Raw genomic sequence first — 143,437 nt, 5'->3', positions numbered from 1 at the left:
AGCACATAGCAGGTATTCAACAAATATTGGTTGAATGAATGAATGAATAGACACCATTCCAGCTCTAACATTCTAAGATTCCAACCTCCTATCAATAAAAATTAATACCTGAAACAAAGAGATTAATAGCCAAGATCCTAGAAACATTCCTATTCACAGGCATACCCAAATTACCTTTTTTCCCTTTCAGGGTACAGCCAGCTTGGTCCTCCTGGAGCTCTGAGCCCAGGGAATAGAAGTGAAACAGTCAGGGTGCTCTTCTTCATCTGATGAACCCTAGCCTCCCATTCCTGGCGTCTGCTCCAATCCTGACACCACTCCCACCCCACTGACATGCCCCAGGCCTCACCTGTCCCTTCTCCCTCCTCATGGGCCATTTTCAGGAGATGCTCTGATAGCCTATCCAACACAGGGATGGCTCCATATCAATGTGAGTCCCTGGACTGCCTCCTCCTGAACAGGGACTGGTTATACCCTATTTCACACTTCACGCAGGTTCAAGGCTTTCCCTGTGACATCTCTCACTGGGAAAAGTAAGGCTTTATTCATTCACTCACTTATTCATTCAACATGTACTTATTGAGTATGTTGGAAATAAGGAGGCAGACAGGATATGGTTCTCTGTCCTCCTGTGACACAGACAAGCAATAAACAAATATGCTAATAAATATATAATACACTGTCAAGTGGTAATAAATACTATTAAAAAGTGAAGTAGGCTAGGGGAGAGAATGTCAGGGAGTGCTGCTCTAGGCATTGAAAATGACCTCAGTGTAAGGGAATGAGTCACATATCTGGGACCAACCAGGTGCAAAAGGTCCTGAGGCAAGAGTGTGCCTGGCTTGTCCAAGGAACATCGAGAATTAGTTAGTGTGGCTAAGGAGTGGAGCATGAAAGGAGAGCAGGTGGGAAGTTAGGTGATAGAGACAGCTAGAAGCTAATTCTCATAAACTGTGGAGGGTCTTGGTGGATTGGGATTGTATTCCCAGTGTGATGGAAGAGGATTGAAAGACCCAGAGCAGAGAAGCAACATGATCTAAATTGTGTTTTCAAACATTCGTTCTGGCTGCTGGGTGGAGAATACTCTGTAGGGGTAGAGGGGTAGAGTGGAGGCAGAATGGCAGGCTGTGGCAATCATCCAGGTGATGCACAATGGGGGCTCCAACCAGGCCATGCCCTGGTGGACTGCACCATTTGAGACCCTGGTCTTCCATTAGAGCTTACAGGTTCTGTCCTCCATCCTTGAGCCTAGTCATGTGTGTCAGTGGTTTGCAGCCTTTGGCTACTGCCACCTGCAAGCGGAATGGGGCTCTCAGAGTTGGGGGTGGGGGGCAGAAAGGGATTTGGAGGGAGCTAAAATGCCAGCTATAATGTTGCCCCTTTATCTACCACTTTAAGGACCTGTAGTAGAATGTGCATGGGTGGGAATGACATTATAGGAAAAAGTCTTTATTCTGTTTTATCTTTTTAATTATGCACTCACAAACTCAGTACCTTAACTGTTACTGATAATGCATGGTTTGCCATCTACTGCCACATACCCAGTGTGTCAACCCTGGGAATGAGGAAGAACCTCCTTCCAGGATACCCTTTGGGGCCCATGGTTATCCATCCTCTGATTCTGTCCTCTGTGTATTTCTTGGCTCCTGAACCAGAAGGTGGGCTCCCATCGGGCAGCAGCCACGCCGCCTTTTCCTCAGTCTAGTGCACCATAGGCACGAGTTGATAGATGAGCAGAGGGCAGTAGGATCTGAGATACAGAAGCTTCCAGGGCTTTGGCTCCAGTTGGCATGAACACTTGCCCTCGTGAGCCTATTGAACTAGAAGGGATCTTGGAAGTCGTTTAATCCAGCTCTCTGATTTCCCAGAGGAAGAAAGCAACCCCCGGAGAGGTGAAGTAGCTGGTCCAGGGCCCACACAGCCAGGAAAGGCAGGTGCAGATAGTGAAGATCAGCAACCGTGGAGGCTCCCCACCATCACCAGCTGATGCTAGTACTGTGCTGGTGCTGAAGAAAAAATGCAGAAGGGATAAAACTGAACTGCTTTGCAATCTTTGCAGCCATTCTAGACAGTAGGAGTGAATGGCAAAATTATTCCCATTTTGTAGGTAGAACAAGCAAAGACCAGATTCTGCCGAGTGGTCCAGACCATATATTGAAATGGGGGGGGGGATTAAAAAGCTGGGTTGTTGTTTTTTAATTCATATAAAGGGAAAAGTAGGGATGAATATGATAATGATATATGGATATAATGATATGATCTGAACATGATAATGATAGCACATAAATATGATAATGATCTGATAGGATAATGAACATGACTGTCATTCAGAGGGATTCACATTCTTCCATGTAGCTCCTGAGAACAGAATGAGGACCAGCAAAGGGGAGGAATGGAGTGTGGATCTGCGCTCAGTAGGAGAGGCAGCTTTCTGATCAGGCGGGCTCTCTGAAAGTAGAGGGAACGGACTGGGAAGATGGTGGACTCTTGATTCCTGGAAGGATCTGGGTCCAGGCTGGAAGTCAACCAGGCAGGAGCACTATTCACGGGTCCCCAGCTCACAGGGGCAGTTGGAGTGGAGGGCCTCTGAGCTTGGCATTCGGCAATTCTGTGCACCGGGAACTTGGCATTGGGTTCCTTCCTTTTGAAACCAGAAAGAGTTTCTCCCACCCACTTGGCTGGAGGCATTCTCCCCAATAAAGTCATCCTAAAGGATGACATCTACAAGTCTGCCATCCCCCAGGATGGAATAAGGAGAAATGGTCTTAAATCGTATGACTTCCATAGGACTTGTGAGACACTTTCTGTATCGGGAGGGTGGAGATGGGGTTCACTTGCTAGAGGATGTTGCAGGAACTCCTCTCTGGGTGATCTCTGAGGAGAAGGTGGATACCCATGCACCTCGGTGCTGTAGAAAAAGCAGTGTGGAGGCAAGGGGGATGGAATTCATGACCTCTCCAGGTTCCTGCCCGCCCATTCCAGCTATAATTCTATGATAAAACCATTAGAGGGCCCAGAGGTGGTTTAGCCTCATTTCTCCCATTCTGGTGATAGAACACATTTTTTTAAAACCCTATAAACCCTAAACCATAATTCTTTTACAGCAGAGGGAGAGACAGGACAGTCATGCACAGTTTGCAGCAGGGCAGTGGCGGGGAGAGGTTAAAGGAAGAAGAAGGTCTATTTAGACTGTGGTTGTCCTTTTCTGTTCAGCAAGGGTTGGGGGGTTGAAATGTAAAGTTTGATGACCGAACAAAAGCAAAGCGAAAGAGAAAAAAGAATGTGAAAAAAACTTAAACCTGCAGTTTTCTGATACACAGAAGGGAAACCCAAACTCTGCTCATTACGGCCCACATTTATGGCAGATCATAACAGTAAATTACAACTCTGCAGCCTCGGCCAGGACCGTGCCGTTCTTCCCATGTGCTTCCAATTTAGCGCGTTTGAAGTTGCCCTGGATATTTATTTGTAGGGGATTTACTGCGCAGAACGATTAAAGTTTGTTCTTGTTAGGAGTTTGGGGCTAGTTTTGGGGGCGGGGAAGATGGAGAAAGGAGAGTTAGCTAGAGAGAGGAAGGGGGTTGCCAGGTACCCCGAATGAATACATGTATATGTTTTAAAGAGCACACAAACACACACACAAGGGCCCTTTGTTTTCAACACGGTGAGGGTCCAGCATCTCTGACTGTGATTTTGTTTATAGGAAATCCTTTATAATGCACGTTTAGTGTTTCCATATGGAATTCTCATAGGACATTTCCCCGCACCACCCTCCCCCCTCCCCTTTTTTTATTTGGATAAGGCAAGAGAAAAGGGACTGTACATTCCAAAGATTCATAGTCATTCCGGATCAAATTCAATGGATTTTGGCAAGAGTTGAAAAACCCAGATGCAGGGCTTCAGCCTCCTGCTGAGCCGCCTCCAGCTGTGAGTGCCTGGTGGAGGCACTTTGTAAAATCATGAAAACCCTATTAAATTCATGAAATATGATATACTGTCGTTTCAGACTAACTTTCCATTGAACTGTCCATGAAGAGAGAATTTGGTTAGCTTGCCGAAGAAGGGGGAAGTAACAAGGCTGGGGCAGGGCCGGGAGGCAGGAGGCCCTATTGAGGGAAGCACGGAGAAGCCCTGGGAATTCTGAAGAGCTGGCAGATTTCTAGGTGTGGGCATGAGCCTCCTTCAGACTCCGGCAGCACCGGGCTTTCTCCGGGTTTGATGCTCCCTGGAAAGGGAGGTGGTCGCCATGGTTCCTCTCCCTACCGAGGTGCCGAACGTCCCACTGGGACCAGTTTCCCTGCTGGGATCATTGTTTCAGAGCACAGCAGACCCAGCAGTCCCCAGAGGATATTGAGACTCTGCTCCTTATTTCAGAGCTGTGGGGGGGCCGAGGGCAGTGAGAAGAGAGACTGACTCACTCACCCAGGGTCCAGCACATTGAAAGAAAACCCAGAGCTCCTGAATCCCAGTTTAGTTTTTCCACCAAAGCATGCCACTTCCCTGGATAAACGAGGCAGAGGTCTTCACTCCTTCTGACCCAGATCAGAGCTGCTGATGACATGGTTTTTTGCATGAACTTATAGGCCTAGACTCCGCACCCGCTGCTATGAAACAGTCTATCCTAAAGAAGTTGGACACTCTAAGTTCATTTCCTATTGGACTATAATTCACATCATAAAACTATCGCATGTTTATTTTCAAACAGATCAGGGTGAGGGCTCCCTGGAGGTTCATTGGTTTTGTTTTCTGGAAACCTCCATAGGACATGGCAATTTCAGGAGCTCACATGTATGTGCTGAGTTCACCTTGCAGGAAGCCAAGTGGGGCCCTCCTCCCCCACATGTCTTGGCACCCCAGTCCGGACCCCTGGAATGGAAAGGCACACAGAATGTCGTGGCCCACCTGTCATCCATGCAGTGGTCCCTGAAATAAGAATGTCACAGGGTCCCAACATCTCTTGCCCAGCACCTCTATACCCAGTTACCAAGGATAGCGTCATGCATGGAAAAGGATCAGAATAAAAGCTGACTGTGACTGAGTGCTTACAGTATGCTAAGGCACTGTTTCAAGAACTTGTCATGACTTCAATCATTCCATCCTAACAACAACCCTATAATGTAGTGATACCGTTATCCCCATTTTGCAGATGAGAAAACTGAGGCAAACTGCTCAAAGTCTGATAGCGAACTAAGATCGCATAACTGACCTAAGTGGCTGAGCCAGTATATGAATCTCAACAATCGGGCTCTGGAGCCTGAGCTCTCCCACTGCCTGCCACCCTCCCACCCCACCCCACCCCCAAAGCACACAGACCTAAATAGCCATTTCAGAGGAGAAGGTCTTAATTCTTCTTCTTCTCACCCCCACTGGAGATACACTTTTTGAAATAAACATTTCACACTTTCTCCTTACCCTTTTGATAAGTAAACAGCCCCTGAGCATGGGTGGCATTAAGTCACTAATACTCTAAACCAGGGCTTCTCAAACTGTAAGGCGCATACAAATTCCCTAGCAATCTTGTTGAAATGCAGATTCTTAGCTGGTCTGTGAAGGAGCTTGAGCCTCCACATTTCTAACAAGCTTGCGGGCGGGGACTGCCTCGGGCCATGGAGCACACTCTGAGGGCCAAGGCTCTAGGCTATTTACCTGATTGCTTTCCTCCACCGAAGGAGGCACCCATAAGAGGGCAGCTGGAAGGGTCAAAGACATTTCAGCAGTTTTCACAGCTGCGGCCCAGGCTAGCCCTCCTGCCACCCATCAGTAGAGCCACTAGATCTCGCTGGGAGTCCTGGGGAAGGTACACAGTCTTTGGGGCCATGGGAAGCCCTGGGATTGAAATCTTTGCAGCGGCAGCTGGGTGCCAGCCAGCTGCCACAGGACCAGAGAGTCCAGTATATCTACGTCCCTGGCAGGGGCAGTGGTGCCTATACGGTGATCAATGGGGTCAGGAACAGTCAACACCAACGCCTCTCTTACATCCTGGCGGGAAGGCTGCTGACCAGGAGGAACTGGCCCAGTGGGGCAGTTCCCACCTTCTTGCTGGGGACTTCGGACAGACATTTAACCTTCCTGGTTCCATTTGTCTGACATGGAAAATGAGAGGATTGCACGAGAACTTTCAGTCCCTCCCCTCCTTCCCATCCCAGTCTGTGAGTCTACAAACGCCTGTACAGTAAATAAAAATTCAGCCAGCTGTCTGCACATCTAAATATTCTGATGTCCTTGTTGCCAACACCACGCATCAGTGTATCAGACAGAACCCATTTCCTTTCCAGTTGGAGGCTGAGCACCATAAATACAGCTTTCACATGAACCTGGCTGCCCTATTCCTGGTCCCTCCCCATCTACGTCTTGGGAAGCAGATGGAGGAGGCTGATTCCCCCAAGTCGCCAAGCAGGCTGCCTGAGTCCCGAGACTGGAAGGCGGGAGCCTAGTCCCCAGGGCTCTGCTTCACAGCCAAAACACACCGTATCGTGTTCCTACTGGCTCTAAAGACCTCGCACAGCCAAAAGAAATAGGCATTTGAGAGCAGAAAGGGGCAGCACTTGACCCCTGGCCTCTTTGGTCTGGTTCCGTCTGACAGGGTGAGGCAAAGGGCCTGGGGAGGGACAGGGAGGCCCAGTAGACACCCGGCCCTGCAGAGCTGGGCTCAAATCCCTAGCTCCCCCGGTCTGGGTTTCAGACTCTCAAGCTCTGTGACCTATAATGTTACTGCAAGCATCATTCCTTATAAGGGCTAGGCACAGAGGAGGTGGGCAATAAAGTGAAGCCATTCCTTTGAGTGACTGTTGATATTAAATCAGACACTCCCCAGATCTGTTCTCCAATCTGACAGAGTCCAAGGGACACTTGGAACCTGTATTGTGGAACAACTGAAGATTCAGGGTTCTAGGCCAAGGCTCTCCAGTAGAAATGTAAAGCGAGCCATCAATGTGTATCACGTATATAATTAAATTTTTGGTAAAAAAAAAAAAAGTCTTAAAAAATCAAATATTTTACTTTAAAAATAAAACATAACAAGTTTAATAATTTTAATAATTTATTTAATTTAGCCTAATACACAAACTAGTGTCATTTTGACATGTAATCAACATTAAAAATGATTAATGATATATTTTACATTTTTTTCGTACTAAGTCTTTGAAATTTGGTGTGTATTTTACATTCAAGGCACATCTCAATTTGGACTAACCATATTTCAAGTGCTCAGAGGCCACATGTGGCTGGCGATGACTGTACCAAGTTGTGCAAATATAGAACAGAAGACACCGTTGGATATCAAACCAGTGGTGGCAACAGAAGTTGGCTGGGGGTGAACAGGGTTTAACGTTCCTATCATCTCCAGCACCACCCCCAGCCGTCCCCAGGAATGATCACGTTAATAACCCTGAAATGCTAAAAATACTATTCTTAGATGTGGTGACTAGGCATTTCCTCAATCTTATGCAAAGGACGAATAAAAGGATTTTTGGAAAACCTTGCTATTTTTATTGATCTTTAATACTGGAGTTAAGTAAAAACAAGAGGTTAGGTATGCACACGCAATATTAACACCATGCCCTTGAGGACATCTTGCCCCTACTCTCCTTCAGTCAATACTTTTGGGACTATGACTGACCAGGAGAGAGGGAGAGGCATTGGTCAGTGCAGAAAGCACCTGTGTGCGCGGGTGGGGGCGGTGTCTCAACAAATGAAGTGTTCAATGCTGTTTCTTTCTTAAAATGTGATTTACATGAGGACCTTGAATACCAGTGCACAGCATGCTGGTACAATAGACTGCACGGGTGCAGGATTAGAACAGAGTCAGGGCAGGGGGCGGTGGAGGAAAGGGTTGATGCGTGCAGATGGATTATCTGCTGCTAGTAGAGGGGAAGTTTGAGAAGCACCACGGTACAGACAACTCAAGGACAGGGTAGCAGGCTGGGGGACTCAAGGATGGTGTATTAGGAACTGTACTATAGCAACGGGGGTTTTAAGTATAAGACACGTCAGAGAATATTGGAGATCATATACAAGGTTCAAGGGGACTAGGGCGTGGGATAGGGGAAAAGCAGAGTGAACAGTCCTCCTCCAGTCAGAAAATGGCACCGCGGTTTTTTCTACTAACTTCATGGCTTGCTCACCAAGCTTTCTTTGGTCCTTATTTTGCTGAGAGGATTGCAAGGTACTACGTGTCCCTTCCTCGCTCCCTGATACCGTCCTATCCTCTCTCCCAGGCCTATCGCTACCTCTGCTAACAGAAAGTGGTGGGACAGAGGGGAGCACCCAAGAGGGTCGGCTCAGGGATACAGGTCCATACAACTCTTGGCACCTTACTAGTCTCTTCCTTGTAAAAACTGGGAAATATTAGTAGCCTGATAGACTGGAGGCTGAACCAGATGTCTTCTTGTGCACAATTCTGGAACTCTAGGAAACAAGCCAAGAACCCTAAAGCCTAAGTCTTGCTACCAGAGTGAGACTCCCACACATGGACCTCATGGCGCACCGTTACCCTGACTCCAGCCTGGCCAGCGGTCACATCCCACCAGAACAGGCTCTGTCCAGGCAACTGCCCAACATCCCTCCCTGTGCCACACACACACACACACACACACACACACACACACATGTGCACACACACGTGCACACACAAGTACAGAGGCACATGCACACACGCACACATACACACACATACACACACATGCCCACACATGTACAGAGGCACATGCACACACGCACACATGCACACACACCCACAAAGAGACACACATCTCCAGATGCACACACAGACACACCCATGCACACACAGACACATATGCCTAGATGTGCACACAAGCATACACACACACAGACACATACCCAGGTGCAGACAGACAGACACACACACGTGCATGCACACAAACCCACAACTTCCCCCCCTTCTGTGAGACTTTATCTGCTCTCCAGAAATGAACACTTCTTTCTCCAAAGCATAGCTCTTTCCTCTCCAGACTTTTAATCTTCTGCGAAACTTTTCTGTATTAATTCTTAAAATCTGACCACCTCATTGATTGAACTATCTCCTCAACAAAGTTATCTACTTGTGCAACCAGCTTTTTAAACTATTCCCTTGAATATGAAAATAATAGTATGCGCTACAACCTTGCAGTGTGTTTGCACACAGTACCAAGCATAATGTTATGCAAAAAGCAGGAGCCCATTAAAAATGAGCTTAGAAAAATGATCTCCATAGAGTCTATATGTGGAATTAATAATAGTTAACATTTATTTTGCATTTAACATTGTGGCCAGCCCTGCGCTAAGCACTTTATATACAATATCTCATTTCATCAATAACCCTATTAGATAGGTATTATAGATTTTTTATTTTAAATAAAAGCTGGGAGATAGTAGATTCTAGAATACAAGGCAGTCTGATTTCAAATGCCGCGCTTTTACCCCTGCACAAAACAACTGTCTGTCCATTTACCCATTAACTACACTGAGACACGCAAGACATTCCGTGAATTACCCGAAGTCACAAGGTTGGGGCTAGAACCCAGGTACCCTCCACTGAGCATCACTGCCTCTTTCAAGCTTGGCAGTTGAATTCTTCCTTCCATGTGAGAGAAACATGGAAACAGCAAAGACTTTAAAGCCAGGCAGAGCCTCAGTTTCACCTTCTGTAAGAAGAAAGTAGCGATAATTACCTCGCCGGGTTGCCATGAGGATGAGGACCGAGGTGGACTCTCATGCATTTCCTGGCACAGAACTAGTGTGCGGTTAGTGCCAGCTTTCAGCCTCTTCTCTCCCTCCGGCCTCCCCTCCTTCTACCCTCTCCCCGATCCTACACACTCTGCAGCCTTGCAGGCAGCATCCTTGTTCAGTTTGCTTGACTTCGTCCTTGGGAGCCAATATCAGACCAAGCGGGCTGCCCCAAGCATATTCATTAAGGAGGTTTGGCCCCCCGACAGTCATGGAGACACTGCAGAGATGGGATCACAGAGCTTGTGTTGCTCATGCTTCATGGAGGCTCTCCCACTGAGCAGTCCAGATTCCATCCAAGAAAAAGACAACCACCCATTGTGGATGGGAGGAAAGCATCTGCTCCGGAAGGTCCCCCCTCCCCTGTTCGCGGGGAACCTGTCCCCCTCCCGTAAACTCTACCTGTGCACTCCAGTTGCCCTCGCCTGTCTCGCTATGGTGGCATGAGGCTAAATTAATTAATGTGTGTAAACCATGTGGAAATGTTTGGCTTGCCAAGGGCTCCTGATAGGTTTGAAATACTATTGAAAGCAGTGGAAGTTGGCACGGCTATCTGGAGCAGAATTGATCTCACCCCCAGGACTCCTGAGATTGACTTTGGTTAATGGAGGCATATGCAGAAAGAGCGGGCTCTTCATTAAAAACACTGCGCATATATTTCAAACCCTTACTGGGGAACAGGGAGACAGAACTAAGAGGGAAAGAAAGACACTGACATGGGCATTCTCCTGTGATGTGTCGAACCCAAAGGGAATTACCCAAGGTTGGGCAAAAGAGAGGGATACCATAAATGGTATCTTATAAAGTGAGGCACATGGGGCTGGGTGGGTTTGGGTGTCTCTAAGAGGCAAGAACCCAATCCTACAATTATGGGTGCTTGTCTCTGTGTGTGCACAGAGGATGGGTAGGTACATAATGTCCTTCCCTAGACAGACTCTTCTTTGCTCTTGCAACTCCACAAACCTCCTGAAAAAAGAGAGGCAGGGAAAGAAGCACCCTCACCTGAGGTGGGACAGACAAGGGGCGGGGCTTGGTTCCATCACAGCTGTTGTATCATCAGGGGTCACCCAGAAAAGCAGAACCAGGAGAAGACAATATATAATATATACAGAGATTTATGGCAAGACACTGGCTTATGTGATTGTGGGGGCTGGCTTGGCAGGTCCAAACTCCACAGGACAAGCTGGAACTCTCAGGCACAGGGTGAAGCTGCTGTCCACAGGTAGAATGACTTCTTTTCCTAGGAAAGCTTCAGTTCTGCTCATAAGGCCTTTCAACTGATTGAATCAGGTCCACCCAGATCATCTAGGATCATTTCTTTTAGGTAAAAGTCAGCCAATCGATCGTGGACTGTAATCACATCTACCAAGTACCTGTGTACCGACACCTGCGTTGGTCCTTGAGTAACTAGGGACTGTAGCCCAGTCACACTGATGCATAACACTGCCCATCACAACTGCTCTGTCCTCCCACCACTCGGCCCCCACCTCCTCTACCATCAGGCCCCCCACCACCACCTCCAGAAGCCTCCTGCTCTCGCATGGTTCTGCAGTGTCCCAGTCACCCAGGAATGGCCCGTGAGCTGTCTGCCAGCCAACCCCATCGAAACCTCGAACAGGTCTCCAAGATAGGCTGCCTGCACGGCTTCTCCCTGTTCATCACTTCTCCAGCGGGTGCCTGAAATGGCCTCCCACCTGCTCTCCCTGCTTCTAAATCCTCATTGCCAGGAGAGTGTATTTCTAAGCTCCATACCTGGTCCAACTCTTTGGGGACTAAGACTCCTTCAGCAGCTGCCCACAGGGTTCCTGTTGAATCATGGGCTCCTCCGAGTGGCATCCAGCCTTCCTTCTTGTCTGCCTCCCTTCCCCTCTGTGCTTCCATGGTTCCTGGAAATGACCACACTGCCCACCTCCACGCCAAGGCCCACATTCTCCTCTGACGTTCACTCATGTCTTTGCCTCCTCACTGAAGACTAGCTCCCCAGGTGAGAGGAGCTCCCGCTCTGGCTCCCTCCCCTGCTTCATGGGGATACTCCACTCTGGGACAGAACTACCTGCCCATCATCTGCCCCCACCTCGAACTGAGCATCGCACCTCTGCCCCCCAGGTGCCCATCCCAACATCCATAGGGCTTACAATGTGTGTCCTGCAAATGCTGGCTGGGTTAGTGGACAGAATGTGCCGGCAGGGTTTTCCCAGCACCCCTCCGTTCGCTTGGCTCCTCACGTTCTTCCTCTGCCTGTAGTTCTGTTGGAAACTTACTGGGGTAGGGAGTGCTTTCTTCTCCCTCTGCCTTCCCTGTCTTCCAATTTGAGAACTGTTTTGACCACTGTCATGATAAATTATGGTATACAGAAGTTATGGCCTGAGGTGTTGGGGCCCATTTCAGGAACTGAAAAAAAGCGCAGGACAGTGCAACAAAGAGGGTTAGGCAGGCAGGGTGAGAAGCGGGGCTGGACGCTGGTCTGAGGCTGCAGGGAGCCTCCCAAGGGTCCTTAGCAGGCACAGTCTCAAGTACATCTCTGGAGGACCCTCTGTGGGCAACAGGAGGAGGGGCCGGGAGACCAGCCACCTGGCTGTTTCTGGAATGCACTTCAGAGGAGATGAGGGATGGACCTCAGCAGGGGCCAGAAGAGGAATCACCAAGATTTGAGCGTCCAAATCTGGGATGAAACTAGGAAACCTGCCCATACAGACAGATGTTCAGACATTTAAAGAACAAACTACTTTACAGCCCCAGACTTTCATTCATTCAGCGAATATTATTTGAACATGTGATTGGTTATAAGCCTAGAGACTTGACAGTACAATAGGATTCCTACCTGTGAGGGGCTTCATCCCAGTGGGAGGCAAGGACAGGAAATGAATGGGGACGGGATTTTTTTTTTAAAGATTTTATTTATTTATTTGAGAGAGAGAGAGTACACATGAGCAGGGGGGAGGGGCAGAGGAAGAGAGAGAAGCAGACGCCCCACTGAGCAGGTGCGGGGCTCGATCCCAGGACCCTGGGATCATGACCTGAGCCAAAGGCAGACACTTAACCAACTGAGCCACCCAGGCGCCCATATGGGGGTGTTTTAGACTGTCAGATGGTGGTAGCATGCCAAAGAAAGTCACAGGTAAAAGAGCTGGAAAGTCAGTGGGGTGGAGGGTGGTGTGCACTACAATAGAGAGGTGTCTGGAGAATGCCTGAGGAGCCGTGACTAAGCAGGGGAGGGTGGTCTAAGCAGCGGGAGTGGCATGTGCAAAGGTCCTGGAGCAGGAGTGGGTTTAACATGCTCTAGGTAGGGGAGGAGATGGTGTCAGAGATGGAGCCAGAAGTCAGGTTGTGGAGGCCAAGTGGGAGGCAGAAGGACTTGGGCTTGTGTCTGCATGAGCTAGGCAGTGTGTGGAGAGGCCTTCTTCAGGGAAGAGACTCGTGCTACACATTCAAAGAACCACTCAGACTGTCAGGCTGGACTGAGGAAGCCGAGACACATACACAGGAGGCGGTGGCAGCGCCTGCCTTGGGCTCTGCCACAAGCAGTGAAGGCGAGGAGAAAGGCCAGTTCCAGATGTAACACAGACATGGAGCTAACGGGAGGTGTTGGTGCATTGCGGCGTGAGCAGAAAGAGAGAAAGAGTGAGAGAAAGAGTCCTGAGCACCTGCAGTCCTGAGCACCTGCAGGGTGTCTTAGTCCATTCTGGCCACTGTAACAAAAACCACTGACTGGGTGGCTCATAAACAGCAAACATTTATTTCTCACAGTTCCGGAGCCTGGGAAGTCCAAGATCAAGGCGCCCCAGATTCGGTGTCTGGTGAGGACCTGCTTCCTGGTTCCTGGACAGCTGTCTTTGGCTGTGTCCTCACATGGTGGGAAGGGCAGTGGAGCTCTGTGGGGTCTCGGACAAAGGCACTCATCGCCTTCATGAGGGTTGCTCTCTCATGATCTAGTCACCCCCCCCAAAGACCCCACCTCGTAATACCATCACATTAGGGCATAGGTTTCAACATAGGGATTTGGGGGGCACAAGCATTCAGTCCATAGCGGTGAGTGACAGTCCCTTTTACTGAGACTGGGGAGCCTCCTGGGCTGGTCAGGTCTGAGGAGGTGCAGGCCCCTCAGTATATACCCAACACATCTGGCCTTTTACTGAATGGAACATGTTTTACTTAATGGGCCACCCACACATCCACAAGGTAGTTGTGGCTCACATATACCATGGAGACCCTGAGACTCAGAACATCCTCAAGTACCTTCTGATCAAAATCGAGTCAGCAGGGGTTTGCTGCTCAGTGTGTATTTACCCACGTCAGTTATCTCTGTCACTCCCTACCCATCAGAAGGTATTACTCAGAGCTTCCTCTTTCCTGTTTGAAATGGTCTCCCTGCGCAGAGGTAGACAAAAAGACATCTGAGATGCGGGGGTTTAAAGGGAGTGGGGATGGGGGAGCAGAACCTCATCACTGTGGGTGGGGTGGGGGTTCATTGGACTGCTCCCCACCCCCCACATTTCTCCCATGGCTCTCTTGGGTGGTCGGTATTGGCAGGGCTGCGTTATGACTTGTGGGGACCCTAGGCACTTGGCTTTCATAGATCCCTTTCTCCATAAAAAAATATTAAAAATTATATTTTATGACTGCTTTGGTATTGAGGTGAATATAACACAGGCTGGATTATATGTGGGTTTTTTTCCTTCTGATTTTAAAAGAAATTAAAGCAATTTTGTGGGCCCTTCTAAGTATCATGGGCTCCAGGCACAGCACGTGCTGTGCCCAGTGAGAAGTGTCCCTGTGTGTAGGACGGGAAGAGGGTGGGTCTGGAGCAGCAGTGGACGTCAGGAGACCTGGGCCCCCGTCCTGACCCCTGAACAAGAAGCTATGAGACCTCCGATCAGTCTCCCCACCTCTCAAGGCCTCTGCCTCCTCCTTTTCCCAAAGGGGGGCACTGAACTTGACCATCTCTCGGCTGCCTTCTAAGCAACAACTCCCCAAGATTCTAACTAAAGCGTGCAGACCTCGAGCTTCATTTTTAACTTTCTCACCCCAAGGAAAGCCTCTTCCCCCGCCCCAGCTACAATATTAAACTTGTTTTCCTTTCTGGATCTCCTTCTCTCATCAAATCATGTGCTGGTATGTGCAGCCACTGATTTCCAAAAAGCGGCCATAAAACCATAATGAGTATGGAGATACCAACGTGAAATGACAGAGAGAAAGCCATAAACATTCAAATAAATATATAAATATAAACAAGTCTATAAACCAAACCCAGGAGGTATTTTAAACGCATAATGTAGCATTTATATCTCTTACTTTGCGCAGCAGAACTTTCAAAGGAAATTCATTTAATTCTATTGCTCACACCCCTAACCCCCATCCAGGAGTAATCGCTAATAACCAGCACCATTACCGCCTCCCTCCTGATGGAGAGTTCATTTCAGAAGCTCGTTCTTGAATTCATTATCATGCTGGAAATGAGCTGAATCACAGCAGATGTGACCACATGACGATCCCTTGCTTCCTTCCAGTTGGGTTCAGCAGGATGCCTGCCACAGCCCTGGCCCCAGCCTGCTCGGACTATGCGAAAGTAGTTACCTCTCAGTACCTGGCCCGATTTAAAGAAGCTTGTCAGGAGTTAGGAAGAGGGCAGATAACTCTGTTTTATTATGGGCTTGATGGGCGGAGGGACGCCGTTTCCCCCCCCTCCGAACCCCGGAAGCATGACTATGGCCCTCTCTCTCCAAAGGAAGGGAACCTAACCTAACCGTGGCTCACACCTCCAGCCCGGAAATGGCCAAGAGTGAACTGAGTCCTGCATACACACCAGCCCTGATCCGGGTGCTCTCAGGTGCTCACTCATCTACCCCTCAACAAGCCCTGGGCTAGATACAGGGCCCGATGCAGAATGTGTGGATCTAGTGCAAAAGGAAGATATGGGGCCCTGGTTCTAAAAGCAGGGGAAACATGCAGTTAAATGTATTAAAATATGAAACTTTTCATTAGGTGAGTCCCCCACCCTTGACCTGTCATGACCTGTCATGATGTTTTTAGCTGCTATTAAATGTTGCACTCCCAGGGGCACAGGGATTCTTGCTAGGTGTGCACAGATCCTCACCACATGGGGCCAGCCAGCGACTCAGCATACGCACAAAAGACCCACTGCCTTCAGGCTCCCTCCCATCAGCCATCAGACTGCCGCACCCTGCCCCAGCCAGCGTGGGGGAGTTGAGCCCAGTGTCTCCCGTTCCCGCAAGCCCTCCACCCCAGCCCACAGTGAATGGATGACCGCCAAGGGACTGCAACCTCTGGGCCAGTTTTCGCTTGGTACCAGGAACAGGCCAAGATGCTGCAGCACGCATCACATAACTCCGCCCCTCCCCACACCTGTGCACCCCTGAGCATGGAGGGTAGAGCAGTCCCTGGGTGGGGGGCCAGGAGGGAGAGGCCCTGAGCACCTAAAGGCAGTTGAGAACAGGAAAGGCAGCAGGGGGCAGGACTGAGTGTAAACCAAGGATCCAAGCTTCCCCTGTTCATGGTCCACTGTCCTATCAAACTTCACTGACAAAACACAAATTTAAGATCTTGAACAATTGAACATATTTGAATTATTAAGAATTTCAAGATGGTGATTATATAGCATCACACCCCAAGCCTGGGGCCCTTTTAAGCACAAGACTATATACAACTACACTGGTCACATGCGCACAGAGCCAACTCTGGGTAGACGGTACCACTGTCCTAATTTTACAGGCGGGACAACCCAGGCCCTATAATTAGCCCAAAGTCATGATGCTGGTGTGTAGGGGAACACTAAGCCTCAAACTCCGTAATCTGGCTCCAGAGCCTCGTCCTTTACCACTTCCCTATGCTCGCCTTCATTCCACCAAACCCGGCTCCCTCCCCCAGGGTGATCAGCACAATACCACATGGCCTGGTAGAAAAGGCAAAAGAGAATGCATGGCCCAGCCTGCACCATCATGTTGACTCATGCTGACTGTCTGTGTGGCTTTGGGCAAGTCACTCAGCCTCTCTGAGCTTTAGCCCAACCTGCCACAGGGAGGCACCGTGAAGAAAAAGTTTGGAGTGATACAGGTATACATTTATAGAGAAGCACCAGTGTCACCTAATATATACAAGACAGGTAGGAGAGCCTGACCCAAACTGGAGCTGCCAACCATCTCCTTCTTTCCCGGGCTTTTCCCCACCCCTCTGTAGCCAGCTGACCCTGACCCTGAATGTCTCGGGAGGACCGTGTAAGTGCCTTGTAATGTAACCACTCTGTGGACACACAGTAAGAAAGGGACAAGACTAGACCAGTTTGCCATTCAGGTTTCTAAAGGATGTCATATTCTCTGTGTCTGCACACAGCTGCTTTGATTTCATCATCTTAATTACAATGGAGTTTTTTTCTGCTATGTGTACAGTCCACGGGGCTAGCTGTCTCCATTAGTGATCCAGGACTCCCCCTGCCCAGCCTGACATCTGCACCGCTGAGTAAATGTTTGCTGAATGAAGTCGTCAAATGTCTGCGCAACGGGGCACCTGGGTGGCTCAGTCAGTTTAGCTTCAGACCCTTGGTTTCGTCTTAGGTCATGATCTCGGAGTCGTGGGATCGAGCCCTGCCTTGGGCCTTAGTGGAGAGCTTGCTTCCCCTCTCCCTCTGACCCTACTCATGCTCGTTCGCTCTCTCTCTCTCAAATAAATAATCTTTTTTAAAAAGTCTGCATGATGTTTTTCCTCAAATGAACTCATCCGATAAGCTTTGACTTAAGGGGCCCAAATCTGTAGTAAGGCGAGAAAAACCTTGCTGACCCTTAGATTTTAGGTCTCTTCTGCTGAACTAGAGTGACACGTACTTCCTCAAGACAAGCAGGAGCTTTCCTTGGGTCTTAATCAGAGAAGTTTCCGTTTGGGCAAGACTGGTTAGAAGAGCTGAACAGTCGGAGCCTTTGCGTCAGCCACGGCAGTAACTTAGGCCGACTGAGGTTGTGCATGGCTGATGGGCCGTGCGTGATGCCCAAGGGCCCCCATCTCTTGGGGATCCGGGGCCCGACCTAGGAGCCTGGTTCACTGCACCCAGCAAGCCAGACACATCTGGGAATTTGCCAGAATGTCAGCTCTCAACTTCAGCCAAGAGAGTTATTTCACGAACTGTCAAAAGGCCATAGATGAGCCATAGGATGGTCAGTGGTTTTTAGGAACATGTGTAAAGTGCTCAGCACCATGCCTGGTACATAGTAAGTGTTCAACTAAAATGTCAATCCCTGACAAATGTCATCTCTCTTGGGGAGGCTTTGTGAGTGGTCGGATTTGTCACTTATTTCTTGCGAGAATTGGAGACTCTTGGCCCCAAAGAGGGACAGTAGGAGAGTTGAACACCCTGACGAAGAGAGGGTGACAGTGGAAGAAGGAGTTTGAGACAGGGCAGGGTAACAGGAACTTCGATTATGGAAAACTGAAAACCCTTTTTACCCACTGCTCTGCTTCTCCATGGTCTGGCTCTGGAAACCCCAGGAAGACGGTTAGTGTAAGGTCGCTGGTGTAATATGAAAAACATATCTACCCAGAATCACTTCTGCTGCTTGCACCTTCCCTGGACACCATGGAGCTGTAATGGGCACATAAGTTGGTCTTTCCCGAACAAACTCGGGTTCTTTTTTTTTTCAAACTCGGGTTCTTGCAAGAGATCAGAAGACACAAACAATCGCTCAGGTTCTTTCAAAGAAGGCTTCTCTTGGATCACTTTCTATTTCTTGAGGCCAAACAGCTTGTACTTCCTCATTATAAAATGCAGACATTCGAGTGCTTTCTCCAGAGCAAAAATTGGTTGACACTCCCCGCTGATGGATTCAAACATTTTGACTGAACTCATTCAAATTCCCGTCAGTTTAGTCAATTGATGTCATATCAAATATCTGTCAACACAACCAGCCAAGTCGATTAGACACCTGGTCTTTTTAGTCAGCTAAACTTGTTATTTCTGAAAACAAAAATAAAAAAAAAATCAAGATAAAAGTAACCTATCAATTTAGTTAGCAACTGACTAATAACTTCCATCAAAAAAATACAATTCTGTCGAACTACTTTGATTTTTTTTTCCCACTGAATCTTCTAAATGAATCAGTTGTGCGTGGGGTGGGGAGGATATTGACCAGATGTCCAGCTTACTGAACAAGCAGGGAGGTGAACATCAGAAATGAAATCATCAAAAAGATTCCATCAGAATGGCTACTGCTCAATCATCCACAATAACAATGAGAAATGGGATCCCACAAGATGGATGACAGATAGTCCCTAATCACAACAATTTGGTGCACTGACGAGCATTTTTTCTATTCTTTCTAGAAATTCACCTTCCTGTCTCGTTTGTCCATAATTGATAAGAAAATGGGTGTGATTGCCTGGGAGTGCTGATTTGTGTCCCCAATTGCTTGTCAAGCACCAACAAGCTGATGGCAGGTTCGCTGAAAACCGAAAGTTGATTGTATTTATTTGGGATTCCCTTTAGTGTTATATTGTCCTGAATTAATTCTGAAAGATATGATGCCTTCCCAAGTCCAGAGGTTATGATAAATTCAGTGTTTGACTCAGTCTATGTTAGACCTGAACTAAAGAGTTAAAATCTATTTCTTTGTTTAAACTGAAACCATTCAACCTGGCCTTTGGCACCCTCCTTCTCTACCTTTGCCCTTCTCTCAAGCCTCACCTCACCCTTTCTCAGCTCCCACCACCTCGCAACCCCTCCCTAGGATGCCTGGAGCCTTGATACTGTTCCAGAGCTCTCCTTGCACGGGCGACCATTTAATAGATCAAGTCACATGAAGGGATCTTTGACTCACTGTGCTAAATCTTTCCAAGGGTGCTTGTTCTTCAAAAAAGGATACCTGAAGAGGTCTGTGTTTAGTTCAAAGTAGTGAATCACTAATGGTATAATTTCAGATGCCAGGTAACTGGGGAGAGTCCAAGTGTCAGCAGACATGGTTTTAACAAAGCCAAGTATTGTGAAGAGCCATCTTGCTTAAAGAATCAGAACACATTCACTCTCAAGTGTATTCATGCAGAATTAAGTGGCCCACTTTTGTTTGATTCAAATTTTTCAGTGGTCAGATTTTCTCCCGGTCATAGACATTTCTGCAGTGGGAATAAGCTGATTATTTATTGCTAGTCACTCACCACCTACAATTCACTTTTCCAATTTTCCGTGTTGCATGTGCAGTGCCACTTTGTCAATCCCTGCAGTTTATTGACTGTGTTCTGATGGCTGGGGTAAACAAATTACTTCAGGAATGACTGGAGCAAAAAGGGCATCGCTCGCTGGCTTCTAATGATGGAACTGGTGTGTGATCCAGTTGGTCCTAATGTCAGGAGGCAATTCACCATCAGGACGGTGCAGGTTGCCATAACCCATCCTATCAGTGACAAAATTCTGTATGGTACCCAATATTGACCTTTCTTTATTCTCGGTAAATATCAGATAATATTAGATCAAATGATTTTGCAGATAAAATACTCCCAAATTTTAAAGTCTCTTCCTTTAAAACCCACTGAAAATATACGGCACAGTAACAACTCTGCTTTATAAATGCATTAAAAGCATCAATAACCAGGAAGTTCACATTCTTACATTAGGCCAAAGGACATTTATTGGACCTAGAGCAAGTCCTTGCACCATCTAGACCCAAATCCATGCTTAGCTTAGTGGTCTGCAAATGTCTTTATTGTGCAGTTCTACCAGAAAAAATATTTTTGAGCAGGCACCCCCCGTACATTTGTTTAATTAACGAATTATATTTATGTACTTACATCAGCCAATATGTCAAGGCACAATACACGGTTAGGAGAGGGTCATCTTTAATGACAGTAAATGTAAATCCTTTTTAAAGTAGACTTCATGATTTTGACATTTTGGGGGCCTAGTTCTTGTCATGGCTAATTAGATTGTCATTGCCTTTACTTTCTAATGTAGTTCGAATAATCAGAAAATAAGCACAACTGAGGAAGCAATAGCCCCAGCACTCTCCTCTGACTTATTTGGGCTTTTTTAGTCAATCTTTCTTTATATTCTAAAGTTTCTTTGTAAGGATCTCGTTCATCCAAGTGTCTGTTTTGTGTAAATCTTTTTGTATCATGGGAGTCCACTCTATTCCAGAATGATGATAATAATACTAATAACCAATAAAAAGCACTTATCCAGAAAGTTTGACTCCTGAGGCTACACAGACAGCCACCAACCTCCTGACCTTGCCACACTGACCTTCACCCAAGGTACACAAGGTCCATATGTGACGTGTGACAACTTGAAAAAGGATCTGAACCAGGACACCTTAAGTTTATCTCAATTTTTAGATAAAAATATCCATAGAAGTGCTAATATTTTCTACCCACACCCCGATGGACTGAGTGTCTGACATATCCCTCAGGATGAATGTCCCACTTTGGGAACCACAGGCTCTAGTTCACCTTAAATACACCGTCTTCTGGAGAGGAGGGGGGGGAGGCCCACTGAGACCAGGTCAGACTTGATGTCCTGCCCAGCACTTTGGGCATCCTGGGGGCACTGGGGAGCATTAATGAGTCTTTTGAAGAAGGGATGCTATGACCTGAGCTGCATTCTTGCAAGATTATTCTGAATGCGCTAAGAAGAATGGATTGCGGAGCATACATAGGAGTGATACACAGGAGTTATAACGGGAGAGAGGATAACGGTCTGAATTAAGGCTGCAGCCTCTAAAATGGAGAAAAGTGGGCAGATTCACAAGATAGTAAAGATTTGGTTCTTCATTAAACTTGCCCAAGGTTAAACAGCTGGTAGGCAACAGAGCTAAATTTAGACCCCAGGTCCCCTCACTCCCAATCCAGTGATTTTTCTTCTGATTTGCCATGTCAGAGAACACCTGGTCCTTCGGTTTTATCTTCCCCCAGGGACATAGGTGATCAGGAGCTGAGCCCAGACAGCAGCGTGCAGTTTCCAGCAGGGTGATGAAGGAAGGCAACCGGAGAGGAAAAGCACTGCCTTCTCCAGATGCATTTGTCTTTGCGGGATCCATGAGGGGGCTCCATGAGAATCCGTGTTCTGGGTATTGAATCCCGTACTGAAATCACACACTTTCCATGACGGCAAACAGAAACTCAAGTGACTATTCCCTTCAGGCGAGGCCTTAACAAAACCCATAGCCCATCCTGCTGAAGGGTGGAAGGAGATAGGGAGGTACCAACTTGGGGGAAAGAGAAACAGACTCGTAATCATTCTCACTCAGGAGCCCTCGTCTCTTCTTCTAGACTGTTTAAAATCCTTCTTCCTTTAAGCTAAAACATTAGCTCCTCCAAAACTTCCTTCCTAATTACCCCTGCCCTCCTGTCCCCTGCCCCAATCTCCTTCCTTATGGCACCTCTTGTTCAGGGTTCGGTACAGAAAACAGAAGCCACCACAGGTATTTTAAGCAGAAAGGGATTTAATACAGGAATCTAAGGGCTCGTGAAATTTGGGGCAGAGTTATAGGAGTGAGCTTTCTAGGTTGGGCCAGAAATGACTCATGGAACCCTACAAAACTGACCTACCATAGGAGCTACTACCTCCAAGGCCACCTCTGAAACTACTGAGTTCAAGAACCCACCACGAGGGGCACCTGGGTGGCTCAGTTGTTAAGTGTCTGCCTTTGGCTCAGGTCATGATCCCAGGGTCCTGGGATCGAGCCCCGCATCGGGGTCTCTGCTCGGCGGGGAGTCTGCTTCTCCCTCTCCCACTCCCCCTGCTTGTGTTCCCTCTCTCACTATGTCTCTCTCTGTCAAATCAATAAATAAAAGCTTTAAAAAAAAAAAAAAGAACCCACCACGATATTCCTGGAATCGGAAAGCCAGAATTATGTGGTCACTATAGCTCCTGCCCTTCAAACCCCACAGAGCTGGTAGCTGAGCATTGAGTGGCAAAATCATCATCTGTCCATGACCTTGCTTCCACAAAAAAACAGCTGAAAGATCAAGACTTCTGCTTCACTTCTACCTTCTAGATTTTGCCTACATGCCTCTACTTGACAACGCCTGGTTTTATTCCAAAACTTTAGCTGCAAGGGAACCTGAGAAATTTGATTTTTAACTTTCCAGCCTCTTGTGTATAGTAGGGTGCCCTAGGAAGACTGAGCAAGCCACACTACGGGTTCCAGCATGGGACCTCCCAAATAATACATCTTAGGGCGTTTTTACGTGTCTAACCACCCCTCAGCTCCTGGAGGGCAGGGGTCATGTCTTTCACATCCTTTAAGGCTCCAAGACTTGCAGATGAGAGGTCCTTACTAAGGACAGCCAAATAATCAAATGGTCAAACACATTCACTGTTTCAGTACTTTCTTACTTTGCTTTCTGATTCTGTTCCCGTCTTTAAATGTTGTCTCTGTGTTAAACCTCCTTGAAGATAATGCTAGTTGGTACTTCTCAGGTGTATCCCCACAGAGTGAGCCACAGGGTGAGTTATACGTTCCTCAATTGGTGGGTGATTATGTTTCACAGCTGACCCCCAGCTGGTTTTTCTTCCCAAGAGACATTTCTGCCCCATGAGGTTCAGCCAATAGGAACCCGATTTCCTGCAAAAGTGTGAGGCCAACCGATCTTTCTTATATGAACTATCATCTTGTTTTGTCAGCAAGGTACCTCCAAACAGGTAAGCAGATGCCCTCTACACTATTCTACTTGGTTGCTATGGGGATTAGGTAGGATAACACAGGTAACAATACCTACCACATAGTAGGTGTTCAGTAAGTGTCGATTTCTTTCCTTCTCCCCAAGAACTTTTTCCTCCATAAAAAATATGTCTTTCAGGGCTCAAGCTAAGAGACTGGCTAATTAGCTCCTTGAAGAGGTATTAATGGCTAGTGTATTAGTTATCTACCAATGTGTAACAAATTGCCCGAAACTTAGCAACTGAAAACAGCAAAAATGTCTTTGGCCAGGAATCTGGGAGCAGCATAGCTGGGTAGTTCTGGCTTAGGGTTCCTAATGAGATGGCTGTCAAAGTGACAGGCAGGGCTGCTGTCGTCTGAAGGCTTTCCTGGAGCTGGAGGATCTGCTCTCAAGATGACTGTCTCCTGCAGCTAGCTAGTTCATGCTGCTTATTGCCAGGAGCTCTCAGTTCCTCTCCACGAGGAGCTCCTAAGGCTGCTGGAGTGCCATCATGACATGGCAGCCGCACGCCCAGAGCCAGTGACCCAGGAGCGCCAGGCCAAAGGGGCCACGGCTTTTATAACCTGGCCTCGGAAGCCACAGAGCCTCATTTCTATGTAATGTTCGGCCTGTTACACAGGTCAGCTCTGTGAGCACCGGGAGGCAAGGGCCACCAAGGGCCGCTGTAGCAGCGGGCTGCCACAGCTCCTAATGGCCTCATGCTGTGGATGAGCTCTTCCGGGTACTGTTTTACCGTGATTTGGAAAGGACTTTGTCTCAGTGCAACCTTGTGAGATATCCTTAGAGATACTTTAATCTTTGTCACGATTTTAGCTCTGGAGTGCACTCATTCGACACTCAGGAAATAGGTGAAGAATGAATAAATTTGTCCTTTAAGCAAAATATAGGCATTCCCCAAAATGGAGCAGTTCAAGGGGTAAAGCACCTATGAGGCTTTCTTGTGAATATATATGTGTATGAATCATGTATTATGTGTGTGTGATAAAATGTCACCCACAATAAGAACTTGGGAACATACAAGCTATAATAAAAGAATTAGTGATAATCACTGAATTCCTTTTTTATGTAGAGGAATAAAAATATATATAAACATATACACATAATATATATATAAACCTATATATACCTATAGTTATATACTCTACATAAGAATATATATATATATATTCTTCAATAGAGAGGGATAGAAATGTATGACAACTATAAATTACAATTAAAGAATAGAATGAAATGGCATACACCTTGACAAAGCAAAAATAATAATAGTAATAAAATTAGTAAAAATTGATGAAAGCATAGAGAACCAATTTTCTTATTTTTCTAGTAAGAGGCATTCAGTACTATCTAAATATGAAACCTGGGGGTTTCTTTGAAAGATACTAAGTTCTTAATTTTTTTAATGGTTTTTCTGTTTTCTTAGCTTTAAAAGGTTATAAAAACTAAAAATATTTCCTGTGATGAATAAACATTTATCTGAAGTTTAGCACTTTTCTGGTTTCACTTTAATTCATTTTTCTTTTGTTTAAGTCACACAAAATTAAATATGATACTTTCCCTTAAAGATAGCTCAAAAGCAAAAACAAAAACAAATAGCTCATAAGGCATGATCCTATTTCTAGAAAAGAATTTTGTCTGTCTGTTTCTCTTGCTGCTTGGGTATGTGAGCAGAGAGGTTTCTGGGAGGACAGCTCCCCAATGTTTATGATGGCCATTTCCGCATTTGGGAAATGCCAGTAAGCCTCTGTATTCTTCCTATGTTCCTCAGTAGTTGAAATTTTCATGGCAACCGTATATGATTTTGTAAGTATGACAATGAGGGGCTTAAAATAAAAAGAATATGATTATTGGTCAGGTGATATTGTCATCTCATTTTAAGGCATATCCCCCAAAATGCTTGTGTCTTAGCACCTCAGAAGCCCTTGAAGATGTTATAGATGGGTCATTGGTTTTGAGAGGTGTACTTTACCTGCCTCTTGATGAGCCATTTGTCTTCTCCCTGATCTGTGATCCCCATCTGCACCCCTAACCAGAACTGGACCCCTTCTAGAGGCCAAAGCACTGCAGGTCTGGGAGTCCTGGTTGAATCCTACTTCTTAGTTCACAGTTGTATCAGGCCTGGGCATGAAGGAATTAGGAGCATCACCAAAAAGTCAATACAATCATTATGTGGAAGGACGGGCCCGAGAAGAAAAGGGATGTGTCTATAAACACTGAAAAAAAAAAACAAACAAACAACAACAAAAAAAAAAACAGAAAGAAACAGGACACAAGACTCCTTCACATTCAATTCAAAGATCTCTTAAAAATTGATCTTAGGAAAATGATGATATTAAAAATCTTTCTACCAACAGGCAAGTTTTTGGGTTTCATGACTTCTTTCATCCGTGGCCTACCAGGTTTCCCCACTGAGCATCTTGTGAGGGATAGTCCCTCGTCATATAGGCTTGTCTTGCATATTGCAGCATATTCGGCCTCCCTGGCCTTCACTCAATAAATAGTAGTGGTACCCCTCAGTCACTGAGACAACCAAAAGATGCTCCCCTCATTTCCACCTTCATTTCCTACCCAGCCCCGCAGTGGGAACCAGGGCAGTCCTTTCCCTGGACACTCACAGTGTGCCTTCTGGTTTCCATGAGGACAAGAAGAGCTTTTGCTGGCTCACTATCGAATCACTAGTGACTGGCCCATATAGTAGGTCCTCAACAAACACATTTGACTGAATGAGCAATATCTGATATAGGATCTGCTGTGGAGAAATTAGTGTTTTAGGAAGATTAACATTTCTAAGTATTTACATCAGCAAATCCTCTCTCATTGAATTCCTGGTAGTTGGAGGCTTTCAAGCTTATGAACAGCCCCAGAAAACCTGGGAGGATGTGGGTAGAAAGTGACATTTGTTGACATCTACGGCACGCGGGGTGGTGGGCTGCTCAGCCCCCTCCGGGTAGTAACCACCATCCTGCCTCCCAGATGAGAAGGAATCTGTGCATCCCATGGCGCCATGGTAGGTGGCGGGGCTAGAATTTAGGTGGACTTCCAAGGCCATGCTCTTCTGGGTCCACCCACTGTGACCATCCCAGTGGGGTTTGCTCATCAACACTCACCCTCCTCTCAGATGCTCTCGAGAAAACACATCTTCAGAGATTTCACAGCAAACGCCACTTCTTTTCCAGTGATGTCCAGACAAATTCCATCTCCACAGTCTTGGCTGCTTAAATATAGCCAACGTATGTCTCCCATTACCTCAGCCAAGCCGCAGGGGGTCAGAGGACAAGCATCTTGGCAAATGTCTTCGGCCACTTGCAAAATGCATACATTCTTGGGCGCCTGGGTGGCTCAGTCGGTTGAGCGACTGCCTTCGGCTCAGGTCATGATCCTGGAGTCCTGGGATCGAGTCCCGCATCGGGCTCCCTGCTCAGCGGGGAGTCTGCTTCTCCCTCTGACCCTCTCCCCTCTCATGCTCTCTCTCTATCTCATTCTCTCTCAAATAAATAAATAAAATCTTTAAAAAAAAATGCATACATTCTTTAACACTCAACTGGTGTAACCCCAAGTGGCTTCTTCAGGGTTCTGAGGAAAGCTCATCTGGTAAATCTGGTTAGGCATGAAGGAGGAGAAAGGATGGGATGAATCCCCACTTCCATGCCAGCCTCCCTCTGGTCCTCCTTCTTAAGTAGCTGTCCCAGGGGCTGGCTATCTCTAAGCCCAGATGATGTGCCAGGAGCCACGCACAGGGCAGTGTGATGGATCACCTCGCCTCCTCTTCTCCGGGAAGAGTGTTGCTCCATCCTTCACAGGATTCATGCAAGAAGGAAGGAGGAGGGAGAAGCCTCGCCAGAGAGTCTGGCAGCTTGAAGGCTGTGGCCCCTTCAGAGCAGGGACAAATGGCTCCGGAGCACCCGTCTGTCTTCCCAGCCCCATCTCCTCTCCAGCCCTTCTCAGCACATCCTCTCCAGCCAGCACTTAACCCTCCCCCTGTGCTGTGACTCTGCTTTTCCTCTTCTCTCTCTCCCCCTTCCTCCTTATTCTCCTCCCTCCTCCGTCACGCCCCTCCTTGTCTACCTGTAAATTCCCTTGTTCCTTTCTGCCAACCCCAGCTGTGTTCCTCTTCTCACTACCTCCACAAAGCGTCCCCTTCCAGTCCAGGCGGGGCTTTCTCTATTCGGTCTTCTTTGATGGGGCACAAACTTTCTGTGTGATTGCTGATGTTCTTACTAGCGCTCTTCCTCCCTGCAGCCCCCTCCCCCCACCCCAGCACCCCCACTGGCGTTCACAAAGAGGCTGCGTGACGTGTCGTAACTGAAGCCTTCTAACCTTGACTCGCCCCAGCATGGGCCCAGGCTTCTGTCCTCTTTGGGGGCCATTCACAGCCACGACCCATCTGTGTCTCCTCTTTATTGTCTTATAGGAGCTTATAAGGCAAAGGTGAGCTTTTGATTTAGGGGTATTTTCAATAATGGGATGAGCCTCCACCTCCATAGGTGCCCCATTTTTATTTCTGAAACTGTGCACCCCTTACAAGCCAGCTTCCTCGGGGGCATGCCATGGCGAGGACCTTGCGCAGGTTGCGTAGGAATCAGGGATTTTAGCTTCGACAGGCCGAGACACATGCTGGAAAGGACTGGGGCATTCGCCACCTCCTTTCATCTGGAGATAGAGAATGTAAACGATATTTAATTAAAGTCATAAATCTGGCTTTGGTTTCATTTTGGTTTTGCTGTTGCTAAATCTAATCTGGTTTCACTTGTTTACTGAATGCTTTGACCCTTCAGCCGAAGTTCTAAAACTAATGGAGATTGTTCCCAGGCCCAGAGCCCACATTTAGAAAGGCAGCTGATCCTCAGCCCACATGCACCTTGAGTAGCAAGGCAGTAAAATGTGTGCCGCAAAGACAGATCCCCAAAGGTCCAGGTCAGTGCCTCTCAGTGCGGGCTGCACATCAGCATCACCGAGAAAGACCCTCAGGCTCCCAGGGCCCAGGCCGCACCCCAGACCACGTAAGTCACACTCTGTGAAGGAGAAGCCCTAGCGAAGGACGGCTGTGTGCTGTCCGGGATGAGAACCTCTGCCCCTGTGGTTTAAAGGATGGAGGGCTCACAGCTGGCCGAAGGGGAAGGGGGAGGCACTCTGAAAACGACATTGCCCCCTACTCGCCCAACTATTTTCCCACCAAACCAGATTGCAACAGGGGCTCCGGTTCATCACGTGTAGAAAATGAGGACAGTTTTGAAGACTGGAGGTGACCGGGGGCAGCCATGCCTCGAATGGCTCCCAAGCACATTACAGCATGCTGAGAAGTGCTGTCCAAAGGGATGGAGGACAGGGCCCCGGGATGCTGCACCAGGAGAACACAGCCCTGGGGTCCTAGGGCTAGTGCTTACGACCTGAGATTCAGCACTATCCCGTTAGCTGCCTCTTTACCTGCACCCAACACCACCCCTCAGCCCCTTCAGAACGCCTCCACTCTGTCTCCGGAAGGCCTTCGATGTCACCTGACTCTGAGCTGTGCCTGAATTAGAGGCTCCGGGCACAGCGCCTGATGGGATCTGTCCCAATTTCCGCACCCTCCCAGGGACAGCTCTGCTTCCCCGCTCCAATCGGTGTCAGTTCCAGAAAATAAACATCTGTGCAGGGAAAACATGGTCAGGGTTTTGTTGAAAAGAAAGGGTATAGCTCTAGGGTCTAAAGGACATGCCAGACTAAGTCCTTGGAGAGGTCAGGTCCAGAAGAGCTGTGTGCACGAAGAGTTAGAGCAGTGCCGAATCCACGGAGTTCATAGTGTGTGTGCATGTGTGTAGGAGTGTGTGCATGTGAGTACGAGCATGAGTTTGTGTAGTGTGTGTGCATGTGTATGAGTGTGTGTGTGCGTGTGCATATATGAGTGTGTGTGAATACGAGTCAGAATTTGTGTAGTGTGTGTGTATGCATGTGTATGAGTGTGTGTGCACATACATGACTGTGTGTGCTTGTGTGTGAGTATAAGCATGAATTTGTGCAGTGTGTATGTGTTCGTGTGTATGAGTGTGCATGCATACACATACATGAGTGTGTGGATGTGTGTATGAGCACGCCTGAGTTTGTGTAGTGTGTGTGCACGTGTGTATGAGTGTGTGTGCATATACATGCATGTGTGTGAGTACAAGCATGAGTTTGTAGCGTGTGTGTGTGTGTGCATATACATGCATGTGTGTGAGTACGAGCACGTGTTTGTGGAGTGTGTGTGTGCACATCTGTATGAGTGTGTGTGCATATACATGCATGTGTGTGAGCACGAGTTTGTGGAGTGTGTGTGTGCACGTGTGTATGAGTGTGTGTGTGCATATACATGCATGTGTGTGAGTACGAGCACGCATTTGTGGAGTGTGTGTGCACGTGTGTATGAGTGTGTGTGTGCATATACATGTATGTGTGAGTACGAGCATGCGTTGGTGGAGTGTGTATGTGTGCATGTGTGTATGAGTGTGTCTGTGTGCATATACATTCATGTGTATGAGTACGAGCATGTGTTTGTGGAGTGTGTGTGTGTGTGTGTGTGTGTGTGCGCGCGCCTGTGCCTGGCAACTGCACTGGGAAGCAATCTTAAGCACCGCCTGGGCCACAGGAGAGGCCAGGGTGCCCTGGTGTCAGGAAGGCACCCCAGCAATGACTGCTGGGGCGTGTGGGCAGGGTCAGGTCGTAATGGAGAACAACACACGTGGAAACAGACGGAGCCTGAGGCAGCCCCAGGCCCAGAGGAGAGCTCCTGCCGAGAGCAGGGGCACGTGTGACAGAGAAGCTGGAGAGTGGTTCCAGCCCAGGTGGAGCCCCATCACCCCAAGGCAGAGCCGTGGGAGAGCGAGAACACAGCTGCCTTCAGTGCTGCTTCCCTTTTCCCCCAAGTAGCCCCAACCTGTGCGAAAACCGGACCCGGCGCCCTCAGGTGCTCTGGGGACATGCCCGAAGCAGCCACCTACAGAGTCAAAATGTCTTCCTAGAAACTTTTGTTTTATTTTATTTTTTAAGATTTTATTTGTTTATTAGAGAGAGAGCACAAGCAGGTGGAGGGGCAGAAGGAGAGGGAGAAGCAGACTCCCCACTGAGCAGGGAGCCCAACGCGGGGCTCAATCCCAGGACCCCAAGATCATGACCTGAGCCGAAGGCAGATGCTTACCCGACTGAGCCACCCAGGCGCTCATATGTTTTTGCTGGGTGGCTCAGTCGGTTAAGCATCGGACTCTTGGTTTTGGTTCTGCCATGATCTCAGGGTCATGAGCTTGAGCCCCTCATCCCGCTCCACTCAGCTGGGAGTCTGCTTGAGATTCTCTCTTTCTCTCCCTCTGCCCCTCCCCCTCTGCTCCTCCCCCAACCCTCACATGTGCATGCTCTCTCTCTCTCTCTCTCTCTCAAATTAATTAATTCTTAAAAACAAAACTTAAAAAAATAAAAACAAAAACATAAAAGCAGTAAGCACCCAGTTCCGGTAGCAAGCCGCTCAGACATGGAGCATCTCAGAAGCTTTCTGAGCGGCAGCATGACCAAGTCACGTTTTAAGGTAATTCATCCATCACCCATGACAAGGTGGAGAGGAGCTGGGTTGCTGAAGTGAGGGAGACCAGCTAGGAGCTGACCTGGACAGGAGAGGACCTGGCCCAGAGGGAGAAAATAGACTCATGCAGAAGAGGCCCTTGACGTGAAATTTGACGGCTCTGTGATTGCTGCTTTGGGGATGTGGAGAGGCAGGACCACACTCTACAGCATGAGGAAGGGTCATCCCACTTAAAGAATGTCAGCCGAGAAGGATATGGTGACCCCGTCAGAACGTCCTCCCAAACCCAAGGATATCCAAGATCAAAGGAGGAGATCCAAGCAGGTCCAGCCTCCTCCCCGCACGCCACTCCTTGGTTAGGTCCCCAGCTACAGGCACCAGCCCTGGCCCTGCAGGAGAACCCAGAGAGATAGAGGCCCCGAGGCGCTGACCACCAGCCATCTCTCACCCTGACAGGCTGCAGATGGCCCGGCTGAGACCGTGCCGCCTCCCGATTCCCCTCCCGCCCAACCTGACCTCTGGCCCCAGTGAGTCAGGCTCCTCTCAGCCCACGTCAGACTCCCTGGGCTGCAGCTGCCAAGAGAAACTCTGAGCCCCCTAACAAGAAGCAGCTCTCGGCCAACCTCTTACGCGAGCCAGCTCTGAGAAAGGCACCTCTCACCTTAGCCCAGCTGCCGACTGGTCCCTTCCCTTGTTCCCTGGCCTATCTGTCAAGGGACCAGGGCCCTCCTGGCTTCATCCCCTCCCTGGCCTCCCTGAGCTACAATCCTTGGATCTGTTCTGCCCCCATTCCAGCATCTACTTGGCCCAGAGCAGCTGATTTCTCCCTTTCAGCAGCTGTCCACTCGGCTCAGCGATCAGCAGAGCCCTGGCCCGGGGACCCAGCCTGACTCAGCAAGGTCCTTTCGGAGTCATGTCTCTGCCCCTGATCCTGCTGTCACTGAGATCCACTAGCAAGATGGCAGAGTCTGGGGGCCTTGGTGGGTGAACAAAAGTGAAGGAAAACCAAGAGTTGTGCCCCAGAGGAAGGAAGATTAGGGTCACTCTCCGAAGCGCTCTCATGTAGGAAAGAGGGTACAGCATACTCTGCAGATGAGATGGACGGAGTTAGAACCAGCACTGGGTAAAACTCCTAGGCACTGATGTCAGCTCCATAGACCGAAGGGTTTCTAGTACACAGAGACATTTACCATGAGAGCAGCCTACCTCATGGGCTCGTGGGACACCGGCCAACTGTCAGAGGCACTAAAAAGTGGAGTCCTTCATTGTTTGAGAGAGGCGGAGAATATCCTTTTTGGTCCTGAAGTTATAGAAATATATGGAAACGGTTTCCATAATTGTATCAATTGCAAAATCTTGAGCACAATTAATTCAGCAAATGTTTTGGAAAACCTGCTAATCACATTTTCTTCTGTAGAGCTGCTGTGACCTCCATAACTCAGCTGGACAGATGATGACATAAATGAGCCCATTCTAGATTCAGCCCTGGATGACACGTTCACTGGCATACTTAAACCCAGTAGGCCACCGGGGGTCGGGGGTGGGGGGCCTTGACTCTGCACTAACTCACACCAACAACTCAAGAAACCCCTCCAGTCACAAGTCTCTGCTCTCCCTTGACACCAGGAATGTGCTAGAGAGGACACAGCCCCTCCCCATTGAGGATGGGCATGCTTTCTTTGGCTTTGCTACCAGGGACAGGTAGTCTTTCAGAGAAAAGAACCAGGACAAGCATTTCAAAGTTAGTACAATAGAGTCAGAGCCATGGTTTCTAAATGTTGGAAGAAGAATTGGGGTCCAAATATAGGGACTGAGAACCTTCCCAGTCTGGCGTCTGACCCCCTACCCTCATCATTTTATTGCCTGCTGACACCCTTCCCCATGTTCCAGCAGGTTCTACAACCGGGGTTTCCTGGCACAAACCACGTATGTATTTTCTTAGGCATCTCCTTGGCCTACAGTGTTCTTCTCCCTCTGGCTTGCTCAGCCGAGTCCCGACGTGAAAGCCTGGGCCCCAGTCTCTTCACTCCTGGGAGCTGCGCTGTGCTCCCACAGCTGACCCCGTGTCCCCTCTGCCATGGCCTTCCCTCTGTCCTGAAAATCCATTCGCTCCCCCTCTCCTGCCCTCCGATGCCCAAGCGCGAACGTGAGCGTGCTGTGCAGGGGGAGTCCAAGGGCACACAGTAGGTACTCAACAGAGAGACGGAGGACTTCGTGTCTGGGGAGCCCCCTTGTTGGAACATGCAAGACCTGGCTTTTTGGAGAGAGATGAGGCTGATCCAACAGCCCTTTCCGTCCAGATTTCTGAGGGAGAAGAGGAGGTGTGGGCAGCCAAGCAGATAATTATGTGTTCTTGGAAGCTGGTTTAATGCACTGGCTCAGCTCTGAGCTGGGAATGGGCTCTGAGGCCTGCCGCTTTCAGACGGGACGTGGCTCAGGCAAGGATTTCGCCGTCCAGTTTTAACAAGTGGCCAACGCCTTATGGAAACTTCTGAAAGGCGTTCTGTTTCAGGACAGCCAGCTTGTACTTCATCTGGCTGCTCTAGCCATCTTTCCTTCAATGTGGGAGCACAAGAAGAAAGGCAACTAGAAATCACGGAGCACCCACTACGTGCCAAGAACCAAGTCAGCAATTTCACTGCCCCAAGAGTCCCCTGTTGCCCTTTGAAGAGGTAGAAACAGAGGCCCATGGAGCCCCTGGCTGCAGAGAGAGAGGGAAGCTGGGCATCACAGCTTCTGCAGCCTGTGCTCTTTCCAGACACAGCGACCTTCTCTCTACAAGGCCGTTCCTGCTGCACGTCTCAGTCCTATCCCAAAGCCAAAATTCCCCCAGTTGAACAGGATAAACATTCCCATGGCAAAGGAACGCTGTGTTCCCCAGAGGAGAGGCAATCACGTTGTTCCTGCCGAGGCTATGTATGCTTATGAAATAGAACTGGGCTGAGGGCCGGAACCCAGGCTCCAGGGCAGCCACCCCTCCCCTGCAGCCCCCAGCCGTGCCCTACAAGGCAGTTGGTGGAACAGAAGGATGGGGAGCCAGGTCTAATCTTGACTTTGCAGCAAGTCACTGCTTTCCCTGGGTCTCTGCTTCCCGTTGCCATTGCAAAGCGACAAGCTTGCTTTGGAAAGTGCCGAGAGTTAAACCCGTGTGAGAAATAATTCTCGTTTTGCTTTCCTGGGCATTAATTTCTCCATCTGTAATTGTAAAATGTTGTCTGCATACAAGAGAGACTCAGAGGTAGAGAAGAAAGTGTCTTTTTGGCGATGTCTCTGGAGAGTATGTCCCTTGTACAATCATTCATTCTTTCCATAATCATTAAACACATACTGAGGGCTTATTATGGGTCACGTTCTCTGCTGGGCAATGCAAATACAGAAATTAGCAAGATAAGCCCCTGTTCTTAAAGGACTCATCATGTATAAACTCTTTTTGCATCAAAAAAATATATATGTATGTGTGTATGTGTGAAGTCTCATGTCTAGAAAATAATTCTGAATATACCCATTTCCAACTCCTGTATACTTGAGCCCCATCACTAAAAATATTTCCTTGACTATATGTTATACGTTGTTCTCAGATTTTAACATTTCTCAAGTCAATCTGCATCTTACCATTTTGATTGGCAGCATTTTCTTCTTCATGGTACACCAAACAATGATCATCTTACAGATGATAACATCTTAGATTTAATGAAATACATTTGGGGGGGAAGTTTACTTTTCAGCTGGACTTTTAAAGGGAATTCACAGCCACTGAATTTAACACAAGATCTTTCCAGAACATTCCTGTTCATCCAGATGTATGGTGTCACACACATCATGTGTCTAGATATCTGATTTCCCCTCACTTTTCATCAGGATGGCTTGGAAGCAATCTGGAAACAGACACCAGCATGCTGTATCACCTCTTGGCCACCAGAGGGAGAGAGCGCATTGGTTCTCAGGCTTGCTAGTTTTCCGTCTCCTAAACCTTTCTGGCATGCCCCCCTCCAGGGCAGTCTGAAACTCCACCTGTGGGGTCAAAAGAGAGGAGAGGTCCCTCTTCCAGCAACGGCAGTGAGAAAGAGGAGTTGGATCTGAATGATGTTTGCAAACTCACACTAAAAATCAGCGATGGTTTAAATGAGCAACTCCTTGGGATGAGGACAGGTGTTGGACCCGGCAGTTCTGCCCCAAAAAATGCAAGCAGGACTGGTGGGTGGCCCCATGCCCTTCTTAAACCATTCAAGATTCAGGAAACCCACAGTGATTCATAAAGTTCTGCAAGGAGGTTTTTCCACTCTAGCAATTACCTGTAGCCTTCTCTTCTTCCTTCCTCCCTTCCCTCGCTTAACTACTTATTTATTGAACATCTGCTATGTGCCAGGCCCTATGCTAGGAGCTAAGGATACAGTAGTAAACCGAACCGAGAAGGTCACTATCCTCATGCATCTTACGTTCTGGTGGGGAGAGAGACCCTATACAAATAAATCAATCATTGCATGGTGCCTTGAGAGTATGCAAGGAGAACGTGATCGGGAGCCGATCCAGGCAGGCGTCTCTAACGAGTAGTAATGGAGACCATGCCTGAGGGAAGACGGTCCCAGGTGAAGAGCAAGGGAGAGTCCTTCTGGGCAGACGGACCAGCATTTGCAGAGACCCTGAAGTAGAAAGTGCTCAGCACCTAGGCACTGGAAGGAGGCAAGTGTGGAGCTCAGAGACGAGGCGCAGGAGAAACCCAGGATGGGCTAACGCATGACAGGAACATAGTGGTACAGAGCCTTGTGTACATGCTGAAGACCTATTTTTCCATTGGCAGCCATTGGAGGGACTGAGGCAGGAACAGACATGAGTGGCACGGAGTAATGATAGGACGGCACTGATGACCCTGGGGAGTATGGCATGGAGGAGAAATCTGAGAAGTGCGGTGTCCAGTTGGGAGTTATTGGAGCAGAGGTAGGATGTGATGGCAGCTAAATGGGGACAGTGAGCATCCAGGTGTATTTTAGAGGTAGAATCACTGGATTGGGGGAGGGAGGAAGAGGTATTATAAGGAGTAGCTTGGAATGGAGAGAAGACTTGTCCTGGGACGGGCACCTTTCAGGGAGGACAGGATCTGAGAAGGAAACATTAGGAGCTGTTTCCGTGCATTAACTTTATGCTATTTCTGGAACATCCACATGCAAGTGTAAAGTAGACAATTAAATCTGTGAATCCAGTGCTCAAAACTGGGTTGGAAATATTCAGTTTGGGAGTCATAGGTATACAGATGGAGGATAAAGCCATGGCGAGAGCTGATGTCAGCTGGGTAGGAGTACCAGTGAAGAGAAAATGGTCCAGAACAGAGCTCAACAGAATGCTCATATTTCCAGGAGAAGCCAGCCAAGGACAGTGTGAAGGAACAGCTAGAGAGAGGATCGATGGAAATGCCAAAAAGAGGAAAGTGTGTCAAGGAGGGACGGTCAGCTGTGTGGACACCCTGAGCAGTCTAATGAGATGAAGACCAAACGATGTTTTGGATTTGCCAACATGGAGGTCTTACAGCAAGGGCAGCTGCGGCAAAACCAGTCTGGGCTGGCCAGAGACAGAAAGGGAAGTGCCAAGAGTCCACCCAAGAGGATGGCAAGCATAAACCTTACGTGATGGCAGCCTACCCAGCTAGGCAGTTTTTCTCACACACTGTTCAGTTGCTTGATGAAAGCCTGGATGAGACGGAGGGTTGGGTTTAGCCCGGCCAGGATTTCACCACACAGGCGTGAGAGAGGGAGCGGGGAGAGCAGAGCAAGGGTGTTGAGAGAAGTGAAATGATGGGCTGTGAAGTCTAAGTTGGTGGAGGAGGCAAGGGAGGGTACGGAGTGGGTGGAGCTGAGGGACTGGAGGTCTCCTGCAAGTGAAAGCGCTGGGCGGGGGGGGGCGCACTTGAGCAGGTGAGCTGAAAGTCCAGAGGAGAGAACCAGACCTTTGAGACTTGATAGTTTGTGTGGTATCAAGTCCATGTGGTAACCATGGGAATCAGAGGCTGAAAAGAAGAGGTGGAGAAGGCCCCTGGAAATGAGGAAGACAGGACAGGGGTCTGCGAAGTCAGAGAATGAAGTGATGAGTTAATGTCAGTGAGGTCAGTGTCAAAGTCCAGACCATTGAAGTTGCTGAAAATTATTGGAGTGGAGATGAAGATGACTCATAGGAGCCCCTAAAGTCTTCCCTGAACAAGTGAACGACCAGGAAGTCGGTAACACAGCAGTGAGCAGTGAGGGAATAGGTATAAGCCTCAAAGAAGAGGGCTTTCTGCACCAGCAAGGTGAGCAGGGGTCTGGAAGCAACGGTGAAGAACAGGAATTCCTGTCACAGGAGTAGGAAATAGCCCTGGGAAGGGGCACTAATGCAAGCACAGGAAGGGGACTTCCTCCGCTTTGGAAGAGAACCCTGCAGTCCGCTAGCAGCGTCTGCAGAGGTAAGTGTGAGGAAGGCTAGCACCCATGCTAGGGATCTGCAAACACTGTCCTAAGATATGCTGTCTTGCAACTCGGGGGAGGCCGCGTGGAACAATAGGGAAAACTCCAGGTCATACTGAGAGGGGACCATGCTGATCCAAACCACCTATCAAAGAAACGGTAAATAAATGAAGACGTCCCTGAGCCGGAGGAGGCCGAAGAAGAGAACGGCTACGGTGGCCGAATAGGAAGAAGCAGGCTCTCCCAGGCGGCAGCCAATAGTGAACCAGGAAACTGAGGACCGCGGGCAGAGGTTGCTCCACAGGCTAGTCATGGCCTAAACCCCAGTCCGGGTAGCGAAGGGAAAGGGAGCCCCACCCGGAGGGACCTCCAGCCTGGCACGCACAGCTTCTAGTAGATTATACCAGAGCTGCTTCTTCAGTACTGTTCATGGGGAAGGAAGAGGGGGAAAGTGCTGGAAAGGGCACGGAGGGCAGAGGGAAGAGAGGGGGAGGACCGGAGGTAGCCCACAATCAATATAAGCTCCAGAGCAAGTAAAAAATGAGTTTCTCTTAGATCCCCACTCCGTTAGAAGACTCAGGCCTATGTGTGGTTGTCAAAGAGAAAGTATATTTGCAACGACTACAAGTAAGATAGCACAATGGATAATATAAAAGGTAGAGAAAATCTATTTCTGTGACCAGAAGAAAAAAAGAGGCATCTATTGCAACTGGGTGGTCAGGGAACTCTTCACAGCAGACGCGGAAGAATGGGGGGATTTTGAAATGTAAGGCCGCAGAGGTGGAGGAATGGCCCCAGGCCTCCCTGGCAGCAACAATTGGTCCTGTGCCTCCGGAGGCCTCCATCCAGCCTCAGCCACATCCCTCTGGGCCCCATCCTGACTCACCATTGTCCCCCTTTCCTCTCCAGTCGCAGGACCTCTGACTGAGGAAAATGTCTGACCCTCCCAGCAGCCCTCTCCTGGCCGAGCCTCTTTCCGGCAGATACAAACTCTATGAGTCAGAGTTTACCAACCCGAGCTGGCCCTCCAGCCCCCAGGATACACACCTGGCCCTGCCCCTCCTGGAGATGCCCGAAGAGAAGGTGAGGAGTGTCCCTCCCAGCACGTCTCCCAGGTAGCGGGTGGGGGAGGAAGGGGGATGAAAGACGCCGCCTTCCCAGCTTCCCAGGGCACGCGTTGCACAGTGGCCTGAAGGGCCCACTGCCCGGGGACGTTCTGCCCCCGGTCAGCACAGGGTCACACCCCTGGTCGGTCCTATTTGGCCTACGATGGAAAATGTGGTTCTGTGTGCAGCACGATTTTAAAGACAAGTAGGGAATGCACACACTCACACACCAGTCTTCCAACCAATCCCCCAAATCCTTCCCTTTAGACCTGCTCCCTTGACTTACTTTATCATCGTCTCCCAAAGTAAGGCCAGTGTTCAAAGTTTAGCTTTTAACGCTCCCTGAACTGATACAGTGGAGAGGGACCCAGGACCACTAAAGTTGTTGTTTTTTTAATGAGATAAAATTTATAGACCATAAAATTCACCCCTTTAAAATGTACATTTCACTGGTTTTTAGCATGATTACAAAGTTCGCCAACATCACCACCAGTGAATTCCAGAATATTTTCATCACCTCGAAAAGAAACGCAAAATACTCATCAGCAGTCCCTCCGCATTCCCCCCTCCCCCACACCTGGCACCCGCCCGTCTACTTTCTGTCCCTGTGGATTTGCCTATTCTGTACATTTCATGTCAACGGAATCATATAATATATGGGCTTCCGTGAAGTGCTTCTGTCATTTAGCATAATGTTTTCAGGTGCATCCTTGTTGTAGCATGAATCAGTACATCATTACTTTTTATGGCCAAACAACATTTCATGGTATGAGTATACCATAGTTTATTTACCCGTTCATCAGTTGATGGACATTTGGGTGTTTCCACTTTTTGCCTGTTACAAAAAATGCTACTATGAGCATTTGTGTAGAAAGTATTGTGCAGATACATGTTTTTCTTTTTCTTGGGTATATATCCAGAAGTGGAATTCCTGGGTCATATGGTGACTCTATGTTTAACATTTTCAGGCACTGCCAAACTGTTTTCCAAAGTCGCCGCGTCACTGTGCGTTCTCACGAGTGATGTACACGTCATGCCCCTCGGCCTCCTTGTCAAAACTTGTTACTGTCTTTTTATTAATAGCATGGGTGGATGTGAACTGACATCTCACTGTGATTTTGATTAGTATTTCCCTAATGTCAAATTGATGTTGAGCATCTTTGCATGTGCTTACTGGCCAGTTGTATATTTTCTTCGGAAAAATGTCTTTTGAAGTCCTTTGCCCATTTTTTTCAATTGGGTTATTTGTCTTTTTATTGTGGACTTGTAACGGTTCTTTATATATTCTGGATATTAGACCCTTGCCAATTACATGATTCACAAATAATTTCTCCCACTCTGTAAGTCTTTTCACAGTCTTGATAGTGTCCTTAAAAGCACAGTTTGTGATTCTAAGTCTGATTTATCTGTTATTGACTTCGATTGCTTACGCATTTAGTGTCATATCTAAGAAACCATTTTCTTATCCAAGGTCACAAAGATTTAGTCTTATGTTTTATCTAACAGTTTTATATTTTAGCACTCACGTGTAAGTCTTTCATCCATTTTGAGTTAACTTTTGTATATGGTGTCAAGTAGGGGCCTAACTTCAGTCTTTTACAAGTAGATATCCAGTTGTCCCAGCACCATATTGAAAAAGCTATTCATTCTCCATTGAACTGTTTTGACACCGCCATCAAAAATCAATTGACCATTGTGTGTGGGTTTATTTCTGGGCTCTCAACTTTAACTGATTTGTATGTCTGTCCTTATGCCAGTACCACACCATCTTGATTACTGCAGCTTTGTAGTAAGTTTTTGAAATCAAGAGTGAGTCTTCCAACTTTGTTTTTCCTTTTCAAGACTGTTTCATCTATTCTGAGACCCTTGAATTTCTGTATTAATTTTAGGATCTGACTTTCAATTTCTGCAGGAAAAAAAAAAAAGCAACTGGGATTTTGATAAGGATTGTATTAAATCTATAGATCAACTTGAGGAGTATTGACATTTTAACAAGTCTTCCAATCCATGGACATAGGATATATTTCCATTTATTTAAGTCTTTAATTCCTTTTGATGTTTTGTAGTTTTTAGTATAAAAAACTTGTACAAAACCTTTAGTTTAGTATACAGTGTCCTTTTGTTAAATTTATTCCAAAATATTTTATTCTTTTTCAGGCTATCATAGAATTGTTTTCTTCATTATATTTTTGGATTGTTCATTGCCCACGTATAAAACTAAAATTGATTTTTGTATATTGATCTTCTATCCAGCAAACTTGCTGAACTTGTCCATTAACTTTAATAGTTTTTTGGAATTTTTTAAATAGATTTTTTAAGAAGATGCCATATAACAGAATGTGCCATCTGCAAATGGAGATAGTTTACATTATTTCTTTCCAATCTGGGTCCCTTTTGTTTGTTTTTTTCTTACCTAATTGCTCTGGCTAGAACTTGTAGTTCAGTGTTGAATAGAAGTGACCAGAGAACCAACACCCTTGTCTAAAATTCCTGATCTTAAAGGGAAAGCGTCCCATCTTTACATATAATACATATAATATTAGCTGTGGGTTTTTAGTAGATACCCTTTATTAAAGTTGAGGAATTTCCTTTCTATTCCTAGTTTGCTAAATGTTTTTATCAGGAAAGGTTGCTGAATTTTTCAAGTGGTTTTTCTGTGTCTATTGAGATAATCATGTGGGTTTTTTCTTTCACTCTGTTAATAATTATTGATTGATTTTTATATGTTGAAACAGTCTTAAATTCTGAGAATAAATCCCACTTGGCCATAATTATTTTTATATGTTACTGAATCTGGCTTGGTGGTATTTTGTCAAGGATTTTTGCATCTATATTTACAAAGCAGATTGACCTGTAGTTTTCTTTCTTGTGATGTCTTTGTCTGGCTTTGGTGTTAGGGTAATACTAGCCTCATAGAATGTGCTAGGAAGTGTTGCCTTTTCTAGTTTTTGAGAAGTACTGTTATTAATCCTTTAAGTATTTGGCAGATGTACAAGTGAAGCCATCTGAACTTGGATTTTTCTTTTTTTTTTTTATAAAGGTTTTTTTTATTTTTTTATTTTTTATTCATTTGACAGAAAGAGATACAGCGAGAGAGGGAACACAAGCAGGGGGAGTGGGAGAGGGAGAAGCAGGCTTCCCGCAGAGCAGGGAGCCCAGTGCAGGGCTTGATCCCAGGACCCTGGGATCATGACCTGAGCCAAAGGCAGACACTTAACGACTGAGCCATCCAGGCGCCCCTGAACTTGGGTTTTTCTTTGTGGGAAGTGTTTTGTTTGTTGTTTTTGTTTTTGTTCTACTAATTCAATCATTTACTTTGTTATAAGTTCATTCAGATTTTCTGTTTCTTCTTGAGTCAGTTTGATAGCTTGTGCCTATCTAAAAATGTATTCAGTTCATCTAGGTTATCTGATTTGTTAGCATACCATTATCCATTTCTTTAGAATCCATTTCCTCATAACCCTTTTTATTTCTTGAAGGTTGGTAGTAATGTCTCCTCTCTCATTTCTGATTCTAGTAATTTCAATCTTCTCTCTTTAACTTGGTCAGTCTAGCTAAAGGTTAGTCAATTTTGATCCTTGCAAAGAACTATCTTTTAGTTTCATGGATTTCCTATATTTTTTCTTCCCTATTTCATTTATTTTCATGATAGTGTTTATTATTTCCTTCCTTCTACTTGCTTTGTGTTTGGTTCGCTGTTATTTTTCTAGTATCTTAAAGTGAAAGGTTAGGTTGTTGATACAGAATATTTCTTTTTTTCACATGGGTCTTTATACCTACAATTTCCCTCGAACACTGATTTAGCTGCATCCCATAGGTTTTGATAAGTTGCGTTTTGTTTTCATTCATCTCAAAGTAGTTTTCTAATTTCTCTTCTGATTTCCTCTTTGATCCATTGATTATTTAGGAGCATGTTGTTTAATTGCCACATTATTTCCCAAATTTCCTTTTGCTTTTGATTTCTAAATTCACACCATCATGGTCAGAGAACATACTTTGGGGGCACCTGGCTGGCTCAGTTGGAAGAGTATACAACTCTTGATCTTGGGGTTGTGGGTTCAAGCCCCACGTTGGGTGTAGAGATTACTTAAAAGTAAAATCTTTTTAAAAAGAGAGAACAGGGGTGCTTGGGTGGCCCAGTTGCTTAAGCATCTGCCTTCGGCTCAGGTCATGATCCCAGGGTTGTGGGATGGGGACCGAGTCAGGCTCCCTGCTCAGCGGGCAACCTGCTTCTCCCTCTCCCTCTGCTGGTCCCGCTGCTTGGGCTTTCTCACTCTCTCTCAAATGAATGAAATCTTCAAAAAAAGAGAGAGAAAGAACATCCTTTGTATGATTTTAATGCCTTTAAATTTACTGATACTTTTATATCAGTAAAAATGTTTTACTTAGGGCAAAAAAAAAAAAATGTTTTACTTCTCTTATGGCCTAACATGGTCTATACTAAGAATGTTCCATGTGCAATAGAAAAGAATGTATATTGCCTTTATGAAAGAATTTGTGGAGGTCCTTACTCTACCACTTGCAGTGATATCCTCAAGACATTGAAGTTTTGATGTATGGAGGAGGTTAGAGAAATCTACAGACCATCAGTGTACAATAGAAATATAATGTGAGCCACACATATATGTTTAAATGTCTATTAACCATATTTTTAACAGTAAAAGGAAGGTAAAATTAGTTTTAATACTATATTTTATTTAACCTAATATATATGAATATATATAATACTGTTATTTCATTATTTAACCAGTGTAAAGTATCACTGAGATATTTTACACATTCTTTTCTCATACTAAGTCTTCAAAATCCACTTGGAACCTATCTCAATTCGAATTGACCACATTTTAAGTGCTCAACAGCCACGTGTCCTGTTGGCTACGATAGTGAACAGTGTAGTTTTAGAACAAGCAGTCCTGACCAAGGGGCCCACAGGTAGGCTTGAGGAGGTGTGAACTTGGATGGGGAAAGTGATTCACCTTTATTTCACCAACTTCCAATGAACTGTAGCACTTCTTTGATTATAAACATAGGTAACGAACAACAGCCCTATCCGCACTGGGATTGTTGCCCTTGTCACAGGTCGGGTTCCCCCAGTAGGGTGACTTTGGGATGGAGATTCGCATGTAAGAAGTTTACTGGGGTGTGCCTTTGGGGTCAATACCTGTAGAGGAGGAAAGGCAGCAGGATTAGGCAGAAGGAGAAATCGGGCAGTAAGGGCCCCAGGCGACCCTATAGTGAGCTCTGGATCTCAGGTGGCCATATAAAGTTGTCCTGAGTTGGCGTGAGGAGGCCCCACATACTCACTCCTTGTTACTTTGAAATTATAATAGGTATTGGATTGGCCACACCTGTATGTCTATCACAGACTTTTTTATTTTTAAATATAACTGGTTTTCTTTGCAATCCTGTTTATTTTATTCACTTCCAAACATCACTTCTGGAAAGAAGTCCATGGCCTTGTAAGCTGACAGAAGGGATCCAGAGCACAGAAGTTTCCGGAACCCTGCTGTGAGGAGTGTGTAGTCGTCCTGGAAGACTGGCCTGCATGTGGCACCCTGGACAGCAGTAGAGAGTGGACAGGGGTCTTATGATCATTTACCTTTGTCAGAACAGCCAACAAGCTTCCCTATCCCCAAGTGCCCCTGCTCTCAAAAAGACGTATTATCTGAGAGTTTGTCACGGTTTCTCTTAAAAGGATCTCCGTTCATCCAATGAAGACAGCCATATTGTGAAAATGGAAAAACCCAGCGAAAGGACTAAAAGGAGAGAAAGTGGGGCAGCCCATCGGAGCTCTGCAGGCTTGGGGGGCATCAGCCTCTTCCAAGCAGTGGGCTACCTCACAGGGGAGATGAAAGAGTGCAGGGGCTGGCTGAAAGGTAAGCAAATGCCCAGGGAAGAAGCAGCCCCCCGCCCCCCCCCCCGCCGCTCTGGCCTGGGTGGAGGAAGCTGCTTCCTCCTTCACCCATTGAGAGGACCCCCAGGTGGAGTGCTCTCGCCCTGAGTTGGCCGTGGGTGGGTCTAAGGTACCCCACTAACTTGGGACTCCCAGGGGTTCAGAACGAAATGCACTTTACTGATTTTAGTTCTTTGCAAATTCTTCACCCCTACATGGAATAGGTAGAGGACAACCACTTTAGCAACATATAAGCCATTCCCCAGTGATCTTTCCTTCCCTTGTTCCACAGCCATTTACTATGTGCCGAGAAAATACTGACATCGCCCTCCCCCATATTCCAACATTCTTTCTCTCCTTTCAATGGCTTTCTTCTCCTAGTTTCCCTCAACTAAATACTGCAATAAACACCCCTGTCCTCATCACCCACATCTATAGAGGCTGTCCTAGAAACCGAACCAGAGAGCGAGGCAGAATATATGTCCCCTCTTCTAGGCCTGGCTTCCCCCAGGTCCTAACTCAATACAATTGCACTGCTGGGCTGAAACCATTTCTGTTTCAGCTCCTTTTCTCCAGACTCCTTTCTTTGCTGCTCAGATACCAGCTCTCAACTGAGCCTTATGGCACAACACAAAAAGAGTTTCCTTCCCTCCTCACGCCTTCCCTTGGACCAATAAATTCCCCTTGGAATGCTCCCGAGGCTTCCTTGCCAACCAAGCTGATGGCTGGAACGGTGTTAAATTGGTCTCAGCACGGTGCCTCAGTCTGTATGGCAAAAGCTAACACCCACTGTGGACTGATTGCCTAGGCACTCAGAGACTTGGGCTGGGTGCCAGGCCGAATGAGAGGAAATGTCCTGGCCCCTGCATCTCTGTTTGCCTTGGTTGCCACGCCAGCCAGTGGTCCAGCAGGGAGGCCCAAGCTGACCCCTGCTCACGGCTCTGTCTCTTTCAGATAAGCCCCTGGCCCTCCAGTTCTCAGACTGGGTCCTGAGGGGGGCTGCTCAGGTGATGTTTGTCAACAACCCTCTCAGCGGACTCATCATCTTCATAGGACTCCTGATCCAGAATCCCTGGTGGACGATTACCGGGGGTCTAGGGACAGTGGTCTCAACCTTAACTGCCCTCGCCTTGAACCAGGACAGGTAGGTCCCTGTCTGTGGTTGGTCGCGGGGTCTTGAGGTGGACAGGTCGAGAAGTGTTTACGAGACTGATCGGCCAACATTATCCTACCGGGCAGCCCAAAGCCTCCTGAAGATCAACTTTGAACCAGTCACTGGAGGTCTCTACAGAATTAAACAGAATTAAACTACTCCTGTGCTCACAGCAAGTGACAGCCCTAGGCTCCTTTTGACTGTAGATCCTTCTGGAAACACTCCCTGGGAAGCAGGTGCAAAGGAACACTTAAGTGGCTCTTCCCTCACAGAGCCTACAGTCTATTTGAGGCAAGAAATGTCTCAGAATAATAAGAAACAGTATATGCTGGAGAGCTCAGAAAAGACAGATGTCTCTGGGGCGCCTGGGCAGCTCAGTCGTTAAGCGTCTGCCTTCGGCTCAGGTCGTGATCCCGGGGTCCTGGGATCGAGTCCCGCGTCAGGCTCCCTGCTCCGCGGGAAGCCTGCCTCTCCCTCTCCCACTCCCCCTGCTTGTGTTCCCTCTCTCGCTGTGTCTCTCTCTGTCAAATAAATAAAATCTTAAAAAAAAAAAATAAGAAAAGACAGACGTCTCTAAGTGTCGGGGGAGATGAGAGAGGGCAGGGTTTGAGCTGGAAACATGGGACCTGGGAGAGAGAAGGGAGGGAGAAGAGGGAGGGCAGAGTGGAGGCAGGAGGCAGTACCCCCACCCCACCCCCACACGGGTGGCCACAAAGTCCAGGAACAATAATAAGCGGCGTTTTCTGTAACCGGACCATCTCCAACTTTGCCCCACACTGTCGCAGTGTTCCCAGACTTTGCTGATGGCTAGAATCATCTGGGCTGACTGTTAAGAAATGTGTCTTCTTCAGCCCAACCACTTCTGTTCCCTCAGACAGTCCCATTCAATGGGTCTGGGAAGGAGTGTTTTAACAAGACCCGTCTGGGTGCTTCTGATGATCAGAGAAGTTTGGGAATGGACATATTTTTAGTGTCTTTCAATTTGGGGGTCACCCATCCATTTGTGGATCATGAATTAAATGTCAACAGCATTTTTAAAAAGTAAAATAATAGAATAAAACAGATTAGAGTCATTCATAGGTAGTAAATATTTTTGCGAAATTTTTGTTTCATTAATGTTGGGATGTGTTGTATATGTGGGGGAGATGTATGGGGGACAGAGAGAGAGAACCAGGTCATGCTACCAAGTATATTCCCTCCTTGCCGTGGGTTACTGCAAAAAGATTGGAAAGCACTATCATGCACTATCATGATTCTCATGGCCACTTCACAAGGCAGATAGTGATGGTTAGAGGGTCCACACTTCACAAGAGAAAGGAGACAGGGAGGTACCATAATCAGTGGATGGCCGGTCTCGGGGTGTGACACATGGCCCACATCTTCTAGGCTGAGGTGAGTGCTCTCCTTAGCACATAGACTGCACGGACAGCAAGGCCAGAGGCTCCCTGGTGAACCCAGAGAATGGGGAGTAATCAGAGTTGACTGTTGTAACCAACACCACATTGCCTCCGGGTGCACCTGACATTCCAGATGCCACCAGGGCAAATTTGTGAGTCGACTTGTCTCCCCTGAGAAGCCATTCATGCATCTCTCAGGTGGCCCTGGGGGACCCCAGGAGGCCATTCCAAATTGGATGAATGAGAGGCTGAATTCTCTGGGGTGCAGGTCTGCGTGTGACATAAAAAGTAGGCTCCAGCCAGGATTTTGTGTCTCTCTTTCAACCAGTAGGGTCCCTCTTCCTCCTTACCATCTCAGGGGCCAGCTGGCTTAGAATTGGGCCCCTGACGGGATTGCCTCTGGTCTCACTGCTTCATCACTGTTTGGTAAAACTCACCCGAACTCTGTCCAGCCCACTGCCTCTTTAGCTCTGTGACCTTGGGCCAGTGCTTCCCCTCCTGGCCCCATTGTCCTCATCTGTGAGAGCGACAACTTACTAGCTCGCCTTCGAGGAGCCAGAGTCCCTTCCTGCGCTGACAGTCTGCTTCTCCGACTTTCTTCCCAACCATAACCTACTGGTAGACTTGCCAGGCCATTCACAGAGCTGCTTCATGGACCTCAGTGTTAGAGGGGAGACACCAAGCACGCCTGCCTAATCCTCCCAGACATCTGCACTGAGACGAGTCTATGCCAGTTTGGCTTCCGAAGCCGTCTCTGATGGGCCGCACCATATGTCCCACCCAGCATCCCACTCTTCCCAATTAAGCACTTTTGCTTCTGCCTATCTAACCCTACCATCCTTTCAAATCCGCCCCCCACTTACAGGGAGCCGGCCCTGATTACCTCAGTGCTCTCTGAACCCTCCTTTCTCACTGGACAACCCCAGAACATACCCCAGTAACTCTATGGGATGGTTCTCTAATTGCTTTCTGAGGCTTCTCTCCCTGGCAATGTTCTAAGCATGTTCAGGACAGGAAGTCATTTTGAATGCTCCATATTCTAATCCTAACCGCCACCGTCCCTCTCCACCACCCCGACTCCCCTACCCGCATTCCCCTGACCACCCAGACTTCCGGTCCACTAGCCCCGCTGCCCGCCTCCTCCTCCGTCAGCCTCGTGTCTCCCCTCACCCCTGCTCCCTACCCCCACTGGCCCAGAGACTGTACTTCACAGAGAGGAACTCCAGGTCATCGACTCTAATGCCGCAGTGGCCTGATGGAACGTGGTCCTCATGAAGACCTTTTTGGCATTAGGGTTAAACCTACCTTTGTATTTCTGATGGTCAGAGTGGGACGTGAGGTAATGAGTTTCATTTTGACAACCAAACCCAGAAGCCACCAAAGGTTTGGTAAAGTGTCCTGGGAGGGGACGTTGCCAGGGAGAGGCAACGATGGAGGCAGCCCTCAGCTGTGGCCCTAATCTTGTCGCCCCTGGGCTCCCTGGTGTGATTCCTGCCATTCCCCTACACCCTGCCCCTGGGGCTACCGGCTAGGCCCCGCGAGGGGCCGGCTGTCTTTGCTCAGTTTGCCTGAAGCAACTGGTATTAAAACCAAAAAAATCCTAAATTCTAACACTGAACAGAAATGGGAAAGTGTAGATAAAACGCAGTCACCCCTAAAAGTTAAGTATTTTCCCAAACATGGGTTTCTGCTTTTCAGACAGATATTCTAGTCCCGAGGACATTCTGAACCCCAGTGGTCTTCCCTCCCGGCCCCCCCACCTGTCCCCAGCTGCCCCATATGTTCATGGCCTCGGGAGCAGCCCACCCACTGTCCCGTGTCCCGTACAAGTGTCCCCCCACGAGGGCCATGTGCTCAGCTTTTCTTGTTGGCAACCGTCTAGAGCCTCCCCCTCCCACCCTCCAGCTGCCCCCGGCCGCTAGCGGAGCGGCTCTCCCGGCCCCTCCAGAGCTGAAGCTCCCCCCCTTCCGGACCTAAGCCATGATCTCTGCCAGGCAGGAGCCCTCCTCTAGCCAGAGCTCCCTGCCTCCCTCTCAGGGCGCTCGTGCTTCTAGACGCCCTTGCTGGGCACGAACGGTCAGCCGGTGAAGAGCTCTAGCATTCCCACACAGCCATTCAACAGCGAGGCAAGGCCTGGAACCCTCTGTGCACCAGACGGACACTGCTGTCTGTTGTTACGCTGATGTCGGACGGATGAGCTCCAGCCTGAGCTCCCCTGGGCAACTTCCAGTCAAGGACAGGGACAGGGCACAGCACACAAAGCTCAAGCTCAGGCAGGGGTCTTGCAGGGATTGGCCCAGTCCCTCCCTCACACTGCTCCCTGTCCCCCCAGCCAGCAGAGCTATGGCCAGGGTCAAGGGCAGTGTTTGTTAGCATCCGGGAGAGAAGCTGAGGTGCACATAGACTTCCCTGATGAAATGAAGAGAGGATAGACTCAGACTTGGATTCTCCCCACCTCTGGGCCTCTCCCTGCCCTGCCGAGGGGAGAGGCACGTACACATCCCCAGCAGGCTCAGCTCATCCACTCCGGGACGCACTGTCATCCTCGGTGACAATTACAACTTCACACCATGCAGTCAGAATGCACTCTCTCCTCCTCCTTCCCTTCCTCCCTGCCTCCCTGTCTCCTACACACACACACACACACACACACACACACACACCCCTTCCCCAGTGTCATACTCAGGTTTCTGTTAGATCTCCCGCTATACTTAGCAGGCAGAGACACCCACCCCTGAGAAGCCGAGGGGAGAGCTCAGACACGGTGAGAAGCCTTAATTCTAGAACAGCAGGGTAATCGGGGCTGAGGGGGTGGTAATCTGGGAAGGTGCTGGCAGCTATGTGACTGCCCAACATTCAGGAGTAAGCTGACTTGTTTCTGGGAGTACCAAGGGGGCCCCACAAGCACCACCAAATTCAGATGCAAAGTAACTGTCCCTTCTCCCCCTGCCCCCAGGTCTGCCATCGCCTCTGGCCTCCATGGATACAACGGCATGCTGGTGGGACTGCTCATGGCCGTGTTCTCGGAGAAGTGGGACTATTACTGGTGGCTTCTGTTTCCTGTGACCTTCACAGCCATGACCTGGTGAGACACCTCATTCCTTCTGCTCGTGGACCCACGGGGCCCCGGGGTGCTTGCGTCTTACACTGGACAGGGACATGGACCCCCTGGAGCCCAGTGCTTCACCATCAGGCTGGCTTGTCCCACAAGACACAGTGAAGATCCGTGAATCTGATTGCGACACAGCAGATCATTTTTTTTATTTTGGAATAGCAGGGACCCTTTAGAGCAGCAATGAGCACAGGTTTTCTATGGTGCTAATAATCTTCCTTGAATGATAGTTTTAATAATAACGGCTAACATTTATTGCGGATTTCCTACAAGCCAAGGAACAGTGCAAAGCCAGGCAGGGTTACTATTGTCCCCAGTTTACAGAAGGGAAGACCAAGTCATGAAGAGGTTAAGTAACTGGCCCCAGGTCACACTTTTACAAAGTTTGATGATGAACCCAGAGTCTCCCGGCTCCCTGGGAATCATCTAAACTGTGGCCTGACCAAGACAGAAAAGCTAAAAACTTACTGGGGACAGAATTCGAGCTCTCTTGGAGCAGGCTATCTACAATGAAAGCACAGAATCTTTGAACAAGAAGCATAAGTCAAGATCTTGCTGTGCAGTCACCTCATTTTGCAAAGGAATAAGTCAGGAGGAAGGGTCTTGGAAACAAATATTCATGCTAGGCCTTAGCTTACCTGCGTCTGAGGCAGGTCTGTGGTGCCTGAGGGCAGGAGCCTGAGGTGATCCGCGTTGTCCAGTCTGTGCCCCGCAGCTCCAAGACAGGCTGACGAATCTTTAACATCTCTAAGAAGTACATGTCTTTCTTCAGTGTCTGGAGTTACTAAAACCAGTTAGTTTAATTTAGTTTAAGTACTGTTTTATTACTTTTTAGTAGTACTTGTAAATAAATTACTACATTAAGCATTCTGGGCAATTTATGTTTCTTCTTAGGGTTTCTGTCTTTCTGAAACCATTGGGACAAAAAGCTATAGCAGTCATTTCTGTGGGGTTTCCTCAATGTCCCCGCCTGCCCCCATGTCAGGAGTAGCAGACCTCGTCTTCATTTGCACACATTTGCTTATAACAACACAGATGAAGCCCCTCAGCAAGCCCCGCAGCCACTCTGCACTGGGCGGCCCTTTGTCTACAGTGCCCACTCCCCACTTTAACAGACAAAAAACCTTGGAGCACCCAACTCTGTGCTGCTATTCCAGTGTGTTCACTAATCTATTCATGTAGAACCCAAAATCCAACCCATAAGGTAGGTATTAGTAGTGCCATTTTCCAGATCTGTCCAACAAATATTTGCTGAGTGCCTGCTATGTGCAGGGACTATTCTAGATGCTGGGGATACTTGTCAACAACAGACGGTCTCCATCCTCTTGGAGCCTATGTTCTTCTTGACAAAGATAGAAACAATGTCCCCAACTAGTTAATTAAAAAGATCTTGTCAAGATTTGATCAGTGCTGTGAGGAAAGCCAAACAGGGGTGAGTGGGACAGAGAGTGATTCCAGACGTGAGTGGTCAGGGAGGGCCACTATGTAGAGGGAATGAGGGTGCTTTGCCCTAAATGATAAAAGGCAGCTGCCCTCTGAAGATCTGGTGCAGACCCCAAATGGAGGAGTGCCTGTGTTCAGGAAGCAAGACCATGGCGGGCGGTTATGCCCAGTGAACCAGGAAGGAGTGGGCAGAAGGAAGTGAGAGCTAGACCCCGTTCACTTTGAGGATCCAGTAAGCTTTTTGATTTTCATTACAACTGTGATGGGAAGCAGTTAAAGGGTTTTAAGCAGAGATGTGATAGGATAGAGTTTAAATTTAAACAAATCACTCCTGCCGTGTGGAGAATGGATTTTAACTGGAACAAGAGTGGTTGCTGGAAGCATCGTCAGGAACCCACAGAGAGATGAGAATGGTCTGGACAAGGGTGATATACAGGAAGGTGGTGAGAAATGGTTGGGCTTGGAGTGTATTTTAAGGAAGGTGTAGGCAACAAGACTCGCTGGAAGGCTATGGAGTACAGGGGGTAAGAAAGGAAAGAAGATTCAGTATACTCCTACAGTTTGGCTGAGCACCTGGGTTGATGGACAAAACTAAGAGGAAAACAGGTTGGTGGTGGGAGACAGGGCACAAATCAAGAGTTCTGTTGGACATATTAAGCTGTAGACTTCCAAGGAGAGATGTTGATGAGGTAACTAGATGTACAAATCCAGAACTTTGTGATACGGTCAAGATGGGAGGGCAGAAGCATACAGAAGATATTTTATCCATGGGACTAAAGGATATCACCCAGAAAAAAAATTAAGAAAGAAAGACCCAAGGCAGAGCCATAGGATCGTCCAATATTTGGATGCCTGGTAGAGGAGGGGAATAACCACAAAGAAGAGGTCATGAGGAGCTGCTGGAGAAGCAGGAAGCAAGCTAAGAAAGGGCAGTGTCGTAGTAGCCCAGACAGAAGGTGTTTCAACCCCGTTGGAGTGTCCAGGTGTCACATGAAGGGAGCAGAGAATGGCCGTAGATTTAGCAGGATAGATGTCATTGGTGAACTGGGCCAGAGCCACTTCTGTGGCATGGGGAGAATGCACACGTGACTGGAGTGGGTCCAGGAAAGAAAGGGGGTAGAAAGATGAGACATAGCAATCTTTTGAGGAGTAATTGCTATGAAGGGGAGCGGAGAAATGGGGCAAACTAGCCGGAGGGAACATCGGGTTAGAGGAGGAGAATGTTTACAGGTAGAAGATACTAAAGCATGTTGTAGACTTATGAGAATGATCTAGAGAAAAAGGAGAGACTGAAGCTGCAGGAGAGAGGGGAGAGAATTGCAGGAGTGAAGTCTTGGAGACAGAATGGATCCCGAGATACAAGGGAAAGAATTGGCCCAATAAAGAAGGAGGGACACTTTCATTATGTGCCAGAGGCAGAGAGGAACAGGATGTGGGAGCAGGGCCGTTGGAGTGTGTGGAGCTCATGGTTGGGAAAATGAAGTGTTTCCCATCTCGTCATTTCTCATCAGCTGCCTCCCACAAGGCCAGACTTCTAAAATGTTATCACAGCCCAGGATAGGAGCTGTTGTACATCTCGATAATCCAAAGGCAGTACATGATATTTTCTAAGGATGACATTTGGTTTCATTTTCTTGGTTTAAGAAACAAGGAAATATTTAATTTATAAAGGTTTCTATTTCAAACAAATTATAATACTTTAAAAATCTGTTTCTCAAAGATTCACCTTAAATTGAACACTTTCTTCCCAGTCCCAGATAAATCAGACCACTAGAGTCCCAGAGGAGTCAGGAATGGCCGTGCCAAGGAGAGGGGACAGTGGGTGGCACCGTGGCCAGAGCCGATGAGACGGTGTAGGCCTAAGGATGCGCACAGATTAACCTTTTGTCTCTCTCATCTTCAGCCCACTTCTTTCCAGTGCCTTGAATTCCATCTTCAGCAGGTGGGACCTCCCGGTCTTCACGCTGCCCTTCAACATGGCCGTGACCCTGTACCTGGCGGCCACCGGCCACTACAACCTCTTCTTCCCCACGACACTGGTGGAGCCCATGTCTTCGGTGCCCAACATCACCTGGACAGAGATGGAGATGCCCTTGGTAAGTTCCCCAGCGGCAGAGGAGTTGGGACCCCTGCTTCTGTCACACACCTTCTCCGTAACCAGCCTGTGGATTACCCAGGCTCTCTGCTTCTCCAGACGCAGCTGCACCAGATGATGGCCGTGGGTGAGGATAGGACAGGGAAGGGATGCTGCCAGCTCTGTATGCTCTTTCACCGAACCCTTATCGAAGACCTGATACGTGCCAGGCACTTTATTAGACACGAGGAATACACAGGGAGTAAGAAGACAACAACCCCTCTGCCGTTTTGCAGGGTACACTCCCCCAACCCAGGGAAACAGACAGTAAACAAGAGCACAGATGAGTGCCAAGTTGATGCTATGCGGCGGTGGGGTTCGGGGAGAAATACTAAGGAAGATGGGCGGCTGGGGGGAGGGGCAAGATACTAAAGTGAATGTTTAAAGTTAGGATTTTAAAGATATTAGCAGTAGAAGATGGGGATGGATTTTCATGTACTTTCCATCTCGGTGGCTCTCAAGCAGGGGTGATTTTGTCCTCGTGAGCAGGGCAAATATCCGCAGATACTTTTTAAGTTGTCTAAACTGGGGAGGAGGGGTGCCACTGGTATTGAGCAGGTAGAAGCCAGGGCTGCTGCATAACATCCTTTTATGCACAGGACAGCCCTCCCCATAACGAAGAATTATGCAGCCCCAAATGCCAATAATACTGAAGTTGAGAAACTCTGCTTTACATCCAACTATCATAAATGTACATATTCATTTATTCTACTGACGTCTAGACACTGGGGATGAAGAGATATAATAAAAATTTAACATAAGATTAAATATACAGAATTGTAACATTTGGCCTTGTTAATGAACAATAGAGAAAGCTAAGAGCCCCTCATAGGGCAAGCTTATTACGTACCAGACACTGTTCCAAGCCCTGGACTTCGGAACTCATTTAATCAACCCTCATAATAGCCCAATACTGTAAGTACTATCATTATCCCCGCTCCCAGATGAGCAAACTGAGGCACAGAGCAGGTTAGCTGCCCAAGGTCAAACTGCAACTAGTGCCTGAGCATGAAACGCTTGCTGCAGAGCCCAGGCTGTGAGCTGCCACCCACTTCGTCCCTGGCAGGACAGGCACCCTCGGCCGGAACAACCACAGTGAGGCGAAACCCTCTGCTTCTCAGTGCAGTGCGCCCCTCACTGGGTACCTTTACTAAGTGCTGGAGTGTTCTTTACCTTCCTCAGAAATCCATCCCCCTCCATCTTTCACCCATTGCTTCTAGCTCGGCTTTTTGGAATCATTCAGAATATTGTTTCCATGATCGTCTTTTGAAAGCTTGCAAACATAACCCATGTCCTCGATACTGTTTAGACAATCTGATTTCTGAGCCCTCACCACGCGGCCAAGCCCTGCTGCGGGGGGCTCAGCTCCAGGACCATGGCTCCAGGGCCGGGCAGGCCGCGCGGCTCCTCCAGGGCCGGCCACCCTCTGACCCGAAGCCTCTCGGAGAAGGAAAGGCTCCCGAGCCCCTAGCGCAGACACTGCTGCCAACCACACAGACCCTCTGTAAAGGTTTTGTCTTTGTAAAGTCTTGTCTGGGCCCAGGGCAGGAGTACGATCGGAGTCAGGGTTAGGGTGGAAATTGGAGAGAATGGAAAACCCAGAGCCCTGCCTTGAAGGGAAAGCCCACCCTCTCCAGTGGAAAACAGCAGGGGTGGGAGCAGGGGCAAAACCCTACCTCTGATAGGATCGTCAGGGAGCCTCATAGGCAGTAAAGCACATTGCCCTAGGGGCACAGACCTGCTGCCCCCGGAGCCCTGCCCGTGCAGCAGGATCCAAGTGCCAACCACTGGGGCCCGTGGAGCTGCCAGAGGGAAGGGCCCCCGGAGCCCCCTCACCCACCCCACACTGTGAGGCTCTGCAGTCCGGCACCAAGGGGAGCGCTGAGGGGAGGCAGCCACAGGCAAGAGCTGTCTCTTGTTCCTCTTCACCATAAGCAGAAAGTGGCAGGACGCAAATCCACGTGAGCCCAAGCTCACCGTCCAAGCTCCCCATCACACCACTACTGTGAGCCCCGGCTCCTCTTCCACACCATCCACATCCCAACACCCTTCCCTCCTTCTCTTTAAAAGAATGTTGGGGGTGACTTCCTTTTTGTCCATCAGGACTATCGTCGTTACTGGTGAAGAGTCCGGAGGTGGCAGTAGGAAGGAGGCCGGTGCTCAGTAAATTTCCATGCACACCTGACTGCCCTTCACACCTTCACCCCCGAGTGCTGGAAAGCAGGTGGGGGGGAGGGAGGCAGCCCCGGGGCCACAGTTCACCAAGCTAAAATATGGATCCCGGCAGAGGAAGCAGCTTTCTGAACCCAGGCTCTGTTCCGAGGCTACTTGTCCCTCATTCCTCTCATTCTTGACTGCTTGCGCTTCAAACCTGTGTTCCCAGAGGGCAAGGGGGAAGTTGGAAGCCCCTCAGCAGCCTGCATTCCTCAGACTTCGGGAGGTCATAGACTATTTACTGAGTAGACTTCTAACCCATTCCCCACACAGAAGCTGAGTTCCCTGAACTGGCACAAAGCTTTCTTGGGGTTCCTTTATTTTTTTTTATTTTTTATTGCTATGTTAATCACCATACATTACATCATTAGTTCTTGATGTAGTGTTCCATGATTCATTGTTTGTGCATAACACCCAGTGCTCCACGCAGAACGTGCCCTCCTCAATACCCATCGCCAGGCTAACCCATCCCCCCAGCCCCCTCCCCTCTAGAACCCTCAGTTTGTTTTTCAGAGTCCATCGTCTCTCATGGTTCGTCTTCACCTCCAATTTACTCCCCTTCATTCTTCTCTTGGGGTTCCTTTAAATAAGATGCACCCCACCCTGCCATTCCTGGCATAGGGCTATAGGCTCTGGCCCAATGGGGCTTGGTGATTGAAAGGCCACCCATCTAGAGACAAGGATGGGTAAAGCCTAAAAGCTCAAAACACTATTCTCTAAAGAAATCAGACTGACTCCAGAATTAAATCAGTTTGTTAGAAAGTCCAAAAATTCACCCAAAGGGAGACGTGCAATGAACTCCCAACATCTACAGTAGGTCATGTGTAGCTAACCCAGTGGTCCCCAAACTCGGTTGCACATTATAATCTCCTGAGGCCCTGGTCAGGCCCATACCGGTTAAATAATGATGTTGGGGTGGAGCCAGGCAGCAATTTTTTTAAAGATCTCCAGGTGATTCCAATTACAGCCAAGTTTGGAAACCGCTGAGCGAATCAATACATATATATGAAGCACCTAGTATGTACCCAGCCATAAAGGAGCCCGGCCCTCAAAGAGGTCACATCACCTAGTAATGGAGTGAAGACCGCAGAATTTTAAAGCTGGAAGATTATCTGCTAAGGCCGCCTCCTCCTGTTACAGAGGTGACACCAGAGCCCAGCATGAGGAAGTGACATACTCGCCATCGAGCCATGAGCTCATGCAGAGACCCCTGAAGGCTGGAGCCCGCAGCTCCCAGACCGATGCTCTCCCTAGCCTGCCAATCTCCCTCCTCTCCTTCTTCCCCTCCTCTGTCAGATGGTGATGGTTCAGCTTGGGCAGAAAAGGGCCATCTGGCTGCCAAACTAACCATCCCCAATTACAACACCACCAAATGACTCTCAGGGCTCAGGGATGTTGGCTTTGTTCTGTTTTCCAAGGTTGCATACATTACCTTTCTGCAATGCTAAAGGCTCCTCGAGCAGGGCAAGTCCCACCTCCTTCCCAGAGGCCCACAGCACCCTAGGTAGCTCTGAATCTCCAGCAACCACCTGTGGACTAGGGGTCAAGTTCGGAGGGTTTAGCCTGGCCTTGGCCACCAATAAGTTGGGTGACCTTAGATTAAGTCAATCGTCAGAATGGCCTAAAATATTTCCAGTACTCCTGGAATAGTTGTAGGATTTCGGAAGGTCTAGTGGAAATACCTTAGTGCCCCGAAACCCCCAATGGCAGTCTAGAGAGGAGGTGCCCTCTGGTCCCCTCAGAGTTTCTCCTCTCAGAGCAGAAGCCATGTGTCCCTCAGAAGCATCTGTGTTGGGGGGCCCTGCCCGGCTTTGCATGAGGGATACCAGATGCCTGCTAGGTGGTGGAGTGAAGAGCGATTTGTTCCAGCTGGCGTCCTTCCTCCCAAGGTCTCTTACACACTGGAGGGTACAGCCGTCCCCCCCCCCACCCCACCCCACCCCGTTCCAGCCTATTACTCCCACCAGGAATGGCTCAGTCCCAACCCTAAGGCCTGGTCTTTGTGTTATGTGCCCACGCTCCAGTGACCCGGATTCTGTTGACTTTGCAGCTGCTACAAGCCATCCCCGTCGGGGTCGGCCAGGTGTACGGCTGCGACAATCCCTGGACAGGCGGCATGTTCCTGGTGGCTCTTTTCATCTCCTCGCCACTCATCTGCCTGCATGCCGCCATTGGCTCCATCGTGGGGATGCTGGCGGGTAGGACACAGTCCCATCTCTGCAAGGAGGGCTTGGGCATAATCCTCCTGAGGTCATTTCACCCCTGCACGTGGCAGATGTTCTAGATCTGTGCTCTTCACCAGTGTTTTCGAACACTGCCAGGAGTAGGGATGTATTTTTCCCTTTCTTGAGTCTCCAAAGGGAGCAGACTGCCTCAGCAGGATACGTGGGGAGACGCAAGGGACTGAAGACCTGATCAGCCTGCTAACTGAGGCCCTGGGAGCTGAGGGCTGGGAGGAGGGGAGGGGAACATTATAGGAGGAGAGCAGTAGCACACCAAGAGCTATAAATGACCCAGCACTTCGAAATGTCAAGGAAACTAAAAGAAAAAAATTTCGCCAAATTAGTGTTGCTATTTGACAAATGTGATTTAATATTTCTACATGTATGTATATGTGTGTCCACGCACGTGTGTATGGATATGTGGACAGCAGAGCCAGAAATTGGGGTTGGACATATGGGACTAAGATCCTGTCGGCTCATTCCAGTATTTGTCAAAAACATCTTGGAAACAGAACTTAAAAAAATTCTTTGAAAATAACTTTGAACTTACCAAAAAATTACAAAAATAAAAATGGTACACAAAGCACCCCATACATTCTTTACCTGATTCACCTGTTCGCATCCTACCCTTTCACTGTATTATTTCTCTATCTCCGTGTTCCTATATGTGTACATACGTACTTTTCCTCAGCCGTTTGAAGCAGACCTTTCTCAGTTGAAAACTTTCTTACTAAAAATGCAGTTGCTGTGGCCAAAGGAGTGGGGAAAGCCTAGAATCCCAACACTTTGACCTCCCTTCACCTTGGAAGAGGTCATACCTCTGTGTGAAATCTCCAAAACACAGTTTGGAAATCACTGTTCTCTTCTTGTTGCTGGTTCCCAAAGACCAGATGCCATTTGTTAGAGGCTCCTTTCATGGGAGGAGGGAGGAGGATGGGGGGGCGGGGAGGGCAGGAGTGAGGCCACCCTGAGACCTGGCACCAGCCACGGGGTGGCCTTTGTGCTGGGACCCAGGACTGGCCAGAAACAACACACCTCATCCCACAGCCCTGACGGTGGCCACGCCCTTTGAGACGATCTACATGGGCCTCTGGAGCTACAACTGTGTCCTCTCCTGTATCGCCATTGGGGGCATGTTCTACGCCCTCACCTGGCAGACCCACCTGCTGGCCCTCGTCTGTGGTAGGTATTTGGGGAAAGCCATGTCACTCTGCTCTTCCTTCCTTCCCTCCCTACTTGGTTATGTGAAACCCATGGGGCCCACTAATCAGAACTCAGCAACAGTGATAGAGGGACCTGTGGCTTGGGTCCCAACACCGGGAGACTTGAGGTTCCTCTTCTGTCAAATGGAGTCACAACCACGCTTACTGCTATTACAACAGTGTTGGAAGTTTACAAGGAGATAACACATGCATTTCCTCACGTGCTAGTGGCAGTGTCCAGGTGTAATAACTTTTCATCCCACAACCCATTACAGAGCACCACTAGGTGCCAGGCCCTAGGCTAGACACGGAAGATGCAGTGGGGACCACATCCTCATGAAGCCACATCGAGTGGAAGAGAAGTAATCACACAATTGTTAAGGCTGTGATGTCTGAAAAGATTGCTGGAAAGACCCAGGGAGATGATGTACCTGGCAGCACTGAGGTCTCAGAAAATCGGACCATGGGAGCTTAATTCCCATGGAGTAAACAGCGTGCTGTCCCAAGGGAGATGGGCTTGCAGGCCTTATTGCACGACATGGGAGCTCAATCCAGGCATAGATTGTCAGCCCATTTTATGGGAGAGGGAAAGAAGCCTAGAAGGGTTCATGAACTTGGTGTCAAATGCAGCTATTAAGGGCAGAAGCAAGATTCAAACCCCAGCCCCATCTTTCCACCAGTCTTCCTGCCCTGAAGTTGCTTATATTCTCTGGAAACAGCAGGACCTTAACACGCAAAACTAAAGACAAGTAAAGGGCAGAATACCATCCAGGAGAACTTTTGTTTTTCTCCCCACTCATGTGTGGCGCCTGTAAATGTCTTCCATGTCCTTTATATTCCCCTCAGCAGCCAGCAGGGAGACAGTAGGCTCGATAAATATTTGTCAAGTCAAAAGTGCCAGATATTTTGAGGCTAAGGCTGTAACTGCATTTGGCCTTCAGAGAAGCGGCAGATTCTTGTAGCTAGAACCATCTGGGAAGGCTTCAGGAGGAAGATGGGGTTTATCTCCACATTGCCAGGGCGGGAACTGGTTGGGGGGCGGGGGGCACAGAGAAGGTATTCTGGACAGAGGAACAGAAAGAGCAAAAGTGAAGGGGCAGAAGGAGCCTGTCCAGAGGCACAGGGGTGTGGATGAGCTACCCTAACTATCCTGAGGGCCACGTCCTACGGTGAACTCAGATGCCGGGCTCCTAAAGACAAACTCATGGACCAATAAGGTCCAGCCCTTGTGAGACTTGGTGCAGGTCCAGCAAGGTCTATCATAGCTGCTCAGAATCTTGGACGGGAGGGGACTTGTTGGGGGCTCATGTAATCTGACCCCTCAACCCCTGGACAGATAATAATCCAGCCACCCAGCCTGTGCCAGACCATCCCCAAGGTCAGTATGACGAGCAAAAGATGCTTACTGACCCCTGACTCTGTGCATGGAGGTGGGGAAGGGATAGAAGGCTTTCATCTCGGCCCTGGGAACACACAGTCTGGTGGGAGACTGGCCACTCCTACCTGCAAAGATAACTACCATAATTGTCAAGCAAATATGCCAGATGTCAGGGTGTGCTGCAGACACTGAAGCTGCTGGAGACAGGATGGGCCCCCTGCCCTTGGAGAGGGTGGGGGCAGACCCTGGGAAGCTGACTCCATGGGCCTTGTTTTTCCACAGCCCTGTTCTCTGCATACATGGGAGCGGCCCTCTCCAACATAATGTCGGTGGTAAGTTTGAATTCTCCTGAACATGCCCCTCCCCCAGCCAGGGCTTTAGGACATTTGCAGTTTGTGGAAGAATCCTGAGTGCATTGTGATAGCTAGTACCCACACAACGTCTTTGTCAGCGTTTATCCAGGGTTTGTCCAGAGAAGGACCGGCAGTTGCATGCATGTGACTCTGAGGTATGTTGGGGGTGGCTGTGTGTGTGCGCAAAAGACTGATACAACCAGCAGTGGGGGACCTAGATGGACAGATGGAGGTACTGGTGTGTGGCCGGATGTGGGAAATCATCCCAAGGCTGAATTTCAGCTCCATCATTAAAAGATTCGGATTGTATCCGAAAGTACCAACATCTCAAATTCCTAGACCAACTCCTCTGATGTTATGAATCCAAAATCCAATGTTGTCACTAGAGAAGGATCCCCATCCTCAACTCCTACCACATCCTTCTCCCCCAGGGTCGCTGCAGTCTAGGACCATTTTCAGACCCCAGTGTTTCTTCTTCCAGGTTGGTGTGCCACCAGGCACCTGGGCCTTCTGCCTTTCCACCCTCATCTTCCTGCTCCTGACAACCAACAACCCTGCCATCTATAAGCTCCCGCTCAGCAAAGTCACCTACCCAGAGGCCAACCGCATCTACTACCTAAAAGTGAAGAGCAGTGAAGAAGAGAAGTCTGCCAGCGGTGACTAGCCCACTCCTAGGCAGACATGCTCTTTGCCTGGACCTGGTGTCTGCTCCCTGTGGTCTCGGCTCTGGGTCAATCGGCTGCAGCACTCCCCTTCTGTGCCTCTGCTGGCACCTGTTAGAACCAAACACACCTGTACCTCCCTTTCCCTGGTGCTGATTTTTCTCTCTCTGCCCAAATAGCCATAACTATCCATATATGACTTTAGAGGAAGTTGGTATGAGCTTGCAGAGTTAGAAGTAAGACATGTGCTTTCCATGTCATTGTCTTAAAACAAAAACATTTCTCTTTAGTCTTTTAGGAAGATGATTACAAGATGGTCTTCATGGCATGTTTAGCTGAATAATAGATGCTGTAAAATTGAACTCGCTGAGTGGTTCCCAGGCAGACCCGGAGTGGGTGGAAATTCAGGGGATACACGCAAAGAATTGAAGGTGCATTGAGTTAGTGGCTGATGAGCACACCCAGCATTACATAAAAGAGAGGAATTTCACACTGACAGAGTTTTAAAGTCAAAACAGGGACAATTAGAGCGCTGGGAGTGTCTAAATAGGAAGTCTCGAACCTTCAGTGGCCAGAGTAAGGGCAAGATGCTATCTCATAGCAGGAAGCAATTCATAAAAATTAGAATCCCATATATGACTTTTATTATTAAAAAAAAAAAAAGGTAAGAAACGTATCTCATTCTCCTATTTGCCTGTGGGTGTTAGAAGCTTTATGAGGTCTGTGATACTTAAATAGTTAGCCTGAGTAGAAGGACAAACAATTATCCATGAAGTTCGTAATTTGACTTCCCGATTACAGTCATTACCTTACATTCAGTCTCCATTTATATGTATATCAGAGCTCAGCAAACTTTTTCTGGAAAGGGTCAAATAGTAAATGTTTTTGGTTCTGGAGACCTTATGGTGTCTTTAGCAAAGACTCACCTGTGTCATTGTAGCACGAAACAGCCTTAGACAACATAGACATGGATGAGCATGGTTGTGTTCCAAGATTTCATTAAACAAGGAAACTGGATTCAACCCAGGTCGGCCAGTGCCTGACACGGATGCTTGCCATAATAACGGTTCGGAGCTGGTGGGCAGAGGGCAGGCCAAAAGGACGCCGCCAAGTTCTTTGCCACAGACACCCACATAGCCATTTCTATGCTGGGTGAGAGTAGAAGATTTATAGGAAAGTGAGATTAGTATGACCGGAATCAGGAAAATCCACTCTGAGTCTCCTTGACCCAGTGCACCAGAGGCTGCCATTTTCATCCAGGCCCTCCTTCCCCAGCAAGGTCTGGGAACCACCCCTCCTCTGTCCCCTCACTCTGCTTCCACCACTGCCAGCAGGCACACCATGGTAAGAGGAAGGAAAAAGTGACCTTTGGTGCAGGCGTTGCCAGCAGGAAGAGCAGGGAGGCTCCTAGAATCCCAGGCCGGGAGGGGAGTGTGAAGGTCAGGTGGTCTGCGGAGGATGGGGGTGTCAGTTCCCTGCCAGGCTTCCAGACAGGGCTCAATTACCCAAAAAGGAGGGGAGACCCCCCCAAATATTCTAACAAGAGATAACAGAACCAGATGCCCCATTCATTCATTACGGACAAACTGTGCCCAGAAATCTACTTTCCTTTCCTTTAAGCCTGTGAGACTCTCCACCCCAAGAACTGGATCTGTTAGGAACTGGGGTTTTGGGGTTTTTTTTAAGATTTTATTTGTTTATTTGAGAGAGAGAGAGAGAGAGAGCATGAGTGGGGGTGGGGTCGGGGAGAAGCAGGCTCCCCAGGACCCTGGGATCATGACCTGAGCTGAAGGCAGACGTTTAACTGACTGAGCCGCCCAGGCGCCCGGGAGCTGGGTTTTAACCATGCTTTTATATTGGATTTCCAGAACAGGAAAACTATTTGGATATAAAAAATCCTTTCAGTTTCACTTGGACAAGATTCTCTCTTCTCCCTTCCCTTCCCACCCCACGTCTCTGTCATTAACAAGGTCCCACTTTGGTCACAGGTGTCTGGGTTGCTTTTTTTCTCCCAAGTTCCCACTTCCACCCCTGTAGAAATTAAATGTTAACTGCATCGCCAGCTGCCAAATTCATGGAAGGAAAAATGGATAAAAGCTAAGTGATTCAGAAAAAAGAAAAAGCATGTCCAGTTAGTCTGGAAAAACCACAGGGCCTTAGAAATTCTATAATACATTATGATCAAGATGGCCAGATATTTATGTAGAAACAGGAAGACATCTACTAATTTGAATTAAGAAAGAACTGCCTGGATGAAGTATTGTTAATCACTGAATTCGCTTGCCAAGAGATGTCCAGGAGTGATGAAATGTTTTTAAAAAACATCTTTTGGGGCTAAGAGGCAGAAAATCAATGGTATTTCCCAAATGTGGTCAAACAAGCTCCTTCTGGAGTAGAACAAATCTCATTAAGCCAGTCTGGCAGGCAGATGCCACGTCTCTCTTGTGGGCATGGACAAGGGTGGGGCAGAAATGAAAATCCCCACCCCTCTAAGAAAAGTCAGCGCCGTGCAGGTCACCCTGCCCATGGGCCATGGACAGAAGCCCAGATGTCCTCTGAAGTAGACAAAATAGTGGTAGGAGGTTTGGAGAGCTCCCTGGAGTGACCCTGTCCTGCCTTCACCAGCACCTTCCCATCCCATTGATGAGTAGGACGGATGAGTAGGGGCAGGAAACTTAACCACAGAGACACCACCAACATGAGGCTGCAGAGGAGTGAGCCACCAAGAAAGAAGAGAGAAGAGCTTTTGGGTCCACATCCCAGCTGTCTTGCTGTGATCACCCGCAGATTCCGGGTAGCAGCTCTTGGTTGTACAAATGGTAGTTGAACATAAATATGGCTGAACATAGTCATTAAAGAGAGTAGGAATATGTTGGCAGCAGGGTGTGGTAGAGGAGGTGCTGTCTGAAATTGTCCCTATCACACCATCCTCTCCCTCTCTCCACTGTCCCCTCCCTAGATCTTCTCATCTCCTCCCTCTGACCTCATCATCCCCCCCCATTTCCATCTGCTTTCCCCATTGGATGAATTCTGCTGTCAGCCATGAAGTGATGTTGCCCTGCCGTATTTTTAAATCATCAATCTCAACTCATCTGTCAATGTCTTCTATGATAACTGACATAGTCAAGTTTTCTACTTCTTCTTGGTCAAACTTCAGAGTTTGTTTGCTAGGGAATAATCCATTTTCTTTAGATTTAAAACATTGTTGCCCTACTGTTACTCATAATGTTCTCATACAATGATTTCAATCTCTCTTCTGTCTATGGCTACGTCTCCTTTCTCTTCCCAATCTTATGGACTTTTGCTCTCTTTTCCTTAATCAAGTTTGTGATGGGTTCATCCATTTTATTGGCTTTTTCAAAGAAGCAATTGGAGATTTATTTGCCCTATCTGCAGTTTTGGTGTGTTTTCTATTTTATTGATTTCTTTTTCTAGTTTTCGTTTCATGTTTTCTCAAATATAAGTGTTCCTTTTTCCTAATGTTTTAAAATTGATGTAAAGTTTCTTCATTTTAGATCTTTCTCCTTTAACAACAAAGGCATTTTAAGGCTACTAATTTTCCTCTGAGTGGAGCTATAGCTGTGTACCATAGGTTTGGGAATAAAGTATTCTGCTTTGATCAGTTTTAGATAGTTTGTAATGTTAGTTTTGATTTCTCTTTGATCCAAAAATTATTTAAGAATGATTTCTTAATTTCTAGCACTTGGGACTTCTTATATTTTTTTAACTTTCTATATCTAGCTTTATTATGAGCAGAGAAGATGGCCTGTGAAACCTCTATTTTAAAATTATATGAATTCTTCTTTGTAGCCCAGTACTCGGTTGATTTTGGAAACGCAAATGCAAATTTTTGATTTGAAGGAAATACATATTAAATTGATTTCTTAATTGCATCATTCAGTTCTTCTATGTGCTCATTTATTTTTTGTCTATCGGATCTTAATTCTGAAAAGGGCTTATTAAAATTCAACTATGGGGCACCTGGATGACTCAGCTGGTTAAGTGTCTCTTGATCTCAGCTCAGGTCTTGATCTCAGCATCATGAGTTCAAGCGCCACACCGAGCCCAGCATGGAGCCTACCAAAAAAAAAAGTCAACTATAAATGTATAGTTTCATGAAACTCTCTTTGCATTTCTATAACATTTGTCTCATATATGTAGCAGCTACATTGTTTGGTGCCTATGGACAATGACTGTCATTGATTTTTCATAAATGTTATCTTTTACTATTACACACTACCTATTTTATCCTTGTTCATGCTTTTAACCTCATTCCAACTTATCTGGCCTTAATGTTGCCATACCTACTTTCTTCCTAGTGTTTTCTTATCCCTTTGTTTCAACCTTTATCATTTTCTTTTAACTGTGTTTCTTAAGAATAGCATTTAGCAATGTTTTCTATTTAACCTAATCTTAGTGCTTCTGTAATTTAATAAGTAATATAACCTCTTCCTGTTTAATATAACCATCAATATGCTTGTTTTACTTCTTCCACCTTACTTTACCTTTTACTATTTATTGGTTATTACTGCTTTTGCTTTTTACTTTCCTCATTTTGCAAGTGTGATCATGTTACTATCTTTTTCTTTCTTCCCTTTGTTTATTTGGAAAGTCTACTATTCTTTTCCGTTTCACTAGTTGTTCCTGCTTCTATCCCAACACTCATGATCAAAAGTATATGTCTCTATTATATAAAAACAAGATGCAAAGAGTTTACCCTGGCAAGAGTTCCCATTTCTCTGATGCTCCTTCCCCACCCTGAGGAACTAAAGCCCTTATATACCACTTTCACTATTCTCCTCCCCGGAGCCCCCACTTTTACTTTTACAGCACTTTTACTTCTCCAGTATCAACCACCCTTGGATCTTACTGAGATCATTTATAATTTTTTATTTTTTTCCCTTGCCTCGTATTTTTGCAAAAATCCTTACTCAGCCCCTATGCCCCACATTCCCAGTAATTCTATCGTTGTTCATTTGGCATTTACTGTGTAGAGCAGACATGTTACCTTTTATCACTGTTCACTTTATTCTTCACCTTCCCTTGTTTCATGATCTTTGTTATGATTCATGTATTATTTGTTTAGAATTCTTGCTTGAGTATTGAGTGTTTTGTTCAATACTATATGAGAGAATATGGGTGACATGTTCTCTGACTCTGCATGTCCACAAAGTTTCTTTCCCTTGCAAGTGAATGGCATTTTGGCTGGGGGTTCCTGGACCACAGCCCTTCCCTCAACTGTCTGTAGCCATTGTCCTTCCATTTTCTGGCTTCCAGGTGTTACAAACAAAAAATCTGATGTCAATCTCATTCTTTTTCCTTTGTAAATAACCTATTCTTTCTTTCTAAAAGATCGTAAGATTTTCTTCTTATCAGTAGATTTCAGGAATTTTATTAAGTCAAGCCTAAATGTGTGTCTTGTCTCATCAGTCCTGCCTTTCAATCTGCAAACTCAAGTCTTTCTTCAGCTCATCAGCTTTTCTTCTAACATTTGTGTGATTATTGCTCTTTCTCCATCTTTTCCTTCTTCTATCTCTGGAATGCCTATTATCCACATGTTCAGTCTCCTCGAGCTCTGCTCCAAGTTGCTTGCTTCATAATTTTTACCATTTGTATTTTTGCTTTGTTTTGAGATACTTCTTCCACTTGATCTTCCAGGCTACCAATTCAGATCCCAACAGTAACTTTTCTTTCCTTCAATTCAAGAGATAAGTTGAATTTTTAGTTCAAAAATCATGTGTTTCATTTCAGAAAATCTTTGGGATTTTGAATCTTGAATCTCCATGTATGTTTATATTATTCTTTTGTTGTGCCCAAGGCGACTTGCCAACTTTCATGAGCCAAGCCCCTAGACACTTTGCCTTATTGTCTGACCTCATTCACTCATTCATCTAGAAGACATGTATGAGGAACTGTTAATATGTTACTCAGGACCCTACTTGACCAGGAAAGAACCAGCCGAGTTCCTGGTTTCAAGGAATTCGTTTTATGGGAATTTGCCTGGCCAGGTGAGTAGTCTCACCTGAGGTGAAGATGAGGGTAACACCACAGATTGCCTGAGCCCATGTAAGTTCACAGTATCAGTTTCATTATTTTGAGTCAATTATCTGGTTGGATTGGTCTTCTGTTCAGGAAAAGTATCAAGCATGATGTTAAGGGTCCCAGGAAGATTTCTGTGCCTCATCTCTTGTCCTCTATCTTGCCATTACCTGATGTCTAAACATTCCCAGCCATCCCTTCAGTTCAAGCTTTAACCTGTTAAAATGTAAACAGTCCTAGAAAGATAATACAGTAAGCATGATCAATCATCTGCATCTTAGGTTGCAGGAGTCATTTCTGAGAATAAGTTAGAGGGGAAAGTAACAAAGAAAAAAAAATGGGTAGCATACTTTGAAAGAGTCTTCGGCAATGGAGGACATGCTAGGTGAAGCCAAGCTGGATGAATGAGGTCTGAAGCCCCCTTGTTTCATCAGGAATGATGATGACACTGTTATATTTGGCTTGGAGAAGAAAAGAAATGGCTAGGATCATGGCTGTCTGCAGTGTGGAGTAATGCATGTGGAAAAAGTCAACTTACTCAGCATTACTTCAGAGGAGTACTTCAGAACAAGGATAACTAAGTGGGATTGATAAGCAGGCAGACTTTGAATCAGTAGAGAAGAGCGGTTTTTCACAATGGAAGTTGAGAAATAGGCCTGTGAGACCCTAAGTTCCCTGCTCTGGCAGTGCAAGGACAAGGGCTAGAGGCCTATTGGGAATGCTTGTTTTGGGTGGGGGTAGACCAGCTGACCAGGTAGCCTCTGTCTTCCAACACTAGTTTCTCCAGTACTCTGGCCCTGGATCTCTACAGAGGAATGGGAAGGAGGCATCACTGAAATGGCAAAAAGTTAATAACATGGAGATCAAATGTACCAAGAGCATACCACTGTTGCCTTTACAGCTTTTCCTACAGTTTACCAAAAGGCTCAACATGCTTGTGTGGATGCAAGCTGAGATGCCAACATCACTCAACTGTGCCTTGTCTTTGAACTGTTCTCACCTATCATTCTCCCCTCTCAGGGAGTTCTTCTTTGGGTTGGTCTTCTAAGATCTGCCCATTTGGAAATTCAAATCTTCATGGCCTGTATTTGTGGTTACATCAAACCCATGTGCCCCAGTTTCTTTGTGTTTCTTATATGAGTCTGAGCTTTGTTTCCTTGGGTCCTAAAGGTTGTGAGGGTTTGGGGACAGCTATAGTCTAAACTAGTTAGGAGTTGGCAGTTTCAATGTGGGTATGAGTTCTATTCAATAAACCACAGTCTCATTTGGCAACTTGAAAGGCATTCACTTTTTATGTGAGATTTTTTTTACTTGCCTGGCTTTTCACACCTCCTACCATTCAGAGAAGATAGAAGAATCCATAGGGAACACTTCTGTCCCTAGTGAAACTAGAATTGCAAGACCCCAAGGAGGGAGATGAGGGATTGCTAGAAAAGTGTTTGTTGCCCCCTGTAAATTGATAACTAGGAGTCCCCAGCCCCCTCATACAGCTGAACAGGCTGCTGGAACAGAATGAAATAAAGGAAGTAGCTCTTTGTAGAACATCTAGCCCAGCATGCATTTATTCCACCTGAACTCCGGCCTATTCTGGAGAAATCTGACCTCCCCAGTGGTCAGTGCAGCCCTCCTCCTTCTACAAGATTGGAAATGTGGAGTTGAAGGGAGCCATGAGCACTGTGAAGAAAACTTAGTTCTGAAGTGAATTCTGATTGAGCTTTCAAGGAAATAATCTGTAGGCATAGACAGATGTCTTGGGGAGCCATTGGTATCTGAACTGCAGCCCTCAGTAAGAATTGTCTGGGACAAGATTCCATCTTGATTAGGGGGCTGGAGGGAGCGCACCACAAGAAGTACAGGAACCTTCAGGAAAGACCAAGAGCAAGAGGTTAAGGGATAGGGCATGCAGAACTGAGCCAAGAGCCGCCAGGTGGGGAACAAGGAAAAGTGTCGTTGGCAGACGTCCATGGGCCCTGAACTAGCAATACCAAAGTAAAGACCCTGTGCAGGGGACTGATCTCTAGTCAGCTCCACACCTGTCCCTGGAATGTGGGGCTCCCCAGCTCCTCCCCCCGTTTGCTTTCTTTCTTCAGAAGGACCTCTGTGATCAGGTCCCCTCTTTGGCAGTTCTGAAACACCTGGCATGGTGGGAAGGGGGCCTTTGACGTCAGTGGGGAGGTTGTCTACTCAGGTGTAGCTAATTTCCTCAATGTGGGGTTTTGTTTCTAAACCTGGGTAGGCTGCCTCACAGCCCATCAATAAGTGTGTATATGTGTGTGTGCGTGTACTCGTGTGTGTATGGGGGGAAGGTACACAAACCTGGGATGGGCTGGGGGTGGGGGAGGGGGAGTGATGCTTGACCCATCATACCACAAAGCCAAACAAAACATGTTTAGATTGGGCCCCCCTCCTCAAACTCCAGCCCACCAGACCCCACAGCCCCATGGGATGTGGGAGGGTCACCTTTCCTAATATATAGACCTCAAGTCCTTTCTGGAGGCAATGGTTAGGTCATGCCCTTCTTGCTCTGAGCGGGTCCCCTGGTGAGTCCTCAGGACCCTTGTCAGCATAAGTCAGGAGGAGGAAAGGTCTGAAGATTTCCACAGAACCAGAAAGACAGCATCTAGTATTGGGCTGTGCAGAAACTTCTGTCGAGATGGCAATATTGTCCCCCAGTCTGTGCCCTGGCTGTACAGGGAACTAAGGGAGTTTATTGAGGTTGGAAGACAAATTGGCCCCCTGAGGAGACAACACTTAGATGATTGCTTTAAAGGCAAGTACTGGAGCGAATTTCTAATGAGAGCAGCAACTGAGGGAGGACAGGGAAGCTCCTGCTACACGATCTCTGGCTCTGTCTCTTTAAAGGAAACCTGCCTGATCAAACCAGGTGGGGGAACCATGGTAGCCAGAGCCAGTCCTCCTCAGGGAGTCTAGAAAGAATCTTTTGTCAGGAAGGCCAGAGTGAGAGCAAGCTGCAGAAAGAACACTTGTCTTTCCTCTCCCTCCTCTTCCATGATACCCTTTCTCAACTGGAAGACGTGTGCCAGGCATAGGGTCAGGGAATGCAAAGTGAACTTACAGAGGGTCAGCAAGAGGATGGGCAGGAGGGCTCCAGGAATTGAGGGGCTTTGGGTTTAGGGATCAGTCCAGCATCCGGAGTTGAGGACCAGAAACGCCACCCAATTGGAAAGAAGCTTCTTCCCACATCCTGATGGTCTAGATTCCTCCAGCCCTGTGCAGGAAATCAGAAGAAGCCCAGGTAAGAGGTCTTGTGAGGGAGAACTGAACCCTAGACCAACCCCCCACAGCCAACAGGACCATCTGACTTTTCAAAGGAAGAGAAAAAAAAGAAAGGCTGATGTTTTTCTGTTCCTTTCTTCTGTTGAGCTATGGTGTCTGGGGAAGCTAGTCCTACAACAGGGAACATTACAAAGAACTCTAGAGAGAATTTAGATTCTGGAAGCTTCAAAGCCCTTGCCTTGTAGATAAAGAAACCATGGTTTTCCAAGGACCTGTCCAGGTGATAAAAGAGCCTGGACACAAGTCCAGGGGTGCTAACTCACAGATCTGAGCTCTTCTTGCTCACCTGGTGATGGAACCAAGTTAATCCATCGGCCCTCACATCTCCTTACCACACTTGCTGCCCACTGGGTGAGTCTTCACACTATTTGTCATCCTTTCCACAATTTTGTGACCCACAACTCTAACATAGGATGGTTCCCAGGGCAGCACCACATGGAGTTGAACTGTGGGAGGCTAATGCACTGAATTTGAAAACTTTCTTCCTAGGAGTCATTACCTGCTGCTTCCAGGGTGGAGGTACCTGGTCCAGGCATCTTGGCCTTTCCGCTCAAGTCCTGTACCCCTTCCTCAGACATGCCAATAGAACTAGACCATCTCAGCATCTACAAACCTCTTAACATCCCCACTTAACAACCTGTCTCTTTGGTGCCCCTCTCTTACACAGCCATCTTAGATTACTATGGACATATTCTGTGTAGCTACAGAGAGTAGGTGTTTCTGGAATACTCCAGGATATTGAAGTTATCTGATCAGAGAATGGACAGCCTTGTATGGTACGTGATCTCCTCCAAAACTGGCACCAAAGGATGTGAGGTTTGGTGAATTGCTGAGGGAAGGCTGTCCTGTGAGGCTTGAAAGGGCCTGTGGCAGGCATCTCCTGGATAGCAACACCCTGGCCTTGATCCACCCCTTCTCTCAAGACATAGATACTTATACAGTATCTACACCTTCCTTTAAGGCTGGTGGGGGAGGGGAGTAAGTTTACTTGCAAGTGCCAACTCTAACTAATTAGTATTGGTTGTCCGAGCGTTGTGTTAAGAAGGAGTCTGAGGCTGTTTTGGAACTTATTGGGAGAGTGCTATCACTAATTAGCTATGTTTGCCATAGATAACGGAGAGGAAGGGGGCAGGGAAGAGGAAGTAAAGAAAAGGAACAGGGAAACATGGCTACCGGAGAAGAAGGCGGTGTACAATGGCCCACAACTTTCCCTGGCCTTTTATTGGGTGTCACAAATGTAATGATACACAGGTGGTTTGGAGTGGGGTTTGGGGGAGGTAACTCTTGTTTTGGGGAGGGGTGACAAATGGGTCTTAATGATGGGTTCCAGATGCTCCATATGTTGAACACTGCAAGCAATGTATGGATGGTATCGATCCACCTGCAAGAGACAGTGACATCTGTTCAAAATCTGAGAAAGACGACTTACAGAAAGAATTTAGGCATGGGCCTGTCCAAGTGAAGATTGATTTTCAGTAACATGGACTAGATCAGTTTTCCTCTTCTGAACGATGTCATACAAGGTTTGGGTTTGTTTAGTTCCTCTCAAAGAAAATGCAGTAGGTTTCAAAATTGTATTTGACAGGTCGGGTCCTCTACAAAATCTTTTTTAACCCTGGTATTTGAATGGTTGATGTTTTCTGGACGTTCAACATCAGTAAAGGCAGAAGTAGTACGGGGCACTACTCTCCAGGACCCGCGTTTCTGAACAGATACCATGCCTCATAATTGTGCTTTCTTTCTGTGAGTCAATGGGAGGAAAGTGCTGCTGGATCCCTGCCTATTAAAACACAGGATGGGGCGCCTGGGTGGCTCAGTTGGTTAAGCGACTGCCTTCGGCTCAGGTCATGATCCCCGAGTCCTGGGATCGAGTCCCACATGGGGCTTCTGGCTCGGCGGGGAGCCTGCTTCTCCCTCTGACCTTCTCCCCTCTCATGCTGTTTCTCTCTCTCTCTCTCTCTCTCTCAAATAAATAAAATCTTAAAAAAAAAAGAACACAGGATGGTGGCAGTCCTCGAGGGCAAGGGTCATACCCCTGAAATGGCAGTGGGAAGCCACATGCATTGGGACACTTAATAAGGCTCGTCAGGGAAGGAGAGCCATGACTCCTGCGCCAGGCAGGCAGGCGAGGGTTACTCAGCCACTAAGGTGTACCCATGGGCTATCAAGGACAGAGCTTTCCAATCGTGGGCCACAGCGCACGCCACGCTGGGCCCACAGAGCCCCCACTGGCCCTCTAAGGACCCAGGTGGGCCTGGTGGGCCCTGAGTCCATGGGGGCAGGCCCTCTGGCCATAAATAGCATTATCTGTTCACTGCATCATGCCACACACTATTTTCCATGTGTGCCATGATGTTAGGGGGAGAAAAGTTGAAAGAACCCCAAAAAGTAAGTTATTATGAACAAAATTATTCTTGGGCTGGAGAACACCCAGCCCACCTCTTAAGTGCTTAGGGATTTGTGGCCACACAGAATGGACCATGTAATATGTAGTTTTCCACAGCCCATGGAGCAAGATCTCTGTCTTCCATGGTCTGTTCTCCTCTGTCTCCTTAACTGAGATCTTCCAGCCACGCTCGCAGGATTCCTGGGTTTCTGGTTGGTTGGTCACAGATGGTCAAGCATTGTATGACCATCTGTAAACTTCCTTTCTTTTATCTAAGTGCCACCGAAAATAATCAGCTCTTATCCTGTAAGCTGCAAAACCCTAACTCGACTCAGCCATTACCTTTGTCAACCAATGAAAGGCTCTCTCTCACCTTTATTTCAATATTTATCAAGTATTTAACAATGACAATGAGATGTATTATTCTTAAAAATAGCTCAAATCCTGCAATAGCCAATGATTGTTCCTTATTCAGAAACTAAAATGTGTAGTATAATTATGCCTCGTTAATTTATTCAGCAAATACTTCCGAGTGCCTACAGAATACAAGGCTTATGCCGGGTGCTGGGGAAACCAAGGTAATCGGGTATAACCTGGGCTGCCGAGGGCCTCACCATCCTGTGGAGGTGACAGACAAGAACACACAATTGACACTTGGCAAGATGAGAGTCAGTGCGGGCAGGTGTAAAATGCCAGGTGTGCGCCGGGACAGGGAGTCCTCCTGCCCTCTGGCCTGCAGCCATCTGAGGGCAGTGGCCTCACCGGAAAGGGATCTGACATGTGAGCGCTGCAAATTATTTTCCAGAGCCTCTTGCAAGCATTGTCTCATCTTCATAACAATATGAGGAAGAAACGGAGGGTGTCCCTCCAAAATAACTGCCATCATTCTATAGATGGAGTTCACAAGGGCTGCCGACGGCGTCTGTATATTTCTGAGAGGCATGCATGCAGTGGGGAAGCGTCACTGAAAACAGCATGCGGAGATGAGACTCTGGTTCTTGGCCAGAGTTACTGCTGCTTTCTTGTTTCCCCACCACACCGATGGAACATTTATTTCTAGAACATTTGGAAGATGTGTTCAGGATATTCTCGAAATCGCCTTTATCCATTAGGAAAGTCTCGAGCATCTGTCCCAAAGGTAGGGGTAAAAGGCTCTCATCTTAGCTTTAAGTATTTTCACCGCCTCGGGAAATTTGTGGCCTTATCTCCAGTTCTTGGTGGCATCTGCTCCACTTTACCTTCTCAGCTGTTGGCTGGCACGTTGGGTGGGGCTGCTGCCCTCAAGGTAGTGCCCCCCACTTCAGTCGTACCCACGGGACAGCCAGAACCAACCCCGTGTCAGACCCTATTTGGTGCCACCTCCCCAAAGAAAGACCAAAAACAGCGTTCAAGGGAAAGAAAGATACTTTTTGCTTTTGCTTTTTGTGGCTGGGACATCAACCCCAGGAACATACAGTAATATGGGCCCGGCCCCCACTTTCCTGGGCCCTGAGCAGGTAGCAGAATCTGGGGTGCTAACAGTGAAGGGCCAGGGCATGGAAGGTGGGCCAGGCCTCCTGCCACCACTTCCAGAGCCTCTGATTGGGTGTCAAGAGACCTGGGAGCAACTCCGGGCTGTGCCATGATTCATGAGCTGTATGACTCAGTTGATTTTTCGGGACACAGGAGGTAGACTGTGATCTTGTAATTTCGTGCAATTCTCAGTCTAGGAGGCTAAGGTCAGAATACTGCTGTGCCCAGGGGGGTGGCTGGGGTAGCTGACATCGGCATGTGAGAAACGAGAAGCAGCGGGCCAGCAGAGGTACCCTTCCAGCCTGGCAGATGAGCACTTGGGATTGGCGTTCCGGCAGAATGCCCCGCTGTGTCGGACAAAGCATGCTACCCTCTCAGTCCTCATCCCCCCACACAAAACCTGTCTGCTGGGTGTCCGAGGGTAGGCTGATGTTCCAGGTGTCTCTGAAGCACAGGATCAGGGGGCTCCTCCAGGTCTTCGAGTAGTTCCCCACTAGAGAAATAGGGCAGACTGGCTCATCTGTCTCTTGACATGTATACGTGTCTATGACATGGTTTCTGAGGGGAAAGGAAGTGCACGTTTTCACAGGGGGAATGGAGAAGCTGGAAGCTTGACACCGAGACAGATGCGATTCCTACCTGCAGCTTCAGAGCCACCACTCCTGCCTTTCCAGGTTCCAGACGTGATTCCCCGCCGCACCCCCCCCCCTCCCCGCCAGCTGCCTGCCTGGCTCTCACCGCGTGCGACCCGGGCGGACACTGACCTGTCTTGCTTTGTCCCCGGCCTAGGTGGCAGTAGGGAGCAGCCGGCCACAGCAAGCCCCAAGGCCGATGAGGGCTCGGAGGCCGTGCCCCCCAAGCCCAGGAGTGTGTTCCACATCGAGTGGTCATCTATTCGGAGGAGGAGCAAAGGTGGGTGCTGCTCCCCTTCACTCTCGGGTCCTCAAATGACTCATCTCTAGAACGGGGACAGTGGCAGTACCTACTTCACAGGGCAGTAGGGAGAGCCACGCGGGCCAGGCTCATTTTTATCACACCCAACCTCTGACCACAGCCATTGCCCCGTTGTCTGGACCCTCCGGGGGGTGCGGGGGGATGCTGGAGCTGGGACAGGCAGCCGACTCAGGAGGTCTCCAATTTGACTGCATATGGGAATCACCTGCATCCCATCCCTGGAGACACTAATCTAATTCATCTGGAGAGAAGCCTGGGTGGGCATAAGGATCTTGCAAAGCTCCCCATGAGATTCTAATTTTTGCCAAGCCACAAACCACCGGTCCACTTACAAGACGAGAGGTGAAAGTTCTCGCCTACAGTGGTGGTCAAGATGTCAAGGCCAAGGAAAGAGCGGGAGAGCCATGGAAGGGAGGGGACGCCCACAGGCCGAGAGGGGCAGCCAAAAATGAGCAGGTGGGGAAGCCAGGGAGGAGTTGGGGGCAGGGGGAGGGAGCAAGAGGAGTCCTCCTTCCTCCCCAGTCAGATGCAAAAGTAGCCACGTGAAGAGCCAGGGCAGAGGGGTAATCTAATTCTGCCCCTCAAGTCCCAGGGAGGGGAACAGAGTCACACAGCTGGCAAGGGACAAGGGGCGGGGGGAGGACCGGTTAGTGTCCTTTTTGCAATATCACATGCTTCCCAGAAGACGTGTTCGTTACATTCTTGCTCCAGTTCATCTAAGCTTCATCGTTTCTCACCAAAAGTGGCCGACCCAAAGAAATGGGCCTGGGTGCTGTGGGAAAACATCATACAAGGTGGAGAGGGCATTGATACATCTCAGGGACCCTCTGGCCCAGGGGTTTGTATTTGACAGAGGCCACCGGCATGGCAAGAAGAAAGTGTGGCTTGCTCCAAAAGGTTAACAATCCCCTTCCAAACATCCTCCGTCCCAGTGGTTGGGGGCTGGCGGAAGGGAAGCCCTTTCACGGAGTGCAAAGGAGCCTGGGACATGGATCAGTGGAACTGCTCAACAGCAGACCCGGGGCAGCTTCATGCACAGGAAGCGGCTCCATCAGGACGCCACGCACACTGGCCTCAACATCTAGAGGAATCTTTGCTCCTACTCTTTCTTTCAAATCTTCCAAAATTAATTTTTCCTGCATAGGGTAACTTCCCAACCATATTGGTATTTGCAGCCCCTGTCCCTTCAAAAATGGGACGTTTTTGTGCCATTCATGTGCCGTTGTTGCCATTGATGCATCTTAGGTACCCTGAAAGCTCATGAATGCAGTGGGAAGAGCCAATTCAGTCTGAAAATACCGGGTGTTCAGAGCCCAGCCTGCCATCCTCAAACTTGACCACGAGAGGGAACCAAAGCACCAAGACCGAAACTTCCAAAGTTCTTTTAGGATGCATAAAACCCTACTAAAATTGGTCATCTTTAAAAATAAATGATCTGGTGGGGCACCTGGGTGGCTCAGTCGGTTAAGCGTCTGCCTTCGGCTCAGGTCATGATCCCAGGGTCCTGGGATCGAGCCCCATATTGGGCTCCCTGCTCGGCGGGGAGTCTGCTTCTCCTTCTGCCTCTGCTGCTCCCCCCCTACTTGTGCCCTCTCTCTCTCTGTCAAATAAATAAAATTAAATAAATAAATAAATAAATAAATAAATAAATAAATAAATAAATAAATAATCTGGTAATAAGAAAAATATGTTTACAGCAACGTTACAAGAGTTTTCTAGAATCACAAGATTATGCCAAAATCTGTTTCAAGGAATGACGTGGACATCACTCGTCTTAATCCAACCAGCAGTTGCAGCTAAAATACCTGAAATCCCCAGATATATATCTAAAACAAGAGACCAGAACAGCCTGCGGTCATCCAGTTGAAGTCACAGTCAAATTCAAACCCAGACCTTACATGGCTCAGGCAGCTTAATACTTTAGGAGAAATAACATCCGAGTTTTCCTTTCTTTGTACACTTACAAGTTTGTGCAGAGAAAGAACCCTAGATGTGGGGATCACGGCCAAGGCACTATTTCTTCATCTAAAAATAGAGTGGTTGAGCTAAATCAGAGGCTCTTCACTAAAGGTCAGTCGAGTCTCTGAACTCCCTAAATTCCTGTAAAATGTCCTGTTTACATGTGGATGTACATTTTTTACCCAAAGTGAGAGTCCAAATGGGTTCTTGACCAATAAAAATTAAAAGGTGCCTTCCAGCTACAAGACATTGAAGTTCTGGGCTTCCTCAAGTGGAATAGGAAATATTGAATATATCAACCCAACTGTAAGAAATTTGCTGCTAACGTGCCTGGGTAGAGCTGTCCTAATTGATGATGTACTTTCCTTCAACTCCAGTGTTTGGAAAAGGCGACCACCAGGAGAGACAAACCAAAGACCCTTCTCCCTATCAGTACCGGAAGCCCGCGGTTGAGCTGCTGGTGAGTCACAAGTGGCCTGAATCGGGCAGGGTCCTGAGGCACAGAGCCTGCGGCAGATTCGGAAGCAGACGTCCAGAAAAGATGCCCTCTGATATAGGCAAACTTTGCTTGAATTCATATATCCAGAAACATAATTACCTAGGATAAAAATGCCTATTTTTCATAGTCTACTTTATAAAATTTTATATTCCTTTTATTTGAATTAGCTATTATCGGTCTTCCTCTAAATCTGGCATTCAAGCATTCAGGAAACAAGCTGGTGCCAATTTTCAAACACAGAATACTTATGTGTTTAATTTTATGGACAGTTAAATTTTAAAGACGAGACAAGCTGGGGGTGGGGAATAATTTCTTCTGGAAAGAGTGTGGTATAGGGGTAGTCATGGTTGAAATAAAGAGTCTAAAAATCTGTGTTTAAATATCAATTCTACTGTTTGACCTTGATCTTTGCCGGTGAGAACCCTCCATCCATGCTGGAGCCCTCATCCCCAGGATGAGGGTAAGTACGGTGTCTTGTACTGCAAGGTTGTTGCCCATATTCAATGAGGTAACACGTCAGACAAGACAAAAGGTATTCCTAAATACCAAATGAAAACATTAACTTGGTCCCCGAGCTAACACAAATGTGGCTTCTCTGCGTGGGAAGCGCAGGGTGTGGGAGCTCCTTGTCTTGCCCCTGGACAGGATCTGGACGCCATGGAGGACAGCACTGAGATAAAAGTGGAAGCGAACACTTCCATGGCTTCCTGGATTCAGAGTCACCTGACTGCCCATGGGAAGAGGGTCAGCAGAGCCCTCAGTTACATCACCGGGGAGATGAAGGAGTGCGGCGAGGGGCTTAAAGGTAAAGGTCCTGCAAGCAAAGCCCTTGACCCTGCCCCTGGAGTGTCACTTCCAACCGTCCCCAGCAGGCGCCATGCCGCGGTTCTTGGTAGATTAGATTGAGTACCGTTTCTACGGTCGCTCAGAAGGAATAGGAGTTTTGCTGTGACGGCAGACATGCACTCTTGGGAGGTGAATACAATACGTGTCAGTGTGCGAGCCCTCATTTCCAAACCGAGCAGCCGTGCTCTCACACATACCCCATCGGGCATTTAGGCCTGGGAGTCTAGAGTCACCATTCCAAAAAAAAAATGTCGGCCCTATGGATGACTCTTGGGAGAACTATGTCTACTAGTCCAGTAAGTTCTCTCTCGCAATCCCCCCTCTGTGCAGCAAGAGAATTTTCTTTTTGGATGTGTCTTCTTGAAAAATCATGCCGCTCTCACGGCGGCGGACAGATAGCTCAGGGTACCTTATCCCCACTGCTTGAAAAACAATGTAAAGACCACAACCAGCTGACGATGGGTCTGAAGAGTTTTCTGGACAGCCGAATGACCTCTTGGATTCCTGGTTTATCCCCCTCTGTGGCAGGTGACGGTAGGGCCCTGCGAACCCACTTTGGACGCAGAGCTTCCCGTACCTTCCACCCACCCACCTGAGCCCCATGCAGGCCTGGCACACCTGAACATTGACTCCCTGCCCTGGTTCCATTTCAGACAAATCCCCAGTGTTCCAGTTCCTTGACTGGGTCCTCCGGGGCACGTCGCAGGTGATGTTTGTGAACAACCCCCTCAGCGGCATCCTCATTGTGCTGGGCCTCTTCATCCAGAACCCCTGGTGGGCCATCTCGGGCTGCTTGGGCACTTTTGTGTCCACTTTGACAGCCCTCATCCTGAGCCAGGACAGGTAAATTCCAGGAGGCCCAGGGCCCGAGCGTGAAGCCAGAGGTCACTTCCTGCAGGGACCCTATGCCACCTTCCCATCGCCTCGCTGCTGGCCTCCGACCTCAGACACTGTTCAGACTAAGGACACTAATAACTAACAACAGCCACTCCCTCGTTATTTGGTAACAGCTCCACATCACCCAGGGGAACGTGAAGGGCTGATGTCTTCCCTTCCCATTCCCAGTGGGGCCATCTGCTGGAAGGTGTGTGCAGTCGGGCCCCAACCGAGAAAAATCTGGGTCAGAAGGAAAGTCAAGAAGGCAGTGCCCCTCCTGAGGCCCTGGGGGGACCCCACTACCCCAGCCCTCCTCCATCCCCCCAGGTCGGCCATTGCGGCAGGACTCCACGGCTACAACGGGGTGCTGGTGGGGCTGCTGATGGCCGTGTTCTCAGACAAAGGCAACTATTACTGGTGGCTTCTGCTCCCCGTCATCATGATGTCCATGTCGTGGTAAGTTTGCTCCTGAGGCTGCGGGTGCAGTCAAGGGCTGCCAACCTTTTCACCCCAGCTCCCTGTCTAAACTCAACTTGAAGGGGGCATGGACTTTGCACATCAGAAGCATCCACTGGAAATAATTACTAATGTCATACAGTGACAGAACCATGCTAGCTGATCTGTGGACAATATCTCAGTACCTACCAGCCTCCACTCTTCTTTGTCTAAGATCTAAAAGGGTTTCTGGTCCTACTCAGCCAGAGCACAGAGAAAGGAACTGAGGCCCATATATAGGTGAAGAGCCATACCACAGCATCCTATGCATTTCTAGAAACCTCATTCCTCCTGCTGCCCCCCACCCAGCTTTCCCCCGTCCTTGGGACCCCTGACCAGCCTGGGACAACCTCCTAGTGTAGGCTGAAGGACCAGCCGCCGGGCAGAGCCCTTAGAGGGTCAGGGCTTAGCTCCCCTTCCCCTCCAGAAATCAGCCACAGGGAATTCCGGGCAGGAGGCTTGGTGCTCTCAGCTGCTCAACAAACATTTGTGGAAGGAAGGAAGGAAGGAAGGAAGGAAGGAAGGAAGGAAGGAAGGAAGGACAGACGGACTACAATTCTGCTCCCGTCACTCCCCCACTCTCCTCATGCCGAAGCATGGAGCTGCCTGACTTTTCAAGAAGCTTCTGTGACTCTTTGCCTTAGGTCTTCCCCCAGAAAGCCCTCTTTCTAAAGCTGAGCCTGGGCGTCTACCCTATCACCGCACCAGGCCCAGGGAGGAGGCCATGGAAAGATGTGCTCAGGGGCCAGTCAGGCTCAGAGAACGAACCCAGCAGGCTGCTTTTCCTTGGGAAAGTGCTCCTGCTCAGCCTAGTGTCAGGGCCTGAACTTCTTGAACAGTCTCCTGTGCTTCTGCCACAGCCCCATCCTCTCCAGTGCCCTGGGGACCATCTTCAGCAAGTGGGACCTCCCAGTCTTCACGCTGCCCTTCAACATCGCCGTGACCCTGTACCTGGCGGCCACCGGCCACTACAATCTCTTCTTCCCCACGACGCTGCTGCAGCCTGCATCCTCCGCACCCAACATCACCTGGTCAGAGGTCCAAGTGCCCTTGGTAGGTGTCGGGGAAGGCAGAAGGGCAGCATCTGTCCAAATGCCATGTTAATGTGGCATTTACTGCAGCCTCCATGGGTAATGACTATTACCCATGGTGTGGGTGTGAAGCACTTGGCATGCGGTCTCTCTTTAGCCACCATTCTTTTCCTTCCTCTCCGTAAGAGCTAACAGGACCATTTTTGGTCCCACGCTGTCCTAGCACAGAGGAAGAAACTGAGGCCTGAGGTCACACACCTAATCAGTGAAGAGCAGAGTTGAGATTAGCACTCTGACCTCCTACTGCTACACCTGGGTTCTTTCCTTTTTCCTTTTGGAAAAAATCTTTTTGGTGCTTTCCTCCAATTTTCCTCCAGCCTGCACTGTATATTTTCTTCCACTGGTCTCACTGAATCACTAAAGACATACACATTACACGACCACCTGTGGGCTAACGAAGTCTCTGTTGCGACCTCCAGAATGGATTGCATTCACTATCTGAGGTGTGGTCACACCATAAAGCACAGGTGTTCCTCCATTAAGAAATGTCTAGATATTAGAGCTTTTAACATTTTTTTGCAAGTATTTTGTATATAATGCTGGCCTCTGGAAGTCTGCCAAGATAATTAATAAGACACGTTTTCGCTGAGGTCCTCCTGCTTTCCGTTACACTAGACTACCCTCCATGGTCTGGGGCTTGCTCTGGAACTTTGTTATTGACAAGTCATCATCTAACCACGAAATCACTTGGGCTTGTTGAAAGAACTTTCAGAAATAACAATGACTCATTTCTTGTAGCATTTCATAGAATACAACAGCATGGTAGAAAGGCCCTGCATGTGCACTAAGAAACATTATTTAGGATGAGAAATAATAATAATAATAATACATTATTTAGGAAGAGAAATATTCATGTTGGCCTCATCCTTGTGTGTGTGTGTGTGTGTGTGTGTGTGTGTGTGTGAGGACCTTTGTGAACCAGATGTGAGAAAAGGTTGATAATTCACTCATTAGGCTTCCCTTTCATGGTATGTACCCCATCAATCAGTTTTGAAGGCACAGTTGCTCTAACTGGTTGGCTGTGGGGAGATGGTGTTAGAAAGGGTAACTTGAAGATATTATGCATTCTCTATGCCACATTTTCATTGGAAAAGATACCTAGGAATTTTGTAGAAATGAAAAACAATTAGGGAATCCCGTACAAATACTTTAGAACCCCAAAGTTCCAGAAAAGAAAAATTCAGTTTTTGGTGGTTGCCTTTTTTTTTTTAATTTTATTTATTTATTTGACAGAGAGAGAGAGCACAAGTAGGCAGAGCGTCAGGCAGAGGGAGAGGGAGAGGGAGAAGCAGGCTTCTCACTGAGCAGAGAACCCGATGCAGGGCTCGATCCCAGGACCCTGGAATCATGACCCGAACCGAAGGCAGACGCCTAACGACTGAGCCACCCAGGCGCCCCTGGTGGTTGCCTTTTAAGAAGTAACTCTAGCCAATTAAATGGATTATGATAATGACTAATATGTTTTGTCTTTTTGACCACTCATGAGAGCCTTGAGTGTTGGGGAGACAAGTAAATGTCAGAAGGAGGGTCTAAATCTCCCAACAATATTGAAGCCCCATGAGTTCCTCTGCCCTCTGGTCCCCAGAGGGCCCCCTAGATGGTGTCACCAGCTGGGAATACACTGCCCAGCACCGCTCCCTCTGTATCAAACTCTCCAACCTGCCCGCCCGCACCCACATGGTAATGTCGGAGCCCCCACCCTGTTCCCTGTTCCTGGGGTCACAGGAGATTGAGTCTGGAGGGTTAGCCCACTAGGCCACCCCACGGGCTCCTGCAATGTCTTCCTGTCTCCGCATACCTCCAGGGGCAGAGTCTTCTCGGAAGGCAATGGGCTGAGAGAAGAGCTGCTTCCTCGTAATATATAGACACCCTGGCCCAGGACTCTGCTTCGTCTCAGCTCACTGCCCAAGGGGTGAGATGAACCCCAGTGTACCCTGCATGGCCACTCCCTTATGCACTTTCTAAGTCAAGGGCCTTTGGCCAACCTTCCAAACCATGGGACCCAACCCCAGTCGCTGGGGAAGGCTGCATGCCCAGGATGCTTTTCTTGAACTCCAGAGCACATGTGCAAGCGCCCACAGGCAGTGGATCCTGCCTCCTCAAGCCCTTCACATTGGCAGACAGGCCCCGCTTCCCTGAGCTACGTGGAGACCTGACGCAAGCTGGGAGCTCATCTATCGGTCACCATTTCGTTGACTTATCAACCAAAGAGCAGAGACCATGATACTACCTCCTCAGAGACTCTTCTGTGAGTCCAACTGCTCACCCAGACCAGATTAACATGACCACAGCCCAGACACCTTATTCTTGGAAACACAAAATAACATTTTTTCATAGCATATTCAGCCTTTTAGTCGTAATTTTAGGGTTTTTTTTTAAACATTACAAGAGAGTTTTGAAACCCCAACCTTGATCAGACATCTCATTTTAAGTTTCTAGTTTCTCTTCAGTGGGGGTGCAGTGCCTTACACTCATGTTTCTAAATAAAGGAAACTTAACATCTTAAACTATTGTTCTAAGAACTCAAGATTAAAACAGAAAAGCTTGTGTTCCTTTAGAGTTCATCTATTTGGATACAAATATCTTGGAAACCTGCTGCAAAATGTTAGGGTAGAAACTTTGGCACAAATCTTTTCCAGCCAAGGTTCCAGTTGCCCCTGGTCTCCCTCTATAACTGCACGTGATTCTTCACCCCCACAGCTTCTGAGAGCCATCCCTGTAGGAATCGGCCAGGTCTACGGCTGCGACAACCCCTGGACCGGAGGCATTTTCCTCATAGCTCTGTTCATCTCGTCCCCTCTCATTTGCTTGCACGCTGCAATCGGCTCCACTGTGGGGATGTTAGCAGGTTAGTCTCATCACTTCTCCCTTACTAATGGGCCATAAGGATGTTAGTGTCTGGAGTCAGCTCCAAAGAAAATGGTGACACGTGTCTTCAATACCCGTGACCCCCCGACCCCTGCTGATTCCCGCCAACTTTCACTCCTTCCATTATACCCTGTTTCCCCACTTTGGGTGCCAGTGCCCTCATGCTTCTGTGAGCAAAAGCTGCCCTCCAGAAAGGCTTTGGTGTTAGCCATTTACACCTTAGCATAAATGTAAAGTTTGAGAGAGGTTAATTACAGGCATGTTTGTGTTTTACGTCTTATCTCAAGAGATGATACTCCAGTAGAGAACATTAAGATATCAATGAAGAAGGAAAAGTCCTCTTTCTTGGCAGGGGAGGGAAGTTCTCTGGACTGCTTCAAAAGGCCGCAGAGTCCTTACTCCAAAAGCTCTCTTCTACCGTAACAGCTACACCACTAGGACTCATGTGGCTCTATGGCCGTTTCTTCCCTTTAGTTATTTTTTTCACTGAATAAAATCAGAAGTTCTTTTTTATAAATGCCTAAGAGAATGGCTGGTCTGGGCTTTGAGCACTGTGGTGGTTTTAGGGGCCGGCAGGAGAGCCCCATGAGACTCCCCCCCCAAACTCAACACCGATGCCTGTCTTCTCTCGTAGCCCTCACTATAGCGACGCCCTTGGACTCCATCTACTTCGGCCTGTGCGGCTTCAACAGTACGCTGGCCTGCATTGCCATTGGAGGCATGTTCTACGTCCTGACCTGGCAGACGCACGTCCTGGCCGTCGCCTGCGGTAGGGACTGCCACCACGTCCCTTTGCACCTTGCACGCCCCCGTGCCTGTCCCTGTAGGGAAAACGGCACTGAAAACCCTGTGGATCCTCCAAAGATAAATGGGAGGATTGTTTGCTTGTAAAAGGCTTTTTGTCTAAACCTGTTTTTGAATGGTTGCTTAATGATTCACGCAGTAAAAATTATTTTCATGGAACACAAAGCACTCAGCCACATGAAGACAGAATTTTGAGCTGGTGGTTGTTTGGTTGTTGTTCCTGGGCTGTCTCTGTGATTGCCACTCCCTGGCTGGTGATTGAAGCTAACCGACAGAGCAACTCCTCCACAAATTAATCTTTATATATAGAACTGGGTGATTTACATCAGTTACAGCAATTAACCTTAAGCATCCAAACACTAATCATAGGACTTTCAAATAATGCTTACGTTGTAGGAATGCTGAAGGGTATGGGTACTCAGGGACTGTCTAATAAAGATTTGCTGTTGTTAATACCCTAGGGACAATTAAGATGCTTTCAGTTGAGAAATAGGATGCAGAAGCAAAGCGCAGCTCCACTGGCTCATTTTCACAGAGCCTCCTCACCTCTTACTGGCTCTTGGCTCTTCCCAGCGGCCCAGCCTGGCCATGCCCTCTGCAGGCAGAGCCTGAAAGACGAGGCAGTGGGCCTATGTGGTCTTCCTCAAGCCTACAGGTTGCTGCTCCTCACTGGAAGCCCATATTCTGTTAATAACTTGGGATGAAATATTCCAGCAGGGAGGGCTGGGATCCACTTGGCCTTGGCCATAGAGTAAAATTTTCATGTATGGTTTATGCTGCTAAATGTTCCTTTGCTAGAAAGCAAGGTGGTGGGACCCAAGAGAACCATAATGGCTCCATTCTGGCCCTTTTTAACAAAGTTCATCTTCCACCTTAGCTGTGCTGGCATTTGCCTGGGATTTAACACATTTCAAAGCTGTCAAGTAAGAGAAGCATAACTCAAGTTTTATTTAATCGGCAAGATAGCATTTGTGGCCTAAATGTCTGGGGGGCTAACGTGTAGGCTGAGCTTGAGGCACCGCTAGTCACTGGACTGTGCCTTGGTTCTCTTTGCAGCCCTGTTTGCGGCCTACCTGGGCGCCGCGCTGGCTAACGTGCTCTCCGTGGTGAGTCTAAGAACGTGCCACACCACCCTTCCTGCTGTTCCTTCTGCTCCCCGAAGCCAGTGCGAACCTCTCCTCCGGGAACCCTTCCCCAATTCTTCCCTCTCGTCTCAAATCACACTGCCTGCCTTGGCACCTGCCAGACAGAAGGAGCTAGGTCTCAAAAGTTTCAGTGTCAACTGCTGGTCCAATCAGATCCCGTTGGCCTTGGGCCCACAGAGCTTCTTATAGAAGGACAATTTGACGAGCATTATCTTGTAAATTGAATTCTTTCTGTCACCTCATCCTCTAGATCCCGTTTTAAATCTTTATTATTTAATTTGTGTGTGTGTGTGTGTATATAGAGCAACTGCCCAACTAGCTGATGGGCCAGTGTTCATCTTTGTTCATCCCTTGGCAACTCGGCGCTGAGGGGGTCGTGAGGGAAGCCTTCAGGGAAGACAGGGAACCAAGCTGCAGCCATACCTGAGAGAAGCCTGAGCTGGTGGCTATGAGCACATGCAGCCGTCCAAGAACCCCATCTTTGTCTGAGCGCTGGTGTGAGCTGGTGTCGGAGTCAGGAGGAGCCGCATGGCCAGCCCCAGAAGAGGGTTAGGGCCCACGGCCCAGCACAGAGGGCTAGTGACTCAGCCCACAGTCAATGCCTTTCCCTTTTGGATAAGGTTTCAAGGGCACATTTTATAAAAGCAACCACAAAAAGTCCCAGTAGTCCTGAAAATGGGGACGAAGGTGGGCATTCTACCCACACCTGCCTAAATCCCTTCTTCACCCTTAGTGAAATTGGGCAGGTTGAACTTAGCTTAGGAAGGAATTTTCTAGGCAAGAGAATTGGCCTTCCCTGATACCATCCTATGTCCCCCAGTGGACTAAATCTCTCCCTGGGCCCCAGCGAATTGTGTACGTGCCTTTGCTACGACACTTGGAGTACGGTAGTGACGAGCCTCGTATACATTCTTCCTCGAACACCTTCAGCCTGTGTGCTCCCTCAGAACTGGGGCCCGGTCGTATTCCAATCTTTATCTCTAGTACCTATTGCAGTACCCAGCACATGACAGGTGCTTAAGACATGCTGAATGACTGAAACTCTAGGGGAGCAAGCCGCCACCATGGGGAATATAAGAGCTGGGGCTGAAGAGTCAGCCGTCAGAAACACGGACGGGTAGTAAGAGCATGGAGTATGGGCTCTGTGGCTCCTTGTGCTCCAGGCTTTCACATCCTGCGTGTACCCATCCTTACAGCTGACTGTCCAGGCAGTGACTGGGTGTCACGTGCTTTCCTTGGGCAAGGACTAGAAGAGATGCCAAACAGGATCCCAGGCACTTACAGGATGATTGGCCCTTTCTTCTGTGTACAGAGAAGTTAGAGGTTATACCACTCAATTTAGGCTTTTTTTTTTCCCTAAATCAAGGTTATTTTCTGTGTGCCTATGATGTTTAAGCCACTGTGCTGATCACTCTCAAGGATATGAAAAAGTGCAGGCTATTTACTCACTCTGAAGGAATTTCTAATCTCCTTGAGGCACAGGATATAAAAATGTCGAGTGACATTTATGAGCCCCTTCGAGCCCTCCACAAATGAGAGCACTTAGGAGCTGCATTTCTCTGCTTTCTCACCAGCATGCGTATGCACGGCCTATGTCTTCCACAATGCCACCGTCTACTCCACGGTCATGACCACGTGCTGAGGGCTATTTATGGGGTCCTTAGTATGCATGAGGCACCAACTCTCTGAGTAGACATTGTTATCCCTACTTAACTCTTGAGGAAATAGCTCTCAGACGATTGAAATGCCTTTAACAAGGTGGTTGGAGCTGAGATGTGGATCTGGGCCCGTGGGACTCTAGACCTACATCTTTTCCCACTGTGGGACTCCAGGGGGTGCTTCCCAAAACACACTGTGTAGTGTGAGCAGGGCTTTCAGGAGACTCATTGGGTGGAATTCATTATGCCTGAGTATCTTATGGCCACGGTTCTGGCTGCCATTGTTCTTCCCCAAGTCCCATCCAGCAGCACCATCTTTGAACACACACATTACGGGCACATGGTATTATCTGAGGTCTTTACTGCTTATCATGAAATGAGGCTGGAGGTGGGGAGGACGTGATTTGGTCTGCCTCAGAGTTGAGTCTGAAGGCTCCTTGTCAGCAAGCTCTCCACTCAAGTGATCTCAAGTAAGAGTGGGGAGGCATATCAAAAAGGCTCAGGGCATCTTAAGGAATAAAAAATAGGTCAACACCATGAGAAGGGGAGCTGGGAATGAGAGAGCCCTTGAGAAGAGAAGTCGCTGCCCTCCACTTTCAGGCCCTGCGACTAGGACAGCATGTCTCTGCCTCTCTCCAAATGTCTGTTCTGTCTCCCTGTGCCTCTCTGCAGTGCACACAGTCCCCCAGTGGCCACCCAGCACTGGTTGGCCCTCCAGTCCTTTCAGACCAAGAGCTCAGTCTCTCTTAGTTCAAATTCTCAAAAGAGGGATCCAATTCCCAGGCCATCTGCCTGTGGAAGTTGCATTTGAGTCAAGCGCCTTGCTCTGGTCCAATCAGCTGTGACCAAAGAGAGAAATATCATGAACTACAAAATGACTGCCAAAGCTGTTCCTTCAACAGGGGCTATGGGAGAAGGCAGGCAATGGTCATAGTTCCTAGAGTTGGAGGTATAGCCTGGCCAGACAGCCTGAGACAAAACAGGATTTCTACATAAAGCCATATTGTAATAGGGTTTCAGTGGCTGCATTATGAAGAACGTGTGTCCACCTGTTACAATGCAGGCAGAGAGCACTGACATGATTACATTGGCCGAGAATTAAGTATTATTCCTATCATTGCCCACGAAGCATTCTGTCCTCACCCGGGGCTGTATAGGGTTGGTAAAGGCTGATGAAACAAACACAAGCATGTGATATAACCAGGGCTTCTCTTGTGTCTCCCCCCTGCCCCTTGCTCAGTTTGGACTGCCACCATGCACCTGGCCCTTCTGCCTCTCGGCGCTCACCTTCTTGCTCCTGACAACCAACAACCCCGCCATCTATAAGCTTCCGCTCAGCAAAGTCACCTACCCAGAGGCCAACCGCATCTACTACCTATCCCAGGAGAAAAACAGAAGAGCATCAACCATAACAAAGTACCAGGCCTATGATGTCTCCTAGACTGCCTTTTTCAAAACATGTCACCATACATTCAGCCTTCAGCAGGTTGTCTGGGTCCCCAGGCTGAAGACTATGCAACCTCCCTTTCTGTCTGTTCTGTGATTTTCCCCTTAAGCAAGCCTACACCCTAGTTTATTCCTCCACATAAGGACATATGTGTGTAGTCACCATTTAGGGACCTCTCATTTCTAAGATGTACAACACTTATCAAATATACAGTTAGTTTAGACTTCATACCCATAGCTCACTCCAGAAGAGCTCCCTTTGAGGGGATTTGCCCTCCTCTGCAAAATAAGTCACATCCCTAAAAAGAACTCATCAAGAAGGAGACAGAGATTGGTAGCATGGGCCTCCAACTCAGGCATGTCATGGAGCCATGCACAGTACCAGGGAACATGCATTAGCCGGGAAGGTGATGGGATGGTTCTGCCCCAGCCCTGCCTCTAGTGAGCTCCTGCCATCTTGAGTGAGCACATCCCTGCTCTCAGCCTTGACTTCCTAATTTCATGACAGGGAGGGACTCTACAGTTCTCCCACATCAGAAGTGTTGATTCTTCTCTCTTGCCCATAAACTGACAAAATCAGCATGACCATCAAGTAATTACTTTGAGTAAGTAATAGATGGAGGGCTTCCCTGGAGAAGAGGCAGGAAAATGTTAATATTCTGAGATTTGTTCTTGAGTCATGAGCAGATACTCTCCAGACTTGGTGTTAGGAAACTAAAGTCACTGGAAATGCCAACATGCCTTCCTTTACAAAATAGAAATATTTCTGGAAATGTCATAAGATGAAAACTGATCTTTTTCAACACTCAAATCATGTTTTAAACAAATGTATTTTCTTTGGTAGTATTCATAAGCATTCTCTTATTAAATGGTTAAGTTCGCAAGATGGTATCAGGGTTTTCTTAAAATGGGGTTCACCTACCCTGTTCACTCATTGCCCATTTGAGGGGTTTTTCATGGTCAAGCCAGTGTCTGCCTGCGGTGAGGATGGGTTACAAATCATCAGAAGAAGGTCTGATTCGCTGACAAAGAGAATTATATGGAAATGACCGCGGTCATTGTTTTTTGTTTGAGTAGAAGCACAGGTTATTAACAACACACCTTACTTTTTAGGGCATAGTCTTTTAGTCTTGCATCCCAAAATTACAAACCCAGCCCCTCTTGAATGGCCAGTAACTCTTGTTATATAGTTACTCTGGTTACAGCGTAGAGCTCCTAACCCGCAGGACCCCTCCGTGGGAAGCCACGTGGCTCAGCCCTCCCACCCCTCCTCCGCAGGACAGGGATAAACCTTCCCCAGCACCTCAGGGGACACCCCCCCATCTTACACTCCCAATTCAGTGTGATGGGGTGAGGACATAAGATGGGGGAAGAAGGCAAGGGGCAGGAGACACACGCTCTATAAATGCAGCGTTAAGGAAATAATTACATTTGACCAAAATCCATCATTTGGAAAAAGCTGGTGTCTATATTTATGTTTTCTTTCCTTGTCTGCCCTGAGATCCCAGCCATCTTCTGCCAGCCCAAGAGCCTTGGGCTACCTATTTCTCTACCACGTCATACCGAGCCATTATGACTTCTCCAGGAAAACGGAACACTTCCCGCTGGAAGAAAATCCCCCACATGGGAAAGAAGAATGCGTCACACTCCAGAGGCTACCTCTGAGTTTGTGATCACACCTTGAGGCCAGGAAGGTCTCAGGCTATATTTTAATGACCATGGAGTTGTGGCTCTCTGAAGATCAGGCATCCAGGAATTTCCCCAGATGGCTGCTTCTGTTCACAATTCACTCAGTTCCCCAGAACCCTTAAGTGATGACATCGAACCATTAAAATAGCCCTTTTCTGTGTGTTTTCCACCAAAGTGTTATAATCTGGGTTTATGAAGAGCAAGAAACCCTCCACACGCATACCATTCTGCTTACTGACCACTAACAAATCCCTTCAGCTGTTCTAAGGATTTCAATATCCTCATCTATAGAGCAAACTGAGTTGGCCCAGGGTATCAAGCAAGGTGGGACTAGATGGGATAAAAGAATTCAACCCAAGAAAATGTATGAAGGCCGCGGGATTTCAAGTCTATATCAGCACCTCAATTAGGCACCAACAAGAGGAGAGAGGAAGCCAGCTCCCACCAGTTCCCAAGAGTTGGCTGTGCAAGTCAGTGCATCTCTCCCGTCACACCTACAGCTTGAAATCAGCTGCAAGGGTAGTATTTCCACCACAGAAATCAACAAACTACAAATCTGGGCTTTCTCCCCCAGACAGCCAGCTTACCAGCACACCACTGCCAGGCCGGTGTGGCGGAAGAAGAGAACGATTGTAGGGCTCCAGACCGGAGGCTCAGAAACTAGGTACTCTAAGTAGGTGATCCAGCAATGCCATGTAGACGCCATTCCACATAAGGAGGCATCTTCAAGGACAGCAAACATATTCTCAGGCATTAAAAAAAGCTCAGAAGATTTACCCACCGAGTCCAACACTGAAAACACACCAGATGGAAGCATCCAAATAGAATAAATACAGGAAATGTTGCAAGGGGCACAAGGAGTGCAGGGAGATTGAACACTGGTAATGTTTGTTGTTCATTAGGACCAAAGGGGGAAAAAATAGAAGGAAAGTACCTGTAACAATCTAAAGAGGAATACTACGTGATGGGGGTGGGGAGGGGAAGACAAAAGAGGCAGGAGAGCCTGTTAGAGTATTTGGCTTGTAGAAAAACTGGGAAGTTTAAAAAGTCTACAAGGAGTAGACGAACCATGAGAGATGATGGACTCTGAAAAACAAACTGAGGGTTCTAGAGGGGAGGGGGGTAGGGGGATGGGTTAGCCTGGTGATGGGCATTGAGGAGGGCACGTTCTGCATGGAGCACTGGGTGTTATGAACAAACAATGAATCATGGAACACTGCACCAAAAACTAATGATGTAATATATGGTGATTAACATAACAATAAAAAAATTAAAAAAAAAAAGTCTACAAGGAGGAAGAAAAGGGTGATAAGAGTAATCACCATGAGAACAAAATTAGAATTAGAATTTTGAAACTCGAAGAAAATTCCATCTTTCCAATTGAAAGCAGCAAAGGAGGGGGGGAACTCCCCCCCAAAAGATAGTAAGTACAAAAAAATAAACAGAAGGTAGAAACTGGTCATAATATAACAGTAATTGAAAAAAACGTTAACTATCAAATTTGCCACTGGAAGACAGAAACCCTCAGGTTGCACTTTTGAAAAAAGACTACACAATTTGCTGTTCACAAGAAAAGCATTTAAAACAGAAAGACATAAACGTTTAAATACAAAAAAAAATGCAATAAGATAAATAAATAAATACAGACCAAAAGAAAGTTTAAGGCCTTGAAAGGTGAAATTTAATGGGCACCTGGGTGGCTCAGTCAGTGAAGCGTCTGCCTTTGGCTCAGGTCATGATCCCAGGGTCCTATGATCGAGTCCCACATGGAGCTCCCTGCTCAGCGAGGAGTCTGCTTCTCCCTCTTCCTCTGCCCCTCCCCTCTGCTCATGCTCGCTCACACTCTCTCTCTCTGAAAATAAATAAAATCTTTTAAAAATTTTAAAAAGAAAAGTGAAATTTAAGGCCAAAAAAAGTTAAAAAACAAAGAATGATCTATGTCATTAATCATCAGGAAAATGCAAATCAAAACCACAATGAGATATCATTTCACCCGTCAGAACGGCTAGTATCAAAACCAAGAAACAACAAGTGTTGGCAAGGACCTGGGGAAAAGGGTACCCTTGTGCTCTGTTGGTGCGAGTGCAAACTGGTTGCCAGAGGTGAGAGGTGGATGGTGGGGGAAATGAGTGAACTGTTTTTGTTTTTGTTTAGTTTAAATAAATTTTAAAAAAGGAACAAAGAATGATGTAAAAAGAACATAGGACAAGTGTACATAATTATCACAAACACATATACTACATAAAAAATCAACCTTGAATGCCTCAAGCAACAGTTGGCTGAACTTCAGGGAGAAATAAACAAATCAATAATTGTAACTTTAACCAAAACCTCAGAAACTGATATATCAAGAGAACAAAAAGTGAACAGAGATATCTGAGATACAAACAACAGAATTAGTAAGTGTGGGCTATTATTTACACACAGGATTCCAAACCCTCCACTCAACATCCCCCCTCCTAAAAAATCAAGCAGGGAACACACAAGCATCCCTAGAATATATCAACAACATAGACTATGTATCATCACACCATAAAGCAAGCTTGGGATCATCACAAAATGCTGATGGGACGTTGGCGGGGGCAGCCACCTGGAGAGCAGGTCCTCAGTATTCAGTCATGTTAAGTATACAAACCCTCTGTGACCTAGAAATTCCCCTCCCAAGTCTGTCCAGTGCTCAGGGAAAGTATGCCCTGCTTCCACGGTGGCCCGCCAGGAAGGCTGTTTGTCCCAGCGTTCACCGTGGCAGGAGAGCTGGAGAAGGCAGAGGCAAAGCGGAGTGGGGCGCGCTGTGCAGCCCCCGCAGCCGGTAGCTGCCCAGGACCACAGAGCAATGTGGATAGATCTTAACAACCTAGTGCTGGACTAAAAATCAGAACGTGGAAAAAAAATCAGAACGTGACATTTATGATCAATATCATTTGCATTAATTAAAAATGCACACACATCAAACAACAATGCGCAGTTTGCAATTACTCCTACAAACAAATAGAGAAAAGGCAGTGGAGTATAAAAAGGAAAAGACATGCACACTTTGATACATTCAAGAGAGGCGCCTTTCCTGGGCTGATGAAGATCACATGCAAAGAGTAAGCACACGGGTAACTCAGCTCTGCCAGAAAAAAAAATCTTAACTGGGTGGGGCTTCGAGTTTGCTCTCCTCAGCCCATCAGAGCCTATGGCTGGCAGTGTCCCAGTGGCCCCAGACTTGGGGCAGGGTCAATCCGCAAAGCCCCCTGGTGCTCCATGCTGCGTGCACCAACATTTGGAAACATTCTGGCCAGGCTATAACATTTAAAATATGTATTTTATATATTAAATATAATTTTATATATTAAAATAATTCTGTGCTTTGCCTCCAAATTAGATGAACATTGTAATCCCGAGAGTAACGACAGTAATGAGCTTGTTATGTATTTCCGCTTTTCAAATGTTTTAGAATCTCAGATAAAATGTGGAAAGAAAGGGAAATTTTGTTGTTGTAGAGAATGAAAGCAGTGGAGTTGAGATTATCAGCTGGGTTCACGAAGAGTGGGGAGCTCAGAGATAATAAATTCACCTCCCACAGTCATCAAACCTAACTGACGAGTCCACCAGGTTGGGTGTGGAAAGGTCCCAGCTCTGAAGTCAAGCAGAGCCGGTTTTGAACGCAGCCCTTCTCTGTTCCTTACTGGCTGGGGTTAATCTCTCGCCTGCAGCGCATCATCTATAAATGAGGATGATGCCCGCCTAAGCACTGTGTTGATGTAGCGCTAAGAACCCCTGATATGTAACGGGTCCACACCAGGAGCCATCCGTGTGTGGCGCTGGGGGGAGGGAGAGTCTCACACTCTTACCCCCAGGTCTCAGGCAATCCCAGTGACCAGAAATGCCCAGGAAAGCCTGGACATCATCTTGTAGGTTTCCTTTAAAATGTGGGCATTCGGGCCAGAGGGGCCAGATCAGAACCTCTTCTTAGCTTTAAGATGCTAAGGAAAAGATTAGCTGGACACTGGACATAGCTCAGGTATGACCCAAATGGGGGTGCACCAAGGCATCCCCTCATTTCACCATGTGGACTGTCCCTCTTCCTTCCTCTCCTAACTCACGTGTTTAGGGAAACTTTCTCAAAATGATCTCCTCAGAGGCCCTCTTTCCTTAATCCCTTAAAGTCACTTCTATGGAGCATAGGACACAATTGTTCTCTGCTTCAATTATATGGGTCTTTTCTCCAATTAGATTGTAAGTCCTACGAGAATAGTGGTTGCAATATACAAACCCACACATATAACACACACACACACACACACACTTATGCACACATACATACACACATGTATCTACACAGAGATACATAATACATACACATGCTATCACGGGAGTACGTGCACATATGAACACACACAGAGACGAACCCACCTATGTATACACACACATTTATGCTTTCATACAGAAATCATACATATGTACCCACATATATAAGTACATCTACATATACACACACAGTTGTTTTTGTTTTTTGTGTCTCTTCCAAGAACTAGCCATAGATGGGCACCTAGAGGCCCTGGGAAAATAATTGACTGAGCAATGGAAATACCTCTTATCCCCACTCAGTCTCCTTCTACAGAGCCCGTTCACTCAGACTGGCTGGATCTTGTGGTCTGCTTCCTGCATTTAACCACCTGCACATAACAGACACACAGAATCTCAGGCAGGCCAGCTGCCTGAATCTTGCCTCCAAAACTTCCCAACATATACTCCTTGAATAGTGTTTAGGGAAGGAACTCTTCAGGACAGACCCACCGTCCAACCCTAAGCATGTCGTCATTTGATGGGTAATAACTTCAAGCCACTACAAATGTCTTTTGCCACCATCCTTTCCTTACAGAGCCTCCATGGTTTGGACCCAGATCATGAAATGGTCTTAGGTGAAGCAGGTGGATGGGAGACCAGTAGCCCTCAAACTTGAACACACAGCAGAATCACCTATAGCCCTTGGTAAACAGAGCCCCAACCCCCAGATTCTGATTCAGTAGGTCTGAGGCAGGGCCTGAGAATTTGCATTTCTAACAAGTTCTGGCATGATGGGGACCAGGGCCCATGCTTTGAAAACCAGTGGTATAAACTCAGAAATAGGATGCTGCCTCCAGTCATCCCTTCCCCTTGCTCTGCTAGCAGTAAAATGCCATGGTTTGCAAACTTTTATGCATATAAGAATCATCGGCAGTGCTTATTAAAACACAGATTCCTGGCCCTCACCCCCAAAGATTTTGATTTAGTAGATTTGGGTGGCACCAAGAATCTGAACTTCTAGCAAACTCTCAGATCATACGGATGTTGCTGGGTCAAGGTCTAGACTCTGAGATCATTGCCTGGGCTGGATTAGAATCACCTGACTCCAGAGATCACATAGGTCAGCAGCGGCCTGGGGCCAGGTAGTTTTAAAGCTCCCAGTGTGCAGCCAGGGTGGAAAACAACTATGTTGAGCCCCCGCCATCCTCAGTCCCCAGTGGGTTTTGATAAGGGGCAGCAGGGCCGACGTGGGTGAAGTGAGAAGCACGGGGTGCCTGGAGGAGGGAGGGGTATGCACAGGAGGCAGAGAGAATCCTCAGAAGTGATGTTCGCCTCTTTCTCAGTGTTGTTGGGTCCCAGCCCTGCACCCCAAAGGAGACTACCTTACAAAAAATGAAACCACTAAACAGGAAACATCTGGCCCAGGAGGCTGAGCAGACAAGCAAGGTTTTGCATTGGCCCCGGAAACCTGCTGGGCACGGAGCCTGGGCCCTAGAAAGGAAGACACTGAAGCAGCTGGGTCGTCCGCCGCACCTCCGCTCCCGCTGCGGTTCTCAGGCAGGGGTCTCCCCGGCCCCGCGGCAGGGGCAGCGCTGGCCGGCGGAGAGGCGTGGTGAGAAGCTGCAGGGATGCTGTGTGAGCAGGTACGGATCCTCCGGATCCTCCGGGGGGATGGAAAGTGGAAGGAAGGGGTGGGAGGCAGGGACAGCAGCAGGTGCTGCCGCAGGGGGACAGACGGGTGGGCCGGTGGTAGACCGGAAGAGGCGCTCCATCGGCCAGGTAGATGTTTGAGGGAAGAGATAAAGACTGAGAAAAGCAGAACACAGAGAAATGTGGGAGAGCAGGTGCTGGGAGGCCAGGCGGTCCCACAACAGGAAGAGGGCCAACAGCAGGCGGGTGTCAGGGGTGGCATGAGGCTCCTCCCCTCTGTGAACTGCCCGGTGGGGCCAGGACGGGCCAGGGGCAGGGACAGGGGCCAGTGCTCACTCCTTTCCCCAGGACTCGCTTCTTGAGGAGTCAGTGTGAGTCAGGAGGACCCACTGGAACATTGGAGAGAGAGTGTCACCTCTAGTGTGGCCTCAGCAGATGTGGCAAAGGGCGTCACGGGGGTGGGAGGTGAGCCAATCAGGCAGCCGGGCATTAAAAATCCTGGTAGCCAGACCAGCTCCCTCAGAATCTTGGGGTGGGCGACAGGCAGGAGCAGTTTTCAGGGCTCCCCAGGGGATGCAGCCAAGGATGGATGCCCCCGCAGTGGAAGGTATAGAGGGGCTGCGGGCCAGTGCCCTTGAACATAGTAAGTATGAGGGAAGCTGCAGCAGGAGATCCTCTAAAGGGTTATTAGGTGGGAGATAACCCCAGGCAACATTATTTTGTCAAAGGAGGGTGTCCCTGTCCCCAGGGTCAGAGTTGGCCTGTTTCCATGCAATTCTTAACCTCTGGAGCTGGACAAATTTCAGCGGTGGTGCTGGCCCCACCAAAGAGCCGTGATGTCATATTCAGCCCATCCAATTGCTGAACAGAGAGAGACACTGGCAGAGCCCAGGACCCAAGACTGAGGTGAGGACCTGGGGGGCAGGACAGGGAGCCTGGGGCCGGGGCCAGAGGACCCAGCGCCATTCCTGGGCCACCAGCTTCCCATTCTCTGGGGTCCCCACCTTGGCTCCTTGGCCTCAGCGCCAGGATCTCAACAGGAATAGACTGAGCCCCTTGTGGAGAGGGGTGGGGCTTCATTGTTCCTGGTTCCTCCCCCCGTTCCCCCTCCTCAGTGAGAGAGTGACCCCATTACACTAGAGTAGATCCCCTAATATGTCCAGAAAGAGGCAGTGCTCCCACCTCCACTGACTTCTATCTCCAGTTCTACCTCCTTCCCTCTCCTCCACTGACCACCCCATCCCTGACCGGCGAGCTATTTGCAAGTTAAAGTGCTGTACCGTCCGTCCCGTTTCCAGCCTCACAGGACCCATGCACTTACATGGCCCTCTCATTTGGTTTAATGTTCTTCTGTCACTATCTCAAAATCCTTAATAATGTCTGCACGGGACCCTGCGAATTATGTAGCTGGCTCTGCCCTGGGCTCTCGCTGGAGACTGGAGATCTCTCTCCCATGGGGACAGCATCATAGCTCCCCTCTCTGCTCTTCAACCCCCTCCGTCACCTGTGACAGCATGGGACAGCAACATGACACTCTTTATACACAAAGGGACCTCACCAAGGGAAGGGAGCACACCCAAGGCAAGAGGCAAGCGCGGAGAGAGGCGGCACCTGCCATCCTGAAGGCCCAGCACACCTGGGCTCCACCGTGCAGGGTCTGGAACAAGCCAGGAAGACATCCAGGGACATGAATCTGGCATAAATCTCTTAGTAGCCTCCATATTCTTTAGGCAAACCCTAATTTTAACATAAAATGTGCTACTGACTGTACAACTTAACATTTAATTTTATGTTGTCTGGTGTTGCTAGTTTCACCTGGGTGGGTCTTACTTCCAAAAGGAGGTGGCAAATTCAGAGGCCAGGGACCTCAGCTCATGAGCACATGAACACAGCACAGGCGTGGGCTCAGCTCAAGCACATGGCTGGGCACAGGATGTCCTTGCCGCTTGATTCAGTTGTGTGCGCTCCTAGGACTGTTACCTGAAGGAAGGAAGGGGCCGGGAGAACTTCCTTGGAGAGAGGGAAGCCGTGTCTGAGTGTCAGGGGTGAGGGCTGGGCGTCTGCAGAGCTGAGTCCAATCCCAGCCCCGCCGCGGGCTGCGGCCGCTGCGTGACTCTGTGTCGGGCGCGCTCTCCGCCAGCCTTGACGTCCTTATCTAGGAAATGGGAGTAAAAGCAGCCCCCTCCCAGGTTTGTCGGGAGGTCCAAATGAGCGCCGCTGTGCCGCCTGGTGCATTTGAATGTGCACCGGGATCTCCTGAAGAGCTTGCTAAAATGCGGGCTCTGTGTCAGTAGGTCCCAGATGGGGTCTGAGCTGCTGCAATCTGCAAGTCCCTAAGGGATGCTGACGCTTCTGGTCTCCCCGCCCAACTCTTATCAAGACGTTGTGCGGTGCCCGGATGCGCAGCATCTGCATTGCCTGGGAAACTTGTTGGAAATGCAGATTCTCAGGTGCCACCCTGACCTACGGACTCAAGAGACTCAGGGGGGTGGGGACGAGCGATCTGTGTGAACAAGCCTTCCAGATGCTTCTGATGCAGGTGCGTTTGAGAACTACTTAGCTCAGCACGGTGTTTTCTTTTCCATCACACGAATACTGACATAAGTACCTGTTAGGTGCCTAACTAACACTGTGCTAAGTGACGTGGTAGGAGCAAAGACCCTGGAACCCCCCTGGTCTCTACCTGCTTAGAATTTAGTTAGGCGGGCACCAGCTACTGTGTATACAATGGGGGGAGAGGGCATGTAGGGGGGGGGTGCTTATGGAAAATGCAGATTTCGGGTTTTCTACCGCAGGAGATTTTTTTCACCCCCAAGAGATTTTGATTCCGCAAGTCTATATTTTTCAAAAGGAACCCCAGCTTTTTCTGACCCTTATTCTGTAATCCAGGACCACACTCTGATAAACAGTGCCTTAGAAGGTGACACGAGAAAAACTCATTGGGAAGATAACCGGCTGCCAAACTGTGTGCTCCAGACAGCTTTTGGAGCGGGAAGAGGTTGCTACAACCTGGCGAGCCAAGCAGAATACCTCGGATTCCTTGCAATGTCGGCGGGTAGGACCGGGTGGGACGGACACAGCCTTAAGCCCAGCCCTTTATGAGACTGCTCAGTTACTCTCGCAAGTCCCACACGGTTGAATGTCTCATTCCCACTTTGCAGGTCAAATGCCCAGGGATCTAATAAGTTAAGCGGCATCTTCGCATATACGGGGCGGGTAAATCTCACAGCCGGAATTCACACCCGAACCCCCGGGGCTGCCCGGGGAGGCTGTGGAGCAGGGGCGGGGCTTGAGGGCTGTGATGGTCCCATCATTCGCGGATGTTAGTTTGCTGAGGGCGGGCCCGGCGGACTAGGGACCAATGAGAGCAAGCAGCCGGCGGGGTCTTCGGGCCAAGGAAACTAAACAAAGGAGGCTCAGAGCTTTGACCACCGTGAAACGCTTGGAGACCTCCGGTGGGTGCGGGCAGTCATGACAATGGAAGGAAGCCACAGTGGTATAAACAGAGCTTCGGACGGACGTGGAGTCCAGAGGCCTCGGTCCGTGTCCCTTTTCTTTCTAATTGTGACCGTGAGCCAGATATTTCCTGTCCTTGAGCCTGTATTCTCACCAGTAAAACAGAGATGATAATCCCTGGCTTGCCTGCCTCAGGGGTTGCTGTGAGGGTCACACGGGTTTACGTGTTCTGGAAACTATAAGGTGAGGTACCGTTAATACTCTCGGCTAAGCTGCCTTCGATGGTACTGGGTATGTTAATAGACTTAGTCCCAGGAGAACTGTTTTCCCTGTCTTTTCTCCAGGAATATATTTACAAAACCTGTATGTCCTTAGCACCATTTCAGCTCAGGCAGCTAACAGCTCTTCTTTTAGAGTGAAGACTCAATTTAGAAATAAAGATTTCTTTTCATACACAATTCTTGAGATTACCCCCGCCCAGGCCTCTATGGAGGAAAGAATTTATAGGAATTTTTCTTTAACACCTGTATTGAGATACCATTCACATACCGTATAGCTCACCCACTTAATGATACAGTTCCAGAGAATTCTGCAAACATCACCACCATCGATTTTAGAACATGGTCATTACCCCCCAAAGAAACCTTGTACCCATTAGAAATCACTCCACATTTCCCCCTAACCCCTCCAGCCCTAGGTAAACATTAATCTACGTCGAATATTAATATTAAACAGTGGGGTTTTTTGAAAGGGTGGTCCATGAACCACCTGCATCAGAATCACTTGGATGGTGTTTAAAAATGCAGATCACTGGGGCCCCTCCAGACCTCGTGGTCAGAAACTCTGGCGCTGAAGCCCAGAAGCCGTACTCCCAGCTCTGGGGTGATTCTTGTGCACATCAAAGCTTGAGAACCGCTGTTTGTCCTTGGATTAAAGGACAGAGCCAAGCTGTGTGTGGAGAGATGCGGGGAAGAGGCCGACGGGTACCTAGGACCAAGATGGCTCTTCCCGTCCCTTCTTCCTTTCTCGTCCCCATCTTCACTGCCCACCTCCGTGCCCTTCAACATGTAGACACATCCGGAGAATGGGAATCACAGAACTCAAGCTCAGGAAGTGCTCCTTGGCCTGTGATACCTCCAAGTTGCCACCAGAGGGCGCCAGAGCATCTCCAAAGCCAAGCCGGTCCCCCCCTTCCAAGTCAGGCTCTCCACTCAGGGTTGTCTCCGGATCTCAGGCTTGTCCCCCACCCCACTGATTCTCAGAGGGATGTTGGGCCGCATGAGGTCGAGTGGCAGCGCTCAGACAGCCTACAACAAATCTATTTTTAACATATATCCAGAAAAGTGAAAAAATCACAAGTGAACACTTCATGAATGAATTTCCAATAAATGAACCTACTCATGTGATCAAGAAACAGAATATTAGCAACATCCAGAAGCCACTCAATCATTGTATTTAAAAATGCATTTCTATTTAAGCTTACAATTTTAAAAGTGAGCTATTAAGTTTCAAATATGCGAGCGGTTACTAGCTTTTCGAAGACATTTTTAGAACATACAGAAGACAAATGCCCCTGAGGAATCCACTTCCTTCTTTCTGACAATCTTTCCCTCAGTTCTGAGGATATGAGCTGGATGGGGAGAAGAGGGGTAGCAGATAGAAATTCCAAGTCAGCTCTGCTTCTAAAACCACTTCTCAGTGAGAGAAACATCCTCACCAGGAGCAGTTCTCAAGCAGACACCACACTTAAGGAGGCTTCTGATCAACAGAAAGATTTTGAAACCTCCTATCATTACAGAGAATCACAAATAAATGCAGGGGAAATAGGAAGCAGGCAGATTTTTCTTACTCCTCCCAAATTTTAAAAAGGCAAATCCAACTATGTGTTTTTGTTTGCTTACAGTGGGTGGTAGTTATTACTTGTATTCTTTACACAAGGGATCCCCAATATACTCTAGTTTGTATTGTCCATATTTAGAGCTTAGAGCATAATTTTGCTATTTTAAATGGTCGGAGAGGTTCGTAGGCCCATCTTTTCTTTGATAATGTAGTATTTTTCTCAAATGTACTTCTTCTGATGCTGGGTCCTTGGAAGTCCTTTGGATATACTAACTCAATGCCTGGTTAGTACATCCTATCACAGGGAAGCAAATGCCAGAGTGCATGGTCAATCCAGATGCCTCGCACAAGCATGATACAGTACTGCCTTCCTTGGGCACCCAAGTGGGGGCTGGCCTCACGGGCTGTGACCCCACAGCACACACCCTCCCATGTCATCGGGAGGCTGTTCGCAACCCACAAACATGCCATGTTTCTCTGGGCGGACACTCAGCTTTCTTCCTGAAAGGCTGCCCTGTCTTTTCCTGCCTTCACGAAAGTGCTACTCAGAGGTCAAGGGCCTTACGAGGCCTGTATCTTCAGTAAAGCTTCCTCTGCCTACTCCAGACACCACTGGAATTATCTAAACTCTTCTAGCCTGAAAGTGTGTCTGCTGACAAGTTAGCACTTCATTGCACATCATCTTGTATCATGGAAGAGAGCCCTAAAATCTGCTGGTTCTTGATTAAACCTGACAGGCGTCCTGCCCCTCCCAGAAGCCTGCATGATGCGCTTCCTTGTAGGCAATGATTTTACACATCCCTTCTGTGCTGAGGAAAGAGTGCCTTTCTGCCCATAGCAGGACCATTGATCACATACAGCCTTGACCCGGACGCTAATGTCTCCTTGTGTCGTATGACTACGCCAGATCCGAGAACTATCTTCCACTTTGTTTCATCTGCTCCGGTCCTGGGCTTACCTTCATCCACAGTAAGGTGGGAAATTGGGGGTGAATAAATGGCAGCTAACTGCCTCAGAGCACGGCCGATAGCCTGAGAGAACATTCTGAGTCTTGGGTTGGCAGGAAGGCTGCAAACTGGCCAAGGCATCGTGAATTTCCAGCCTAAGATCTGGGATGTAGGGCAGGGAGGAGTCAGCCATACCACATCCCCACCCCCAGTGTCTGAAGAGCCCAGGCCTCCTGGGTTTAGGGTTAGCCCCCATAGAGAGCTAAGGTTGGGACCATCCCATATCATCCACACTGACCTCCACCATGGAGGCCCTGGAGATGCACGCCTCCTTTCTGCACACCCCGCAGTGTGATTCCTTGCCCCAAGGACTGGCCAGCCTGCATGCTTGGAGCTGGGGCTCAGCCCTCCCCAGTTTTAGGACCATTTTAGAGGCAAGCCAGAGCCTCTCACCACAAAGGCTGGCCTGTAAGCTTGAATGCTGGCTGCTTGGGGCCTGTGGTTGATTGACCTGTGGCAGGAGCAGATGAACAGGGGATGGAGCCCTGCCCCCTGGACCACACGTCCCAGTGACAATGCTGTACCCTGCTCTGAGGGCCGTATTTGGGGGAAATCCACCCCCATCCCCTTCACATCAAAGACACACACGTATCTCAGTACCATGCAGGAACTCACCCTAGGCCTTCCAGTCCCCATAGTGATGGAGTCATTCCCCCATTTATTCATCCACCTACTCAGCGAAGAGCTGTTGAGGATCCCTATGAGCCAGACACTGAGCCCAAAACTGGGACTAACAGCAGCGAACAGGACCCGCCCAGACCCTGCCCTCAGGAAGCTTGCAATCTAGTGGGCAAACTCAGGGAAGCAAAGGCTCACACCCTTACGTCATGACAACCAATCAATGATCTAGGCTGTGAGGGAAAAGAGAAGCACTCTGGGGGACGTGGGCCAATGCTCGCACTCCTGGCCCACAGACTCACCTTCCCGAAAACAAGGAGTCTTAATGGGGGACAGTTTAGCCACTCTGCCCCAGGGGAGGGAGCGCAGATGGGCTGGGAGGTGTACCTTGTAACGGGCGGTCAACTCTCTCCTGCTCTAAGGCAGGTCATACAAAGTACAGTTCAACACAGGTGGGTTTGCCTTTTAGCCAAAGGGCTTGTGTGGCAGGGTGGGGTGGAGAGTTATGGCAGAGGCCCGAGGGCAAAAAGGCCAAGGAGTCCCAGAGAGAAAACCAAGTGGTGGGGCCTCCCAAGGAAAATGCTCTGGGAAGATCCCAAGCCCCCGAGGGGTAGGGGTTGCACCTGCAGTGTGGGGGGTGTTTGTCCTGTGGGCAAGACGCAGAGGCCTCTGGCTGGACCCCAGGTGCCGCTGCAGGGACTCCCCGGGCAGGAGGAACCTGCCCCTGGGCGCGCAAGCATCCCCCTCTCGTGACCGGTGATAATCTGTCATGGTGGCTGAGGGCTGGAAGGCACTCGCAAGCCTGTGTGCAGCAATCAGCACGAGGCAGAGGGTGGGGCCAGTCAGAGGGGGCCGCTGGAGTCTCAGGGGATGAGGAGGCTTCTCCTGGCGTGCTGCCCGCTACCAGCGTGGCCCAGCGTGTGACAGCGCGCTCCATGCTGCCCCCTGGAACGCCACAGTGACTCACTCGGACTCTCCATGGAGTCTCCAACCAAGACATTGGAATTTGTAAACTGTTGCCACTCTGGGGGTTTGAATCCATCCCTTTTCACCAAGTCTCAAAGACAGGGATGCTTGAGAGGCTGCTTCCAAAACTTTAAAATGCATGCAAATCCTGGGGATCTGGTTAAAATGCAGATTTTGATCCCCAAAGTCTGAGTGGGGCTTCCTTTCTGAAAAAGCTCCCACGGGTGTCGAGGCTGCTGGTTTGCAGGCACCTTAAAGACTTGAGAACGTGAACAAGAGTGAATAAAATGAAACCCTCCCCTATCCTTCCTAAGTGCGGAGGGTCAGCTCTACCACCCATTACCCCCTGGGCAAGCATTTGTTGAGCCTCAGAACTGAGGCAAAGATTGGCAGAAAGAAGGAAGTCAGAGGTAAGAACTGTTTTAGATGGGAATAGTGTCAAAGATCCCCTTTGCCTGAATGCCTATCATGTGCCGTGATCTCGTCTCATCTTTGGATTTGGCAAGGGGGGTATTATTGATCTCCATTCATTTCATAATGTAATTAAGGTCTGGAAAGGTGAAGCAATCTTCCCCAGGGTGGGAGCGCCGCTGGAACTTGAATCCTTGACTGTCAAACTCCAAAATCCAGCAGATCTCACTATGACACACGTCCTTGTTTTGGAGGGTAAGGAAGTAACATTAAATTTGTCCCGCGGTTCTCAGCCTTGCTGGTGTGTTAGAATCAGCAAGAGGACTTTCAAAGCTCCCACACCTCAAGCCGATTACATCAGACTCTCCACTATCAGTATTTTGTAAGCTCCCCCGCCACCGCCCCCCCCCCCGCACCGTAATGCCAATGTGCAGGCAAGACTGGGCGTCAGAGTTAGTCCAGCTCCCCTTCTAATAAACAGGCAATTGAGTAGCTGATGGATGAAGTCCAATCTCGTCGGAACCAGTACCTCTCAATTCCTACTCCAGGACTCGGTCCAAGAAACCAGCTAAACACAAGACAATGTAGTAGGGTGAAGCAGGATGGGACAGGTATGGGAGGGAGGGGATTGCCAGGGAAAAATATGTAAGAAAAGAGCCGAAAATGTCCGCCAACGCTAGAGGCACTATGCATTTAGGAGCTGAGAGAAGATTCTGAAGAGAAAAACTCACCACACTGAAGTCCTTGAAATTAGAACACCTCACTCATCTCTGAGTCATCCCAGTGTATGTTAGATGATGGATAGATGAGTGAATGCACGGAACAAGGAGGGTGGGTGGGTCCCCTGGACCAGGAAATCTGGGGCGCAAGGTGAGCAGAAAAATGGGACTCACGCTGGGGTTGAGGGTAGAGGCAATGATAGGAGGAAGGATTTCACCTAATATAAAGCTGCCGTTGGGTAACTTTTTTCTCCTTCCAAGGCTGTAATAGATATTAATTTAAAACTAGTTTCTCCCTTTAAAATATTGGGGGTGAAAAGCTATTGAGAAACGGTGGTCAGCCTTACATGGCACTTGACTCCTTCTCTGAGATTCTGTAAACCCCAGATTCTGCAAAAACATGAGTCAGGAGGAGCCAAAACTCTGGGTGATGGATTAAGAGTCTACATGGGGATATTGCTTTGCTCATCCCTTGTCAGGGTGTTTAAATTTCTTACTGGATTTTCTTTCCTCACTCAACAGTGTTGAATTCATTCATCATCAATATCTTGTGTGGGTTTAATTATGAACCCACAGCCCCTCGTCTTCAAAGACAACATTGCCTGAGCCATGTCTTAGATGTTCCTCTACAAAGAGGAAGGCCTATTCCGTAACCACCCAGGCTCCCCTGGTCCACTTTGTGACCTTGGCTGACACCGGGTATAGCTGGTCGGTATCCAGTGTGTCATGCATTTGGGAGGTAGAGAGCGAACCATCCTATTCAGGAATCAACTCTGTGACTTCACTCCTATCAGCACATCCCAACCAGCACAAGCTGCATATGACATAACCGAATATCAGCCCTCTCTTCAAAGTTGTTCCTTGATCCAGGCTGGGAGAAAATAAATAATCTGGCTGAAAGGGGAAAGGACTTCCCCATTGGCAATGGTGGTGCCAGGCTATCCCACCTTCTTTTCCCGGCCCAACTATGAAATAAAGCTCAACTCCCTAAGCTTGGAGCCAATATCCCTATACCTTTAATGGTGAGGAAGCAACTGAATGAGTTCTAAATTACTTTCAAGAGAGAAACAGGGTCATGCCACTCCCCAACCTTCATTTTCCCCAACACTTCAATCCCTTCCTCAGTCTACTCTGAAGAGATTGAAAAGAGTCTCCCCCTAACCTATTGTCTCTCAATGGGATTTTTTTTTTTAGTACCGAAGAAACAAAACACCAGCAGGACCATCACTAGCCAATATGACCCCTTATGCAAAGGCATCCCAACATCCCTTTCCTCAAGACATTTTAGTGTCATCTGCAAGAGTTTTGTTGCAATAAATACATAAATGTTTAGGATGTTAATGGTACCACTTTAGACATAGTTCATTTGTGCAGTGCACAACCTGCACATCCTTAGGCCCTGGCTGTGGAGACCGGAGACCTATATGATGGACCTTAACCTGACCTGAGTTTAAGTTAAAAACTGAAAAGAAGGGGGACATCTGGGTGGCACAGTTGGTTAAGTAACCGACTCTTGGTTTAGGCTCAGGTCATGATCTCAGGTTCATGAGATTGAGCCCCTCCCCCCCCCACACACACACACTCGGGCTCCATGCTGAGTGCCGAATCTGCTTCAGATTCTCTCTTCCTCTCCCTCTGCCCTTCTCTCTGTTTGTGCAGGCACTCTCTCTCTCTAAAATAAATAAATAAATCCTTTTTTTATTTATTCATTTTGAGAGAGAGAGCACAAGCAGAGGCAGAGGGAAAAGCAGACTCTCAGCTGAGCAGGGAGCCCGACATGGAGCTCGATCCCAGGACCCTGAGATCACGACCTGAGCTGAAGGCAGATGCTTAACCATCTCTGCCGCCCAGGCGCCCCTAAAATAAATAAATAAATCTTAAAAAAAAAAAAAAGCCAAGCTGGAAATGAGGTGATGCATGGAAAGAAGACGTCTGATAGAAGTCATGGGGTGGGGGGCGGGGCCGGAGGTTCTCTCGCCCTTGTGTTGTGTGCAGGAGGAACAGCCAGCTATTAAATGGAGCTGAATATTCGCATGACTGCACTCGAGAGCTAGAAATGTAGGCGCCTCCCGGGCTCCTGCCAGCATCCAACCCGCAGCTCCCCTGGAAGGGCAGAGACCCACGCCGTGTGCCAACTGGCCTCGTGGCTCTACATCCAAGAAGCGCCTACCACAAAAGGTGCCCCCAAGAGCCGTCCGGGGTCAGTGGGAGTTTGGACTCTCTTCTGGTGCCTTTTGTCTGTTTACCACACGAAAACACTGTGGGCTCAGAGCACATTGCAGAGGGACGGTGTGTCCTGGACTCCCCATCTCGGCCTCTCTCTTTGTGGGGGGAGGGCAGAGAGGAAGGCAAGGATGAAAACGAGTTTCTCCCCCACGCTCCCTTCCATTTAGAGCCCCCGGCTCGGGATGCAGGCCACGCTCGGGGCAGTCCTCGCTGCACACTTGCTGAGTGTGGGCGCTCCACTGCGCTCGTGGTGCACGTTCCGTGTAAGGCTGAGCTGCCCTAGAAAAACTGAGAGCAAGCAGCGGTCCAAATGAACTGGTGCTGGGAGAGTTTCTGAGTGAAATGACACATTTGGAAATACCTACAAATGCAAGCCGTAGGGGGAAAAAATACTGAAATCGTGACATGACCCATCACTTGGTTCTCCTTCTTCACTGTTTTCTTCAACTAGCTCTTATCTCCTCTTACATATATTTTATGACAGTCGCCTGTCTAGTGGGGAACAGGGACCTAAATTGCTGTCAGTTCCCCAGAGTGCAGCCTGGACAGCAGTCTGCCGGGAAAGTGTGTGAGCGTGTGGCCAGAGTGGGCCGGGAGGGGGAGAGAGAGAACTTTCTGGGGGCGCTGCACACGTTCAGTTGTGATCGCGCCAGACGGAGGGCTGGCGGATGAGCTCAGAGAGGCTGCAGAGGACAGGGGCACACACGAGGGTAAGCGCTGGGGGGGGGACTTGGGATGCGGGGGAGGAAAAGAACATCAGGGCCATAACACTCGGCAAAAGATATGCCATAAGTGATAGCAAAAACTGAGGAAAAGGTCATTAAATTATCAACAAGGGTTTAAAAACACCTGTGAACTCACGTATGCACCCATTGGGTGCCCAATTGTCCCTCTGCTCTCCAGCTCAGGGGATCCTCTACAAAACCACAGGGACCGGCTGACAGCAGACCCTTGCAGCACAAAATCTTGGGGAGCCTTGTCAGCCACCTACCTGGTCCAGAGTTCTTGCTCAGCAGTTGTCTCCATGCTCATAACTACATGTCCTCTGATGTCGTGGCCAGGAGGATTTTCCCCCTGTCCAAGCTGGGAGGAGGGACCCCTTTGGGGATGCTCAAGGACCACCCAACCCTGAGTGAGACGGGCAGGGGTCGGGATGGTGACACCTCCACGGGTCAGGCACAGAGCTGTACATATACCCTTACCAAACCTCATCACATCCATATAAAAGAAGGAAACCTACCCCCATGTTAGAGGGAGGAATCTGAGCCTCGGAAAGGGTAGCTCACATACCTAAGGGAAAACATCTAGGAACGGACAAAGTAAGGATTCAAGCTCAGGTCCGTCTGACTCAGAAGCCCACGTGCCAGCACAATCTCAAATACACCCCCTAGCAGGGCTGCATTTTGTGAGCGGCCCCTCTGGGGTGACTTTGCAGGGACCGGCAGAGAGGGTGGCGAGGCTAGGATGGAGGAGGAGGTCGTTCTGCCAAGAAGCCTTGAGACCCAATCCCGACCAGGGCCACTGAGGCAGGAGGCTGCATGTGTGCCGTGTGGAGGTGGCTGCAGGATGAGGTCTCTAACAACCTGTGGATGGCCAAGTTGATTAAGTTAATCAGTGAGTTGATGAAAGGCAAACAAGGATCAGCAGCTGGAAATATTGGACGGTGCTGAAGGGCATCGAAGTACAAACTTTGGTGTTAGGCTTTGGACAAGTTATTTAAACTCTGTGAGCCTCAGTTTCCTTATCTGCAGAACAGGGATAATGGCATTTACCCTCGTAGGACTTTTGCAATGGTTGAAGGACTGACGGGAATAAATTGGTTTGCACAGTGCTCTGCACATACAGTGAACCCTCAACCGCTCGTGCCATTCTTATCATGATCATTCTTATTGCTGTGGTATAGGGATGGTAGCCCATTTGCCTAAGAAACTCCTGGAAACTGGTATGGTTCCTTTCATTCCCCTACCGGGCCCTTTGGCTATCCTCTTATGATTCATTTTTCTCTTTCAGGGTAACCTAGGAGCTTATTTTTGCCTTATTTTACCAGGACAAAATGTTGGAGGGAGATTTCCCTGAAGCTCAGAACTGTAATCATGAACCCCGACTTCTGGCCTCCCTCCTAGGCCCTGACACACACACCCTAAAACAGGGGACCCTGTGGTTTCCTAAGTGTCCAATGGGGGGAGCCAGCGAGTCGTGGCTGCCTTGGGGACCTTTGACAAGAGCTATCAGCAATTCCAGGAGGCGGGAGGTCCAGATAAAAGACCATGACATCTGCACATCTCTGTGGGTTGTGTGGTTTTTGCTTTTTTTTTTTTTTTTTAATTCTGCGCTCCAGGAAGTGCACATGAGTTAGAGTCCTGCCATCACCGAGCAAGCCACAAATACTGAATTTTAAGAAGAATGGGGAAAGAAATGGATTTTTCACTTGAATCTTAGACTCCTCTGCTGTGGAATGTTTGTCTCCCGTCCATTCAAAGGCAGCAGTGTTTGTCCTGGGATCCTCACCTGGAGAGAAGGACATTTTGGGGAAACATTTATATGTTTGTTTCCTCCTTACTGGGAAAAAGGGCAGGTTGGGTTCCAGAACATGAACTGCATTCCCCTTGCCCTGCCCACCCTCACACCACACCCCTCAGGACTTTGCTGGCTTCTTACGCCTGGACAGAAGCTGTGTGGAGTCTAAGAGAAAATGAGAAATTTCCAGGCCGGGAGCTGTGTAGCAGCTTGACCCTCAGTTTTTAGTTTTAAGTGATACTATGTTGATCTTTTTTTGTTACAAATATTCTCCAAAATATTTCAGGGTGAGGGTAGTTTCAGAATAGCAAGGGGAAGAAAAAGAGGAACTTGCAGGATTGTCCCTGGGTACAGACCTTGGAACAATGTAGAAAGACAGCAAAGCTGCTGGCACCAAATCAAGAAGGGGGGGGGGACGGGGAGAAGGAGAGGAAGAGAAACATCAGAGAGAGAGACAGAGAGAGGAAGACAGACAGACAGACAGCAGGTGCAGGACAGGGGACTGGCAATGCTTTGGCCGGAGCTCCTGAAGTGGGAGGAGAAAGCCGAGGGCATGGGAATGCCGTGCGGGGTTCTGAGTATAAAACTGTTAGGTGCCTCCTCCCAGCACTATCTGCTCCTAAGCACCCTGCCTTTTACGAGAGCCCAGCAGCGCTTTATCAGCCAGTGCCTTCTGCCGCCGGGCAACCAGCCGGAGCGTGAGTACCCTCCTCAGTTCTATTCGTTTCCAACCGTCCACTGTTGCCAGTTTGTGTGCTTACTCCTAACTGTTGCTCTTTCACCCTGTTTTTCTTTTTTAATGGAGAAATATGCCTCAGATGGCTGCAACTGAGTAGAAGCAGCAAAGTCAGAGTCCTGGGAGGCAGGAAAGCAATTTCCCAAAGCCACGGGCTTCTTCCTAGAAGCCTGCAAGCCATGTCTTTGCCCACGATCTCTGAAACTGGGTGGGAGCAGCTCCTGAGCTCCGTGTGCAAGAGGGGTTCGAGCAAGGAGTCCACTTCATGTGCCAAATGCCTCGGGGTTCATCAGTGCTAGAGAGGAGTTTCAAACTGTGTTTGTGAAATAATTGAGTGAAGCTGGGGACATATCAATATGACTCCAAAAAAGCAGGGTTCGGGGAATGGCCCTTTCAAATATGGCTCTGCGCCCCACCCTGAATGTGCCGTCTTGCTGAAGGCAGTGTGCTTGCTACCCACCGGGAGAACCTGGTCTCCACCCCTGGCAGCTTCTTTGCAGCCGCATTTTCTGGTGTGGAATTCAGACCCCAAGGCTTCTAGGAGTGGTGCCTTCTGAGGACAGAAGTGTTTTCATCAGGAGATAGGAATACCCAACAGCATTGTCTTTGTTTCTGATTAAAGAAAACTGAGCACCTCCTACCGCTTGGAACCAAAACCCACCCAAAATAAAGATTATCGTAAGTACCAAATAAATGTCAATGCTTAAATTCTCTTCATGACAGAGCATGAATGTTTAAATGTTTTCCTCTATATCTGTATCCAAAACTTTGTATTATTTTTTTAAAGTGATACTTGAGCCACAGAAAATTGAAGACTTTCGGGTCTCTCCAATTGCACAGATTTCTAATGTACACTGAGTTTTATTGCATGTAATCAAATAGGAAATGCTGGTTGAATTGAAATCTTGATATTGCCTCGCATTAGAATAAGTACTGCTTCGTTTCACAAGTGATTTGGGTTATGAAAGGTGCTTTCTGACTCCTGCTGGAAAGCTCACCAGGTGCAGCTTCCAGAATATTCCTGGGATGTTCACTTTAGCACATACAGGCTTGTTGTGGATGTGTCAGTGATACAAAAGAATGAGACTCACTTTGACTACATGTCTGTTCGTCAGAAGAGTTCCTGCTTCCAGCTAGGGCATAAGGTGAAAGTGGGGGTGACGGGGCCCTTGGTTGTTGTTCGCCCCCACCCAGGGTTATTTCAAGCCAGTCATGAAGACAGCCTGTGTGCGCTATGTCACTGAGCCCTGACGCACACTGCAGACCCCATCACTCAGGAGCTGCTCCTCACTGTTTACTTGAATAGAATCTCGGGTGGCATTAATGTGCCTGGCTCCAAGAAGACAAAGAACCACCACAGCTTCCCTATTGCATAAAGCTCACTCTGCCGAGGAGACTTGGATGGTCCCCACTCTGAACCTCAGTTTTCTCTTCTATAAAGTGAAGGCTTAAATTGTGTCCTCTTTACAACCTCACCTAGCTCTCAAATGTTTCTCTCTGGGCTCTATGAAAATATGATGGTGAGCTCAAAGATATTGTCCTTCTAAATGTGTGTGATTTGGGTGGTGGGGGGAAAGAGGGGGTATGCAGGGGCCAAAGGGGTAAACACCTACACGGAGGGAACATGACAGTCCCTGCTTGTCTCTTTCTTCTTTCTTTCTTTCTTTTTTTTTTTTTTAACTGCAAATAAGATGAGAGTCCTACCACTGGTTTTTCTTAATGCTGTTCTTTATCAAACAAACAAACAAAAATACATAATGCAACCCACAGACACTTCTGTTGGTACTTAACTAGCCAAATAATTTAACCATGGATAAACACATACACACACCTTTTTTTTCCTGAGACTGTCAATAGTATTTTCCACAATTGTGGATTTTTCAAATCAAACGAGTAGAAGAAAGTAAAAATTAAATAAAGGAGGGACAAAAAAAATACCACATATACACAACTTTTCTGGAACTTCTGAAAGAAGAATGATATCCTTGGATGCAGTGGACCTTTTTTTAAAAAATAAAACTTACAAAAAGTTCCCACACCTGTTGAATTCAGCTAAGAATTGTTTTTTATTAACAAGGTGATATCCAATATTTAACAATTCTTGCTCTGATACAAGAAAAAATGCCATTCAGCAGGCTCTCAGACTGGGCTCTTGCTGTGCATTAAGAGTGTGGCTTTTATCTTATTTCAGAAAATAGAGCCCACCCCATGCCTTCTTCTCCTATTTGTAAAGAACAAGGCTGAGGGAAATTGTTGCATCGGTATTGGTCCCCTAACAGTTTGCCTGAAGCATGTCAGAGCCTGAAGCCCACCCCTCCCTCTGGACAGGCTTCAGATCTGCAACCTCCCGCTGGTAGAGAAACGCAGCAGAACAAAATCTGTGCATTGGTCTCTGTGCGGGATGGTTTGCTATCATTTTTTCCTTTTATTTAAGCAAAGTAAAATGAACGTTTGGTGGCTGTAGTCAGCTCACTGTCTCTCCTTGCTGATGGAGAAGCCTGCCCTCTCTGTTGGAGGTCTCCATCTAGGGCCACGGCTCTGCCCCCCAGGACCCCACTGGGGGCACTCCTGCCTCACTCCATCCTGCCTTCCGCGTGCTCATCCTGCTGATTCACGTCTTTTTGCCCTTTGTCAAGTATGGAGAGAGAGGAAGGATGAATGGACAGTCTTTGGTTGCTGCGCTGGTGATGCCCCTAGTGGTCGTCTTTGGAAGGACCCCTGTGGAGATAAGGCTGGGGAGGCCGCGCTCAGAGGCTTCGCCGGGCTCAGCATGGCCCCAGCACAGGGGCCCCCGGATCAGGTATGCTCCCTCGGTGCAGCCTCTGATTTCGAGAACGTGGGCGCCTGCCCTCCAAGCTCTGGTGTGTCTCTTCGGAACAGAGCCCGGGAAGTGGGGTCCTCATGCTCTGCTGAGGGGCAGCGGGATGCACGGGAGTCTTGGTCCTGAAAGTCACACAGCACTCAACTTGGGTAAGACTGAACTACTGAGTTTTGAGAACAGTGGAAAAGCTAGGAAAAAGGAGTCTGGGGTTTTAATCTTACCTTGCTGCTACTTATTTCGAGCTTCTTCCCTTTATTTTCTTGTGTTTTTAGTTAAATTTAATGACCAACTTAGATTTGAGAAATCTGAGCATCAGTAGAAGTCCCCGGCTGCATTGCCTTCCTGATCAGAATTCTTAAAGTTCTCCAAAAAACTGCAAATAGTCACGTGTGATAAAATTCTAGGGTGAACTACAACCTCGAAGTTACTGGTTTCTCATAACCAGTTCTCCTGCCTGAGTTCTGGAGCAAGTCTTCAGGATCTGAAGGGCTCTGGAAATGTTCAGTAGTTCAGAATAAATGGTTCATGGGCGGGGTCTGCCACAGCACCGTCTGCTTACCCTGGGAGAGGAGCCCTCTCTCTTGGGCATGGTACCCTGACAAACCATCCCAACACGCAGGTACTAGGGAGACAAATCACAATAAGCCTTCTTCTATATGCTGGGCTGTGGACTCCTGACAAAAATAACTCAGTCTTTCACTTTGGGAGGCTCGGCAAGGAGCTCAGGCCAAGCAGGTTCTAGATCATGTCTGACCAGTTATAGTATCGGGTTTGGCATCTGTATCTCCAAAATCTCTGAGCCGATGGTGTATTTAAAACCCTCTAAAATAAGTAAATATACGCTGGAAATTTCGAGAACATGAATTTGTTCACCCTGAAATCACCTATACACTTTATTGTTTCTCCGGTTGATGGAAAAACTGTCATGTTTTCATTCAATGCTGCCTCTGTAGGAACAGATCTACTCAGTTATAGAAACTCAAAGCAATTGTGTCTGAGCCTCTCGCCGTCGCCTCTCATAAATTGGTCCTGCTTTACAAATGGGTCACTGGAGCTGAGGAAGGAGCTTACTGAGCAATGTTGTCAGTTATGAGATTTAAAGAGGAAGATATATTGAAAATAAATGATAGCTATCATTAGCTATTATTTATAAAATAAAAGGTAGTTTTTCATAATTGCTTAAAATTCGAATCGTTTTCCATGTTTCACTATGGGTCCAGCTGAGCTCCCTATAGCCTAAGTTTTGGTTCCTGACCTCCAGCAGTTTTCGATTTAAGAATTTCTTAATGCCAGGGAGCCTGGATGGCTCAGTTGGTTAAGCATCTGCCTTTGATTCGGGTGATGATCCCAGAGTCCTAAGATCGAGCCCCACCACGTCGGGCGCCCAGCTCAGCCGAGAGTCTGCTTGTCCCTCTGCCCCTCCCCCAGCTCATGTTCACACTTGCGCTCTCTCTGTCTCTCATCCTCAAATAATAAAATAAAAATAAAATCTTAAAAAAAAAAAGAATTTCTTAATGCCAAGGTTCAAGGGCAATCTCACAAGTGCAGGTGTGTAACACTGTTTGGCCAAGACGAAATGAGCTTGGTCTAGAATTCATTGCATAAACAGCTTCTGCTTTGTGTAATGATTAATGGCTGGCCATTGTTTAAAAGCAGGACACTTAGTTGGGTGGTGAAATAATGCAGTTGAAGTATGGTGGCTACTCAATTAAAAAATCAGCTATCCACATTGATTTTTGTACTGGGATTAATAGAAGCCCAAACTAGAGTCAGGACTGCAAAAACTAAACATTTTAAAAAGGCATAACTTTATTATCTCTTAATAGGTGTTCGTTGGCTATGATAAATGCAACAAGGCCAGGGCCAAAACTGTCTGTGAGAGCCCCCTGTTCACAGCCTGGCCCCAGGGAGATGGGCTCGTTTATCTGCATAGATTTGGGGTATTGCCTTGGTTGTGTCTTCTACCCCTGTGGCTTCAGCTTTCCACTGGTGCCTTCTGGGGTCTGAGAGTTTTGATGTTTTCCTACTCCACACTTACCTGGATGTGCTCTTGGCACTTCCTGCATGCTCAAGGTGGTTTGCCGATGTCTTTCTCCCTTTGCCTCCCTCTGGGATTACATCACTGATATTCTTTTGTATCTACCATTGGCACTGTGAAAACTTCATTTTTGTCTAGAGGGTACCATTCTGATGATGTTGGTGCTTTCCTATCACACTGTTATCATGAGAAGTGAAGAGTCTTGTAGTGAACCCAAGTCACGGTTATATTAGTATTTTTCTGAGGCATGCTTACTATAACCATGTCTTGTATATTCTTATATTGTACAATTCTTAGATTACAGCTTTTTGGTTTTCAATAGCTTGGTTCACTTTTACCTTTTCTAGCTTCTATACCTTATAGAATATTATTCATGACTGTTTTTAAACATTTAAATAACCAATTGCAAAAATAAAGAATATCTGAGGCAGTTGCCCAATGTGGGGACATAGTCAAGCAACCTTTGACTTGGAGAGTATCTGTGAGGGGCTTTACTTAGGCTGTGTCAGCACACAGAGATCGTTTTGTAAATAATTCTGCCTTGTCAAACCTTTAAAAACAAAACTGTTTTTGTAAAATGGAAACTTAATTTAAAAAGGCTGCTTGGGACTCCTGGGGAAGATGGCAGAGTAGGAGGACCCTAAGCTCACCTCGTCCCATGGATACAACCAGATAACACTCACATTAGTGTAAAGAACCCAGAAAACGATCCAAAGACTGGCAGAACAAACTCCACAACTAAAGGTAGAGAAGAGGTCACATCAAAGAGGGTAGAAAGGGCGAAGATGCGCTCAGGAGCCAACGACCCACAGGTTGGTCCACATCAGGAGGAAGCTGCACGCCTGGAGAGGGGAGAGAACAGACCCCCACAGCAGGGAACCCACACTGGGAGGGCGAATCCCCATAACGGTTGGCTTTGAAAACCAGAGGGACTGAATTTCATGAGTTCTCACAATTAGCAGGACTTAAAACCTGAAATTTTAAAAATCAGTGGGCTTGGCTCTAGGAGAGCAGAGAGGGAGAGAGGAAACTGAGACCCCAGGCCTGCTTAAAGAGACAGCACAACAAACAGCCCCATGGAGACACAACATAAAAAAACAGCAGTTTGAAAAATTCCTGGGGCATACAGGAGGGAGAGTTATTTACTCATCTCAGAGCATGTCCCGGAGGGACAGAGATCACTGGGGGACTCCTCCAGGAAGAAAGGAGCTGGCAGACACCATTTCCCTCCCACGCCCCCCAGCATAATCACACAGACACCTGCAGGGGGAACCAGCCGTTGCTGATACTCTCTACCGAACTTGCTAATACTGCTTCCCCACTGCTCCGCCCCCTCCAGACAAACCTGCCCCAGTCCCAGCACTGCGGAGGGGCCCCTTTTGCTCAGAGCCAATTCAGGACGGTGCCTCAGGCTTAGCAGGGTGCAAGCAGCCCCAACAGGGACCAGCACCACTCCAAAGTGAGTCCTGTCCCCGGGAGAGGGGAAGAGAACCATGTACACCAGTCAGCCTGCAGCCCCCACAGTGGGCTCGGGGAAGACATCAAGCCTGACTGCAGGCCCTGCCCACCCACAAAAGCTTCTCAGAAGACAAGACAGGGAGAACAGCCTGAGGTTCGGCGCTACTGCATCTCTGGCAAGTGCCTGGCCTGACTCAGCTCAAACCCAAGGCATCGAAGATTATCCCACTATTAATACCAAGACCAAACCCTGCACACAAGAGGCAAAGAAGGTCACTGCAGATGACTGGACTGAAGGAAAAAGCAGCTCAGACACAACAACTGTGTGCACAACACACATAGAAGACACCACTGGAGCACCAGGTTCTGGTGAACATTGCAGGGCACTACAATGGTCTTCGTAAGGTCATTACTTTCCAGTGCGGGAGACACAGCTGACTTTCCTAACACAGAGAAACAGATGCAGAGACTTAGACAAAAGGAGGAGACAGAGGAATATGTCCCAAATGAAAGAACAGGGCAAAATCACAGCAAGAGATCTAAGTGAAATGGAGATAAATAATGTGCCTGATAGAGAATTTAAAGAAACGATCATAAAGATACTCACTGGACTTGAGGAAAGAATGGAGGACATCAGTGAGACCCTTAATGATGAGATTAAAAAAAAAAAAAGAACCAATCAAAGATGAGAACATAATAAATGAAATTAAAAATACACTAGACGGAATAAATAGAAGACTGGAGGAAGCAGAAGAATGAATCAGTGACCTAGAGGACAGAGTAAAGGAAAGCAATCAAGCTAAGCAGGTAAAGGGGGAAAAAAATAAGCAAAAATGAGAATAGACTTAGGGAACTCAGCAACACCATCAAGCGTAATAACATTCACATTATAGGGATCCAGAAGAAGAAGAGAAAGAAAGGGGAACAGAAAATTTATTTGAAGAAATAATAGCTGAAGCTTTCCCAAATCTAGAGAAGGAAACAGAAATCCAGATCCAGGAGGCACAGAGAGCCCCCAATAAAATCAAACCAAGGAGGTGCCCACCATGACACATAGTAATTAAAATGTTAAAAAGTAGTGATAAAGAGAGAATTTTAAAAGCAGGAAGAGAAAACACATACGGGGAAACGTCGTAAGGCTATCAGCTAATTTTTCAACAGAAATTTTGCAGGCCAGAAGAGAGTGGCATCATGTATTCAAAGTGCTGAAAGGAAAAAAAAATCTGCAGCCAAGAATACTCTATCCAGCAAGGCTATCATTCAGAGTAGAAGGAGAGATAAAGAGCTTCTGAGACAAACAAAAGTTAAAGAAATTCATGACCACTAAACCAGCCCTACAAGAAATATTAAAGGAGACTCTTTGAGTGAAAAGGAAGGACCATAAGCAAGAGAAAGGAAAGTAGGAAGCACAAAAGCAGTAAACATAAATATATCTGTAAAAGTCAGTCAAAGGATTCACAAAATAAAAGAATGTAACGTATGACACCACATACCTAAAATATGGGGGCTAGTAGAGTAAAGAATGGGTTCAAACTTAAGTGACCATCAACTTAATATAAACTGCTGTATACAGAAGATGTTATATACAAACTGAATGGTTACCACAAATCAAAACCCAGTAATAGATATGCAAAATTAAAGAGAAAGGAATCCAAATATATCACTAAAGAAAGCCAACTAATCATGAGAGAAGAGAGCAAAAGTAGAAAGGAACAGAGAAGAACTACAAAACAACCATAAAACAAGGAACAAAATGGCAATAAATACATACCTATCAATAATTACTTTGAATGTATATGGACTAAATACTCCAATCAAAAGACATAGGGTGGCAGGATGGATTAAAGGAGAAGGAGAAGGAGAGGGAGAGGGAGGGGGAGGGGGAGGGGAAGGGGAAGGGGAATCATCTATATGCTGCCTACAAGGGACTCATCTCAGACCTGAACACATGTACAGATTGAAAGTGAAGGGATGGAGAAACATTTATCATGCAAATGGATGTGAAAAGAAAGCTGGGGTAGCAATACTTATATCAGACAAAATGAACTTTAAAATAAAGATAGTAATGAGACAAAAAAAGAACACTATATAATAATAAAGGGAAAAATCCAACAAGAAGGTATAACAATTGTAAATATTTATGCATCCATCATGGAAGCACCCAAATACTTAAAACAGTTAGTAACAAACATAAAGGAAATCACTGATATTAATACAATAATAGTAGGGCACGTTAACACTCCACTTAACATCAATGGACAGATCATCCAAACAGAAAATCAACAAGGCAACAGTGGCTTTGAATGACACATTGGATCAGATGGATTTTAACAGATATAGTCAGAACATTCCATCCTGAAACAGCAGAATACACATTCTTTTAAAGTGCACATGGAACATTCTCCAGAATAGATCACATATTACACCACAAAACAAGTCTCAACAAATTCAAAAAGACTGAAGTCATACCATACATTTTTTTCTGACCACAACACTATGAAATTAGAAATCACAAGAAAAAACCTGGAAAGAACACAAATACATGGAGGTTAAATAACATGCTATTAAACAATGAATGGATCAACCAAGAAATCAAAGATTAAATCCAAAAATACACGGAAACAAATGAAATTGAAAACACAAGGGTCCAGGGCGTCTGGGTGGCTCAGATGGTTAAGCGTCTGCCTTTGGCTCAGGTCTTGATCCCAGGGTCCTGGGATCGAGTCCCGCATCAGGCTCCCTGCTCCTTGGGAGCCTGCTTCTCCCTCTGCTTCTCTCTCTCTCTCTCTCTCTCCCTCTGTCTCTCATGAATAAATAAATAAAATCTTAAAAAAAAAAGAAAGAAAACACAAGGGTCCAAAATCTTAGGGATGCAAAAGCATTTCTAAGAGGGATGTATAGCAACACAGGCCTACGTCAAGAAGCAAGAAAAATCTCAAATACAACCTAACATTACACCTAAAGGAGCTAGAAAATGAAGAACAAACAAAAGCCAAAATCGGTAGAAGGAAGGAAATAATAAAAATTAGAGTAGAAATAAATGATGTAGAAATTTAAAAAGCAAAAGAACAGATTGATGAAACCAGGAGCTGGTTCTTTGAAAAGAGCAAAAAAATTGAGAAACCTTTAGCCAGAATCATCAAGAAAAAAAGAGAGAGAGTATTCAAATAAACAAAATCACAAAAGAAGAGCAATAACAACTACCACCACAGAAATACAAAAGATTGTAAAAGAATATTACAAAAAAACTAGAGGCCAACAAACTGGACAACCTAGAAGAAACAGATAAACTCCTAGAAACATATAACCTCCAAAAACTGAGTCAGGAAGAAATAGAAAATTTGAACAAACTGCTTATTGGCAATGAAATTGAATCAGTGATCAAAAACTCCCAACAAACAAAAGTTCAGGACCAGATGGCTTCATGGGTGAATTCTACCAAAGATTTAAAGAAGAGTTAATATCTGTTCTTCTTAAACTCTTCCAAAAAATAGAAGAGGAAAGAAAACTTCCAAATTCGTTTTAGGAGGCCCATATTACCCTGATGCTAAAACCAGATAAAGACACTACAAAAAGGAGAACTACAGGCCAATATCTCTGATGGAAATAGATGCAAAAGTCCTCAACAAAATACTAGCAAACCAAATCCAACAATACATTTAAAAAATCATTCACCACAATCAAGTGGGATTTATTCCTGGGATGCAAATGTGGCTCAGTATTCAAAAAATCAATCAACATGGTACATCACATCAGTAAGAGAAAGGATAAAAAAATATATGATTATTTCAATAGATGCAGAAAAAGCGTTTGACAAAGGACAACATCCATTCATGATAAAAACTCTCAGCAAAGTAGATTTAGTGAGAACATACCTCAATATAATAAAGGCCACATTGAAAAACCCACAGCTAACATCATACTCGGCGAAAAATTGAGAGCTTTCCCCCTAAGATCAGAAACAAGACAAGGATGTCCACTCTCATCACTTTAACTCAACATAGTAGTGGAAGTCCTAGCCACAGCAATCAGTCAACAAAAAGAAATAAAAGGCATCCAAATTGGTAAGGAAGCAGTAAAACTTTAACTATTTGCAGAAGATAGGATACTATATATAGAAAACCTTAAAGACCCAACCAAAAAAGTGCTAGAACTGATAAATGAATTTAGTAAGATCCCAGGATACAAAATTAATGTACAGAAATCTGTTGCATTTCTATACTCCAATAATGAAGCAAGAGAAAGAGAAATTAAGAAAGCAATCCCATTTACAATTGCACCAAAAATAATAAAATACCTAGAAATAAGCTTTACCAAGGAGATGGAAAACCTGTACTCTGAAAACTATAAAATATTGATGAAAGAAATTAAATATGATACAAACAAATGGAAAGATATTCCATGCTCATGGATTGGAAGAACAAATATTGTTAAAATATCCATACTACCCGAAGTAATCTACAGATTTAATGCAATTGATAACAAAATACCAAGAGCATTCATCACAGAACTAGAACAAATAATATTAAAATTTGTATGGAACCACTAAAGACCCAGAATAGCCAAAACAACCTTGAAAAAGAAAAAAAACAACTGGAGGCATCACAATTTCAGATTTCAAGTTATACTACAAAGATGTAGTAATCAAAACAGTATGGTACTGACACAAAAACAGACATATAAATCAATGGAACAGGAGAGAAAGCCTAGGGAAAAACACACAATTATATGATCAGTTAATCTTCAACAAAAGAGGCAAGAACATGCCATGGGAAAAAAGACAGTCTCTTCAACAAACGATGCTGGGAAAACTGGTCAGCTACATGCAAAAGAATGAAACTGGACCACTTGCTTATACCATACACAAAGATAAATTCGAAATGGTTTAAAGACCTAAATGTGAGACCAGAAACCATAAATATCCTAGAAGAGGCAGGAATTTCTCTGACACTGATATTTCTAGGTATGTTTCCTGAGGTAAGGGAAATAAGAGCAAAAATAAATTACTGGGACTACATCCAAAAAAAAAAAAAAAAGGTTCTGCACAGCAAAGGAATCAACAAAACTAAAGGACAACCTACTGAATAGGAGAAGATATTTGCAAATGATATAATGGATAAAAGGTTAGTATCCAAAAGGTATAAAGAACTTACATAATTCAACACCCACCCCCAAATAATCCAATTAAAAAATATGGGCAGAAGACATGAACAGACATTTCTCCAAAGAAGACATTCAGATGGCCAAAAGACACAGGAAAAGAGGCTCAACATCACTCATCATCAGGGAAATGCAAATCAAAACCATAATGAGATATCACCTCCCACCTGTCAGAATAGCTACAATTAAAAACAGAAAAAACAACAAGTGTTGGTGAGGTTGTGGAGGAAAAGGAACCCTCATGTACTGTTGGTGGGAACGCAAACTAAGGCAGCCACTGTGGAAAACAGTATGGAGGTTCCTCAAAAAGTTAAAAATACAACTACCCTATGATCCAGTAATCACACTACTTGGTATTTACCCAAAGAATATAAAAACACTAATTTGAAAGAACATATGAACCCCCATGTTAATTGCAGCATTATTTACAAGAGCCAAATTATGGAAGGAGCCCAGGTGTCGAAAGAAGATGTGGGGTATATACAAAGGAATATTATTCAGTCATGAAAACAAATGAAATCTTGCCATTTGCAACAACATCGATTGAGCTAGAGAGCATAATGCTGAGTGACATACATCAGAGAAGACAAATACCATATGATTTCACTCATATGTGGAATTTAAGAAACAAAACAAACAAAGGAAAGAAAAAGACACAAACCAAAAGCAGACGCTTAACTGTAGAGAACAAAGAGATGGTTGCCAGAGGAGAGATGGGTGGGGGGGTGCGTGAAATAGGTGAAGGGGATCAAGAGCACACTTACCCTGATGAGCACTGAGTAACGTATAGAATTGTTGAATCACCATATTGTATACCTGAAACTAACATAACACTCTCCTAATTATATTGGAATTAAAGTTAAAAACTTAATTTAAAAAAAAAAAGCCTGCTCATCTTGGGAAGTGGCTGTTTGATCTGCAATTGTGAGTGCCATTTTGTAACCTAACATCTGGCTCCTTTGGCCGACAGCATGAATCTTAAGTACTTGGTCTTAGCTCTTCCTATATTATTATTTCAGTCAGTATGTTGAAATTAAATATTTTTCAGTCTTTTCCACCAGACTGAGCTCTTTTAGTGTAGGATGTAGGTGTTCTATGGATTTTTGTTGAATTAGAAACGGGACCTTAGGAAACTCAAGGCCAGAACCTTCTCATGGTAGCATTAAAGACAGTGATGACAAAAGTAGTATGGGATTAGGATTTGGGTAATAATCTCCATGACAATGGTTCAAGAGGAAATTGGTGCTTTTTAGTCCCCTGGGATGTCATGATACAAATGAAGTGCTTTTTAACTCATCCTCCGTGGCTACTGCAACCAGGCCCAGTGCTAGCCAGTCTGAAGTGTTCTGCATTAGGATGTTTATGAGCTCTGTCCTTTCCTCAAGGAGCCAGAGGAAGAGATAACCATGGAGGATAGTCCCACTATGGTTAAAATGGACCAGGGTGAAAACCAGGTTTTACCAAGTCCAAGAAGAAGGTACCTCCCCAAGGCACTTGGCTACGTCACCGGTGATATGAAAGAATTTGCCAGCTGGCTTAAAGGTATTTATGTTTCCATCCCTTGGAGAGATTGGGGGAAATGGCTTGCTGGTTCTTCTACTTGTATCTTTCATTACAGTCCCCTGCCTTCTATTGATCTCTCTCCTCTCCAGTTTTTAACTTTTTATCTTTTTTAAAAGATTTTATTTATTTATTTATTATTTGCGAGAGAAAGAGAGAGCACAGGCAGGAGGAGGGGCAGAGGAACAGAAAGAATCTCAAGCAGACTTCCCACTGAGCATGAAGCTTGACGCGGGGCTTGATCCCACAACTCTGAGATCAGGACCTGAGCCAAAATCAAGAGTCAGATGCTTAACCCACTGAGCCACCCAGGTGCCCCAAGATTTTGTTTTTAAGTAATCTCAATACCAAACATGGGGCTCAAATTTACAATCCTGAAATCAAGAGTCACATGCTTTACCGACTGAGCCAGCCAGGCGCCCCTAAATTTTTATCTTCTAACCTGCAAGCCTCTTCAAATATTTTTTTATGGAGATAGTGCTTAGGGCCAGGGACCTACTCATATTAGAGGAAAGTACCTGGCTCCATCCCATAATTTCAGTACTTAAAAACTAAAATTTTACTATTGGTAATTCATTTCTTTAGCTCAAGAGTCTGTACCTCTGAGCATGGTAAATAAGTGCATTCAGTGCTTTCTGCAGTGGAGATTCTAGTAAGGGCAGTGTGGGTTGAGCAAAAAGAAACTGGAGGTTTTCAGGGATCTGGGTACAACTAAAGGGGAAATGGCTCAGAGGGAAAAAGCTTCCAGGAATATCACAAGTTAGTTTCACCTTTATCAGAGGGGATTTTGATGATTTTACTCAGGGTGGGCAGTGGGCGTGGAAAGGAGAACCTTGACTTGTCGCTTCCTTAGCTCTGCCCATCTCATCTCTTCCAGACAAACCACAGGTGCTCCAGTTCGTTGATTGGGTTCTTCGGGGCATATCCCAAGTGGTGTTTGTCAGCAACCCCATCAGTGGAATCCTGATTCTGGTGGGACTCCTGGTCCAGAATCCCTGGTGGGCTCTCAATGGCTGTGTGGGAACAGTGATCTCCACCCTGACGGCCCTATTGCTTGCCCAGGACAGGTAGGTGCATCCATCCCAGCCTGCTCTTCCTGCTTCTGAGAACACAGGAGCTACTCAGTGACTTGGGCGTCAGTGATAAAGCCCCACGCTTCCCAGAAAAACCCACCTTTATTCTACAGAACTCTATATTTGTCTTGAGCTAGAGGTCAGGGGATTATTTATATCCTTTATTATTTCTCTTCAATCATTCACTAAATCATTCTTCTTCAATGATTAATCAGTTATCATCAGCATTTTGTGTGGGTAAAAATGCATATGAGTTCTTTTTTTTTTTTTTTAGATTTTATTTATTTATTTGAGAGAGGAAGAGAGCACAAGCAGGGGAAGGGGTAGAGGGAGAGGGAGAAGCAGACTCCCCACTTAGTAAGGAGCCCAACACAGGGCTTAATCCCAGGACCCCAAGATCATGACCTGAGCCGAAGGTAGACGCTTAGCCGACTGAGCCACCCAGGCAACACAAGCATATGAGTTCTTGAAAAGTCTGGGTGACTTAAAAATCCCGACTAATCCCATTATATATTGTTTTCATGCTTAGTTTGGTAAATTCACTCTTTATAGACAGTGCAAATGTTAGTTCAGTTTCTAGAGAGATGAATAATCACAAATTCCAAGTTAATTAGTTCTGACTTAAGAAGTGTAAGTGTGTCTTCTGAACTATGTGTTGGGTTAAAAATAGCACGTACTTTATAAACTGATCTGTTGTTGAGAAAGTGATAAGCGAACTCCCACCATGGGATTAGACAGCTCCTGACTTTCTAGTTTTGTCAGGGAGGCTGCTGGTCTTCTAGGTGTCCAGGATCAATGAGTAAGCACCAGTGGAGGGTCATTACACAACTAAGCTCTTGTAATATTTACTGTAAGTTACCTAAGGAGCTTCTCAGAGAGAGAATCCGAAAATGTTCCACTTTCCCTTCAGGTCCAAGGGGCCTGATTTGTTCTCCATAGGTCCGGTTAAATCCTATTCCAATGCACATCAGGAAACAGTGCATCCAGTTTCGAGGTGTGGTCCAGGATTGTACCATATCAAATATTCCTTCACTGTTTTGTTACAGCAAAAAATGACCCATTTTCCTTATCAGGTATTATTTAGAAGGCAAGCCATATTCATATGTGTTGATTTTCAATTCTCTTTTACTCTCCTCAGTCCTAAAGAACCACATTAAAATAGCTATCCTGTTTTAAGTGAATACACAGCTTCTGTTGTTTTAACTCTGGTGTTCCACAACTTGCTGACGTTGCCATTAAAGCAATGGCGGCCAAGCATTCAACCCGCAAGTCCCTTGTTGAGAAGGCGAGTCTTTGCCTAGCTGTCCACTGTCCTCACGTATATTCCCAAATTCTAGAAGAGAGTATCACTTCCAGGGTTAAACCAGCAAAAATCCCGTCAATTCCTACATGTCCCAAAAGATTAGTTAAGGAAGACAATAGGTCAACCTTCAGAAGGCTGAGAAGCAAAAAGGAACCCAAGAATGAATTCGGTGCTAAATAGGCACATAAATGGAATACTCTGCCCAGTTAAAGTAATTGTTTTTCTTTGAAATAACTTGGAAATGTATATTTGGAGACCCCAAAATGGAAGCACAGGAAGATGAAAATGTATGCTACGTTGGAAGATTAATGTTTTTAAGGTCACAAACACTACGAAAGTGAATTTACAGTTGGACAATCTTACACCTCTCACCAAGAATGTCAGACTTAGAGGACAGCTTCGTGGAAGAACTCTGTTCAGATGAAAGGCCCTTAATGACGCAGGAGAAATAACTTTCTGAAGGAAAGGCTAAAGGAAGCAGAACGAGCTGCCTCGCTCATTTCCCTTCCTGCACCTGGATGCTGGAATCCTGTCTTGCTAGGACACCCCTGAAGGGGGTTGTTCTATATGCACATTTCTATTTTATCCTTATCTATGTATATTTCATTTTCTCCCATGATTTTAATAGTGTTTGGCTTTTATAGACTTTGGAATAAATTTCTAAATATAATCTCATTTTCTAATGCAAATACGATCTGAAAGTTGCAAGAATCATTTATGTGCAAGTCCAGCCAACGTCCACCCAGGACGTGTCCACACTGTGCCTCTCGCCCACAGGTCAGCAATCGCCGCAGGACTCCAGGGCTACAATGCCACGCTGCTGGGGATCCTCATGGCTGTGTTTTCAGACAAGGGCAACTATTTCTGGTGGCTGTTATTCCCTGTGTCTGCTATGTCCATGACTTGGTAAGTTGTACCTGGTTTTCCAAAATACCTTTTAAAAAAAAAATATGTGGGGGAAGGAGGGAATGGAGAGTTACTGTTTAACGGGTACAGAGCTTCAGTTTTGAAAGATGAAGAATGTTCTAGGAATGGACAGCGGTGATGGTTAGACAACAATGTGAATGAACTGAATGCAAGTGAAACTGCAGACTTTAACATGGTGAACATGGTCAATTTTATGGTACATATGTCTAACAATTTTTAGCAAAATAATTTTTTAAAATTTAGATTCGGGCTATGTCTATTGGAAACAGGAAGCATCAAACACACTGATGCGTGTGACCTTCCATACACACCTCATCCCCGCCCTCATCCCCCGAGACTCTGATGTAATTGGTCTGGGGTGTTGCCTGGGCACTGGGAGTTTTAAAGGCTTGCAGGGGTTTCTAGAGTACAACCAAATTTGAGAACCATGCCCTCCATCAGCGGTCTTCCACCGTGCACACTACCGAATCACCAGCAGGGCTTGTGAAAACACAGCCTGCGGCCCCCCTCCCTAGGACTTCTGATTCAGTCCATCCAGGATGAAGCCTAAGAATCTTCATTTCTGACCAGTTCCCAGGTGAGGTGGCTGATCCAGTAAATACACTTTGAGAACCACTGTATGTGCCTATATGAACTCTCCTTATCCACCTGCCCCTGCTGCCTTCAAAGAATTTCATTACTGAATTCAAAAAAATCCTTCAAAAAAAAGGATTTTTTTAAACTAAATCCTTCACATTAGTTTCTTAAGTCCTTTTTTTGTTTGTTTTTTGGAAGCATACATTTCCTTCTTACTATGGCACATTTAGGATATAAAACACGAACACCCACATGAATGAGTAGTGTGGCCCACTCTGGACAAGGTCTCCAGGACAGCTCCCCGCCCCCCCCCCCCCCGCCAACCGCCTGCATCCACAGGGTTGTGGGAGAGAGTCTGCGGGCAGAGCCAATCTGAGCAGGAAGTAATTTCCGAAAAACAGGCTCAAGGACAGGAGGTGGGTCATCAGCAGGGACTCCCCACACCCCCTCCCATAATCTGGAGTTCTGACCTTAGTGATGGGCTAACAAGTGAGAGCCCAAAAGGGGGCCAGAGACAATCTAATCTAATCTAATCCAGTCCCCCAGGCTACAGACCAGGAAATGGAGGAGTAGTTCCTTGCCAAAGGTCACATAGTTCACCAACTGTTCCTGACTTAAAGCTGTTCCTCCCCTTCCTGCTCCCCCCCCACCCCGAGTTTAAGATCTTTTTCCTCCAGCCCACACCACCTTACATCCTCCCTTGGATAATTGTTTCTCTTTTTCAAAAATAGATATACTAAAGACTCATGAAGATGATACAGAAATTCAAGATGGCGGTTGCCTCTGGTCAGGAGGGAGGGGCTCATGATCATGTACCATGATCAACTAGGTTACACAGGGGCCTCTAACTCTGTGCATAGTATTTTACTTCATGTCTAAAATACTTCAAAAATATTTCTAAAACCTAGATTTCATAAGTCTCCGTGAGCAACCCGAGTATAATTTTTCAAAAGCCAAATAAGCTAAGAGTTGATTTTTGACTTTATGTAAGAATTATTCTCTGACAGGATTTATTCTACGCGTGTTTGTTTTTTTGTTTCAGTTTGGGTTTTTTGGTTCCCTTTCTTTTTCCCCCTGTGAAAAGTTTGCTGAAACAACAGCATGTTAGCATTTTGCCCATGAAACAAAGCCTCTCCACAGTGTAGAGATTCAGTTTGTCAAATGACTTGTCACATGCATGTTCTTCCATTCTGTTTTGTGGTTGTTGTTGTTATTAGTCCAATTTTCTCAAGTGCGTTGAACTCCTTGTTCTGCAAATGGGACCTCCCTGTCTTCACGCTGCCCTTCAACATGGCATTATCAATGTACTTATCGGCCACAGGACATTACAATCCATTCTTCCCAGGCAAATTGTTCAAACCTGTAACCGCGGTTCCCAATATCACCTGGCCTGACCTCAGTGCCCTGCAGGTAAGATATGCTGTCTTCTTGCATTCCTTCCTGACTCTGGAAGACACTCAGTGTCCTCCTGTTTAATTGTTCTTGGGCATCAGAGCCTGATTGAGACTCGGCTTGCTGTCTTCATCTTGCCCCCTAAACCATTTGTTCTACTCCAAAGCTTTGGGCTCTAAGGGTTTGTTTATTATTATCATTGAAGTATAGTTAACATACAGTGTTATATTAGTTTCAGGTGTACAATATAATAATCCAACAATTCTATACATTACTCAGAGCTCATCAAGATATTCTTAATGCCCTTCACCGACTTCACCCATCCCCCCACTCACCTCCCTCTGGTAACCATCCGTTTGTTCTCTGTAGTTAAGGGTCTGGTTTTTTATCTTTTTTTTTTTCTTTGTTCTAAAGGGTTTTTTAAATGACTGCTCAAAGCTAAGTTTCCCCCTCTTTTTCTAAAATCCAGTCCAGAGTATAGGTCCATTGGAAATCAAAGACTCTGTTTCAAACTTGCCCCTTCTTTGGGTGGATGGGATGGGGGCCAGCCCTTGAGGAAGGGCCTCCAGCCTGGAGTTAAGCCCTCCATGACCTGCCTCCTCTGATCAAAAGAGCTGGCAGCTTACTGCTCGGTCTCTTTAAAGAACCTCTGTATTCTGCTTTTTCTTTGGGTAGATCTCAAAGAATATGTACAATAATTCATGGTTCTCAAGCTTTGGTCACCATCAGAATCATTGTTTTTAAATACCAATACAAGCTCCATCTCAGACTCCCCAAATCATAATCTCTGGGGAGGGGGCCTAGGAACCTGTATTAACAAGCTGCCCAAATAATGGTGATGTGGACCAGGGTTTGAGAACCACTATCATAGGATGTATTGCATGTATCTCTTTACAGGTGTGCAGAGAGAATTGCCGTTTTTAAAAAACCTGGTTCACTCCTGTTGGTGTTTATTTAATAACTCTGTTGAAGGTTTCTTGACTAAGAGGATGCTTAAAATCAGAGGAAAACAAACAAACCAAAAGCACCTTTTTTGATGAGCAAAGGCTGGCTTTCCCACTCTCAGGTCACATAACCCCTTTTGCTGTCCGCTTTGCTGAGCCATCAAAATGCGTGAGGAGCTCAGGCAGGCTTTTCTTTACATTCTTGCCCAGAAAATAAATGGGAGCTTTTGGAAATAACTTAGAAAATCAAATGCTTATTCGAACTACCCACAAAAAACAATATTATAGTGTTAATTGATCTAAAACTGCCCTGTCCAATACAGTAGCTATTTGGCCCCACGTGGCTATTTTAACTTAAATGTGAAATTCATTACAATGAAATAGAATTAAAAATTCAGTTTCTTAGCCTTACTAGCCACACTTCAGGCACTCAGTGGCCACATACAGAATATTCGCCACCATGGAAGTTCTGTTGGACGGTACTGATCTGCGGAAGTAAGGGTCTTCTCCTCACTCTGAGCTACCACCCCAACATCAGCACCCTTCTTTCCCATCTCGCCCAACTCCCCGCCTCCCTGGCTCCCTGAGGGGTAGTTCTGCCATCAGTTCTGAGGGGAAGCCTATGCAGTCTTTGCCTGTGTCAAGTTCCCTGGTCTAGACAAACAGGAAACGATCTTGTGTAGACATGAAGATCCACTGTGAGCTGGAAAATTCAGGGTCCATCTTAGGATAGAATCAAACTCACAGTCCGGTCCTGTGCTCTGCACAAGGACCGGAGCAGGGTTTGCAAGCCGGTGTTAGATCCCGCCTAATGCATGAGGGGAGGGGGCAGTTCCTCGTGCCAGCAGGGTCCCCTGTAGCAGAGTCACTGCCTCCCCAAGGTCGCTCAAAAGATGTACATGTGATGTGGGGCAAGTAAATGGACTTGGTCACAAAGGAGCCTAATGTGGCTAATTATGCCTCTCCTGGCCCGACCAGAAGTGCCATTTTAAAGAATTATTGTCTGTTAGCTTCAATCAAACCCTGTACCTTCCCAAAAACTGCCATTCTGTTGAGCACATTAGCTGACATCAGGCCTCAGCCAGAACAGGAAACTGTGACATTCGCATGTAGTTTGGTGTTTTGAGGACTAACTGGCAGTTGTTGGTAAGTGGAAGAAGCCAAGGATATTCTGTCTTAAATTAATACATGTTCTGTGATTCCTCAGCTCAATTCACAGCGCTCACCATAGCACATACCCTCCCCCATGTGAATTGTGTAAGACTGATGAATCATAGACTTGTACCTCTGAAACAAATAATATATTATATGTTTAAAAAAAAGAAGAGTGGGTGCCTGGGTGGCTCAGATGGTTAAGCGTCTGCCTTCGGCTCAGGTCATGATCCCAGGGTCCTGGGATCGAGTCCCGCATTAAGCTCCCTGTTCCTTGGGAGCCTGCTTCTCCCTCTGCCTCTCTCTCTCTCTGTCTCTCATGAATAAATAAATAAAATCTTTAAAAAAAAAAAAGAGGAAGAAGAAGATAGTAGGAAGGGAAAAATGAAGGAGGGGAAATCAGAAGGGGAGACGAACCATGAGAGACTATGGACTCTGAGAAACAAACTGAGGGTTCTAGAGGGGAGGGGGCGTAGGGGGATGGGTTAGCCTGGTGATGGGTATTAAAGAGGGCACGTACTGAATGGAGCACTGGGTGTTATACGCAAACAATGAATCGTGGAACACATCAAAAACTAATGCTGTCATGTATGGTGATTAACATAACATAATAAAATAAAATTTAAAAAAATTAATACATGTTCTAGTTAAGTATAAATAGGGTCCTGATTCCTGAACTTGCCCATAATTGCTTCTGAATTGTGGATAAGATAACCCAGCTCTGGGTCTCTGGCCTTAACAACCCAATTGCACGAAAGTAATAATACTTCTCTTGACCTTTGGTGTGCACTGACGTGTTAGCCTGAGTACCGATGGACAGTTAAGAGCAGCAGAAATCTCAGCTGGGGGTCCCTGCCGTCCTCACTGGGAGACGCGGCAGGTCTTCGCCGCGGGGGGTGGGGGGTAGTGAGACCACCCGGGAGCCTATCAGCCACCAAAGCCAAGTGGCCGTGCGCTCAGCAGAGCCCATGAGCAAAGGGGAATTCTGAGAAGGCAGGCTCAGCATTCGCCAGGGGAGCGTGGGTCTCTCTCTCGGGATAAAGCAGAAGAACGAGATTTCTCTGTCAAGAGAAAGAGACTTTTACAAAAATAAGTAACACTGACCTCGGAAGACGAGAAACGCTAACTCTACACTGTACGTGCTTGTGGGGGTCCCGCGGCTTTCTGCTCAGTTGTGTTAATGAGCTCATTTTCTAAATCGCTTTGCAGTTACTGAAATCGCTGCCCGTGGGTGTGGGCCAGATCTATGGCTGTGATAACCCGTGGACAGGGGGCATTTTCCTGGTCGCCCTTCTGCTCTCCTCCCCACTCATGTGCCTGCATGCTGCCATCGGATCGCTGCTGGGGATAGCGGCAGGTGAGCAAATATCGAGCAGCTCCTGCCCGGCGTGCCTCCCCTCAGGCATCTTCCAAACGCCAGACTTTCTTGAGGGCTCTGCTTCCAAGGGACCAATGGGACTAGCTTCCCCCACCCCTGGCCTCCTTCCAGAGCGTCCTGCCTTTGGTGCCCAGCCCTGACTTCACCTGTCTCATCTAATAGGACTCAGTGTTTCGGCACCATTTGAGGACATCTACCTTGGACTCTGGGGTTTCAACAGTTCTCTGGCCTGCATTGCAATTGGAGGAATGTTCATGGCTCTCACCTGGCAAACGCACATCCTGGCTCTTGCCTGTGGTGAGTATTCCATGCACTGGCGGGAGGGTTGCTCATAACTATAGGATCAGTCCACACAGTACAAAGGGACTGTGTGAGGCCCTGGGGCCACGGTTCCAGTGTGGGCCCCCGGCTGTCTGCGTGTGTGAGCAGGACAAGTGGCGTCCCCTCCCCAGGAGGGTTAAGCTCCGCTGTGCCCTCCTCATTGGCTGTCGTGAGGACAGGAGAGCCTGTTGAGTCGGGTTAACCATTTTGCCATCTGTATATGGGGGGGGAGGGGAGGTAGAAACTTGACTCGTGCTATTTCTTCAGACTCATCGTTTGACCCAAGAAACTAAGACGAAATGAGCTAGATACAGAACCATTCCTCCTGCTGAGTCAGGTAGGACTACATGTGGCCCTTTAAGAATCACAAGAATCTAGCTGTTCTCCCACTTCCGGGAGCGTCAGAATCACCTGGAAGGCTTGTTAAAACACAGATGGATGACTGCCCCCCTCAGCACCCCGTGTCTGATTCCTCGTTCGAGGTAGGGGAGGAGTTGGCATTTAAAGAGGGCCAGATGGTGCTGCTGCTGGTGCTCTGGGGGTCACATCTTCCGCTGTGTTCACGGCTTCTGACCCCAGTATTCTAGCCAGCCTTGGCCTGTCAGAGCTAGGAGAGGTTCTGGAGCTCTCCACCCCAGCCCCCTCATTTTACTATTGGGGTTCTGAGGCCAGAGAGGTAAAGTGATGTGCTGAAAGGCATCCAGTCAGGGTAAATCCAAGCCTGGAATCCACATTTGCTAACAACCTCTGGAATTACACTCACTACACTACCCTCTAGCTTCCCTGTGGCAGCATTCAGGCCTTGAGGTAAAAACAGAGCTCAAGTGATTTAGATTTGAAAAGCTAATGGATTTCTCAGGCCCTTGTAAAGGGGAGGCTTATTCACCCAGAGCCTCTGGCATCCCTAATCCAATACAAAGTAAAAGTATTTAAGATAATCTGTTAGAGGGCAGGGAATGACCCTCCCTGGGGGATATGCGGGGGCGGGGGCGGGCGGGGGGGGGGGGGGGGAGAGGATGGTGGAAGGTGCAGAAATCATTCCTAACCAATAGAAATATTTGTCTAGAGTCAGTTTATCACCAGGTGAATCAATCCAAGTTACCTAAGCCACTATTAAAATATCAGATCACATATATACATACACAATGGAATACTACTCAACCATAAAAAAGAATGAAATCTTGCAACTTGCACCAACACGGGTGGACCTTGAGGGTATTGTGTTAAGGGAAATAAGTCAAACAGAGAAAGACAAATACCATATGATTTCACTTACATGTGAAATCTAAAAAAACAAACAAAACAAAGCAAAACCCAGACTCAGTAAGTACAGAGAACAGATTGGTGGTTGCCAGAGGGGTGCAGGGGGAGGGGGTGCGAATGCGTAAAAGGAAGTATAAGTTTCCAGTCATAAAATAAATAAGCCATGGGGGTGTCATATACCGCATGAGGAATAGAGTCAATAATATTGTATTAATTTCGTGTGTGTGGCAGATGGTGACGAGACTTCACCGAGCTGAGCATTTCACAATGTATACAAAGGTAGAATCACTATGCTCTACACCTGAAACTAATATAATATTGTATGTCAATTACACCCCAATTTAAATTAAAAAAAAGTAAAAGAGTAGACCATATGTCAGGCAGGATTTAGAATGGATTCCTGCACTGGGCATGGGGCGGGACTGTGGATTTCTAAGGCCTCATTCAATTTCGATCTTCTGAAGCTGTAGCAAGGTTAACACATCTCAGGTTGCTGTGGTGGTACCATGTCCGTGTCGTTTTGCCCACTTCTTTGTAGTACACAACTGTTCCACCAACTAAGCCCGTCAAAACTCTTTGCTCATTTTCCCACCTTTGTTCACAAGCTTAGGGCAAGGGAGAAGACAGATTACGTGCCACCTGAGGTAGGCCAGGTTAGAAGCCTTATTGTGAGATTGTTTGAGGTTTCAAATCTCTAGGCGAGGTGCATACCTTTATGTGCCTGGGTTGGCAGGAACAACAAATATATATTAAATGCCTCATGAAACAGCCCAGACAGTATTAGGAAGAGCTAGGGGCTCAGCAGCGTAGATCCCAGAAGTTGCTCTGCACGGAGAGTGTTGCGGTCCAGGGCAGAAGCCAGGTGGGTGAGAGAAGCCCACAGAGAGCATATGGATATTGGGAGAGGAACAAGGGTATGTCTACAGTGCCAGAGTCTCTGGGCGAGCATCACAGTTCAGAATCATGAAGAAGCACCTCTTAGAGAAGGTGGCTTCTCTGTATGTCCTAAAACTCGAGAGGAGGAAGCCTGGTTGGTGGGGGGCGGGGGGGGTCTGGGCCAGCACGGGGACAGCCTGAGCACATCCTTCAGGATCAAGCAGACACTGTGTTGGACACAAGAGTTGCTGATGAGACCTTGACAGAGTGTGGAAAGGGATGAAGCCAAAGATGTTTGCAGATGGGTTTCCTCAAAGCAGGAATATCTTCATGATTTTCTTCACTATAGGTGTAGTACAGGCTTATTGCACAAGACAAAACAAACAAAAATTCAATCAATGCAGAAGAGTATAAAGCAGAGAGTAAAAACATTCCATCCTACTCTCTTGATGCAACCTTTTTGCCTCCGTCTTAAAGGACTCTGTGGTTACACTGGGTCCACTTAGATAACTCAGCTAGTCTCCCCATGTCAAGGTCGTTAACTTAATCACAGCTGCGAAGCCCCTTCTGCCCTGTACACTAACATATTCACAGGTTCTAGGGATTTGAACGGGAACATCTTTGGGGGCCTTATCCCGCCTATCACGCCTACCTCCCCGTGCACAAGTCAGACCTTCTGCACCGGTGTAGCATAACAGTTAGGGCAGTATACAGAGTTAGTGGAGAGCCCGGACCCTGGGGCCAAAATCCTAGCTCTGCCCATTTGAATTTCAGTAGATGCCACATTCACCCCCCACGGAGGCCATACGGATATCCCCTGCCACGGACAATGTGCGAGCGTGGCTGTTTGATCCACATTGGGTCCTGCCCCTCTCGGTCTTTGGACGGAAAGTGTTGAGGCAGACCTCCAGCCCCTCTTGTAAAGCAAGTCTCACATGGAAAATGTCACAGCAAGTTCCAGCTTGCCCACATCACCCTGACCCTGCCAAACGAGAGAGCAACTCTGGCAGCCAGGGTAAATAAATAACAGACATTTATTACAGAGTTGCTCTTTCCCTGGTTCCGATGGCATTATCAGAAGAGCGGGGAAGCTCTGATAGAGACTGGTAGGGCCGCCTGCCCTGCCTCGAAACCGGAAACTGCCCACCAGGGAATTCCTCAATTTTGTTGTTTTGTCACCGCAAACTGGAGACACATTTTGTCTCTTTTTTATTATTATTATTTAGAGATGGGGAGGGGCAGAGGGAGACAGAGAATCTTAAGCAGGCTCCATGCCCAGTGCAAGCCCAAGGCGGGGCTCAATCTCAGGACCCTGCGATCATGGACCTGAGCTGAAATCAAAAGAAGGGTTTCACCTCTAATGGGAGGCTCTCCTGGTCCCACTCAGCAAGTCTTAACTGATGGCAGCTGCTGTTAGACAGTCTGATGCTTTTACTGTGGAAAGAAAAGCAACTTGTCATTGGAGACCACTTGGAAAGAGCATAGCAGGAAGAGACTGGGGCGGTAACTCTGCCTTCTAGGTGCAACCCGTGTGAAAAGGAGAGGAATGGCAGTAAGGACTCACGTGCTCAGGGAAGGTCTCGGAGAAGAGCCAGTACCCAAGAGAGCAGGGCAGAGTGTTATGGTGCTTACCCGAAGGCAGTGAATATTTGTTGAATGAGTGAGGGAGGGAAGGAAGGAAGGAAGAAGGAAGGAAGAAGGAAGGAAGGAAGGAAAGAAGGAAGGATGAAATGGGGAAAAAATAATATATGGTGATTAACATAACAATAAAAAATTAAAAAAAAAAGAAATGGGGAAAAAAAAGAATGAAATTATCAAAACCAAACAAAGAAGCTCTTCCAAACCAAGCCGCTGCCCGCTTCTGCTCAGAGCAGCATCGTGGTCCTCCCCCAGCTCCCACCCCCGGGGGCGTGGATGGGGTGACAGCGGCTGTTTGTGGAAACACTGCATTTGAGATTCATCTCCTCCCTGTAAAGCGTATTGTCAAGTTGCCCTTTTACAGACGATAATACTAGATTCCCAAGATCCGTGATTTGTTATACAATAAAATGGCAGAGCTGGGGTTTGAAGCCCAGGCTGTTTCCAAGACAAGCCTTTCCCCCTAGCATGAGACAATTCAGATGTGGAAAAAATGAGGTATACTGTTGAACAAAAATACCAGGATAAAAAGACCAAAGATTAATGAAAGGATGGTAAAGTAAATAGGATCAGAGTCCCTCCCCCCACTTCCCACCCCACCCCCCCTGGGGGCTCATGTCACTTCTCCCTGCCCTGGAGGTCTAGGTGGTGGGCATGTCTAACAGAGCCCGCCATGGCCCGGGGAGCTGTGTGGCCAATGCACGGCCATTCTGCAGCATGCCTTTGTGAAACCTGAGCTTCCCTGAACCTCCCTGTGCCCCCTCTTCAACTGATGATTAGCTACTTGAGATCTTTTTTTTAAAAAAGATTTTATATTTATTTGAGAGAAAGAGAGAGAGAGCATATGACAGGGGGGAGGGTCAGAGGGAGAAGCAGACTCCCTGCTGAGCAAGGAGCCTGATGTGGGACTCGATCCCGGGACTCCAGGATCATGACCTGAGCCGAAGGCAGTCGCCTAACCAACTGGGCCACCCAGACGCCCAACTACTTGAGATCTTTGTGTGTGTTGTTTTACGTTGAAGGTCACACATAGACTCCAATTACCTACTTTAAGATCTGTGCTCACTCGAGTAAATAAAAACACAGCATATGAATTCATTGGCCAATATGCCAATCTTAATGGTATTTGGAACAATGTTCTTATAGGAAGAAATCCCAAGTTTGTGGTCAGTTTCTGCTTTTTATTTTTTTATACCATGATTTTTTTGTAACTGTGAATTCTAACCGTTAATATGAGACTCCTAGATGCATATATTGTGATTGCACAGAAACCATGCTATCTCAAGAAACATTCATACATTTCATTTTTTTAAGATTTTACTTATTTTAGAGAGAGATAGAGAGCAAGTGGGGGAGGGGCAAAGGGAGAGGGAGAGAGAATCTCAAGCAGACTCCACACTGAGCGTGGAGCCCAAAGTGGGGCTCGATTGCACAACCCTGCAGTCATGACCTGAGCTGAAATCAAGTGTCAGACGCTTAACAGACTGAGCCACCCAGGTGCCCCCATCATTTTAATTCAACTATGCTCAGATAAAATAACGGGGAAGTTAATTTGCCATAGAAGGCCTTGTCCTTAGGGATCAGCAATAATAGCAACAGAATAGTAACCACAGAAAACTCCCTTTATTGAGTACCTCTTACTGTGTGCTAAACCCAAGTATTATCTCCTTTCATGATGACACCAACCCCGTGAGAAATTCCTATCACCTCTATTGAGCAGGTGAGGAAGTGGAGGCTTAGAATGGGGGCCACCAAGCTTCTAAGCGGTGAAGTCTGGATTTGAACCCAGAGCTGCCGACTGTAAGCTCGTACTTGTAACCAGGGTGCCGAGCTAGCTGGTGAAACATGGATTTCCAGGAGATTTACGCCAGAAAGCAGTCTTCCCTATAATGAAAAGTGCACCTACTAAGTCTTGTTGTTCCCCTTCTTTTGTAGCTCTGTTCACGGCCTACCTTGGAGTCAGCCTGTCCCACGTGATGGCTGTGGTGAGTTGGCTTTAATCTCGCTTTATCATCAGCATGATTGATCCATTTTCAGTGATGTGGAAACCCTCCTGGGGTCCCCCAGGTGGTGTTTCAGCAGGAGCCAGGGCTGCGGTTGCCACGACTTTTCCCATCTCCTGGACCTGCCTGTTCCACATACCTGCTAACAACATAGTACATTTTAGTCCAAACTACAATCACTGGGCTTGCTAAAAAAAAAAAAAAAAAATACCAGATTAAAAAAAATAAAAAAAAAAACAGATTGCATAATTTAAAAAAGTGAAAGGTTGTATAACATATTTATCAAGTTCATACTCTAACTCTGAGGGTCAGGCAACTGACTTTAGAGTAACTTCTACTTGAACAGAAAGCCAGAACAAGGTAGTGGTTGAGAAATCAAGAAAGGGAGAAAAGTATAATTGCCTACAGACTCAAATGGTTTGGGTTTTGTTTTTAATTGAGCCATTCGTTTTTCATACCCCTTGTCATTTTTTAAACCCCCCCGTCAGTCGTCAGTAAGACGTACTCAGACCCACGTCCTAGCTGAATTATTTAATAGGCAAAATCATTGCCTGTTTAGTGCCTGCTTCCTTTTCGGCACTGTCTTGCCCTTGACCTTCTCCAGAACTGCATGAGTTGCCACGAACAGCCCAGAGGAAGGACCTCCCCTCCAAGAGCTGAGAGTCTGTTTGGGAACTGGAACGGAAGGAAGGAAAGTCCAAGACTGGCCTGGGTGGGAGTCAGGGGGAGAGAGGTCACCACAGGTTGAACCAATCAAGGAGGGCCCTGTGGGTGTGGTGAGGGGTCAGGAGCCCCGGGTGGCTTGCGGAGTGACACCTCTGGCTGCCCAGGCTCAGCTCCGAACATGCGGTGTAGGAAGCCTGACTGGATGAGAGGAGGGAAAGATGTGCAAGGTGGACATGCAACTGACCACGAGAGGAACGGATGGTGACGTTTCTCCCGCTAAATGCAGTCTGACTGCGCCCTTGGACTCGGTCCCGGTGGGCAGAAGCCAAGTCCAGATCGCTGCCCCAGGGACGCATCCCCCTGGGCTGAATGAGAATAGGGTGAAAGGTGGTGCTCTGTGACAGGATCTCAAAGGAGCATGTGGTTTGTGTTTTCCCCTTCAGGCAGGATTGCCGGCTTGCACCTGGCCCTTCTGTTTGGCCACACTACTGTTCCTCTTGCTGACCACGAAAAATGCCAACATCTACAGGATGCCCCTCAGCAAAGTCACTTATCCTGAAGAAAACCGCATCTTCTACCTCCAAGCCAAGAAAAAAAGGATGGTTGAAAGCCCTTTGTGAGAGCAAGCCCCACCCACAGCCCAGGTCTCAAGGGGGGACTGACTGACTGCCCCAGGTGACTCCCAGGGTCTCAGCAAACTGCTGCTTTTCACTAGCGACAACATTCACACTAACCCATTGGCAGTCTGCTCTTAGGCTCATTTCTGTGGCTTTCTTTTAGACTCCAGGAACATCCCCAAACATGTGAGAGACGCGTCCAGATGGTCTTCCCTGGTGGGGCGTTGGTGCTAGACATGTAATCTATTCATAAAGTCAAATGCTCCAACAGGAAGAAGACGTGAGACCGGAGCTTGTTATTTATTGATATTCTTGGTGTTTGGTTGGCTAGATGATGTTAACAGTATTAAAAATTAAGCTCTACAAACCAACAAAGGCTTCAGTGAATGGAATTCGTGGTCACAAAATCAAAGTCAACCCAGAATTCTCCGATAAGCAGTTTGACTTGTTTAAAATCAATTCAAGTTATGCGGGACAGCCCGTGGTGCCCACAGCTCATTCTCCAGCTCCTGGGCAGAAGGGCCTGGATGCTGCCCTGTGTGTGTGCGGCATTCTCCTGCAAGGAGATGGTTGATTCTTTCCAGCTGACACAGCTGTAGGAGGGAGAAAGGGGTTTTATCAGTCAAAATTATTTTGTAGTGTTATTTTTCTTAGACATCGCCAAGGATGTTTTAGATAAAGTTTATGATCTTTTTCTTATGAGAATGGATTTGTTTTTTTTCAATGAGGTAAAATAAGAGAAGTTCCTGGCTTCACCGGTTCCTAGATATTAAAGAAACATTATATTTTTATAAAATATTTGGCATAGCCATTTTTACTTTAATCCCCAAGTTGATTTCGTAAATGCCAGGAATGCATAGAACCAAGCCATCAACAACCAAGGCCCTTTAAAACCACATTTGCAATTCATCTGAGGATGTCTTATATCTTATAAAGACTGAAAATGAAGGTCAGATTGTTTCTGGGTGCTTGGAAGTTGTTGAGTTTCTTACTTAAAAAAAAAAAATCATTATTTTCTGCAGTCTCACAATATCCTCACTCAGAAACCTGACAAGACATACCGGTAAAGGGTTCTCTTGTTTTGTCTTGTTTTGTTTTGTTTTGTTTTGTTGTTTGTTTTAATCTTAAAGTTATCAGTCCTATAAACATTCTATACCCAAACATGCTGAGGATGCCATGGAAAGTTCCACTCACCTTCTACTTCAGTCTATATCAATTCAGTATTTTGGAGGATTCAAAAAGAGAAATCATGGAAGCCTAAAGGCTTTTTTCCCCCTTTGGGTTTGCAGCGCTCAGTGCAAAACACACAGTTTGCTGCCTGAATAAACAGAAGAGGGGAAGGAAACCTACAAATATCTGGGGAGAAGTCCACTTCTTTCTTTTCTAGGGAACACAAACATTGTTCCAATTTAAAAACCGTGTAACCAAAGCCTTTTGAAGCCCTGAATTTGCAACTGTCATAGAGTCATGTGCATTCCTGTGGAAAAACTAAATTTCATTGTTGGCCAGAGATCTCCCTTGTTAGGGAATTTGTGAAATAAGATTTGGGGGGGGCGGGGGAAGGACACAAAAAAGCAAGCAGAACCAAAGATAACCAGGAGTGAAGAAACTGGGCCGTGGTTGAGCGAACCAGAGCCTCTAACGTGTCTTCAGGCCTGTCTTCACGAGGAGCTCTGCAGTGTTCTCTGTGCCTTCTCCTGGTGTGCTCACACAGACGTGTAAATAGGAACATCCTAAAGCCTTGTACATTGTCTGATTTAAATGGTATTAATTTTCTCAAGCTATTTTTGCTACTAAGTATTATTTTGAAATGAAGTGAGTATTTTGTTAGTTTTCTTAGGGATCACTTGTATTCTTTCCTATTGTTCATATAACCAATTTCCAATTAAGAATATGAATAAAATTATACTCACAGCTCAGTTTTGTGTAAATTTTGTTTAAAGGTCACATAGGCCTTTTATAGCTGTCGTGGATATTAACAATCACATGCATATGTGTGTATTGCTTAGAATTGCTTATATTTTGATGTGCTGGTATCCTTATTCCTTTCTCTTTTTTTTTTAAAGATTTTATTTATTTATTTGCGAGAGAGAGAATGAGGGAGAGAGAGAGAGCACGAGAGGGGAGAGGGTCAGAGGGAGAAGCAGACTCCCCGCCGAGCAGGGAGCCCGATGCGGGACTCGATCCCGGGACTCCAGGATTATGACCTGAGCCGGAGGCGGTTGCTTAACCAACTGAGCCACCCAGGCGCCTCCTTATTCCTTTCTTATACTGGTAACACCAGATGTGTAATTGAGCAAACCCTGTTCAACTCAGAGGTAGGGACCCATCCCCGTGGGTCTCCTCTCAACTCCGCATCGTTCTCCTCGCTCAGGGATGAGAATGGGTTACTTAGGGCAGTCACTGATGTTCAGGGCACACTCTTAACACTTTGAGATGACTGTCCAGGCAGCTTCTATGCATGCCATACAGGCCCTGGCACCCCCCACCCAGGACTGAGGCTGGGCACACCTAAGCTGGCAGCGTCCTGGGAGGAGCTACTTCTCAGAACATTACCCCTGAGGGTGAAGCCATGCCACACGCCTCTCTCCCCACCTCCCTACATCCATGGCTAGCATGTTTGAAAGAAAACATGGCAAGAATGGAAACTCACGCCAAGGTTCAAAAGCAACCCAAACAAGAAGTAAGA

The 143,437-nt window shown here is 47.2% G+C and overlaps 2 protein-coding genes across 12 annotated transcripts; both read left to right on the top strand.

Moving 5' to 3' along the window:
* The first annotated feature begins 38,262 nt into the window (after positions 1–38,262).
* SLC14A2 (solute carrier family 14 member 2) lies at positions 38,263–89,471 on the top strand. 2 transcript variants are annotated; one of them, XM_028098333.2, is made up of 20 exons: positions 38,263–38,415; positions 44,134–44,314; positions 45,286–45,475; positions 49,838–49,966; positions 53,340–53,532; positions 57,835–57,982; positions 59,054–59,188; positions 60,869–60,918; positions 61,421–61,595; positions 73,018–73,047; positions 75,652–75,747; positions 78,126–78,208; positions 78,893–79,052; positions 79,747–79,936; positions 80,297–80,425; positions 81,325–81,517; positions 84,256–84,403; positions 85,058–85,192; positions 86,284–86,333; positions 89,271–89,471. In XM_028098333.2, exons 1-20 carry the CDS (start codon positions 38,266–38,268, stop codon positions 89,469–89,471), a joined length of 2,766 nt encoding a protein of 921 aa, XP_027954134.2. In that variant the 5' UTR covers positions 38,263–38,265. The 2 variants fall into 2 exon arrangements, with proteins under 2 accessions (XP_027954134.2, XP_027954133.2); XM_028098332.2 differs by lacking the exon at positions 73,018–73,047 and having other exon boundaries at positions 38,266–38,415; positions 75,625–75,747.
* Positions 89,472–96,925: 7,454 nt separating this feature from the next.
* SLC14A1 (solute carrier family 14 member 1 (Kidd blood group)) lies at positions 96,926–142,667 on the top strand. 10 transcript variants are annotated; one of them, XM_028098207.2, is made up of 12 exons: positions 96,926–97,080; positions 97,894–97,993; positions 112,205–112,260; positions 114,219–114,382; positions 124,445–124,601; positions 125,497–125,686; positions 127,773–127,901; positions 129,716–129,908; positions 133,196–133,343; positions 133,527–133,661; positions 139,398–139,447; positions 140,575–142,667. In XM_028098207.2, exons 4-12 carry the CDS (start codon positions 114,353–114,355, stop codon positions 140,749–140,751), a joined length of 1,209 nt encoding a protein of 402 aa, XP_027954008.1. In that variant the 5' UTR covers positions 96,926–97,080; positions 97,894–97,993; positions 112,205–112,260; positions 114,219–114,352; the 3' UTR covers positions 140,752–142,667. The 10 variants fall into 10 exon arrangements, with proteins under 10 accessions (XP_027954008.1, XP_027954007.1, XP_087875780.1 ...); XM_028098206.2 differs by having other exon boundaries at positions 97,836–97,993; XM_088019654.1 differs by lacking the exon at positions 112,205–112,260.
* The last annotated feature ends 770 nt before the right edge of the window (positions 142,668–143,437 follow it).

The sequence above is a fragment of the Eumetopias jubatus genome, unplaced genomic scaffold (genome assembly GCF_037043125.1).
Source record: "Eumetopias jubatus isolate StellerSeaLion01/CBP00866 unplaced genomic scaffold, mEumJub1_p1.0 scaffold_16, whole genome shotgun sequence".
NCBI classification, from domain to species: Eukaryota; Metazoa; Chordata; class Mammalia; order Carnivora; family Otariidae; genus Eumetopias; species Eumetopias jubatus.
This window is presented reverse-complemented; position numbering and strand designations above follow the sequence as displayed.

What these genes read in the sequence shown, in the direction of transcription:
- SLC14A1 (XM_028098205.2), top strand. Translation starts at nt 111,355, where the DNA reads ATGCTTTGGCCGGAGCTCCTGAAGTGGGAGGAGAAAGCCGAGGGCATG. An exon ending in GCCGGGCAACCAGCCGGAGC is followed by an intron (nt 111,545 to 114,218) that starts GTGAGTACCCTC and finishes CCCTTTGTCAAG; the next exon opens with TATGGAGAGAGAGGAAGGAT. An exon ending in CTGACCTCAGTGCCCTGCAG is followed by an intron (nt 129,909 to 133,195) that starts GTAAGATATGCT and finishes ATCGCTTTGCAG; the next exon opens with TTACTGAAATCGCTGCCCGT.
- SLC14A2 (XM_028098333.2), top strand. Translation starts at nt 38,266, where the DNA reads ATGTCTGACCCTCCCAGCAGCCCTCTCCTGGCCGAGCCTCTTTCCGGC. An exon ending in ACCTTCACAGCCATGACCTG is followed by an intron (nt 49,967 to 53,339) that starts GTGAGACACCTC and finishes TCTCATCTTCAG; the next exon opens with CCCACTTCTTTCCAGTGCCT. An exon ending in CATCGTGGGGATGCTGGCGG is followed by an intron (nt 57,983 to 59,053) that starts GTAGGACACAGT and finishes CTCATCCCACAG; the next exon opens with CCCTGACGGTGGCCACGCCC.